At 42.5% G+C, this 144,179-nt stretch overlaps 6 protein-coding genes and 1 pseudogene across 6 annotated transcripts; 6 read left to right on the forward strand and 1 right to left on the reverse strand.

Moving 5' to 3' along the window:
* The first annotated feature begins 11,352 nt into the window (after nt 1-11,352).
* LOC147336420 (protein NLRC3-like) lies at nt 11,353-106,835 on the forward strand. Its single transcript, XM_086287090.1, has 10 exons — nt 11,353-11,525; nt 92,315-92,446; nt 92,531-92,629; nt 92,788-92,886; nt 93,650-93,751; nt 96,640-96,753; nt 101,184-101,260; nt 101,377-103,216; nt 104,727-104,900; nt 106,640-106,835. The coding sequence occupies exons 2-10, from the start codon at nt 92,358-92,360 to the stop codon at nt 106,833-106,835; spliced, it is 2,790 nt and encodes a 929-aa protein (XP_086143216.1). The 5' UTR covers nt 11,353-11,525; nt 92,315-92,357.
* Nucleotides 17,268-19,473, forward strand: LOC147336421 (general transcription factor II-I repeat domain-containing protein 2 pseudogene; annotated as a pseudogene).
* LOC147336422 (NACHT, LRR and PYD domains-containing protein 3-like) lies at nt 32,104-54,151 on the forward strand. Its single transcript, XM_086287035.1, has 7 exons — nt 32,104-32,887; nt 33,029-34,799; nt 42,485-42,658; nt 45,852-46,028; nt 49,225-49,401; nt 51,770-51,943; nt 52,619-54,151. Exons 1-7 carry the CDS (start codon nt 32,866-32,868, stop codon nt 52,629-52,631), a joined length of 2,508 nt encoding a protein of 835 aa, XP_086143161.1. The 5' UTR covers nt 32,104-32,865; the 3' UTR covers nt 52,632-54,151.
* On the forward strand, nt 72,110-72,804 carry LOC147336423 (uncharacterized). Its single transcript, XM_086286190.1, has one exon. It carries the CDS (start codon nt 72,110-72,112, stop codon nt 72,743-72,745), a length of 636 nt encoding a protein of 211 aa, XP_086142316.1. The 3' UTR covers nt 72,746-72,804.
* Nucleotides 106,836-117,925: 11,090 nt separating the features above from the next.
* LOC147336424 (neuroligin-2-like) lies at nt 117,926-121,079 on the reverse strand. Its single transcript, XM_086286191.1, has 4 exons — nt 121,041-121,079; nt 119,375-119,545; nt 118,493-118,806; nt 117,926-118,187 (listed from the first exon to the last, which is right to left on the reverse strand). The coding sequence occupies exons 1-4, from the start codon at nt 121,077-121,079 to the stop codon at nt 117,926-117,928; spliced, it is 786 nt and encodes a 261-aa protein (XP_086142317.1).
* Nucleotides 120,964-122,456, forward strand: LOC147336425 (uncharacterized). The gene has a single exon (XM_086287064.1). It carries the CDS (start codon nt 121,078-121,080, stop codon nt 122,389-122,391), a length of 1,314 nt encoding a protein of 437 aa, XP_086143190.1. The 5' UTR covers nt 120,964-121,077; the 3' UTR covers nt 122,392-122,456.
* A 9,780-nt stretch (nt 122,457-132,236) lies between these two features.
* On the forward strand, nt 132,237-141,047 carry LOC147336426 (protein NLRC3-like). Its single transcript, XM_086287057.1, has 3 exons — nt 132,237-134,067; nt 135,578-135,751; nt 140,852-141,047. Exons 1-3 carry the CDS (start codon nt 132,428-132,430, stop codon nt 141,045-141,047), a joined length of 2,010 nt encoding a protein of 669 aa, XP_086143183.1. The 5' UTR covers nt 132,237-132,427.
* The last annotated feature ends 3,132 nt before the right edge of the window (nt 141,048-144,179 follow it).

The raw sequence follows: 144,179 nt of genomic DNA on the forward strand, positions 1-144,179 counted from the left end.
CATCTTACTAGTGACTTGGACAAGATGACAAACAGAATCTCATGCTTCATGAGTCAAATTGTTGTCGTGTTGAACAGATTCATGTACTGATCGTCTCCAGAATGTTAGAAGAGCTTCAATGAATCATTAGAAACAACTTACAGCTGCACAGTTGTGTCAAACCAATCTTTGTGTCATTGTGGGATTTTTGTGTTTCTACATGTGACACACGTCTAAAACATGCACACAATTTGAACACAAAACAGGGACATTTGTTACCACAGCCAGATGCTGAGAGCCATTTACTTGTAGTCCTGTGTCTATATATATGAACCATTAGATGTTATTGGAATGAAATGATTGTCAGCTTTGATAGTTTCATGTATGTATGACGGTGAAAAAGCCGTCGGCCTCTGGAAGGAAACAGAAGACATTTCAGAGGCTGCAGGCAGATTTCTTTGATTCGGGGCCTTTTTCAGCTTTATTGGACAGAGCAGTGAAGATAAGTGACAGCAAAGCAGAGGGAGAGAGAAAGGGGGCGTGGCCCGGGTCAGAATCAAGCCAGGCCAGCTGCTCTCCACCTCGTGGCACATGGTCACCTGCTCATCCTAGTGAGCTCCACCAGCAGCCCTTTCACACACTTTACACTGTCAAATACTGTGTGTGGACCTCAGCTAACAACAGGATACATTTAAGTCTGGACTACATGCTTTTATATTGAGGAGATTTTTCACTGTTTTTATTCCATCAGCAGCTCAACATCATGAGCAGCTTTGACATAAAGACATCAAACTCAAGCTGACTTTAAACTACTTTTAATACAGGGGCTCAAAAACAACAACATCTTTATTATATATCAGGACAGAAAGTCATTTCATCTCAAATGGAAAACAGCTTTATTTGGAATAACCAGCACTATCAACTGGTTTGGGATCTCCACCAGTTTCATGTCTTTGCAGCTTCTCCAACAAAGTTCCTGTAAAATCAGCATGTTTGTCTTTATTGGTTTGATAGTGATTGATTATTCAGTCCCAATCTGCTGTCATCTAAAGAACAAAATGATGTTTCTATGAGTCAAAAAGCTCCAGATGTTGTCGGCTTCACAAAGAAAACAAAGAACTTAAACACAAAGTGTTTGGAGCCAAAATGTTCCCAAGCTGCTCTTTTTGAAATGGCAGAGGTACAGTGGTGTCTAACAGCACACTGTGGAAGGCAAACATGTTATTGTTGGATGAAACTTCATGAATCCTTTGCAGATTTGAGCTTTTGGAGCCTTTCTTTTCTCTTCAGGTGTACAGATGCTGAGGAGGCAGGTGAAGCAGGTGGAGCTGTTGTGATGCTGGCAGAGGGTGTGTCTTAGTAACTCTGTGAGGCAGAACTGGATCCAACATTGTGGATGTGTTGATGTTGGAGCCATTAAGAGTCTCTGGCCACACTGTAGGATTTCTCTTTGATCCACTGTGGGGGCATTTTGGAGTCTGTCAGTGAAACTCTTCATGTTTGTGTTTGACTCCAGTTTATAGAAACAGAGAAATGTGTCATGCTTTTGTTCGGCCTCCACAAATACACACATTTGTTCATTGGTTGGACTTTTTGTAAGGAGACACATTGCAAACCATGTTAATAAGATCTTGTTGTTTCCTGTGGATCCGACACAGAGAGTGGACTTCAGACAGAAACCGTGGAAGAGATTTTAGAGGCCGTGTGTGGCAACAGGAAGTTTCTGTATGTTTGCTGATCTTACATGTGGAAAACAACACGTGATGTTTGTGGAGTTCTACAATGATTGCAGCTGCCCAGCCAGGCAAGATAAACTTTACTTGTCACAATGAGACTTCTTCCCCACCTCTGTCAGTCCCTGCATCCCTAAATGCCTCCAGTTGTCCCGAGTTCTCTCTGACTGTCTCCTTGGTGCATTTAAACCCCTGTTCCTCCCTGTCCTCATCGTCTGTTGTCTTCGTCTCCGTTATCAGTCATCATAATTTTACCATCTCTGTGCAAGTCTGCAAATTTCTTTATTAAATCATAAGATTCTTAAATTCATCAAGTCTCTCTGTGCCTGGGTCCTCGTCACAAAACATGACATCACTGTTTTGTACATTTTAACACAATTTAATCCCAACATTTGTGAAAGAAAAGCAAAACACTATTTTTGAAAAGTCTGTAACAAAACCATCAGATCTGATAAAGGTTATTTAAATGCTGCAAAAGAAGAATGGATTAGAATAAAAGAAATACATATCCTAACCTTAATTACTGGGGGAGAATAATGAATGATGCTCACAGTGAGTAAAAAGTAAACTGAGTGCATTTTTTGGACAGAGATTCACTTTTAATGTGTTTGTATAATATAATACAGATGCATAAAAAACACTCCCGAAACAGAATAAATTATTACAAATAAATTATTACAAAATATTTAAAAAATATATATAAAAATGGAGGCAACTTTGCCTGTGGTAGAATGTATACAACGTATGAAAAAATCTTTACTGCAGATGCTAATTTTACTAATTTAATAATACTAATTTTGTGTTGTAAGATTTATGAGTTTCATGCTTTCATAGTGGTCCTTAGGAGAGCTTGACATTTTTATCAGGTGGTCCACACTGTAAAAAGTTTGAGAAACACTGATAAGTGTCTGTGTGCTTTTGGAAAACATTTAAAGCTGCTGTACAGAATCTTTGAAACAAGCTTAAAACATTTTTAGAAACAGAGCTTCTGCTTCTCTTTACAGCTCCTCACTCCACCAGGGCTGTTTGGCGCTTTCTGATAGTGTGCAAATGTGGTGCACGTACTGCGGCAGTCATACAGACAACTGGACGGTCCAAAAGTTAGCCGACCTATTACTGGCTGAGGTTTTAGTAGAGTTGTGGCTGAACCACATAAAAATATATAATTAATTTTAATCTCCCCGATCAATGATCATGTTATGTTGGAATGTTGTTAAAGAGGGTCAAAAATGTTTCAACCCAGTTTGTTTTGCAGATTCTGTACAGCAGCTTTAATATAGGGAGGACACAACTTCCAGATTGTGAGTAAAATCAGGTTTTTTTTCTTTGTCAGTTTAACAGTTTCTGTTGTGCCTGTCACTGCTCCCTGTCTGTTTGCTTACCTGCTTCTTCCTGACCTTGTGCTTCTCCTCACGTTCCTCTCTTTCCTCTCTCCCTCTTTGACTGACAATCATACACAAATAGATTGTATTCAATTAGATGAAAAATTACATTAACATGAAAAAAATACTATAGGGCTTTGGAGCGTGATGTCACGGGGGTGGGCGTGGAAAGGATTTTGGCCCGATCTGCCATTTTGGGGGTCTAGCGCAAGTGAAAAGGGAGCGAAGGCACACACAACAGCCATGGTTCGTATTTGCTGTGTGGTCAGCTGCAATGTTCGATCACACGACCGGCAAGAGAATAAGCTTGAAAATGGTTTATCTTTTCATTCTTTCCCAACCTGGAAGCAACATGAGGCAGCTCGTGTATCGATGTTACCAAACGAAGGCGTCCAGCCTGGATAGCAGCTGTGAGACGAGCTGACGTGCAGTTCTCTTCCATCTCCAAATATCTGTTGGTGCTCCAGACATTTTCATTCCGGTAAGTTCTAAATATGTTCATATCTCTCTTTATAGCCTATTAGTTTTATTTTCTATGCGCTCTGAGCTCATAGCAAATTAGAACAAACATCCTACTGAGTGATTTTGCAGAACTACCTTCTATTTATAGAGTTGCTAATTATTTGGCATTATTGCAGCAAACCAGCCGATGAAATGGATGAAACATCGTGACTGGGTTCCAGCGCTACACGAGGGACCTGCTGCAAACATACCACCATGCCAATCTAATTACTACTTCCATGTGAGGGTGAAGAGGTGACCCTTCTGGATAAGATGGTGAAGGTTTGCTGCGTTTTGGTGAACAGTGTGGTAGTAAAACCAGGGAAAAATGAAACTTGCTCCTGTTAAATATTCTTAAGTCTTGTGCTGTATAAATAGCGGTAATTTTTCATAAGATAAATTGAAGTAATTGATAGTAAATAAAGTAATGTTAGTAGTGGGTGATATCATGTAAACACTCATGATTTTGTGTAAACATTTTGTCATTTGTAAACTATAAATGACATGGATTCTACACTGTAACTGATGTGATGTTCTATAAAGTGGTTTTAATTTAAAAAAGAGGCAAAAATTAGTTTGTTTCTTTATTCAACTTTTGAACAGTGGGACTCAGTCAGTAGATATTCAGTAAATGCAAATTATTTACACGGCAGTGCACTACAGGCATACATCTAGACCCCTAGATAAAACATTATGGGTCATTCCCACAACCCACAGCTTTACTGTGTTCCAGCAAAGTATCCAATAGCAGTGACAACTCCTCCACAGTAGCAGGTGGGATTTTTCTGTTTTGAGGACGGCTCCTTTTACCTGTCAATACAGATGGTCTGTTTATGTTTTGATCAAGAGCCTTTTTTTGGGCAGCTGAAGAGGAGAAGTCCATCTTATGGCCAACCTCTGGCTGTATCTTGGTCACATTACCCAGCAAAACCCAGTATGCAGGTTCATCTGTAACAGTCCTTGTGCCACAGATCAACACTGTTGCTACTATATTAAACAGAAGAGCAGCGACATGGCTGCAGGTCTCTGCGACTCCGGCCATACAGGTGCAGTGGGCGGCTTCAACCTTCCCTGTGATGCTCACAGTGACCCATGGCTGCAATGCTGGTTCATTCAGTCTTTGAGAGTGCAGTACCTGAAACACACACAGACAAAGTTCATTTAAAGACAAGAACTATGAGCCAAGGCCGACACAAATGTGTTTTATCTACTTTAACATAAATGTAACAAAGTGTTTAGAAAGTTAGCACATACATGTCATTTTTCATTTCTTTATGTGTCCATCTATAGAACGCTGCATGTTATAGTCTAAATCTGTCTGTTCTGTCAGAATCCTGCCTGCAGAAAATGAACCTAAAGTATGTAATGCAAGGATGTCATCACTTTCAAGATGGAGAAAGCATAAAGTGACAATTATGAATCACTTAATATGATAAGGAGATTATGCAGGTCATTAATCAATGTATAAAACTAAAATAAAATGTATTTTTAGTGACACAGGATACAAACATGGAAGTAAGATGTATAATTAGAATTATTTATAATAAATGTGAATTAATTAGTGCAATTTCTTTAACCATAGAGAATAACTAAATCCTTCAGGACAGTGTCTCATCAATGCACTGAACTCACTATGTTATCCCTCTAACAGTCTCCACATGTTCTCACTGTAATTTCCCCTCATGAATGAATTTATGCTGCACTAATGTGAATGTTTGCAGGGAAATCAAACGCATTTCACACGCAGTACTCGAGCTGACTTACCTTTGTTTGAATGACGACTTGTACGCGTTGACTCCACAGACAAGGTACGAAAATATGTCAGGCTACGTCAGGCTACGTCAGTAGCGCTTGGTCTTCAGGGTTTCTACTCCACGGCCGTATTTCATACGGGTGCGCATTTTCAATGCACGCTATTTTCTGCAAGTACCGCTGCTTCGCCTCTGGACGCAATCGGTCTCTATACAGTCCATTCTCTTTTGAGAGGCTCTTAAGCATCTTTCTTGTAGTCGTCGTTCCAACACAGTGTGTTTGTTTTGATTCGTAGACCCCGAAAATGGCGCTGCGCTCCCACAATGCATTGCGGCGTGACGTCAACTCCAATACTTCCAATATTTGTCACATCTGCGGCAGATTTACTGCAGACTCTGATCAGGAAAGTGAGACGCCGAAAGAGAGGAAAGCGAGCCGGCGCACTCGTGCGTCTGAGGAGACGCGGACTGCGAACTGCTCTTCCTGGGATCTTCCTTTCCAATGTACGCTCACTCAGGAATAAAATAGACGAGCTGGCCCTGATGAGAAGCATGAACAGAGACTTTGCCTCCTCCTGTGTCTTATGTTTTACGGAGTCGTGGCTCTGTGAGGACATCCCGGACTGCGCGCTCAAGCTGGAGGGCTTTCATCTGCTGCGCGCGGACCGGCAGGCCTCTCTCTCTGGACTCCCCAGGAACCTACGCCAGGATCCTGTTTGTGGACTTCAGCTCTGCCTTCAACACCATCCTTCCAGACCAATTCCAAGGCAAGCTTTCCCAGATGAATGTGCCTGATCCCATCTGCCGGTGGATCACTGACTTCCTGTCGGAAAGGAAGCAGCATGTGAGGCTGGGAAAGAATGTCTGGGACTCCCGGACCATCAGCACTGGCTCCCCTCAGGGCTGTGTTCTTTCTCCTCTGCTCTTCTCCCTGTATACCAACTGCTGCACCTCCACCCACCAGTCTGTCAAGCTAATCAAGTTTGCAGATGACACCACCGTTATTGGACTCATCTCGGACGGGGATGAGTCTGCCTACAGGAGGGAGGTTGAACGTCTGGTGTCCTGGTGCAGCCACAACAACCTGGTGCTGAATGCCCAAAAGACAGTGGAGATTATTGTGGACTTCAGGAAGCACACAGCTCCACTCCCCCCCATCATCCTGACTGACACCCCCATCACCTCTGTGGACTCATTCCGCTTCCTGGGTACCACCATCACCCAGGACCTGAAGTGGGAGCCCACCATCACCTCCGTCATCAAGAAAGCCCAGCAGAGGATGTACTTCCTGAGGCAGCTGAAGAAATTCAACCTGCCAACACGGACGATGATGCAATTCTACACCGCTATCATCGAGTCCATCCTCACCTCCTCCATCACCGTGTGGTACGCTGGAGCCACTATCAGGGACAAACAGAGACTGCAGCGTGTTGTGCGCTCTGCTGAGAAGGTGATTGGCTGCAGACTCCCATCTCTGCAGGACCTGTACACCTCCAGGACACTGGGGCGTGCAGCTCGGATCTCAGCTGACCCTTCTCACCCTGGACACAGTCTGTTTGACCTGCTCCCCTCAGGCAGGAGGCTCCGGTCCATTCGCACCAGAACCTCTCGCCATAAGAACAGTTTCTTCCCCTCTGCTGTTGGACACATGAACAATATCCGTATGACTGTTCCCACCACTACCACGTGACCCTACGCTGTGTTCACTGCATCATTCCATGTTTGGCCCTGATCACCACCTGCACTCATGTATATATCTTTCAACGTAGCACTTTTAATCCTTATTCTTATTTTTTCATGTCTATTTAAGCGTAATTTATGACAGTATGTTTGCACTGAAGCACCACAGCAATTTCCTAATGTTGTAAACCTGCTCAACATTTGGCAATAAAACCCTTTCTGATTCTGATTCTGATCCAGTCAGTTAGCTCGTAAGTATCCATTTCAAACAGGACAGTGGTAACAACAGCAGGCTACGGACAATTTTAAGTTTTAGATTTTAAATAGGCTGTATGCATTTCAATGGGAGCAACAGGACGGTCAAATCTCGCTGATTTTACTACAGAGCAGGACGGATTGTTGGGTAGCAAACATCGTCGGAAAACACATTTTCAACACTGCAGGTTACCTGGTGTAATGTTTTTCAGCTAAAAAGAAACATGGCCTGACTCCTACCTAACTATATAAAGAGTAACTGAAGGTTAAATGTAGCTAATATGTCCTGTTTTAAGCCAGGCACTTACACCTCCGCTCCGCTGCGTCTCAGCCACCATCGTTCTGGCAGAAAGGGCGCTAGAGCCAGAGTAGAGGAGAGGCGAGCTGGAACAAACCATTATGGGAGGGGGGGTATCTATACTTTTGTTGTTAAAATGTTACGTCTCAACCAAATACTGTATGCTTTTTATATTTTTAGTAGTGTGTCACACAAACAGCAAATATTGTCAAAAAAGTAAGAAATCTTTGGGGGTGCTTTGATTCATTTCAGCACCCCCAAAAATGGGCTAAAATCGCCCCTGAGTTGAAATATTAAGAAATAAATAGTAATTCATGTTTGTTGATTAGATTTATATGTTTAAACGTGTTATTTGTGCTAATTGTGCAATTAGATAGGAACCTTTTCTAAAGTTGTGTTGTGGCTAAGAGGGCATTTTTTGGCTGTCACACTCAGCAAGCTAATTAAGAGACGAGCCACGAGGTTTGCACGTGTGCAGAAAGATAAATAAAGAGTGCCTTTTTTTGGACCTCCCCACCACGTAAAAATGAAAGTTTATTCCCTTTGAGTGAGGCCAATGAGGTAAATGTTTTATTTATTATCATTGTATGTAAATGCGCGACTGTTGCGTGGTATTCAAGTGCAATAGCCGCAGTGTGAGGTGTAATGTGTACTTTATTGATCATTTTGTTGGAATGTTTCGTTGTATATAATGCTTAAGGACTTTAGTAAGAATATTCATTTAAGTTTGTATTTCCTTTTAGTTCTGACGGCATTGTATCGGCTGTGGTTGGACATCATTACATGTTAAGACATGTGGAAGAATCCTCCTGTCCGAAATAAATGTCAGTTTAAACACAAAGAACAAGTTGAGCTTTATTAAGACTCGAGGGGAGTAACAATGATCATTGTTCTGGCAGCATTTTGAGTGGGAACAGTTCAAAGTTATTTACTGATTGAAACAAGCTGAATGTTTCTGTGCACGATGAAGAAGATCAGCAGCAGGAGCTCAGCTGATCAATGAATTGACATCTATCAGTCGTTTCATGAGATCAAGTCATCAGCAGACATTTGTTTTAACTGTGTGATAAATGTCAGAACGTCAGGGCTCTGCTTTAGTCACTACTTGATGATCATTGGCTCATTGTTGAATCCAGTGGCCCAGTCTGACCTCTGACCCTTTGCTGCAGGTCTTCTGTGTTATTTCCACTTTCATGTCTGATCTTCTGCTGTATCGTCCAAAATAAACATCTGAATCATTTCCAACACTTCAGCAGATGTTTAGTTTGGGCAGTACAGCACAAAATAACACATATTGTACTATACTGCCCACTTCCTGATCTTATTGGATCTGTGTGTGAGGTTGGTGAAGGAAACACATGTTTACTGAGTGAATCGCTGCCATTAGGAACTAGTTTTTATATCACAGCCTAGAAATCACACAGGACCATTTCTGCAAGTGAAAATTGGAGGAAAATAATTGTATAGTTTGTGCGTGTGAAGTAGTCAGACTCGAACATCAAGGAAGGTGGTAGGGAAGCAGACATTTCAGATTTCCAAGGTGAGCAACTTATTTACAGTGAAGTTAATTTAATGTAACTTAACAAAACTTCCTCCCCAAATAAACTCTATTAACAAAACTCAACATAACATGGATCTGGTGACACAGCTCACCTCTCCTCTCTCCTGCATCTGATAGAGACTTGCTTTAAATAGGGCCACCAATTTCCCTCCAATTGCCCAGCCAGTACCACTCACTCAACTGAGGGATCTAAAACGCTACACAGATTATCCAAAAAACACAAAACCTCTACACACTTCTAACATGCACATTTACACAACTAAATGGCAGTATTAACGAAAGGAAAAACATTCAACAAATCACTTTAAACCTTAACACAAACAAAAGGAAGCATCTCTATGGAAAAAGAAACCCCTCCACTTTGTTTGACCTGCTGATGTCATATGTGACATCATCAGGACTTTAAAATGAGGAAATCCCAGGCGGGCGTTTCCCCACACCTGACCCTTAGGACGACTGAAAAGACAAACAAAGTAAGTATGAACAACTTAATCTGTAACATAATAAAGTATAAAGAAACATAACTTAGTATTTGTCTTAATTTGCAGAATGTTTGATTTGCTGGCAACAGAACGCTTACACAAACAAACCCGGGATAGTGAGTGAAGCAATGTTACTTGACAAATAGCAAATCATAGCAAATACATAGAAACAGAATAATGTGTACAATGTGCAAGAAAAGGTAAACACATATGGGACAAATGAAGAGCATTGCAACTGCTCCTCCACTTTGTCACAGTGCGACTGTTGTTTGTAAATGAAAACTTATCCCAACTACATGTGCTGCTGACCTTTGACCTTTTCTTTAGGTGCACAGAGGCCAGAGGAGTCTGTGGAAACATCCAGAACTGAGGCAGTGCTACAGATGTCTTGAAATAAAGTGGTGTATTATCCATGGATGCGTTCCATTCCTGTTTAGACCTGCTGGCTGTCAATGGGCTTCATTCCATTTCAGATTGCCGGTGGTCGGCTGGAATCTAAACTCAACATGGCTCCTGTGTTAGAAGAGCCTCTGATTTTAAAATATGCACATTGAATAGTTTCTTTCCAGCACTATGGAGCTACCAGCCCAGTATATGTAGCCCACAGTAGATGAAGTTTTCAAGCTGGACTGACAAACATCAGGACTCATGTGATCCCTACATGTGGACCTTTCACAGATGGATTCAAGTGCAGATTCAACTCTGCATTACATTTGACTTCAGCTGTTACACACTTTCATTTTCTGGCTGTGTCACTTCCTGCTTTTTGGATCAGATAGTTTATCCATGTCCACAAATGTTTGGCTGCATATTTTTATCATCTATATTTTCCAGTCTTCATGCAGCCGATATTTCATGTGAACTCCAATCTGACACCTGCCGTTTTCAGGGTTAGTTCAGTGTTGGAAATGTAGGACAAACAGCAGCACATGTTCTCTAAATGTTTGCAGTCATTTTTAAATGACGCTGATACTACATGAGACATTTTCCACATTTATTGTCTTTGAACAGAGAATAATAAAGCCATCAAACATATACAGGCTTCTGCAAATACAAACTTCTGTGGTGCATTTGATGACCTGCAGAGGAGAACAAGTCGGGCTTTTCAGCCCTAACACAACAAGAACAGCTGTGGAACCATTGGCCATTTGCCATAGTGTAGCTGAGTCAAAACAGCCCAAGTGCTGAGAGGGAAAACATGATGATTTATGTAAAGTCATAACTGGCTGCAGCAGCTGAGCTTTGACCTGTGAGCTGCAGCTTAAGCTTCTTTTATGGTTCAGTGTTTAATGTTTAAACTGTTTATGGCTGCACACACACCCACAGTCAGGTTGTATACATATTGAAATATTATATACAGTGTGGCAGCTGACCTTTGACCTTTGACCTGCGAGCTTCAGACTCATTGCTGGTGTGAGGTGTTTACTATTGAAGCTTGCAGACACACCCACATCCTCTGATTTGTTCTCAGGGTTGTTCAGTGTGTTGGAGTTGGAGCAGAAACCTGCTGCAGGTTAATTATTGATCAAACAATATCACACAAGGTTCAGCAGCTGACCTTTGACCTTTGAGCTTCAGACTCTTTGCTGGTGTGAGGTGTTTAATACTATTGAAGCTTGCAGACACACCCACATCCTCTGATTTGTTCTCAGGGTTGTTCAGTGTGTCAGAGTTGGAGCAGAAACCTGCTGCAGGTTAATTATTGATCAAACAATATCACACAAGGTGCAGCAGCTGACCTTTGACCTTTGAGCTTCAGACTCTTTGCTGGTGTGAAGTGTTTAATGTGACTTCAGCCTGCAGACACAGAGGACTGATGAAGCAGAAGATTGTCTCTGTTTCTACACAGACCTGGTCCAGACAGCAGAGCTGCAGAGGGAAGACGTTCATGGGAAGAAGCTGAGTAAGTGCAACGTCCTCTTTGAATCCTGGATCAGGAAGTGAAGCCGGGGAATATTTGGTGTTTCAATAAGGTTTCTGTCTTTGACTCAGTCTGCTGTCACTTTGTTTCAGAGAGAAAAAGAGATTTCAGATTAACTGCATTATATGCTGAGTAACTAAATGCTGCTAGTCTGTGGTGTCACTCCCAGCAGCATCACGTCATTTCTTTACTCTGACCTTTAACATCAGTTAACTTAGCTAGCAGAGCAGCTAGCAGTTAGAGTATGAACTCTGTGTCAGCAGTCAGCTTGGTCCTGGTGGTCACCTGGTTTCATGTTTGCTGATGATCCAGATGTGTCCACATAATTATTTATTTCTGTAAATGTAAAGACTTTACAGATAAACAACAGCAGCCCTCTGGCTGGACTCTAACCTGTGAGTTTCCTGTGACTGAAACCACAAGCTGACATTTTCCTTCTGAAGCAGCTGAATGGATGTTTGAGTTTACCTGCATACATGGTGCACTCAACACCCTCAGCGGAGGAGGAAAAACCTCCTTTCGGTGGAGAAACCATCCTTAACCCTCCTTGAAACTGGCGGGGAAACCAGACCTCCTTATGTATATATGTGTGTATATGCATGTGCTTCAATGCGTGTGTGTGTGTGTGTGTGTGTGTGTGTGTGGGGGGGGGGGGGGGGGGGTGTTTGGGGTTGTGTTTGTGTGACCTCCTGCTCACCAAAAGGGTCATAAAAGTAGGAAGCTTATTAACCAAGAAAACAGAACCTTCAGATAGGATGTCCCTATAATAAAACACTACAGCCTCCCCCACCAACAGACTGGTTGGAGAGGTGGTCAGAGACAAAGGAATTCTTTGATCCTGCTGCTTGAACTAAGACTTACACATTTAAGTAACACAATGACAACATTTAACAATTTGACTCCAACAGCTGCCAGCTGGAATTTAAATGTAATTTAAATGAAGGATTCAAGGTTATTGGGTTTTTGAACGTAGAGATCACATGAACGTATATGAATTGAATGATATGTCTCTTCTATGTTTCTATTATCATATTTTGATGTTGATTGTGATTGGTTTTATTTGTTTCTTCAGTGGTTGTAGTGTTTTAATATTTAGTAATTTTTTCCATTTTGTAATTGTGTATAAAGTTTAATTTGAATGAAAGTTACACTCAAATGCTTCAGGGTCTTCAGTCAGTGTGTGATCAGTTTTATACATGGCAATGGTCTTACGTATGCCGGTGTTGGATATGGCTGATAACGGTATGTTTAAATCTGAAACAGCCTTTAAAAACTCTGTCCAGCCAATAGGTCTGACGGTGTGTGTGGTTGTGACGGCTTTAATCAGGTCGTAAATGTGTGAACCCGGGATGGTGCGTTTATCAACAACAATTTCACCTTTGTCATTGTAAGAAACCAAGTCTGGCCAACGAGAGAATGAGTTCTGCATTCCTCCTTCTCCTTTTAGGTATGTGTGTCAAAACATTCTCTGCAATAAAATCCTTCAGCATCACCATAAACAGGTTGGGTGTCCGCAGGCTGGGTTTGCACATCCATGTTAAATTGTTCCGGTAGGGATGAAGACAATATATTCTTTTCACGGGCACCTTGTCTCACAAGTGTGAGGTATCTTTGGAGAATAACACCATATTTTTTTAGCTTTCTCATACACATCTATGTCTGATTCTTGTAACACTTGAAGCATCTCCTTGTCCAAGTCTTTCTGAGCCTGTTGTCTGATGTTGCCTGTGTACTGCTGCGGTTGTTTCAATAAGTCCAACTGATGTTGGGGCACCAAAAACATCTTTTGCACATGTTCCATTTTCACCTGTTTGCTATCAGACTGGTTATGAAAGGGATTGCAGCCCCTAATCAGGCTAGTAAAAACCCGCCAGATTGGTTGATTGTCTTTATCTTTTTCAAAGTTTTGATCTTTTCTTCGGCAATCAGTCTGATTAGAGATTTTTTCTTTTTAGCTGTTTGTACTTCTGATTTGTCAGTGGAATGTTACCTTGCAATACGTTAAAGGCTATCTCACACAATGCATTGATGAAGTTTGCATTGCTAATAATAACTCTGCGTAGAGCCGGGGGAGACTTGTATATCAACTCCAACAGAGACAGATTCCTCCGCATGCGTGATGACATCCTTTCACCTCTTCACTGTTTTTTGTTTTGGGTTATAAACAACCGGACGGTCTGACAGTAAATTTCTTCGGGGTCTTAAATAGTCCGGGGTCTTACCTTTATAGTCTATTAAAACATACCCGTGTGTTGTGGATGTGGCATCATTAAACGCTTCTATAATATATTTAGTATTACCAGGAAAGATTTGCCTACCTAAAAGCATGACTTGATATTTATCTCTTGGATTTTTAAACAATATTAGTTGGTGCATTTCAAAAATAAAAATATGAAGACACTCAAAATAAATTTCCTGTGGTGGGAAACTACTTTGTGCAACTTTTTTGTATTTACAGTTTTGAGGGATAAGCCTCTTAAATTTCTCTAACTAGAAATATATGTTAAAAAAAATGATTTTCATTTTTTTGGTAGTTTATTGCATTTTTTTGCAATTTATGTAATTACTATGCACTTAATGCATACATATTATTTAAACTTGGGCTATAATGGTTGTATTGATGTATAGCAACTTCATATGTTTCATATGTTTCATATGTTGTTTGTTTAATTTAAGACAAAAAAAAAAATTAAATGAATGAGAGGTAAAACTTGAGGGGGTAGGGACAAATAAGTAAATACTTCAGCCTACTCCTTTTCAAACAAATAATTTTTGTAATAATTTTGTAATGATTGTGAAGGCACATATTTGAAATGTTTGAAATAAAAATGAACTGAACTGAAATGCTCCCAAAAATGTCACTAAAACATGAAAAAATATAATATAAGCTCTGGTCACAGCAGATACTGATAAACATGTATTATGAGGATGGATGATCAAATTTCTCACTCTCTCCTTTAAATCTCAGTTTTTTCTTCTTCACAGTTTATCTGTTAATTTATTAATGAATAACACTGAAAGAGTTTCTGTTATATTTCCCCTTGAACATCAGCTTATTAGGGCGGCATTAGGAAATAGCCCCCCTCCAAAGAATGAATAAATGAATGATGATAATAATAAAATGATTAAAAAGCAGAGCTCAGAGTGGTAGAATGGTCAAACATGGATCCACGGGTGGTTCAACTGCATTTGGTGACGTGACTAAAGCAAATCTTTCAAATAATCCCACCATCAACGGGATGTTGTCTCCTTTACTACGGTTACTTTACTTGGTCACCGTGTGAATTTCTTTGAAATGAACCAAATTCTTTTATTTGTTGGTTGTTGCATATTTAACCTCTACAGTCAGGAAAGGAGGAGATGAGGCCTCAACAATGTTGGGTTGTAGCCAGTGTTGGGAAGGTTACTTTTAAAATGTATTCCATTACAGAATACAGAATACATGCCCCAAAATGTATTCTGTAACGTATTCCGTTACGTTACTCAATGACAGTAACGTATTCTGAATACTTTGGATTACTTAATATATTATCATGCTTTTTACAACAACGTGAATGTACTATTGCTGTGTGATTTATTACTATTACTGAAGGTCCGCGACTCCGAACTGTAGTAAAGGGACCTCTGACTAATACAGCGGGGTCCCTGTCGGCACATGAGTGCAGGTGGTGATCAGTGCCAAACATGGAATGATGCAGTGAACACAGCGTAGGGTCATGTGGTAGTGGTGGGAACAGTCATACGGTTATTGTTCATGTGTCCAACAGCAGAGGGGAAGAAACTGTTCTTATGGCGAGAGGTTCTGGTGCGAATGGACCGGAGCCTCCTGCCTGAGGGGAGCAGGTCAAACAGACTGTGTCCAGGGTGAGAAGGGTCAGCTGAGATCCGAGCTGCACGCCCCAGTGTCCTGGAGGTGTACAGGTCCTGCAGAGATGGGAGTCTGCAGCCAATCACCTTCTCAGCAGAGCGCACAACACGCTGCAGTCTCTGTTTGTCCCTGATAGTGGCTCCAGCGTACCACACGGTGATGGAGGAGGTGAGGATGGACTCGATGATAGCGGTGTAGAATTGCATCATCGTCCGTGTTGGCAGGTTGAATTTCTTCAGCTGCCTCAGGAAGTACATCCTCTGCTGGGCTTTCTTGATGACGGAGGTGATGGTGGGCTCCCACTTCAGGTCCTGGGTGATGGTGGTACCCAGGAAGCGGAATGAGTCCACAGAGGTGATGGGGGTGTCAGTCAGGATGATTGGGGGGGGGCTGTGTGCTTCCTGAAGTCCGCAATAATCTCCACTGTCTTCTGGGCATTCAGCACCAGGTTGTTGTGGCTGCACCAAGACACCAGGCGTTCAACCTCCCTCCTGTAGGCAGACTCGTCCCCGTCCGAGATGAGTCCAATAACGGTGGTGTCATCTGCAAACTTGATTAGCTTGACAGACTGGTGGGTGGAGGTGCAGCAGTTGGTATACAGGGAGAAGAGCAGAGGAGAAAGAACACAGCCCTGAGGGGAGCCGGTGCTGATGGTCCGGGAGTCCGAGACATTCTTTCCCAGCCTCACGTGCTGCTTCCTGTCCGACAGGAAGTCAGTGATCCACCGGCAGATGGGATCAGGCACATTCATCTGGGAAAGCTTGCCTCGGAGATGGTCTGGAAGGATGGTGTTGAAGGCAGAGCTGAAGTCCACAAACAGGATCCTGGCGTAGGTTCCTGGGGAGTCCAGATGCTGCAGGATGAAGTGTAGGGCCATGTTGATGGCGTCATCTACAGACCTGTTGGCTCTGTATGCAAACTGCAGGGGGTCCAGGAGGGGGGCCGTGAGGGTCTTGAGATAGGAGAGAACCAGGCGCTCAAATGACTTCATGACCACAGATGTCAGAGCCACGGGTCTGTAGTCATTTAGTCCAGTGATCCTAGGTTTCTTGGGGACATAGATTATGGTAGAGGACTTGAAGCAGGCAGGCACATGACATGCCTGCAGTGAGGAGTTGAAAATGCCAGAAAACACTGGGGCCAGCTCGTTTGCACAGTGTCTGAGGGTGGCAGGAGACACGCCGTCTGGGCCGGGAGCTTTTCGAGCATTCAGACTCTTAAACTGCTTCCTCACATCTGCTTCATGAATATGAAGAGTTGTGGTGGGAGGAGGTGGTGTGAAATCCTCTTTTGTGTGGGGTGAGGAGGGGGGTGTTGTAGGTGAACAGTTTGAAGGTGGTGATGGCTCTATGGAGGGGGGAGAGGTGGGGGAATTAGTGTCCAAAGTGCCTCTATTGTTGGGGCCGTTGGAGGTGTGAAGGCTGCCTGATGGCTCGTCAAAACGGCAGTAAAAGTTACATGCTTCCAGCTCCCGTTTTTCCTCGATGACAGCTGTACTTTTCCACTCCCCTTTTTTCCCTCCTCGCGCTCACAGACCCATAACGTGTATGGCAGTCCATTCTCCCTGACTACACTGCCCATGATGCTACATTCTTTAGAGCATAGGTGTCAAACTCTGGCCCGCGGGCCAAATTTGGCCCGCAGCCTAATTACATTTGGCCCGCGAGGCCATACCAAATTACTATTAGAGCTGGCCCGCCGGTCTTAAGCAGCGCATGTACTGCTAATACTACAACTCCCAGAATGCTCTGTTGGCGTTTTGGCGCGTCAGTCAGGAGAGGACCCATTAACGCCCTCTCCTCTGTTGACTGTAGTCATAGCAACCGCGCGAATACTGCCGCGCTACCTCTCCCAAAATGGCGAAAAGAAAGAACGAAAACAGGAGCTTCCTGGACAGGTGGGAGACAGAATATCTGTTTACTTATGTAAAAGACAGACCTGTTTGTCTTGTATGTGGAGCTCATGTGGCTTTAACCAAGGAGTACAACATTAGACGACACTATGAAACGAAACACCAAGAGAAGTACAAGGACCTGGACATGACTCAAAGGCGCCGGAAAGCAGAAGAGATGAAAAGAAGTTTTGTTTCACAACAGACTATGTTCAAAAAAGCCATATCACAAAGTGAGGCTGCTGTAAAGGCTAGTTTTGTTGTGGCAGCAGAGATCGCAAAATCAGCCCGGCCCTTCAGTGAGGGAGAGTTTGTGAAAAGTTGTATGATGAAAGTTTGCGACGTTGTGTGCCCAGAGAAAAAGCAAGCATTTTCAAATGTTAGCCTGAGCAGAAACACAGTAGCTGATCGCACACGTGAACTTGCCAACAATCTAAATAACCAGCTGATGGAGAAGGGAAACAGTTTCGTTGCATTCTCCCTCGCTGTGGATGAGAGCAGCGACGCCTCTGATACTGCCCAGCTTTCAGTCTTCATCCGTGGTGTGGACTCAACTCTCTGTGTTACGGAAGAACTTTTAGGATTAAAATCAATGCATGGAACAACCACAGGGAAGGAAATATTTGAAGAGGTTTCCAAATGTCTAACTGAAATGAAGTTGCCATGGGAAAAACTTGTGGGGTTAACGACAGATGGTGCACCAGCGATGTGTGGTCAAAGGAGCGGACTGGTGGGCAGGGTACGGGAGAAGATGCGAGCGGAGAACTGTGCAGGTGAGCTGACTGTTTATCACTGCATCATACATCAAGAATCACTTTGTGGTAAAGCCCTAAAGATGGAACATGTTATGACCGCAGTAACACGAGTAGTTAACTTTATAAGAGTCAAAGGTCTGAATCACCGCCAATTCAAATCTTTTCTTGAGGAGTGTGGTTCGGAATACGGAGACGTGCCGTATCACACGGAGGTGAGGTGGTTAAGCCGAGGGAAAGTACTGAATAGATGTTTCGAGCTACGCGAGGAAATATTTCAGTTTCTGGAAAGCAAAGGGCAAGACACAGCTGAGCTCAGGGAGCAAGAGTTTCTGTGTGAGCTGGCCTTTATGTGTGATATCACGAGCCATCTCATTGCACTGAACCTGCAGCTTCAGGGACGGGGGCGTATCATCACAGATATGTACGCTGCAGTGAGGGCTTTTAAAACGAAATTGTGCCTGTGGCAGAATCAGATGCTACAAGGAAACCTGGGCCATTTTCCCTGCTGCCAAACGATGAACATGCAAATCTCTACTGCTGTGTTCCCATGCGTACAGTTTGCTGAAAAACTCTGTGTACTCAGTACTGAGTTTACCCGGCGGTTTGCCGACTTTGACGCCCAGAAATGTCGATTTGAACTGCTCAGTAATCCTTTTGCAGTTTACGTGGCAAAAGCACCAACAAACCTCCAAATGGAGCTGATTGAACTCCAGTGTAGTGACACGCTGAAATCAAAGTATGATGCTGTGGGCGCTTCACAATTTCCACATTTCAAAATGCCTGGGCTCCGCACCCACGCTGCTCAGATGCTCTCCATGTTCGGCAGCACTTACCTATGTGAGCAACTATTCTCCTCAATGAAGATGGCCAAAACATCTCAGAGGAGACGTCTGACCGATGAACACCTTCACTCGATCCTGAGGATTTCCTCAGCTCAGAGCCTGAGCCCAGACATTGAGGAACTAGCATCCAAGAAGAGATGCCAGGTATCTGGCTTGGACGCATCAGAGTAGATCAGTGTGTAGCAAACTGAGCTATAATTACCATTTTCTTTGTGCAATTTGTCTTGCTACTCCCAGACATGGGCTTGAATGGTTTCACGTTTAATGATATTTTTATTAGTTAAGTGGTTTATTATTGTTATTTTATTTTTACATTTATTATTAGCCTGGGGAAAAAGTTTACTGCTAAAATTTAAATCAGAAGGCTGCAAATACAATTTTTATTTAAGAAATGCATTCCAGTGATATGTTATTTAATTGGAATTTCAATTTTGCATGTGTGCAATATTAAGTTATATATGTTTATATAAGTTCTATATCGTTCAGTATTAAGCGTTGCTTATTCCATATTCAGTTTTTCAGCAAAACTTATTTGAGTCTGTAAGAAAAGGTTCCTTGTTATATCTGGAGGAAGATTTTTTTCAATAAATATTAACGTTGGCCCGCGACTTTGTTCCAGTTTTGAATTTTGGCCCACTGTGTATTTGAGTTTGACACCCCTGCTTTAGAGCTATGCTTGTAGCATTCTGCCTGTTAGCTTAGCACAACAACAACAACAACGAAAAGGCGCTCTCTCACCCCGGAAACACACAGTCGCAGAGAGAGAGAGAGAGCGTAGCCCTGTAACCATGGCAACCGTAACGCTGCCGCCTGGAACAACAGAACGTAGCTGTCAAACAAAACCCAAACAGTCCTGACCCGCGACAAAATGAAACAGGAAAGTACCGCAGTGTAATCCATTTATTTCAACAAAGTAACTGTATTCTGAATACCACCTTTTTAAACGGTAACTGTAACGGAATACAGTTACTCATATTTTGTATTTTAAATACGTAACGGCGGTACATGTATTCCGTTACTCCCCAACACTGGTTGTAGCTGTGGTTCAGGTTAGAGTGAGTGTCCATGGAATAAATGTAAGTCAGTGAACTGGAAACATGACTGTGTTCAAACTTTGTTTTCCTTTTTATAATGAGTCTAATCAAAGGTGGACAGAAGTATCTCCACTGTGACTTTTCTGTGTCACCATCAAAGCTTCTGCACAGTGTTTCTGGGGCAGATAACATTGCAGCATTATGGAGACAAAAAGAAAAGCGTCTGGATTTCTTTAAGTTAAACTTAAAGAAATCCAGACGCTTTTCTTGGACTGTTGGTTTCAGTGTTGAGTCTCATTCACACACTCCCTCAGACTCTTCACACACACTGATTTGCTGACATAAACACTCCTGTGTCTAAACACACTGAATGTGTCCTGAGCTCGGCCGCTGTTCCACAGTAACTGCTGTCAGAGTCACTGTTACTGAGTTAGCTTAGCTAGCAGAGCAGCTAGCAGTTAGAGTATGAACTCTGTAAGCAGTCAGCTCGGTCCTGGACATGGTTACTGACATAAAGCTGCTCTCTGCAGCCATGTTTGACCTGCTGCTTTGTAGGACTACAGTAATGGAGGATTTGGAGGCTGAACTGGGCTCTGTGACACTTTTTGTAGTGAACTGATGAAAGCTGCGTCTCAGATGGATGTTAGTCCAACACATCAGACACGACCTCTGCAGCTCTCAGTTGATGTACACATGAATGATTTGTGTTTCCTCTGCAGGTAGAAAGTGTGTGTGAGCTGATGTGAACTGAGCAGCATGGATCAGTGTGAGGACAGAGAGGAGGGAGTCCCTCCCTCTAAAAGCACTCTGTGTGGGGAACATGAGAGCCAGACCAAAGCTCAGAGGTGAGATGACCATCTCTAACTGTCCATGACTCTTCTCCATGTCACAGCTCAGCACTCACATCACTGCTCCATCATTATTCACAGGAACCAGCCTGGACCTCCACCCAGCTCTGTGTCCTGTGAAAGTAACTCAGTCAAAGATGTCATTAAGAGATTTGAGCAAAGACAGTCAGCTGAGAAAAGGTAAGCTAACACCAATAATATCAGCTGATATGTGATGAGAATTTTACTGAAGATTTATAACTTTTTCAGGATCCATCAGAGACTCAAACCTGGACCTCGACCCAGCTCTGTGTCCTTACAGAGTGACCGGTCAAATCATCGAGGCATTAATTTTAAATCCCAGCCTGTGTCTGCTGCAGAGAGGTGAGCTGTTAGTTACAAGAACTCTCTGATTTAAATGATTTTGATGTTTCCTGGTTTCTAAAATGCATCTCTGTAGCAGAGCAGTGTCTCCAAGGACACACAGGCTCAGCTGTAACTGTCAGTTTATCTGGTTTAAGACACATTTGGACTCAATTGGCTGTTTTTAACTATGTATTTTAATCAGAGGTGTAAATCTAGACCTCACACATCTGGATCCTAAACTATGATAGAAACAGCTGCTAGCAGTGGGTAGTTTGACTTTGATACGCTGCTCTAGAAAGCAAACAAAGGTTTGTGCAGCTCCTCTTCAGAAAAGTGTTCAGAGAGCAGCTGCTGTATTAGACAAAGGCTCGTCCTGTGAGCCCAGATGTGTGTAACAGCTGGATGAAGGAGAACCATCACAGTCGCGTCTCCATCCCGCCTTTATTAATGAACTTCCTGTTGCTTGCAGATGACAGGAACACAAAGTGTTTGTGCCACGTGATGCTGCAGGATTTGTTAACGTGTCCATGATGGTAACATCTCCTCGTCTAACTGCAAACACATGAGCGCTCCTAACGGCAGCTATCACAGCCACACAGGCAGACTGTGTCTCACTGTTGCATTCAGGGACATTTGTTTTCCTGTAAAAAGCTGAACTCTAATCTAAGAGGACTGTTACTGACAGGAAACAGCTGCATTATCTGCAGTCTGTGTGATCACAGCTGCTTCAATCACTTCATCAGAGAATTGATCATTGAATAAAACATGTTTGTGTCTGCAGAGGTCAGAGGTCACAGTCTGCAGGATCCAGCTGTCCATCTGTGAGGAGTGATGGGTCCAAAGATTACCCTCCAAACTTCAGTGCTGAACCTGAACCAACGAGGTCAGAGACCTGTGATGACTCCTTTACATGTTTGTGTTTTCCTGGATAAATATGACCAAAGATTCATTAAAAAGATAAAAATATTAGACTTTGTCCTGTAGCGCTGTGTGGCAGGCAGGATTGGACCCAAACACAACAGGATGAAGTCAAAGAGGCAGCTTTATTTCAGCTGTGAACATGCAAACAGCAGAAATAAGGAAACATAACTGTAGGTTTACAGTGAATGAAGCCTCAGCTCGACGCTCCACTTTGTCCCTCTTTTCCTTCTCCAAACAGCCACATCAGGAGTCTTTGATGGAGTTTTAAAATATTTAATTACAAATGTCCAAAGATGGGTTCAGGATACCTGAATCCACAATTATTAAAGCTAAAATAGTTCACAGGGTTTGGACTTTGTTAGGTGACAAGAGAAGATCAAAGTGTTTTTTATCTTTAAACAGTATTTTTATCACTTCAGTTGCTCTCACAGCCCTGTTTGTTATTTTACCAGATGTTTCACTCAGTGCTCCCACCAAACACCTTGGAGGACACATTAGTGTGATTTAGATTTCATTGGTGTAAACACCAGTCACACAAGCTAACCCATGGAGGCAGCAGCAGGCTTTGTGTTTGGTCTGTTGGCTTAAACTAAGAGAGTTTAGTTTGTTAGCACAAAGAGCTGTCAGCTAAAGCCCCGAATGCACTTTGAATACAGACGAACTGAGAAAAACACTTGAAATACAGCAAACAGTCAAACTGACAACATCTTGTTCTGCTGATCATCCACAGCAGTACGTTTAGCATTCATGCTAGCAGCAGGCTGTGACTGTCCACTGAGCACCAACACAGGTAGGAGTGAGCAGTGATGAAGCAGGACTGTGGGCAAGTTTGAGCTACAATCCTATTGGCTTCTCAGTTTCTCCAAAGAAAAGGGGAAAAATTCTTGGTGTTGTGAAGATGTGAGTTGGTCTTGTTGTCGTGGGGCTGGAAGGATGCTGGCAGTGAGAGGCTTTTCATCCAGTGTTCAGTAACAGAATGAGAAGAAAGCCACTGCACATGAAACAAGGTGCTCGTAGTGTTTGTTTACTGTGTTTGTGCCACAATGTCAGATCAGTTGTAGATTCACATGCAGACTTGTCCAGTGAAACCAGTGCAAGTACTGCAGTACAGAGCAAAGACTAAGCAAGGGTGTTATTGTAAACTTTAACAAAAGACTGTTATGTGACAAAGAGTAAGTACATTATTTTTATGAGATTGTTCATCATGTCTTTAATTTAATATTTCCAGTTTTTCCTTCCTGTCTCATGAAGCTGTGACATTTATTGTTTTTCTTTTAGGATCAATAAGAGGCCAGAATCTCCTGGACCTGAACCCAGCTGTGTTTCCTTAAAGAGCAACATGTCGAAGGATGCTGTTATAGACTTTAAAGGCTGTTCTTCTGCTGCTGAGAGGTAATGTGTGTCTAGATGTTGTTCCTGACTCTGTATTTTTGAATAAATCCTCATGTTTAATATCAGCTCAGCTCTTTTTCACACATTTCTATGTTGGTATGTGAAGCGGTGTGTGTTGGAGTGTTTCCACAAACACAGCAGTCAGAGTGGAAAGAGTGGATGTTGTAGGAGGTGTTTGTGTAGTGAAGAGGCTGAGTGTCTGTAGGACTCCAGCTGCTCCAGCAGGTGTCTCCTTTGTGCTTTGCTTCAAACACAGTGTAGGGAGGAGCTTCCACTCAGGTGTTTCAGGTGTTGCTGGATGGAGGAGGACAAATAGTTTTTCCCTTCAGTGACACTTCAGCAGCTCAATGTTCTGGGAGATGTTTGTCTTTATGAAGGTTTATGGATTATTGTTCTTACTTTCGTGAAACTGAGCAACACATTTTCCATCTAACATTTAAAGTAAATTTCCAGGTGAATAAAAGATCTGCAGCTGCAGCCTCTGTGATGTTTCACAGTCTGAAAGTAACAAATTCAACCAGAGTTCAAACAAAGGCTTAATATACGTGTGTGTTTGATATAATGCCAACAAGTACAAACAGGTGTTCTTACAGGTCTTAATCACAGAGGTCTGATAAGTCTGGTGACTTTCACACTCAGCAATTTTGCTGCCTTTTATTTTATATTGGCCTTTTTAAAGCCCTTCAAAGTCTCCCACATTCATACAGAGCTTTTAACACCAAACTCCTTTACAGTCCTTCTCCTCTCACACACGATCACACGACTGATTTGTCTGCAGCAGCTGTGTTACTGCTAGTATTTTATTATGTGTGTAATCTCCTCATATTGTTCCTGTGGTTTAGTTTGACTTCCTTCTGCAAACTCAGCTGCTCTGTTGCTGATACACGTCTCCATGAATATGATTGATCAGATGCTGCCAACACCATGTGTTTCATGTGAGCGCTCAGCTGAAACCCTGGGTTGACTTATCGAGTTAATAACAAGCTTCACGTGACTGTGAATGCTAAAGTGAATCCAGATAAAGGAAAGAGACCCTGCTAATGTTGGACTCACTTCTTAGTGTAGATCCCAGGAGGAAGTTCAACATAGCCATTCTTTGTGCTAGCTCGACCAAACCTGAGACCACAGTGCAGGATAATGATCATCATCTGTCTCTGTCAAGGACATTTAAAATCCACAAATAACAAACATAATTATATTTGATCATTAAAAATGATGATTAAACAAAGTGTCAAACATACTTAAGTAGAAGGACTGATGTTTGTGTTAAAATACCCTCTTAAAGCTGAAATAATGATTCAACTTCTTTACTCAAGTAAAGGTAAAAGAGTCCAGGCTCTGAAATGTACTCACAGTATTAAAGTAAAAACGCCATCTTTGAAGGAAATTTCTGCCAGTTTTTGTGCAAAGTTACCTGAATTTCTACCTCCAACATTAATATGAGAAAATTATCTGAACTTTTATTCTAATGAATTTAATCAGCTTGAACATTTTGTAGCACAAAAGTAGAAAAAACCCAAAGGGAATCAAAAATAGCTCCGTTTGCTGTTGCCTGCATTGTAGATGGGCGGCTTTGCCTCAACACCTAAACAGGAAAATGAGTTCAGTCAAGTATTAAAGTGGGATTGAAGAGGTGAGGAAACCAGAGATCAGGTGTTGTGGTGCAGCATTAAGATAAGATGGGGCCTGATTATTTAAGACCTTGTATGTGAGGAGCAGCCAATGAAGGGAAGCCAAAACAGGAGAAATCTGCTCTCTCTTTCTAGTCCCTGTCAGGACTCTTGCTGCAGCATTTTGGATTAGCTGAAGGCTTTTCACTGAGTTTTTAGGACATCCTGATAATAATGAATTACAGTCGTCCAGCCTGGAAGTAATAAATGCATGAACTAGTTTTTCAGCGTCACTCTTTTTAGCATTTTTTAACAACAAGCTTCTGTCTATTAGGGCTCTTGTCTCGCCGACTGCTGCCTCAGATCAGAGTCTTTCTCCTGTGTGCTCAGCTGTCTTAGAGCAGTCTCCCTTAATGACTTGACTGCGGTAGTTCGTAACCTAAGATCATCACACTGCCCCTCTGATTGTCGCCCCCCAACTACTCTTTCAAGGATTGTCAGGTTGGAGATTGGCCTATAATTAGCTAAGACAGCTGGGTCTAGGGATGCTTTTTAAGTAAAGGTTTAACTACAGCCAGCTAGGGATGGGTACCGTTTAGATTTGAAAACCTGCTAAATCAGAATCAGTTGCTGATGACGGCTTTTTTCTTTTACATTAATCACGTATAATCTTAACTCAAAGTGAACATAGACTTGATTGCTCAGATCAGCCAATTCAAAATGCTAATTCAATCAACTCTGAGTTCATGGCTAGACTCAGTTTGTTGGCCCCGCACCTTAAAACTATTTCCTGTTTGTCTCTCGTGTTTTTTGGATATTGTTTTCACATCTTATGTCACGGCTAGCGGGGCGAGCCATGTTGAATTTAATAAAGGACCCAAGATGCCGACACTGCTGTGAAGTGAGTGAGCTTTATTGAAACGGTGAAGTGCAGTGGAGATGGCCTGTGCAGAAGCTAAGATAACCTCTACTGAAAAAACTACAAAACTAACCTGAAACCTTAAACGGAGACACGGGGAGACAACACAGACGAACCAGCAACAAGCAGGAGAAAACAAAGGGCTCATATACACAAAAGAGAAATCAGGGAATGAGAAAAGGGAGACACAGCAGGATTCATTGGACATAACCAGACAAGGGGAAGCAAAAGTAGACACACTAACGTAGGACATGGCACTGTCAAAATAAAACAGGAAGTGAACACAGAGACACAATACTAACACAGTACAGAGGGAACACAGAAACCAAAACCTCAGAACTAGAAAATCTTAATCAGAATGAAATTGTAACAAAAGACAATAACAATCAAAACAAAACTACTGAGTCCACAGACTCGGGACATACATCGGCTCAAACTGTGGTCATAAATATTTTGTACTTGTAAATCTGACTGTGGAGTTGTGAACTGAGTTTTGTAACATTGTAAAACAAAATATCTGGAAAGTTCATGTTTTTGCGTTCATTGATTTGTGTGTGTAAAAATGTAAAAATGTAATAAATGTAAGAAACATTAGAACTACTTTTGCTGACACAAAGTTTGGCGAGCACTGCAAGTTGGCACTTTAAACCAGTCACTGATATAAAGAGAGCACCTTGTTCCAGGGCATCTGAGCATGGAGGGAAAGCTTTATGCAGGAGATGGTAAGAGCTGTTGGGACTAAAGAAACTGAGCAGAAAACTACAGACATCTGGAAACTGAGTTGTTAATTCTCAGTGGGATCAGCAGGACTAGCAAAGCTTCACCATGACAGTCATCTGATTGACTGAACCCATCCAAACATCACTTCATGGACCTTTAGCTTGTGTCTGTGTGTGGACAGACATAACATGAGCTAATTATACATTACTCCTCCACAGAGTGGACCAGCAGAGAGCAGAGGTTTCCACTGGTCAGTCTGCACAGCAGCATCAAACACACCTGGACTCTGTGGTTATGGTTTGTAGTACTACGTTTACATTTGTTCTTTTCAGTCACCTCTATGCTGCACTTTGTGGACCAGAGGATTGTCAGTGTGTCCAACATACATCAGAGTTTGGGCTCCATGATTTCAGTCAGATTGGGGTGACTGTAGCTCAGGAGGTGAGCAGGTCAGCTACTAGTTAGGTTTGTGAATCAAACCCTGGCTGGCAAATGTACTGGGTAACGTACTAAACCCAAGCTGCCCTCTGATGCATCCATCAGAGTGTGAAAGAAAGTATTTAAGCATAGAACAATGTGCTTGGTTGAATGAGGCATGTTGTATAAAATGCTTTGTGTGCACAGAGTATCAAAGAGAGCTATATAAGAACCAGTCCATTTACCACTGGGTAATTCATATAGTTTTCTTTTCCAGCGGCTGGAGGACAACATCACCATGTTTGTGAAGAACGAGCCGAAGAAGATCCAGAAGCTTCTGAGTCCAGATCACCCAGAAACTTTAAAGAGCCAGATGGAGGATGAGGAGATGTTTGAAGGAGTGTCATGGTCCTGGGCCATGCGGGCCCAGTATTCTCAGTTCCTTGTGTTTTTGTATTTCGTTCCTTATTTAGGTCATGTTTCCTGAGTTGTCCTGTTATGTTGTTCCTTATTTGACTTCCCCTTGTGACTCTCTTCCCCTGTGTGCCCCTCTATGTATCTGTGAGCCCTCATCTCCCCTCGTGTTTCATTCCATGTTTCCCCAGCCCACTATGCCCGTGCTCTCTCTCTCCTCCTGTTTGCACCTCTGTGTACTTCCTGTTTTACTTTGACAGTCTCCCGTCAGTGTTGTTTACTCCTGCCATGTCTTGTTATGTTTATCTGTGTCAGCTGTGTTCCCATGTGTGGCCACTTCCCCTGATCATCCCTCTTGTGTATTTAGTCTCTGTGTTTCATGTAGTCTGTGTCGCGTCGTCTGTGTTCTCACCTCCATGTTTTCACGGTCAGTCCTTGCAGTGATCATCATAGTCTGAGTTTTCTTAGTTTGTCGCAGTATTAGTTTTCCCAGTTTAGTTATAGTCTAGTCACGCCATCCCTGCTTTGTTTGTGCACTTTGTCTTCAGCCATAATAAAGGCTCGCTTTCTGTTAAGTCCACCCCCGTCTACTCACTTGTGTATGCACCTGGGTCCATCACACACACCACCGCACGGCCTGTCTCTGCAGACCGTGACAGTACGACGCGACCATGTCGGACCCAGCGACACAAGAGAGGGAGATCCTCCAGACGGTGGAGTCGCTATGTGGTAGATGGCTGCGGTGCTCCGGAGAGGAGGAACGGGAGGAGTTGGCCCGCCAAGTGGGAGTATGTGTGTCTGTGTTTCCCTGGCTATGGGAGGCACTACACCCGCTGATCACCGACCTTCTCGTCACCGCTCTCCAACTCCGTCCGCAGCCACGGCTGCCTAGTGTGCAGGCTATGCCGCCAGAGCCCTGCTGTTGTCCCGTTTCCCCGCTGCTTCGCGAGCCAGAAGCAGTTGCAGTTGGAACGGTGAGGCTCGCCACCGACACACCTTCCGCTCGCGCCCCGTCGGCTTCCGCGTCTTCACCGCGGTCTGGCCGCACGGCGTGGCGCACGGAGACGACGGAGGCCATGGACTTTGGCGAGGAAGAGCGGCAGCAGGTGTTACGGGCGTATCGGGAGGACGAGCTACGCTGGAAGCCCTGGCTTATCTCCGAGGAGGAGCTTCCGCCAGCCGCCCCGCCTCGGACTGGCCGCCCGTCCTCGCCGCCTCGATCGGACTACTCTTCTCCCGCTTTGTATCTGGCGCGGATGTGGTCAGAAGACGAGGAGCCGGTCACCACAGAAATCCAAGTTCCGTCTGCGTCCACTTCAAGACGGAAGCGGCGTTCACGTCGCCGTCGCTCATCGCTACGGCATGTCTCGCCCTCCACTGAGCGACACGAGGAGGCTGTGGAGGTGATGGATCTCGACCTCGAGGAGCGGCAGCGCGCCGCATGCGCGCAACTGGAGGAGGAGCTACGGGGGAAGCCAGGGCTCGCTCCTCACTACGGTGAGATTTTCCGCGGGACACGCCTGGCCTTTGGGGGCCCCCGGAGTTGCCAGGAGCTCCCGCCTGATGCTCCGCCAACCCTCGCCTCCTCAGCCTCTGCGACGCCGCAAGAGGCTCCACTTTCCACGTTAACGGGGCTCACGGCCAAGAGGAAACGGCGTTCGCGTCGCCACCGCATCGCGCGACGACCGGAGGTGAGTGAGTGCAACCTGTCATCTCCAGCCTCCATTGAAGCCGTAGAAGATGGATTAGACTCAGAATTACAGAGCCACGGGTCAAATTTAACAGAGACACATAGTGTGGAAATGGCTGACTCTGGTACTGGGAATGGTGTGGTCTGTTCGTCTGGCTTCCACGAACAGGGAGTAAGACCCACTCAGACTGTGAGTTCCAACACTGGGGAGTCACAGCCGGCGTTCTTGTCACCGCCACCCGAACAGGTGTTTAACTGTCCAGCCTCTAAGCTGACCGGGGAATCCCCTGTTTCGTGTGTTTCTGTTTGCGAAAATAAAGTCACTGTTTCAGAATTACCCGCTCTGCTAACCAAGTCACAGCCAAGTGCATTTGTTTCAGAGAGGATCTTGGACAGGCCTAGTGATCTTGTAGGGGCCCCTGACACTACACTTGGGTTGAAAGAGAGTTCCACAGGCCGTGATGTTGCTTGTGTGGGGGGTGGGGTGGAAGTGTTTTCTTCTGTGTCATTTAATGTGCCTGGGGTTCCATCTAGGACTGAGTTACCTGTGGCTAATGCCTCCCTTCCCGAGCCCGCTCCGCTCACCAACGAGCTACTTAAAGTAGGCCCCTGTGCTTCCTTAGCACATAAGGATTATTTAAAGGAGGGTCATGACGTAAAGTGTAAAAGTACTGAGTGTGAGATGATGTGTAATCCTGTTTTGCATGCTGCTCCTATTCCCAATGAACTGAAAACTGAGAACGCGGATCATGAACTCACGTTGGAACTTAAAGATGACGACATGGAGTCAAATCAGGGTAACATGAACTGTGTAACATCACCCGTCTCAGCTAGGAATGCTAGCACAGCATTAGCCGTACCCATTTCACCATACACACTACATAACACCCTTGAGTTACAGTCCACCTCACGCATGGTTCCTAGTCACTATAACCCTTACCGCCATCTTGCTAGTCAGTTCTCATCGCCCAGATTCATTCCTGAACATTTCATGTTTGCCCAGGAGTTTATCCGTGAAGGCTTAAGTCGTGTTTTTCTGGGGAGTGTTGTAGTCCTTGTTTTCCCTGTGGCTGACCCGGCTTATCTGGGCCGTCAAGCCCTGTCATTGCTCGAGACTGAAGGGAGGAATATAGAAGCAGGACTTTCTGTTTTGGAGCCTGTTATGTCAGCCTACATGAGTCTTGAAGTGAATGAGCTGGTCTGTGCCTCAGGACATCTGACACCTGTTTGCTTCTGGACTGTTAACTGTAAGATGTCAGGTGAATGCGTCCAGCCTCATGTCTCGTCAGCTGGAGGGTCCGAGGGGCCCGTTCAGCCTCCTGTCTCCGCTGGAGGGCCCGAGGGGCCCGTTCAGCCTCCTGTCTCCGCTGGAGGGCCCGAGGGGCCCGTTCAGCTCCCTTCCACGTCGGCCGTACAGGCTGCTTCTCAGCCTTCTAGGAATGGCGTGAGCTTTCTCTCCGCCTCAGACTGCCTTCTGCTTCAGCCGTCTCTTCCAGCTGGAGAGCCCGAGGAGCCCGTTCAGCTTCCTTCCACGTCAGCTGTACAGGCTGCTTCTCAGCCTTCTAGGAATGGCGTGAGCTTTCTCTCCGCCTCAGACTGCCTTCTGCTTCAGCCGTCTCTTCCAGCTGGAGGGCCCGAGGAGCCCGTTCAGCCTCACACCATGTCAGCTGGAGGACCCGAGGGGCCCGTTCAGCCTCCTGTCTCCGCTGGAGGGTCCGAGGGGCCCGTTCAGCCTCCTGTCTCCGCTGGAGGGTCCGAGGGGCCCGTTCAGCCTCCTGTCTCCGCTGGAGGGTCCGAGGGGCCCGTTCAGCCGCCACCTGCGGCCGCCTCGTCGTCGCCTGGTCCAGCTTCTGCCTGTGCTTCACCTGGACCGGCCCCGCCGTCGTCTGGTCCGGCCCCGCCGTCGCCTGGTCCGGCCCCTGCGCCTGCTTCGCCGTCGCCTGGTCCGGCTTCGGCTTCTGCTCCTGCTTCGCCTGGTCCGGCTTCGGCTTCTGCTCCTGCTTCGCCTGGTCCGGCTTCGGCTTCTGCTCCTGCTTCGCCTGGCCCGGCTTCGGCTCCTGCTTCGCCTGGCCCGGCTTCGGCTCCTGCTTCGCCTGGCCCGGCTTCAGCCTCAGAGTCCTCGTCTTCGTCTGCCGCTGCCTCAGAGTCTTCGTCTGCCTCAGCCTGTGCTTCGTCTGCCTCAGCCTGTGCTTCGTCTGCCTCAGCCTGTGCTTCGTCTGGTCCCGCCTCGACTGGTCCCGTGCCCACCGGGCCTTGGCCAGTACGCCTGACACTGGAGAGCCGCCGCCGCCTTGCGCACTGCCGGCCCCCTGAACTGCTTCGCCGCCGCCTTGCGCACTGCCGGCCCCCTGAACTGCTCCGCCGCCGCCTTCCGCGCGGCCGGCCCCCTGAACTGCTCCGCCGCCGCCTTCCGCGCGGCCGGCCCCCTGAACTGCTCCGCCGCCGCCTTCCGCGCGGCCGGCCCCCTGAACTGCTCCGCCGCCGCCTTCCGCGCGGCCGGCCCCCTGAACTGCTCCGCCGCCGCCGCCGCCTTCCGCGCGGCCGGCCCCCTGAACTGCTCCGCCGCCGCCGCTGCCTTCCGCGCGGTCGGCCTCCGGATCTGTTCTGTCACCGTGGCCACCTTTCCCGTGGCCGGCCTCCGGAACGGTTGGACTGGACTTTTGTGTTGTCGCCTCTCGGGTTGGCCTTCGGGCCTCTTTGGACATTCGCCTTCCTGTTCTGGACTCTTTTGTGTATTTGTGGACTCAGTTTTGTTCTCATGCTCCTTGTTTTTGGTTCGTTTTGTTCCCTCCGTCCTGGTCCCCCGCCTCCCGCCCTGGGTGGGGTGTTTTCTGTTTCGCTTGTGTTTTGTTTCTCGGGTTTGGGCTGTCGGGAGCCAGCCCTTTAGGGGGGGGTGGTGTCATGGTCCTGGGCCATGCGGGCCCAGTATTCTCAGTTCCTTGTGTTTTTGTATTTCGTTCCTTATTTAGGTCATGTTTCCTGAGTTGTCCTGTTATGTTGTTCCTTATTTGACTTCCCCTTGTGACTCTCTTCCCCTGTGTGCCCCTCTATGTATCTGTGAGCCCTCATCTCCCCTCGTGTTTCATTCCATGTTTCCCCAGCCCACTATGCCCGTGCTCTCTCTCTCCTCCTGTTTGCACCTCTGTGTACTTCCTGTTTTACTTTGACAGTCTCCCGTCAGTGTTGTTTACTCCTGCCATGTCTTGTTATGTTTATCTGTGTCAGCTGTGTTCCCATGTGTGGCCACTTCCCCTGATCATCCCTCTTGTGTATTTAGTCTCTGTGTTTCATGTAGTCTGTGTCGCGTCGTCTGTGTTCTCACCTCCATGTTTTCACGGTCAGTCCTTGCAGTGATCATCATAGTCTGAGTTTTCTTAGTTTGTCGCAGTATTAGTTTTCCCAGTTTAGTTATAGTCTAGTCACGCCATCCCTGCTTTGTTTGTGCACTTTGTCTTCAGCCATAATAAAGGCTCGCTTTCTGTTAAGTCCACCCCCGTCTACTCACTTGTGTATGCACCTGGGTCCATCACACACACCACCGCACGGCCTGTCTCTGCAGACCGTGACAAGGAGAGGATGAAGATGAAAGAAAGAGCTGCAGAGAAGCATTTCTGAAGATCACACTCCACTTCTTGAGGAGACTTAAGCAGCATGAGATGGCTGACCATCTGCAGAGCAGTAAGAGAATTTCTCTAAAGACTGAATATTGATCTTTCCTAATAGCTCAAGAAATGGACCAATAGACATTCATCCTTTCAGGGTACTGAAAGGCTATGATATTTATTATATAATATTTGTTTCTGAATTTCTTACCTTCAGAAATATTTGCTCCACTCTGTAAACGAGAACTTAAAGCCCAACTGAAGAAGAAGTTCCAGTGTGTGTTTGAGGGCATCGCTAAAGCAGGAAGCCCAACCCTCCTGAATCAGATCTACACAGAGCTCTACATCACAGAGGGAGGGACTGCAGAGGTCAATGATGAACATGAGGTCAGACAGATTGAAACAGCATCCAGGAAACCAGACAGACCAGAAACAACAATCAGACAAGAAGACATCTTTAAAGCCTCACCAGGAAGAGACGAACCAATCAGAACAGTGCTGACAAAGGGAGTGGCTGGCATTGGGAAAACAGTCTTAACACAGAAATACAGCCTGGACTGGGCTGAAGACAAAGCCAACCAGGACATCCAGTTCATATTTCCATTCACTTTCAGAGAGCTGAATGTGCTGAAAGAGGAAAAGTTCAGCTTGGTGGAACTTGTTCATCACTTCTTTAATCAAACTAACGAATCAGGAATCTGCAGGCTTGAAGACTTCCAGGTTGTGTTCATACTTGATGGTCTGGATGAGTGTCGACTTAATTTGGACTTCAACAAAACTAAAATCCTGACTGAAACCAGAAAGTCCACCTCATTGGATGAGCTGCTGACAAACCTCATCAGAGGGAACCTGCTCCCTTCTGCTCGCCTTTGGATAACAACACGACCTGCAGCAGCCAATCAGATCCCTCCTCAGTGTGTCGACATGGTGACAGAGGTCAGAGGGTTCACTGACCCACAGAAGGAGGAGTACTTCAGGAAGAGATTCAGAGATGAGGAGCAGGCCCGCAGGATCATCTCCCACATCAAGAAAGCTCGAAGCCTCCACATCATGTGTCACATCCCAGTCTTCTGCTGGATCACTGCTACAGTTCTGGAGGATGTGCTGGAAACCAGAGAGGGAGCAGAGCTGCCCAACACCCTGACTGAGATGTACATCCACTTCCTGGTGGTTCAGGCCAAAGTCAAGAGGATCAAATATGATGGAGGAGCTGAGACAGATCCACACTGGAGTCCAGAGAGCAGGAAGATGATTGAGTCACTGGGAAAACTGGCTTTTGATCAGCTGCAGAAAGGAAACCTGATCTTCTATGAACCAGACCTGACAGAGTGTGGCATCGATATCAGAGCAGCCTCAGTGTACTCAGGAGTGTTCACACAGATCTTTAAAGAGGAGAAACAACTGTACCAGAACAAGGTGTTCTGCTTTGTTCATCTCAGTGTTCAGGAGTTTCTGGCTGCTCTTCATGTCCACCTGACCTTCATCAACTCTGGACTCAATCAGCTGGAAAAACAACAAACAAGCTCTCAGACAGAGAAATACTTCTACCAGTGTGCTGTGGACAAGGCCTTACAGAGCCCCAATGGACACCTGGACTTGTTCCTTCGTTTTCTCTTGGGTCTGAAGACTAATCAAACTCGTTTGCAAGGCCTGATGACACAAACAGGAAGTAGCTCAAAGAGCAATCAAGAAGCAGTTCAGTACATCAAGAAGAAGCTCAGTGAGAATCTGTCTGCAGAGAAAAGCATCAATCTGTTTCACTGTCTGAATGAACTGAATGATCGTTCTCTAGTGGAGGAGATCCAACAGTCCCTGAGTTCAGGACGTCTCTCCACAGATAAACTGTCTCCTGCTCAGTGGTCAGCTCTGGTCTTCATCTTACTGTCATCAGAAAAAGATCTGGATGTGTTTGACCTGAAGAAATACTTTGCTTCAGAGGAGGCTCTTCTGAGGCTGCTGCCAGTGGTCAAAGCCTCTAAAAAAGCTCTGTAAGTTATAAAGTTTTTATTATTTAATTTGGTTGGTATGTTATGGAAAACACACTGCCACGAACCTCTGTTTTGTTTTTGTCAAAATCACTGTAATATAATCACTGTACCTTTATATACACGTGACTTGTATTAATGCTGCTGCCCTCTTGTGGCTAAAGTGTAATTATGTTATTGTTATTAGGGAGGATTTGAGAGTAACATGCCAAGTGAGTCAGCACCTTCGCTTTAGCTTAAAAAATCCAAATTCTTATGTCATCAGTTATAGTTGCATGTATTCATTATCATAACTTAACCTTTAATATTGATGTCTTAAAATTATTTTGAGTAAACTAATGTTAAGGTTCAAATATTGGGGAAGGAGAGTTCAAACAACCATGGTCCAGAACTTGGTCAAACGATTTTAATGAAATACACGCGTGGGAAGACCAGCTCCGTTCGCAGACCGGGCTGATCTCCGACTTAATCAAAGCATAAACAGATATTTTATACCATCAGGGCTTGAATTTAATGACGCCCCCTCATACGTCACAAACAGAATATATGCATACGTCAAATCAAAACCACAATGACTTTTAACACAGTTTAAAAGAACATTATCTCCTATCTTCATGGCAGGTACTTCCTGTCACTGCCGGATGCTCGCTTATCATCTTGACACATCAGCAGCAGTTCTGCGACAAACTGCTCTTTTGCAACCCCGAGCAAAACATGATTAAACTTCCACCTATAAATGATTCTCTTTAACTAAGTGTGTGTCTCGTCCTTAAAGGCTCCTCAAAATAACCTGCACTTAGACTCTGCTTTCGGTTTCAGTTCTGCAAAAGGCACACTCTTCAAACCTGCAACTTCCTGTCAGCCTGCAACTTAGTCTTTCTGAAAGACACACACTGTTTAAACATCTGAATGCAATATCAATTCTGTAGATTATATTATTAATGCAATGGTAATGATGATGATTATTAACAATAGCAGCAAAATATCTCTCCAATCTCAATACTCCCTCTCTCGACCTCTGGAACACCAGAGGTCACAATACATTGTGTTGGGTCACTCCTCGGCCCACTCAGCTGCTTCCATGTCCATCCATGGCATCATGGACATCGGGGTCACCACTCCCGCTCTGACCCTCTCTAGCCGTCCTCTGGCTCAGCAAATCAGACAACCTCATGTCATCTAAGTGGTCCAGTAATAAACACCAGCTCCCCCTCGAGAACACTCCATGCGTAAGATTAGGTTTTTTCTGCGTCCCTCTCTTGTGGTCCATCATGCCTCGGGCCTCCAGGATCCTCACCCCCCTGTGGTCGCTGAGATCTTCTGTAAAGCAAACCAAACACCTTTTCCTGCACCTCCCTAACTTATCATCTTTGGGACTCTTTAATCAAAAGCCTGATCCTAATTATCTTCTTGACTTATTGACTTGTATTTATATATATTCTTCAACGTTACTCATCATTTTAAAACTCTTAAAACGCTGCTTTCACGTCCCTGCATGCGTTTCCTGTCGCTTGCCTTATCTAATCATCAACATCCTGTACACAGAACTCTCGCTGCTGCAAGGCCTCCACTCTGACCTAGAATCTCCTTTCACAAGAAAATCATTATAAGCGCCTATTCTACTAAAAGATCCAAAAAAACCCCACTTTAATCAATTAAGTTTAAACATATAAGCAATTACTCCTGCATACATTTTATCACAGCTAAACGCTGCCTTGAAACAACTCCTGTGTGTTAACACTAACTTCATTTTAAAACTCACATTTCCTATGTTATAACCTGTTTTTGGTACAGCCTTTTTATTTCATCTTGCTCCTTTGATGTAACAATACCTTCTCATTCTAGTTTATCAGACTTAACCAAAATATATGCTTTCCTTCCTTTGGTCCTTCTCTAAAGCAAGAAACTCCTATTCAGTTCCTCTTTTCTGTCACTTGTTACAGGGCCAGCTCAAGTTCAGTTAAACGCTAAATTAATTTGAGGCCTTTTGCCTGGAATCAATACTGTCATGTGTGTTTATGGACTCTATATGTCTGTAAGCGTGTGCAATCCTTCAATAACTCATATCATCCTCACAGTAGATTGGCTAATCATAGCGCTAGCCAAAGGCTCGTGACCCACAAGAGACGAATTGAGCCACAACTCCCTTAAAGGCACAAAATGCAATATGTATAAAAAGTCATTTCTACGTATAAGCTCTCCCCTTTATCCTAAAAATAAATCTATGTAATATCTGTATGTGTGTCTTCTATTCATTAATGTAATTGTCAGTTATTTTCTCTCTTTATTTTACCTTCTTTTTGTTTACCTCTTTGTTTGTGACGTGGACATCCCTAAACCATCCTGAGTTCCGGCTTCAATTTCAACCCAATTGTACCCTCTATTCTCGCAGTCGAACTCGTCTGGGCTTCACCTTCCCACTGGCCCCTGTGCCCTTCTCTTAGTGTCCTTTGTTGTCTTGTGATCCCCAGCAAACACAGTCTGTTTCTTCTCTGTTTCCGTTGCTCTTTTCAGTATTTTCCTTTTAGATTAAATCCCAGCCTGGCAAAATATCCCATTCAGTGTCTTTAAACAGTTATGTCACACTGTTCTTACCAGCCTGCAGTTCACCGTGCATTTTCCATCACGTGCTTTTCTTCCATGCTGCTGCTGGTATCGTCAGTGTAGTTTCAGTTGCACTGTCTTTTGCCTGCTGTTAATTCTTGAAGTCCACGATGTTCTGTCGGTCTTCATCAGGAGATTAACTGTCCTATGAGCTTCTTCTCAGGATCGGGACAAGTGGGAGGTCAAGCTGTAAAATTTTAAGCCAAAATCTGGCCTGTTTTCCTCCCAATTCTGTTAATCAATGGTTTTGTACTCAAGATTCTAGGTTGAAAGAAGTCCACCTGTATTGACACACTAAAGCATACAATTAATATCCTTTTCATTTCTTTTCTTAAAACCTCCATTTGCTTCATCTGCCTGGAGTTTAACTCGTATGTTTCTCTCTCTGTGTGCTCACTTGTCACAGTCAGTTCCTTTTATGGGCATGCAAAGTTCCTGTCACACACACCATTTCCTGTCAACCTTGCAGCTGCTCAGAACCATATTTTCTGTTTCTATCTCTCCTGTTTTGTTTTTTTTACAGGCTAATAAAACTCTTGTTTTACTAAGTCTTGATCTAAAACAATTCACCCTTATTTCACGCACACACTTCTAAATATACTAAATTCTTTGCGTTTGTCAGATCGTCTCACACACACACCGCCTTTTCTCTCACACTTCCACTTCTGCACTCACTCTACTATCAACTTTCATAGTGTTATTATTATTTATTATTTTGTACAAATCACACCCAATCACTCAAAGCCTGCTACTCACAGCATTCACACACTTAAACTGTGACAAGAGTTGAGGAATATACTCACAACACGCTTTCCTAAGAGTATTTCAGACATGCCTTTCATAATCAGAAAGAGCAAGTCAAAGAAAACAATTGAAACCTCTATTAATTCTCACAGCACACACATCGAATAGAAAAAATAAAACACACCAGCATTTATTGCTGATGAGAGGTTACTCCTAAAAGTAATATGTTAGTCTTAAATATATACAGTGCACTCACTATATTTATATATCAAAACTCAGTCAATTACTATACATCCACTACGGCAACTCAAAACTTTATTTATAACCCTCTAATGAACATAAATGGCGTCTTAAACACACACTCAACAATGTTTGCAGCAGTATTTGTAAAACCAACTGTGGTTTAAACAGTTCACTGCTGACTAATTTGCATTTTCACACTCACACACACACAGTCTAAAAATAGCTCCAGCACTGCCTCAGACTCCTTTCACACAGAGATCTCTTATTTTATATTACAAAGACGTCTTATATTTACAACCACTGTCACATCTGTCAGCTTTAGCGCCTAAACAATTTCGACAAATTTAAGTTAACGGTCCAACCGATAAAGTCCAACTTTTTTGTGATCAATTAACCAGTATCTGTCCAACAGTTTCTGGCCTCATCTCTAAAATCCCTAACTCAATTTAAAAGCGTCAACCAACCCAAACTTTGCCTGAAGCTCTATTTTTGGCATTTCACAGCCAAGGCTTACCCCGAAGTTTTAAGTTAAAGTTACACGCCCGAAGTCCAACTTCTGCTGGCCAAAAAAGCGCAGACTACCGTTCCAAACGGTAAGGAGACTCTAACTCCTAGTTATTCTGGAGTGCCCCAAGCTCCACAGTGACCAACTGACTATCCCTCTTCGAGGACAATGCCTAAGCGTCCTTGGCATTGGCAAGCGTTACCTCTGAGCACTGCGCTTCCTATCAGTCCAACTGACGTTCTTGAATAATTTATAATACTTTGGAACAACAGTAAAACAGCCAAAAAAGTGTAAGACTGAAGCAGGTCCAACCTTATAACCAATACGGGCTCCACCCCAAACAATAACCAAATTCCCTAATATACTAAAATCACTCAGCAGTCCAACTGCTTTCCACGGTCCAACCGTATTAAATCCTTTAGCGGTCCAACCGCATTCAATCATTTTTAGCAGTCCAACTGCATTAAATCCTCAGTACTGTCATGAGATTCTCATCAAAATCAAAGCAGACATTCCCCAGTAATTTCAGTGAGTAGACTTTAATTTGTAATGTCCAATTTGGCACACTTTGGAAATAATTCAACAGGTAGTGCCTTACCTTTGGATAAGCGGCTTAGAACAACAATGAGAAAAAGAGAGCTGATTATTAGCTCATCAAAACACAAAACAAAATCACAATGAATTATCGGTTAATTTCATTTAAAATAATTCATTAAGTATTTATGTACAATTCAAATTAGTTAATTACATATTTTGTTGGTTTGTTTTCTATTTTAATTATTTTACTGACACATTTAATGAATTATTTAATGATGTATTTATTTAATTCACGTTGCTACTCCTGGCCCTGCATCGCTGTTCATAAATACATTTTATTTGTCAGCTTCACCCATCAAAGTCAGGGGGCGGGGTTAATGCTGATCAAGTCAACACCATTGCTTTGGTCTGGTGGGCGTTCTTTTAGTGGGCTTTTCTCAATACTAAGTAGGCCTACACACCAGGGTTTGGACATGTGTGGACCCAAACTATACTTTTACCCTTTTTTGTGTGTCACCAAATACACTTTAATATTTTCTAGACAAGAATGTAGTGGCGTAATCTTTAACCTCTTTTGGCTCCAAACAGAAGTGACAGACTTGAGCAGGGTTCATTTAAAGGCTGACAGAAGTGGAGTGGTGACGGGGAGATGTTTGACAGGACAGTGTTTCAGCCTCCACAGGTTCATGTTGTGCTCCATCAGTCAGTGAAGATGAAGTCAGTGCTGATGAGGCTGTAGAGTGTGTGAGGGATGTGAATGAGGATGATGAAGATCTGATGATAGCAGATAAAAACAGGCTGCAGAGACTTTGAGCCATACAGGGCACACAGTGTGTGTACAGAACAGCTGAAATCATTATGGAGGCCTCACTGGAATATGGAAGCATCACAGTACAGCTTCAGTGAAGCATTAAAGTCTCTGATATGAGATGAGAAATGAAGCAGCCAGAGCTTTTTCATGAGTGGAAACCCACTGTGACTGTGAGCTGCTGCTACAGCCTCCAGATTAGCCAGCAGCTCATCCTGCTCAACATTTTCTCACCAACTTTAATGGAAGTGTGATGTTTTCAGCTGGAGTGATGGTCAGGGTGGCCTCCCTCTCCTCTTCTTCTCCTCTTCCTCTTTCATTTGTAAAGCCACTTCTGCTGCTTTCATTCATTTGGAAGTCCTGTAGCTGAGTTTGGGAGAGACTAACAGCCTCGGCAGCAGAGGGGAGAAAGGCTGTAACACCACCACTTTACTCTGTTCTACCTGTCACATCATTTTATCAGGAAACAAATATGCTCATGTTTTTACTATGTTTGTCTTGAAGATGTAAGAAGATCACATGGTGCTTTTTATTATTGTGTTGGTTTGTTTGCTGTCTCTTGGATGGAGCCCAGCTGTGCGTGGCCCCTGGGCCTGTGGTCAGAGTGTGTGCTGGATAATCCGGCCCAGGATGAGGCCAAACTGACATGGGATGAAATGTCTGTCACATAATTGAGCTTAGTGTAGTTTCATTTCTGCACAATTTAAAAACAACCAAAACTTTGTTCTGTCTTTTCTATGTTATACTGTAGACTTTCTTTGATACTGTGTCCAAAAGGAGCAGCTTTTACTTTGAAGGGGAGCCGTCCCTGTTTCCTCTTCAGGTTGGATGATGGAAGCAAATTAGTAGCTGTGTCCCAAAACGTCGGCTGCATCCTCCAGAGGCTGCATTTGAAGGCCGATTACATCACAGCCAGGCGATGAAGGCTGTCCGTATTTGTCGACTCCTTCAAATGTGCCCGACAAATGCGTCCTTCATTTCCCCGAATTTGAAGGATTCGTCGGGTGTGTCCTTCGTGGCCCACCATATCCCAGAATTCATAGCGCGGCCCAGCCAAATTTCAGCTGCCAACAATGGCGGCTGCTACTAAGTTTTCAAATTACTCTTATTAATCTTTCTGGGTCACAAAATAAACTTTTAACATATTTTCAGGCGAGAAAGTAGCTGTGTAAACTTCAAATATCTGCTTGGTTTATCAAGACATCGCATATTTGCAAAAGTGTGCCGACGTTTTCGGAGACGTCTGTTCCCCACCCGCTCGCTAGCAAGCCGGGGGGTTCAATGGTCACTCCAGCCGGCGAGAGCAGCGGACGCCCGGCTTCATCGTTTTCAGACCCCTGCTCTTTCGCTACTCAGGTGAAACATGATATATAAGTCACTCGGATAACTTAAAAATGTAATTGTTTGCCTTTTTTCTGTGTTTTATTTGTTCCGGAGTAAATCGGTTTGGCTGAGATCAAAGTTCCTCCGGGATTTTCACACAGCTGAATAAACGTTAAACAGGAAACTGATTAAACAGAAGTGTGAGACGGTCGAGAATTTACGCCAGTGTCCTGTTATATTTTAGATAGCAAGGAGCAGACGGCCGAGTTTATTAAACTCCACCGAGACAGCGGTGACGCAAATCTGAAGGCTCGACCGTCCCATTTCACAGCCTCGCACTTCCAGCCTTTTCGGTCTTTGAAGGACCCGGCCCACGTAGACCGCGAATACCGGGTCCTCCGAAGGATGCAGCCGACGTTTTGGGACACAGCTAGTGTGCGATGTTCTTTCAGTGTTGCACTTTGTAGACGCTCCCTGAGCACTGGTCTCACAGCCAGCTGCACATAGAGACCAGTGTTGTTAGTCCAGGTCAGAAGATGACTTGTTGGAATGAAAATGAGCTTGTAGTTTGTCTGCTTTAATAATGTGACTGGAAAAAGGTGTTGGACTTCAAATATGTCCATTTCTTTCACACTTCACCTTTAAAAGTGAAGCCTTGTGGTTCCTGGAAGGAAAAACACGACTTTTTCAAGTCTTTGTCCTGTTTTTATGAGAAATGTACGACTTTAATGTGAAACATTCAGAGTTTTTTCTCTTGTTGTGTTTGTTTGAAGCTGCTTCCTGTTGGCTTCAGCTGTTTGGAGTTTCCATTTTCTAAACTTCTACATTCTGAACCTTCTTCAGCTCTGAACAGATGATGAAACACTGAATGATTTCAAGCTCACACTTTGTCTAATAAACTTACATCTTTCATTCTTTATACAGATTGAGGGACTGTGGTTTGTCAGAGATCAGCTGTGATTATCTGGCAGCAGCACTGAAGTCCAACCCCTCCCATCTGAGACAGCTGGAGCTGAGCTGGAACGAGCTGCAGGATTCAGGAGTGAAGCATCTGTGTGGTTTCCTGGAGAGTCCAGGATGTGGACTTGAAACTCTGAGGTCAGTCAGCATGTTTTAGTTGTGCTGAGATGAATATGATGTGAAAGTTGTGCTGACACTAAACTGCAGACATCAGGCTGATATTATACTGATCCACACTGAGGATCTTCATGGTAAAGTCTGTTTTCTTCTTCTCTGGTTTAGTCCATTGACTGCAGCAGAACAATGTTCACATTTCAAACAGTGAGACTCAACGTATGGCCCGCGGCCCACACGCGGCCTGCCCACCTTTCCTGATTCAGAGAGAGGGGACCCTGATTAACTGTGTAGTGTTCTTCCTCACAGTTCTAAGTATCAGACACAACAATGAATAATCCACAGCTGACTGTCTTTAGCAGGTCAAAGGTCACGGCACACAGCAGACAGTGGGAAATATTATAACTCTGATCATTTATCAGCACATATCCATATGTATAAAAACAAAGCTGACACTGTGAGACTTGATCAGAGGTGTGATCATCACAGCAGAGGCCTTTGTGTCAAAGTCACTGAGGATCAAACAGAAACACATGAAGCAGATTTTCCTGTTCTGGCTTTTTATAGCAGATAACCTTCAAAATATTCTGCAGTCCATCAAAAACTGAAGCAAACCATGAATCAACATGTGAACATGAGCTGATGCTGCTGAAGTGAAGCAAAGTTACAGAGGTTTGATTACAGACACAGCTGAGAGTTTGTAATCTGTCATCATTTTAAAAGGTTTACATTTCTTCAGTATATCCACATTTGCAGCTGGTACCTCAACCTCCACTTGTCCAACACAACTGCTGTCCACTGCCTCCATGACATTGTGATTTTGCTGTTGGTCTTCTGTCAGATCTTCATCAATCACTTCTGCACGGGGCACACCTTCAGACTCTGCAGCTGCATAACGAAAGCCTGTAAGATAAAATTAGACATAAGGTAAATGTACACCAATATTCCAATGACAGGTGTGTGATTCATCTGGAAGTTATGTGCGGATTAGTGTACAGTGATAGCAATTTAGTATGTTTTTAGGGGGGGGGGGGGTTGTTTACCTCCGATGGGTGCTCTTTTTCGCTTCCGTTGCGTACGCCTTGAGTGCCGGTCCGAGTCTGATACAGGTATGTCGTCATGCCCCATGTGCAGTGTTGGTGCCCAGTCTGGATTTGTTACATCCATTTCATATGCTGGTTTGCCTGCAATAATGCCAAATCATAAGCTACTCAGTCGACATGATGTGGTTCTGCAGCATCACACATTAGCATGTTTTATCTCATTATCTATGACCTCAGCACGTTGAAAATCACACTAAAAGCCTTTCAAGAGTGATATGAATTAATTTAGAACTCACCGGAAAGAAAATGCCGTGAGCAAACCAACAAAAAGCTGGGGATTGCAGAGAACTCGATATCCGCTCGTCTCACCGCTGCAATCCAAGCCTGACGTCTTTGTTTAGTAATATCGGATACATGGGATCCCTCACGTTGCCTCCAGGATGGAAAACGATGAAAAGAGAGCCCGTTATCCAGCTTCTTGCCTTCACGATCGTGTGATCTAACGTTGCAACCGACAACACAACACGTACGATCCATAGCTGAAATGGTATCCTTTGGCTGGCCTACTGTCATGGCGGAAGGGGGCGTGGCCCATCTCCCGTGACATCACGCTCCAAAGCCCTATAGGTGGGAAAATGTACCATGTCGACCAATCAAAAATGATATGGAAACATGACATTTGGTTGTTTAGCAAAAGGGGGAAGTTTTAGGAGTGACCGGCAAGAGAGAGCGAGTGAGCGAAAGAGAGAGAGAGTTTTGATACGTGAGAGATTTGTGACGTTTACCGTGTTTGGTCTCAAGTTAGTTTGTTGTCTTGTGTATTTAGTGTGTAGCTGTTGTTTTGTTTTGTGTGTCAGTTCTACTAGTGATCGTCACAGTTGCTGCCTTAAAGCCAACAAAGGCAGATTGCAGTGTAAACGCTGAGTGACACACCTGCTGTCAGACCTGCAGGTTTATCCCTGTGCTGTTCTCATATGTGTTAGAGTGACACAAACTATTGTTTGACACCTGATTGTTCTGTAAATAGTTTGAAATGATTATATGAAAAACGTCTGAGCCTTGGCTGCATTTTTTGGTAAATAGTACCATATAACTTTGTTGTTTGCAAAACGTGTGCGTATTTTTAAAAATGTACAATCTCTATTTGCATTTCAAGTTATGAAGATGATTCGTTAAACATGTGTGTGGTTTTTACAGTCAAAATATCACTTTCTACTTGTATTTTAAATTTTGTCTGAATTTAGATAAATTGTGCTGATACAGTTGGTCAAAATGAGAAAATAACAGATTGGCAAGATAAACTGTTTTTAAAGGTAAAATATAGAGGCCACATCAAAAGTAGTCAAGAAGGGTTAAAGGCTAAAAGCAAAGTTGTCACCAAGTACTGTTTATATTTGTGTGTATTGCTGCAGCTTTTTTGAGTATTAATTTGGTGCCTTTGTGTGAAATAATGGTATTGTGAGTGATCCATATAGTCACAAAGAATAGCCACTTGTTTCTGTGCTACCAAAGTTCCCCGGCTTTCATTCAAAATGTGTTTATCGTCAGCACCTGCACATTAAACTACTTAAACATTATAAATGTCTTCAAGCTCACACTGAGGCCTGTGGGGTACTATCAGCCACTGAGACAGTACACACATTTATATGTGTTTGTATATGAATATTTCATACTTTAAGACTGCCTGTTTATTTAAGGGAGATGAACAAAATACATTGGAATTGTACAAAATAATATCATGGATGATAAATTAAATAGATTTTAAGTAGATGCTTGTGCATTCTTAAAGTCTTATATGTTGAACTGAACTATGTGATCTGTTCAAAGCCTTAATCTTAATTTGAAGTGAAATGTGCATTTTGAGTTTATACACTATGTATATAAGGCGACCGTTTCCTTTTGCAGTATTTTTGTGTGGTGTACTTTTCTATGTCTTAACAAAAGGGGAACAAAGGTGTTTAAGTTCACCTAGGATGATGTGTTTTAATTTTCACATGGTCTTGCTTGAATTTGACCCTGACAAAGGCGTATGAACTCTGTCAGCTGTTTGGAGTTTCCATTTTCTAAACTTCTACATTCTGAACCTTCTTCAGCTCTGAACAGATGATGAAACACTGAATGATTTCAAGCTCACACTTTGTCTAATAAACTTACATCTTTCATTCTTTATACAGATTGGAGCGCTGTGGTTTGTCAGAGATCAGCTGTGATTATCTGGCAGCAGCACTGAAGTCCAACCCCTCCCATCTGAGACAGCTGGACCTGAGCTTCAACAACAAGCTGCAGGATTCAGGAGTGAAGCATCTGTGTGGTTTCCTGGAGAGTCCAGGATGTGGACTTGAAACTCTGAGGTCAGTCAGCATGTTTTAGTTGTGCTGAGATGAATATGATGTGAAAGTTGTGCTGACACTAAACTGCAGACATCAGGCTGATATTATACTGATCCACACTGAGGATCTTCATGGTAAAGTCTGTTTTCTTCTTCTCTGGTTTAGTCCATTGACTGCAGCAGAACAATGTTCACATTTCAAACAGTGAGACTCAACGTATGGCCCGCGGCCCACACGCGGCCTGCCCACCTTTCCTGATTCAGAGAGAGGGGACCCTGATTAACTGTGTAGTGTTCTTCCTCACAGTTCTAAGTATCAGACACAACAATGAATAATCCACAGCTGACTGTCTTTAGCAGGTCAAAGGTCACGGCACACAGCAGACAGTGGGAAATATTATAACTCTGATCATTTATCAGCACATATCCATATGTATAAAAACAAAGCTGACACTGTGAGACTTGATCAGAGGTGTGATCATCACAGCAGAGGCCTTTGTGTCAAAGTCACTGAGGATCAAACAGAAACACATGAAGCAGATTTTCCTGTTCTGGCTTTTTATAGCAGATAACCTTCAAAATATTCTGCAGTCCATCAAAAACTGAAGCAAACCATGAATCAACATGTGAACATGAGCTGGTGCTGCTGAAGTGAAGCAAAGTTACAGAGGTTTGATTACAGACACAGCTGAGAGTTTGTAATCTGTCATCATTTTAAAAGGTTTACATTTCTTCAGTATATCCACATTTGCAGCTGGTACCTCAACCTCCACTTGTCCAACACAACTGCTGTCCACTGCCTCCATGACATTGTGATTTTGCTGTTGGTCTTCTGTCAGATCTTCATCAATCACTTCTGCACGGGGCACACCTTCAGACTCTGAAGCTGCATAACGAAAGCCTGTAAGATAAAATTAGACATAAGGTAAATGTACACCAATATTCCAATGACAGGTGTGTGATTCATCTGGAAGTTATGTGCGGATTAGTGTACAGTGATAGCAATTTAGTATGTTTTTAGAGGGGGGGGGGGGGGTTGTTTACCTCCGATGGGTGCTCTTTTTCGCTTCCGTTGCGTACGCCTTGAGTGCCGGTCCGAGTCTGATACAGGTATGTCGTCATGCCCCATGTGCAGTGTTGGTGCCCAGTCTGGATTTGTTACATCCACTTCATATGCTGGTTTGCCTGCAATAATGCCAAATCATAAGCTACTCAGTCGACATGATGTGGTTCTGCAGCATCACACATTAGCATGTTTTATCTCATTATCTATGACCTCAGCACGTTGAAAATCACACTAAAAGCCTTTCAAGAGTGATATGAATTAATTTAGAACTCACCGGAAAGAAAATGCCGTGAGCAAACCAACAAAAAGCTGGGGATTGCAGAGAACTCGATATCCGCTCGTCTCACCGCTGCAATCCAAGCCTGACGTCTTTGTTTAGTAATATCGGATACATGGGATCCCTCACGTTGCCTCCAGGATGGAAAACGATGAAAAGAGAGCCCGTTATCCAGCTTCTTGCCTTCACGATCGTGTGATCTAACGTTGCAACCGACAACACAACACGTACGATCCATAGCTGAAATGGTATCCTTTGGCTGGCCTACTGTCATGGCGGAAGGGGGCATGGCCCATCTCCCGTGACATCACGCTCCAAAGCCCTATAGGTGGGAAAATGTACCATGTCGACCAATCAAAAATGATATGGAAACATGACATTTGGTTGTTTAGCAAAAGGGGGAAGTTTTAGGAGTGACCGGCAAGAGAGAGCGAGTGAGCGAAAGAGAGAGAGAGTTTTGATACGTGAGAGATTTGTGACGTTTACCGTGTTTGGTCTCAAGTTAGTTTGTTGTCTTGTGTATTTAGTGTGTAGCTGTTGTTTTGTTTTGTGTGTCAGTTCTACTAGTGATCGTCACAGTTGCTGCCTTAAAGCCAACAAAGGCAGATTGCAGTGTAAACGCTGAGTGACACACCTGCTGTCAGACCTGCAGGTTTATCCCTGTGCTGTTCTCATATGTGTTAGAGTGACACAAACTATTGTTTGACACCTGATTGTTCTGTAAATAGTTTGAAATGATTATATGAAAAACGTCTGAGCCTTGGCTGCATTTTTTGGTAAATAGTACCATATAACTTTGTTGTTTGCAAAACGTGTGCGTATTTTTAAAAGTGTACAATCTCTATTTGCATTTCAAGTTATGAAGATGATTCGTTAAACATGTGTGTGGTTTTTACAGTCAAAATATCACTTTCTACTTGTATTTTAAATTTTGTCTGAATTTAGATAAATTGTGCTGATACAGTTGGTCAAAATGAGAAAATAACAGATTGGCAAGATAAACTGTTTTTAAAGGTAAAATATAGAGGCCACATCAAAAGTAGTCAAGAAGGGTTAAAGGCTAAAAGCAAAGTTGTCACCAAGTACTGTTTATATTTGTGTGTATTGCTGCAGCTTTTTTGAGTATTAATTTGGTGCCTTTGTGTGAAATAATGGTATTGTGAGTGATCCATATAGTCACAAAGAATAGCCACTTGTTTCTGTGCTACCAAAGTTCCCCGGCTTTCATTCAAAATGTGTTTATCGTCAGCACCTGCACATTAAACTACTTAAACATTATAAATGTCTTCAAGCTCACACTGAGGCCTGTGGGGTACTATCAGCCACTGAGACAGTACACACATTTATATGTGTTTGTATATGAATATTTCATACTTTAAGACTGCCTGTTTATTTAAGGGAGATGAACAAAATACATTGGAATTGTACAAAATAATATCATGGATGATAAATTAAATAGATTTTAAGTAGATGCTTGTGCATTCTTAAAGTCTTATATGTTGAACTGAACTATGTGATCTGTTCAAAGCCTTAATCTTAATTTGAAGTGAAATGTGCATTTTGAGTTTATACACTATGTATATAAGGCGACCGTTTCCTTTTGCAGTATTTTTGTGTGGTGTACTTTTCTATGTCTTAACAAAAGGGGAACAAAGGTGTTTAAGTTCACCTAGGATGATGTGTTTTAATTTTCACATGGTCTTGCTTGAATTTGACCCTGACAAAGGCGTATGAACTCTGTCAGCTGTTTGGAGTTTCCATTTTCTAAACTTCTACATTCTGAACCTTCTTCAGCTCTGAACAGATGATGAAACACTGAATGATTTCAAGCTCACACTTTGTCTAATAAACTTACATCTTTCATTCTTTATACAGATTGGAGCACTGTGGTTTGTCAGAGATCAGCTGTGATTATCTGGCAGCAGCACTGAAGTCCAACCCCTCCCATCTGAGACAGCTGGACCTGAGCTCCAACTACAACCTGCAGGATTCAGGAGTGAAGCATCTGTGTGGTTTCCTGGAGAGTCCAGGATGTGGACTTGAAACTCTGGGGTCAGTCAGCATGCTTTAGTTGTGCTGAGATGAATATGATGTGAAAGTTGTGCTGACACTAAACTGCAGACATCAGGCTGATATTATACTGATCCACACTGAGGATCTTCATGGTAAAGTCTGTTTTCTTCTTCTCTGGTTTAGTCCATTGACTGCAGCAGAACAATGTTCACATTTCAAACCTTCAAAGAAGAAGAAAAATCCTCCACTGGATAATTCACTGTGAAACTCTCCAAGTCTTCATTCCACCTTAAAGTCTGTCTGACACTGAAATCCAAAGCAAAATGTGCGTTTGCTTTACAGACAGCAGTCCAACACAAACATACACACATCATCCAAAACACAGTCCAACATCCAAATCTCCTCCACTGCCAGCATGAATGATGGGAAAGAGAAGGAGGAACACTCTGACATTCAGGGTTAGAATGAGTTTCATGAAGCAGACTGTGAAGATCAAAGCTGCATTAGAAAGCTTACATGAATGAATGAGTGGACAGAAGTGGACAGAGATCATCTGAAGCACTTCAAAGGCTTTAAATCAGCACATTTCTCTTTATTCTTTATCAACTCTGTTAGTTTCTCTCAGTTTTCTGTGGAATGAAGCTAACAGCAGGCTAATAAGATGCTGACCAATAGGTTTCTATTAAAGGTTGTAATTTGTATATGAAAAAGTGCTTTGGCTCAGCAGGGATCAGCTTACAGGTAGAATACAGCTGCTGGATGGGATTAGCATGTCATAGCTATCTACCAAACTGCTAACTGGGGGATTTCAGGCCATCTATGGATCATTTTTGCTAACTGTTTATTCAGCTTAGGCTCACAGGGCTGCAGCCTGTGCCCTAGCTGTCATAGGGCAAGAGGCGTGGTCCACCTGCACAGGTGAGCAGTCCATCACAGGGCCAACAGAGAGAGACAGAGAAGCACTCTCTCACATCCACACCTACAGCCAATTTAGAAGCACCAATGAACCTAAGCAGCATTTCATTGGACTGTGGGAGAACATCCAACCTCCACAGAAAGGCCAACAAGCTTCAACCTACAACCTTCTTGCTTTAAGGCACTAGTGCGAACCACTTTTCCCCATTTCAGCCCAAATCCTGCATCTTCCTGTTTCTGACTCCAGGCCAGCTCCACTAACACTTTCTCATCAGACACTGCCACCTAGTGGAGGAAGTCTTAGTCCCATTTGAAGCTTCAGATTACAGTTAGTTCCTTTACAAAGAGGTGGAGGTGGTGGGGCCACAGCACCATCATCACTGAGTGCCATAGGACACTTAACCTTTGTTTCCATGTGCTGGGAACTTCCTGTTGTTCCAAGGAGAACTGGAAAATGTGTGAAAATCTCCCAGTCAGTTCCTCACAGCACACTTCAATCATTTCCCTCCCACAGCATCAGGACCAGGGCTTTTTCTCTCTTTGGTCCCACTAAGAGATTTCCACACAAACACCTCATCAGTGGGACTCTCAGAGCTACCAGCCCTTTGCTACAATCACAAAACTCTTCATTGAAATCAATGATATCAAAGCTGGAATCAAATGAGTCCAAGTCTTCTGCTGATTCAGCATCACATTCATCTTTGCTCCTTGTTCTGCATCCCCACCATGGACTTCATTCCTTTCCAAGCCAGCCTTGAGTGTCCTTTATTCAGCTCATCCTCTGCTTTACTTTTACACCTGATTTTAGCTGCTTTATCTCTCTTTCAACAAGTTTCTGTGCCTCAATCTTTTTCTTTTCTCCCTCATAACAAGACAGCTTCTTCTGCCTGAGAACATGTTGGAGTGATTTACTAATCCAGGGCTGCTTATTGGGGAAAATACTTCCTGTTTCCAAAGTAATCCCCATTTTTCCCAGAAAGAGATGTAAGTAGAAATCGATGATCTAAGTGAGAACATGAGCCTTTAAAAAGTCCCAGTGGGTGCAGTCAAAGCAGTCCCTCAGTCCCAGTATATAGTCTTTGGTCCAGACTGGAACAACTGTGTGCCCAGTTTGAGCTCTCTTCAGTCCTGTGACCTGACAGACCCAGAGGGGCCATCACATCACATTTAGAAGCTCCCCTAATGGAGCCACAACACATGTCCAACACTTAGTCTGTCTTGTTGGACCAACTGGAAGAAATGATTCAAGGACTTAGTCACAGAACAGAGATTCAAATCTCCAAAATCCAACTGGCTGCATCAGGACATATAGTCTGAAACTCTGCAGTTTCCTGTTTGAAGCTGCTTCCTGTTGGCTTCAGCTGTTTGGAGTTTCCATTTTCTAAACTTCTACATTCTGAACCTTCTTCAGCTCTGAACAGATGATGAAACACTGAATGATTTCAAGCTCACACTTTGTCTAATAAACTTACATCTTTCATTCTTTATACAGATTGGAGAGCTGTGGCTTGTCAAAGATCAGCTGTGATTATCTGGCAGCAGCTCTGAAGTCCAACCCCTCCCATCTGAGAGAGCTGGAGCTACAACTTAACAACCTGAAGTATCCAGATGTGAAGCAGCTGTCTGATCTTCAGCAGAGTCCAGACTACAGACTGGAGACTCTGAGGTCAGTAGAGTGATGGAGTGAGTGGGTGGTGCTATCAGCAGTATTGTACTAAACACAGTCAGTATGAAACAAAGATCCAGTGTTTCCTGTAAAGCTGCAGCTTCTCAGTGAAGCTGTGAGAGGAGAATGGTGACAGGCTTCAGGATTGGACACAAACACTTCCTGTTTCTGACCTTTATGGTCACCATAGTAACGGCTGACACGCTCTGATCAAACACTGTCAACAGCCAATCAGCTCTCTGAACAAAGCAGCACGCAGACCAATGACTGCATTCATTTCCAAGTTTAAAGCAGTGAAGAACACAGTCTGTAGGTGAGGAAGAATTTAGTGAGAGCAGATGTTTGGATGGAATTCCTCCAGTTAACAGCTGGAACCGTCCATCTGGATTGTTGGGCTTGTTGTTGGGGTTCCTACAGAGCTCAGAGTGGACACACCAAGGTTCTTCTAATGAATGAAAGTCCAAACTCAAACTAGGAGGGAAAAACATCTTCATCAACTTCAATAAAAATCCAAAGATTAGAAAAAGTGAAGCAACAATGAGTCCTAGTACAGTCCCAGCACTGAAGTCCCTGCTGCTCTTTATACTGGATGTGCTGCATCACTGACTGACAGCTGATGAAGAGTCTCTGGAAACACTCGTTTATCTCCTCTGCTCTTCCTTCTTCTCTCTGCAGGTGGTGGATATGATGGTAAACAGGACGGTGTGTGTGCTGAGAGAGGAGGAGCTGTGTCCTGATGATCCAGAGAGGTTGAAGCAGCAGCAGCTTGTGTGTAGAGACGCTCTGACTGGGCCATGTTACTGGGAGGTGGAGAGGAGAGCTTCATCCAGCAGTGACTGACAGAGGAATGAGAAGAAGTGCAGATGACTGTCAGTGCTGCAGAGTGAACTGCTCTGAGAACAGCTCCACTGTCAGACACAATGTAGAGTCCAGCATCATCCCTGTGTGTCCCTCTGGATCTGACAGAGGATCATCAGTGTATCTGGACTGCTCTGCTGCTGCTCTGTCCTTCTACAGTCTCTGCACAGTCTCTGTCTGACTCTGGCTACATTTTTGGCATTTATATTCTTGGTTGCTCTCTTTATATTTTTCACATGCAAAATGTGCCCATCTTTGGCAAGATTCACACTGCACCTGGAAAGGAAAAATAAATGGCTCATATTCTGTTTGGTGAATACTATTACTCAACATTTTAATTATGATTGGCAAGTAATGATACTAAGACTTATGTGTTTCTTTTGTTTTGTTTTGTTTTACCATTTCAATCATGCTGCGGTCAGCGTTAGCATCTAACATGGAGCAAACAATGCAGTAGTCCTCAGCGTTCCCTGAAACACAATCATAGTTAGGTTTTAATCAAACATTATTTATTGAATAATTAAAAAATAATAGTACATTTTTTCCAAATATACTTCCTGGAAAATTAGTCTAAATTAGACTTTGAGAAGGGTCTTATCTGAAAGTGTTTGAAGAGCACTATTTGTACTGTGCTGTTTGAAAAGCACTATTTAAATTGGAAGTACGCACTAACGTGATAAGGACTTTACTGGACTTACCTCGATTTTCAAGTAGGGTGCAAGCTATCTGCATTCGCTCCAGCACAACTGGCTCTGTAGTGGTTGACACCTCACTGACCTCTCCAAAATCAAGGTAGTGTTCTGCAAACTGTGAGATTGATCATAATTAGAATGTAAAGTCTTAATTAGGTAAAGGATAGGATAATTATAAGCCACAAGGCTTCAGCCTATTCCTTTTTCAGTTACTGTATGATTAAGTACTTCTATGTAAAATGATCATCTTTGTTGTTGTTGACCGAAATAACTTTCACTTCACTTAAATTCACTTAAAGTCTTAATTCTAGCTAACAAGAAACTGAATCATTTGAATAAGGGTTACCTTTAACAGTAAAACTCCACAACTGCTGGAATCCTGTCGCTTGTTGTGTTGCATAGTCTGTAACTGCCACTCCATGGTGTCTTCATGCCCTCTCATCCTCAGAAAATTCCTAGTTGAACAAAAGTGTTTGTAATGAAACAAGATTTTTTTTTTTTTAATCTAAGAATAACACCTCAGTATCATACATACCTCCAGTTGCGCAGAATTTTCCTGTCATAAACACCTTCATTCCCATGGGGTCTATGAGCAGTATTTTCTGTGCAGAAATGTTGACAATCTAAAGAAAAAGTTAAATTAAAAATTACAATTGTTTGTGCCACTGAAAACTTATTTAAAAATAACACTTTGTGCAAGAAACTGCTTCACAACAAATTATGCAAATTAATAACAAAATGAACACATACCACAAGAATCCAGTGTGTACCAAAGTTCACAGGGCACAGCCACGTCTTCAACTGGGAACTTCATCTGTGGGATTGGAAGTGCAGAGTAATTTGGATTTACTTAGGTACCATGCGTCTCAGGGTGTTTTCAAATATAGTCTTCTTTAAAGGAACCGAACTCTTTCCTCAGCAACAGAAAGGAGTCAACTGTTTGGACCACTTCTGAGCTTTCAACATACCAGTTGAGGCATCTGAACTGCCCAGAAAACAACGAGCTTGCAACTACTGAACAGAGCAGGTGTGCAGCATTCTGCACAAGTATACAAAAATGTTATAGAACAGTAAATAGGGTTTTTTTTATTTCAAAATTAGTAGGTAAATGACATTTCTTACTTACCTTTCGTCTGTCAATAACACGGTGCAGATATGCATCAATGACCTGTTTTGAAAAATCTGAGTTTATACAACAACAGCAACAATTTTTGAAGTAACTGCTTGAGTGCTGTACACAAAAACATCTAAAGGAATAGAATTGCTGATAAAGGTTCTTTCTGCATATACTGGAACTGGGTATTATGATGTCACAACATCTGTGTTGTGGTTGATAACATTTTTTCCTATTGAAGTGAATGGGTGAAACCTTATCAGAGTTTTGCAATACAAACCCCCCACCTACTCGCACATTTTAAACTATTAATGGTCTCTGCACTGCAAATGCTTCAGAAGGAGCAGAACCTCGAAATCAGACTCAATAATGATAAGTTCTCTTACCTCATCAGAAAGCCACCGTGACCCCTGCAGTGTTCGAAAAGAGGAATCCAATAACTTGTATGGTCCAACAGCTGCCTCCAAGCGCCCAGTATCCTTTGCACGCCATAGCCTCTTTACTAAAAGAAAAATATGATAAGTTAGCTTAGGCATGCATGAGATTTGTAGTGGATAAGCTTGGTAAAGGCCAACGGGCCACAACAGGAAAAAAGTCAATACAATAGGCATGCATTTACACGCAGAGAAATAGGAAAGGTACAGCGGGTGGGCAAAAGAGAAAATTACTGACAGGCAGATCCATTTCCAGACTTCCACAAGCTCAGTGCACGTTGCATGTTTCTTTATATCCAATATGAGTTGAAGACTTCAAAATGCAAACAAAGTCATGCAACAGTCAATTAAGTTGCAACGCCAAACTGGCAACAAATGACCAACTGGTCAAAAAGAGTTGTTCACTATGTCACCTTCATTTTCTAAGCTTTGTTTCCGGGAGGGAAGTTCTTGTTCACGCGTTTCTGGTCCTGGAACACAATTAAACTCCTTGTGTCAGCCGTTTTGGGTGCATAATGAATCCTCTGGACTTTGCTGGCACTGAGGGTTAGCAGTAGGATGGCAGGGAGGCATCTTCAGGTCTGTGCTGCTGTTCACCGTCTGACTGCGAGTTGGGTATTTTTAATTGTCACTGATATTTACATGGTGGCTTCTTCTGTACGGCTTGATATGGTCAATGCTGTAGTGATTTCTTAAAGTTGCTCCTTCTGTGTTTTTTTAATCTCACACATTTGCCAGCGATGTCTTGAATGGTGTAGGGTCCTGAAAAATCTGGATCAAGTCTTCCTCCCTTCCTTCCACGTTTCATGTTCAAGAGAAGAACTTCATCTCCAACGCTGTACACAAGGTTTCTGTACTTCTGGACTCGTCTAGCATAAGCTTATGCATAAGCATAAGATTGTACTTAAACTGAAATATGACACCTACTCAGTGATTTACAACATAGAGGTAGGTTGTTTCCTCTTAAACATTTTAACTGCTTTCCTTACAAAATGAACTGGAAACCTATAAGTTCAGTCTCTGAGGTGCTCTGCGATTTCTCTCAGGGTAACGTCTGCCTGTTTGGTCAGAGTCCATAGTGCTCTGTGTGGAAAGTTCAGGTGTTTGAACATTGGTGGTTTCACGTAAACCCTGAACCTCAGGTGGTGAAGCGAGGGCAAACTCTTCTGAATCTTGAGGTGTAGATGTGTCCTCTCAGGTTGCTCTGGAACCACGTGACATTCTGCATCTAGAATCTGATCAACATGTCTACGCCAGACTAAGTTGGCTCCAACATTTATGGTGTATATCAGCGGTCCGGTCCGTGAACGAATCGTGCCAGAATACCATTTCTGACTTGGGTCTCTGTAGTCTCTGGCGAGAACTCTTTGTCCAACATTGAAGAACCTGGTTTTGTTTCTTGTTGCTTCCACCATGGAAGACTGTTTATCTTGGACATCCTTGCGAATGTCTGGTTTCAGCAAATCTAGATGTGATCTCAGATCTCATCCCATGAAGAGCATTGCAGGTGTGTGTCCAGTTGTTGCATGAGTGGTAAGACAGTAAAAAAATTGTCAATTTTCTGTTGTAGCGGTTTCCCCTCTGTGCGACTGGCTGGTTCAGCTTTGTTGCAGGATGATGGTGAGCTGAAGTGATATGTCGTATGCCGTTACTCCCAAGGAAACACTGGAACTCCTCTCCAGTAAACTGATGACCATTGTCACTTACGAGCTGTTGTGGCAGACCTGTGCGTGCAAACGGTGACCAAAGACTATTGATCGTGCTGGCAGCTGTTGCTTGCTTTACGGGGAAGATTTCTGGCCACTTTGAGTGGGCATCAACCACAACCTGGAACATTTAGTCCATAAATGGGCCAGCATAGTCTATATGAATGCGTTGCCATGGAGCGGATGGCCACTCCCACGCGTGTACAGGTGCTGTTTGAGGCTGGCGCAGCGTCTGCTGGCAAACAATGCAGGATTTAGCCATATTCTCCATTTCACAATCAGTGCCTGGCCACCAAACATAGCTTCTAGCAAGACCTTTCATCTTAACACCCAAATGTCCATCGTGCAGTGAGTCCAGTACCTTTGTACGTAGTTTGGGTGGCAGATGACACGAGTTCCCCACATGACACATCCTTGGCAAACGGATAGTTGGTCTTTGTGGGTGGAGTACGCAGAGAACTGAGTGTCACTACAGGACGGCCAACCATTCACAGTAAGATCGTTTAACAAGATTGTGTTTTGGCTCGTTTCTCTTTTCACCTGAGCACTTGTGACAGGTAGGGGTTCCATTTGTGTAACATGAAACACAGTAGCTGGAGCAGTCATTTCTTCGGTGGGTTGCATGTGTGGAAGACGTGAAAGTCCATCTGCATTTCCATGTAGCTTTGTCCCTTTGAACTCAATGGTGTAGGTGTGTGCACCCAGGAACAAAGCCCAAGCAAGCGTACGCAAGCCATGGTTGGAATACCTTTCTGAGGGTTAAAGATGGACACCAGAGGTCGGTGGTCTGTGATCAGGGTGAAGTGTCGTCCATATAAATACTGATTAAACTTCTTCACTCCCCACACTAGACTGAGTGTTTCTCTGTCTATCTGCGTATAGTTGTGCTCGGCTGCATTTAGGGACCTTGAGGCAAAGGCAAGTAGTCGTTCGGATCGATCAGGCATTTTGTGAGATAGCACGGCACCAATGCCATATGGTGAGGCATCACAGGCGAGGCGAAGTGGTAGCTTGGGGTCAAAGTGTGTCAGAACCTCCTCTGATGTAATGAGCTGTTTAACTTAACTAAATTAAATGCCTCTTCATAGTTTGTCCATTTCCATTTGACATTTTGTTGCAGCAGAGAGTTCAGCGGGTGCAGGACTGTTGAAAGGTTTGGTAGAAACTTGTGGTAATAATTAATTAAGCCCAAGAATGAACGTAGCTGACTCACATTTTTAGTGTCTGGTGCCTTCAGGACTGCTTCAACTTTGTCCTCGGTTTTGTGGAGCCCATGTCTGTCGATCTTGTGTCCACAATACTCAATGGCATCCTTGAAGAACTCACATTTGTTTTTGTTTGCTCTCAATCCATATTTTTCTAGCCTGGCCAGGACTGCTGTTAGGTTAGCCAGATGAGTCTGACCGGCTGGAGCAGCATCTAATAACCAACTCACAAAATAAAGAAAAATAAAAACAAACCAACAAACACAAAAACACCAGGCATCATGATACAGACTTATAATTTGCACCAATGTTTTTTCGAAATTCTATACACGAAAGTGAGCGCGAGAGCCCTCGGTGCGCCTGCTCGCTGCCAAAGTCAAAGTAAACTTTATTGTCATCTCCGCTACAGACAGTCCAGTATACAGAGATATGAGATGACGAGGCTCCAGTTACAGCAGTGCAAGTAAACAAACAATAAGAAGAGTAGGAAAATAAATATACACTTTAGGACCAGGGGTAAAGGATCAATAACAATTTAAATTTACAGTTAGAGGGGAGGGGGCCCCTGCTGCTTCCAAAAAGAGCACATTTCATTTATAATGTTGTAAATCCAAGTCCATTATGTATTCATGATTTGAATCCTGGGTTGTGTGAAATCTCAGAAATGCACCCTAGATGAAGTGAATCTGTGAACTAAGGTGTAGGTCTATTAGATCATGTTGTGGTGATCCTTGTGTTGGGGGATTTGTGTTCATACTGGAGTGCAAAATTAAAACCAATGGAAGATGGACAAGAAAAGTTCAAAGCCATCATGGTGCTCAACTTAGAAAAAATAGAAAAGAAGAGGAGGAGAAACGAGCAAAAGATGCAGGTAAGCAGATGTGTGATTGGATAATGGCAGGTCATCCTGAAACTATCAGAATCAGAGTGAGTCAGAAATTATGTGGGTTACAGTTGCTCCAAGAAGAAATGGTAAAAAAACAAACAGTAACAGACTAAACTCCAAACAATACATTATGTTACAGATTTAAATATTAATTAGTCCTTGTCAATTGTTGATTTGTCCTGTTCTCATTGTATGACGAATTATGATGGCTGTTTGGTAGCCGTCTGCATACAATGCATACTCTCTCTCTCTGTGTGTGTGTGTGTGTGTGTGTGTGTGTGTGTGTGTGTGGGGGGGGGGGGGGGGGGGCAGAGGGATTGTTCGCCCAGGGTGCCAAACAGGCTAGGACCGCCACTGCCTGCAAATAAACAGCATTGACATCAAAAGTTTTACATTTCCTAAATGTATCCCACAATCTGAATATAACACCCACTTCCCCACGTTTGATCCGCTGTGTTAAATATGATTAAGAACAGAATTCAATCATTTGCAAATCCTATAAACCAGTATTTTAAACAAAGTGAGAAAATGAAACATTTAAAGAAAAATATTAGCCCATTTTGAATTTGATGGCAGCATCCTCTCTCCAAAAACTAAAGGCTTTACGATGTTTAGTGCTGGACCATGTTGGTTAATGTGTAAACTCAACAGTTTCCATTTTGATTAACCTGACCAACATCTAACATAGAACACCTTTGAAGTGGACCTCGCAGCCTGTGGATAACTTCAAACACGTCGAGGTCTTCAGAGGCTGAACTTTGACCCAGCATCACAAGGAGCGCCATAAACACTTGTTACGGTTATTAGAAGGAACCCAGCCTTTAGACATCCCCACAATGACATCGTGACCAAGGGTCTGTTGCATGATTTTTAACATGGCTACAATGTGTCGTCTGCTGAGTCATCGTTTAATACAACAACGTACTGAAAGAGAGCATTCAGCATCTGACTGAGCTGGACTAACCTTCCCTTTCAAAAGTGAAAACTGCAACATAAAACTGGAATACAACCAACTTCTAATGAAATGTAACATTTTATAACATGAACACAGATTCCAGGTGAGCTGTGTCTTCCAGGACTGGATTTACCAGAACAGGTATGAGGACGGTGCCTGACGGGCATGTACGAGCTGGAGTGGATCCCAGCAGACACAGGGTGAGGAGACAGACGACCGTTCACGCTCACACTTATTCACCAGTTAACCTAACCCCACTACCTGAATGTGTGTGAACTGTGGGAGGAAGCCAGAGTCCCCTGAGAGGACCCACACAAACACGGGGAGAACATCCAACCTCCACAGAGACTCTCTCTGCACTAAAAGTACAAAATAAAAACCACACCGTCATGTAATTCAAGAAACTGGTCTTAAAAACAGTTAATCTAATATGTCCACATGGAGCCCGTGTTAAGGTCCGTACTGGGCTTCAGAACATCAAGTGAACAACGTCAGATGGGACCTGAGTGCGTTGTCTCCTGATAGAAAGTGCTGAGGATCAGAAGGACTCAGGGACAACACGATATCTGTCCAGCAGAGGGCGGCATTATTCCAAACGGCTCCATCCTAGAAACATGATGTGGAACAGCTGACCTGTAGATCTGCTCAAGAACAATCGTCACAGTCTGATCACAGTCAGTCCCACGTCTGCCATGTTCTCAGCTTCCTTTAGTACAGGTAGCTTTAATGATCATTTCAAGTGTGGTTGTTTCATGGAAACAGAGAGCAGACTGCAACATCTGTGACAGCCACCTCTAACACTCTGATGGACGTGTGGACAGCAATGCTGCCTGGAACAGTACCGATGTTTCAGGGCTGATGACGTTTTTGGGTGGGACATCTACATCCTGACATATCAAGGTTACTTTACTTTTACGTAAATTTGCTTTACAGAAAAATAATAGCGTTTGTCATCCCTTCACAAACACACACATCGATTTAAACCTGACAGACACATATTTGGAAAGTAGACGCGATGAATAAAATCAGGAAAACAGTTATTAGTTATTAAGTTTAGTGACGGCAGCAGGGACAAAGCTGCTTTTATAAGACTTTGTCCTGCATCATTCTCATGATAAAACAGACTCAATGGCCCCAAGATATTTATATGACTGCACTTGCTCAGGTTTGTCCGGATTTCAAACTGTTCTAAAAGTCTTTTGATTCAAATCTGGGGCTGTGTTATTGAAAGCAGCAGAGAAATCGATGAACTGAAGTCCTTTACTCTCTACATGTTTGACAATCAGGTGAAGTAGAATCAAAAGCGCGTCCTCCACTCCTCTATTGGGCTTATGTGCAATCTGCATTGAATCAAGCTGAAGTTCAGTGTCTTCCATAATCACATTTCTGATGATTTGTTCAAAGACTGAGGTGAGGGCAGCAGGCCTGAAGTCGTTTAGAACTTTTGGACGACTAGATTTAGGACCAGGAACCACGACAGCTTCTTTCCCAAGAGAGGGCATGAACGATTTATTCAGAATAACCTAAAATATGGGACTGAGTTCTTGAGCACAAGTGTAGGAGCCATATGAGTTGTTCCTTTTTGTTTTGGATTAAGAGGGTTGGTTTAAATGCACACCTTGTATTGGTGCACGGGTGTGAGGCGTGACTCGTGGGCGTGTTAGGTGATAAATGTGGTTGCACTCACCTGATGAGCAGAAAGGTCGGGTGAGCATGAGGGGAAACCTGTTGACCCCAGCTTGAGTCATTTTGATGCATTTTTGGCTGTAACTTGATGTATGCTTTATGCACTAATTGATGCCATAGGCCGATGTTGTAGTTTGGTGTAGTAATTGGTGTAATTCGTTGTGAGTTGCAGTCATTGTGTTTGTGCAGTCTGTGCATTTGTTTAATAGTTCGATGAGCCGTTTGGAATAATGCCGCCCTCTGCTGGACAGATATCGTGTTGTCCCTGAGTCCTTCTGATCCTCAGCACTTTCTATCAGGAGACAACGCACTCAGGTCCCATCTGACGTTGTTCACTTGATGTTCTGAAGCCCAGTACGGACCTTAACACGGGCAACAGACCCTTGGTCACGATGTCATTGTGGGGATGTCTAAAGGCTGGCTTCCTTCTAATAACCGTAACAAGTGTTTATGGCGCTCGTTGTGATGCTGGGTCAAAGTTCAGCCTCTGAAGACCTCGACGTGTTTGAAGTTATCCACAGGCTGCGAGGTCCACTTCAAAGGTGTTCTATGTTAGATGTTGGTCAGGTTAATCAAAATGGAAACTGTTGAGTTTACACATTAACCAACATGGTCCAGCACTAAACATCGTAAAGCCTTTAGTTTTTGGAGAGAGGATGCTGCCATCAAATTCAAAATGGGCTAATATTTTTCTTTAAATGTTTCATTTTCTCACTTTGTTTAAAATACTGGTTTATAGGATTTGCAAATGATTGCATTCTGTTCTTAATCATATTTAACACAGCGGATCAAACGTGGGGAAGTGGGTGTTATATTCAGATTGTGGGATACATTTAGGAAATGTAAAACTTTTGATGTTAATGTTGTTTATTTGCAGGGTTTAAAAATAAATGTGTTTATTGTTTGAAACTCATACTTGGCCTTCTACTCTTCATGGCTGCTTAACGAAGCTAACAGGGTGGACAGTCTGAGGAGCTGGGAAAGAAAAGCGTCTGAACTGCTTTAAATTTCTTGAAGACATTTTATCCAAGAAGTTTCTTCAGTTCTGAGAGAACGGCGCGGCGGTGGTTGTGGATAATTTTGCCGAAAGAAAACGGCGGAAGAGGGGCGGCTGAAGAGTAAACTTTCAGAAGTAAGTACTGAATATTATGTCACTTATTTATGTGCAGATGTTTAATAATGAAGAACATTAAAACATTCCTGTTGGCCACATGTTGGCAAAGTTATGTGACATTAGTGATGTTTGTACTTTCAGCGTTTACTTGGTTTTAAAGCCTTTACTTTAAAATATACGCTGTTCAATAGTCGACCTTAATCCTACAGAGAATGTGATGATTTTGTGGATAATTAAAGTCAGTCATATATCCACAAACACAACAAGCTGAAAGTCAGTGATGCTGCTCGGTTTGCAGTCCTGAATATCACGGCACAAGCAGGATTCACTGCACTGTTAATGTTAGCTATGTTATATTGCTGCCTCTGTTCGGTGGTGTCGAGCCAAACGGACTTTAACGTGTGTTTGAACGAGCTGACGGTTCACTCGTTAAGCTGAAAGAAAGATGCTTTAATCACAGCAGTCACACATGTGTCCACTGCACCATCTGGAACTCTTCTTGTTTAGCACTCGTAATAACACAAACGCTAAATCCTCCTGTTTGTAGCAGTGTGTACACCTGAGACTGTCACCTGTCTGTCTGTCCTGCACTCTCTCTCTGTTTCTTTCTCTCTGATTGTGGAATAAAAGTATGAACATGTGTTTATAAGTCACACTTGTGTTTGAATCCTGCACCTTATCACACATTTGATTTCCATGTGTGACGACTGCAAGTGTCCAGAGTGAGGACAGACTGAGGGACCCACTGCTGCACATCATCTGTGAGGCTTTGCAGCCCTGATGATCCACCAGGACAAACTCAGCAGTGTGTGAGGAAGAGGAGGAGGAAGAGCCAGCAGCAGCTGACAGATGGAGAGAATAGACAGACTGTTCCCTGTTTGTGAAGGACTGCTAGGAAAGTTTAACATAACTGTCTGTCCTGAATCAGTCTTATTAGGTAATGTTCAAATAATGTTATCCTCCCAGTGTTTTCAGTGTGGGAGAAAGTACTCAGGGCCTTCAAGTTACACACTATGAAAGGCAGCAACAAGTTTAATGTTCAGAAACCTAAAGTCTGTATCAGCAGCAGAATGGAGCTAAAAATAAATGTTTGTTTCAGTTCTATTAAGCTTTGAGTATTTTGGATCAGTAGCACTGCTGTGTTTGTTGCATCATATTGCTGTAATTGTTTATTTGCTTTATATATTCTGAGCTAAGTTGATCTATAGTGTTACATCATATTCTATAAGGATGTTATGTGTTTGTAGACTTTCTGCCCAGTTTGACCCATTTAGCAGAAGTCAGCCTGTTTAAGGCTCTGATATCTATTCTGTGTGACTTAAAGCAGTTATGACATGGTCTGATTTTCTCACCCAATAAAGGAATATTTCATTTATCAGTCTACTCTTCATTCTATCAGACACAGTTATCACAGCTCGTACGTTTTCTTTTTACACATATATGTAAGCACTGAGCCACATTTAGTAATGCCAACATATTAAAAGAACAATATTTCTCTCTTATATATGATACATCTATATACACACTGTCACAGATACTTGAGTGTCTTTGAGTGAAGATTTAAGGTGATAGGAAATATAAATAACTGCAGCTTGAATCTTTGACACAGAGTTCATGCTTCAGAGTTCAGATGTTCAGAGTTCATGGACCGTTGAGGCTGCGAACTTTAAGGCTGCAGACCCTGAATTGGGATACAGCCATCGACTGTGGAAACCTTGCAAGTGGATCGTAAAGGTTGTTACAGAGTCTTTCATGTCTAAATTTGCCGTTAATAATTATATAATTGTAGGAATCATCTAGTTTGCTTACACTGATTACGTTGGCACTTTGTTAGCGCTACAACAACGGTCAGACCCCCGAGGCATCTAAACTTTAGTAAGAATGTGCACTTTTGACACCTCTGGTTAGCATTTAGTGGTCAGTTTCAAACGTATTTGATTTTTGCTTGTTATGAACAAATTCACTTCACTACTTTTCACGATCTGTAACATCAATGCACATTGTTCCATTTACTGCATATTGCACTTTATTCATATCTCTCATTCCACCTGCAAAAACATTGTAAAGGTCGTCACAGAGAGTTTTATATATGTATAAATACTAATATTCTCTATTTATTCTGTTTTATTGCCCAGATGTTAGTTAGCCTTTGTTCAGTTGTCTTTTATATGTCAATAGATACGTATGTCACAAATAAAAGTTTCTTGTAAATTATGTTTTTGTAAAGAATTTTCTCCCAAATCTCTTACATGCTAACTGTAACGTGTTATTTCTGCTAAAACCTGAACTTAAATGTGTATATGGTGTTTATCTGTTTTTCTCTCTGTTTTAGATGCAAATATCAAATTGGAGTTCTGCCTCCAGGCCAGAATTGCAGGAATGCACCACGTGTTGGCTGTTTCACTGCCCTCTGTGCCCCACTCTCAGCCCTGCTGTCAGGGCAAAGATTGAGCAGCATATAAATGGACACATTCAAAGTGCTTTGCCTTTCAAAGGTATGTTGGTATTAAATATACCTCATAGTTAAAGTCATAAATATGCACTTCTTTTCAGCACCTCTGCAGGTCTTTGTTGACTTAAAAGTTATTTTTCACATTGTACAGTTCAGTTCATTCATCAGCGAGAGAAAAAAGTGTTTTCATTAAATATTTTTCCTGTTCACCACATTTCCTGACAGCTCTTGTGATCCACACCATTTTGCTTTCATTATTGAGGACGGCTTGGATATTTTTGTTAATATGTACAATCTGATTGTTAGATAAACTGACTGCATTCTATACAACTACATTTAAATTACATGTTTTTTCTTTTTTTCTCTCTTACAGACAAAATGATGTGCCGGTGCACTTTCACTGCCCTTCTGTAACATGACAGTCATACAGCGTGGGGATATGGCAAGGCAATTATTGTCATGTCAGCATTCAGGACTGCTCCCCACTGAACTCTCCGTGGAGCCTCGTCTCCCTCTCCATGTCTCGTCTCCAGCATCTAAACCATTTCCTGAATCTTGGGTAGAACATTCATGTGCTCCACCCTCTGTGCTAAATGAAACTGGGGCTTGTGGAAAGTCCATGAAAATGAAACGTCCTCACTGTGGTCTTAGTCTTCTTACAAAAAAACTTCAAGGCTCACATGATGAGGAGGCATTCAAACAGGTCAATAGATGTTTGCCTGGCCTGTCATCCACAGTGTTTTTGTGTAGAGGGACTTCTTCCTCTTTGTTTTTCAGTTTGCAGAGGACATGGAGCTCTTTTTAAAAGCATGTGCTGACGAGCAGAGACTACAGGTCAAAGCGATGTTTGACATTTAATGGACAGATGAAGGCACTGGCTGTTTGTTTGTGTTTTTTATCTGTTGTTTGTTTTTCAGTGTACAGAATTCCAGTTAAACTTATTATAAAATGCTGTTCACTTGTTTCCATACTTATAGTAAAAAATGTAAGTGTAAATGTAACAGCATTGTTTATACTTGTAACTTCAGAGTAAAAAGCTTATTGTTGATATTAACATTAATGTATTATCCTGTAATCAATAATATTTTTATGCATTTTACGCATTAACCCTCTGATCTCTATCCTGGCCATTTGGGGCCACTTCACTTCTCCTTGTTTGACTGCTACACTGCAGTGGACCAAAAGAATGACGCAGGTTTGATCTTAAGGCTCTAATAGTTGTGTGTGTTGTGCATGACATTGCAACGCAAACATGTATTTGCAAGATAGACTGGAATAAATTATGATGCATCAAATATTACACAGGCTGCAGTGAATTGTTGTTGATACAGGTTATTGAGCTTTGAGTTTCCCAGTCAAACGTAGCTTTGACACACATGCTAACACTCTTACTCTTGTACATTTCATAACAAGACACCAAAGCCAAAATATTAGCTCTCAAAAAAAATTCAAAGCTGCAGCTGCAGCACACACAGCAACAAACACTGTTAGTAAATGTGTCCTGGAGTTTCTGCAGGTGCAGAAAGTGCTGCTGCTGTAAGTCAGCCTAACAGCTTCCAGATCACTGATATTTCTGGAAAGATGGCAAGAAGGGCATCACAGCTCATTTCTACAATCTCCCAGATCTTGGAATACAAGCCCCTGTCCCATGAAAACCACTTCACAGTAGTAGGAGTCCACTAAAACCTACAAATGAAGAGTGATCCTGGAAGAAATAGGGCGCACACTAGTGACCTCAACAGTTGCAAGACAGCCTTGTCCCCGATGCTTATATGAAAAAAAATATGAAGATATATGAAACCATTAGGACTTTATTACTGTTTTATCTGAAAAGCTACTGGTAATATTTAACCTAACTGGGATTTAAAGTGTAAAAAACAGAATGTAGATAAAATTTTGGTTTTGATGAAAAGGAGTGGAGCTTGTGAGCCACAATGTAAGCAGTGTTGCTTTGCTGACATGCACTCGATGCTGGCAGTACAAGCATTGTAGTGGTTCTTATATTTTTGTAAACTAACTGTATAATATATTGAGCCATTCAACAGTACACAAATGTTTGTAGGCTCCTTTTTGTATGCAACCTGCATGTCTTTCTGAATTAATTGTTTGTTTATATCATGTTTTTCAGGAAAAAGAAGAAGTTAAAGTCAAGTGGAAGCCCTGCTCAACATGGTATGTAGTAACAACTTTGTTGGACGGGAACAGACATTCATACTGTTGATAAATAGTTATCACCTCAATTTGAATTCATGTATTTGGACTAAAGTAAATTGGGAGCTGTTAGCTGTCAAGCTGCTCCTCTGTGAGGAGCTTGACAGCTTGATAGTTGTCATGAAATCAATATTAAATCAAAGTTTTCCTTAATGACCACAGCTGGCATGAGTTCTCCAAAGCTGCCTGCTGTCTCAGGATCTGTCTCCAAAAAGAACCAGGGAGCGCTAACATGTTATGTTCTAGACTGATGAAGAAAATGCACATTAAACATAGTATAAACTCACTATGTTAAGTAATGTGAAGAGGATGCCTTTAGCTCCTATTGGGTTGGTTCCTTGATCAGTGCAATACAGAATCATTCATCTGGTTTGATGTAATGTCCTTCAAACACGTCAAAATGAGGCTCTGTAGTCTGTGTGGCCTCCACATGCCTGTATGACCTCACTACAACACCTGGGCATGCTCCTGATGAAGTGGCAGATGGTCTCCTGATGGATCTCCTCCCAGACTCCAGGACTAAAGCATCTGCCAACTCCTGGACAGTCTGTGGTGCAGTTGGTGGATGGAGTGAGACGTGATGTCCCAGATGTCCTCAAATGGATTCAGGTCTGGGGAATGGGCGGGCCAGTCCACAGCATCAATGCCTTCGTCTTGCAGGAACTGCTGACACACTCCAGCCACATGAGGTCTAGCGCTGTCTTGCATTAGGAGGAACCCAGGGCCACCCGCACCAGCATTTAGTCTCACAAGGGGTCTGAGGATCTAATTTCAGCACCTAATGGCAGTCAGGCTACCTCTGCCGAGCACACGGGGGGCTGTGCGGTCCCCCAAAGAAATGCCACCCACACCATTAGTGACCCACTGCCCAACCATCATGCTGGTGGATGTTTCAGGCAGCAGAAGGTTCTCCAATATGTCTCCAGACTCTGTCACAAGTACTTAGTGTGAACTTGCTTTCATCTGTGAAGAGCACAGGGCGCCAGTGGCAAAGTTGCCAAGCTTGGTGTTCTCTGGCAAATGCCAAACATCCTGCACGGTGTTGGGCTGTAAGCACAACCCCCACCTGTGGACGTCGAGCCCTCATACCACCCTCATGGAGTCAGTATCTGACCGTTTGAACAGACGTGCATATTTGTGGCCTGCTGGAGGTCATTTTGCACGGCTCTGGCCTTTCTTTCCTACCCCACAGTACCTTTCCTTATCTTTTGTTTCCTACTCTTTTACTTAGTCTTTGATCACGGTTGTCTTTCTAGATAATTAATGTCATTTGTTCTGGGGCGAGTCACTGGCTCGGGTGCATTCTGGGACTGTCAGTTCACCAGTGTGCTGGCATGCTTCTTAACAAACACACCACTACAGCAAACATCTCAGTTGTACTTGTTGATTTCTTCAACAAAACACTGAACAAAACATGTCCTTGTGAGTGTGCTGCCTGGTGCTTTTACATTTTGTGGTAATTTGAGCAGCCCAGAAAGCATCCCATGAATTCAATTATGTTATTGTATCTGAACATGTACACGAGTCATTAAATTAGATGGGAAAGAATGATTCAGGGTAAACAACTGCACCAAGGGAATTACATTTTTCTTCTCAACATGTAAAATGTCTGTTGATAAGCAATTTCTGAAACAGACATTATGAAAATCACATTAAACAGATGTGTTTAACTTTTTATTCTAGCAAACATAACATCAATGATGACACAATCAGTCTTCATCAGAAGTGCTCAAATCACTCTCATCGTCTGGAATGTCCTCCTCCTCCTCCGAGTCCATTTCCAGGAGTGGTTGGTGGCTGAGGATTCTCTTGTACACGTCCTTTACTTTGAGCGTTTCAGCTTTCAGTTCACTTTGTTTTTAAACCAGGCTATGGAGTCCTTTCTGTGCATCCTCCGACATGCCAACAAGGGAGGCTGTAAAAACAACAAAACTATTAAATATAAGTAAAACAAACAAACAAACCTCACCTCATAAACAAGGAGTTAGGATCATGTAATTAAACTTTTTTTAAGGGAGAAGGCAGTGTTAGCTAGCAACCCAAATATAGGTAAAAGATCCAGTAAGACTTTAGTATCTGCTATTATTTTCAATCAATTCATCACCAAATGTATAAATAAATAAAAGATGTGCTTACAGTCTGAGGAGATTGTCCCCAACACCACAGATCGCATTCGCAACACTGTCCAGTGATGCTGCATCTCCCTGCAAAGGATCATCTCCTCCTCTCTCAGGCGCCTCACAGCCATCACCTTCTCAAAGACCTTTCTCTTTGTCCGGAGGTCAGCAGCAGCTGCAGTTTAACAACATCAGATGGGAAAACATAGCAGCATATTATGATTCAAGAACAAAACATTCAACTGCTGCTCAGATACTGGGAGTTTGTTTAAAAAGGATATTTAGAAATCAAGAGCTTACGTTCACTTGTGCTCTGCCAGGGCCAAACGTCGCTCTGCATGAGGGCATCACTGGATACGATTTGCTTTGTTGCTTGTTTCCTTGTTGTAGTCGTCAACAGCAGCCGCCAAGCGTTTCTTCTCATCTAAGATGACCTTGTGAATTCTGTGTCGCCTCTTGTTGCTATCTGTAAATAATCATAAAAAGGAACACCTTCACATAATGCATATATTTACATTTTAATCTACACTCATCAATTCGTTTGCTAGAACAAATCACATCCAGCTTAAACAAACCTGGATCTGATTTTATTCTGTTTACAAAGTAGCTGTACAAGCTGTACAAACTGAGCATCAAACGGTCCGTTTCAAAGAAACTGTGACACCATTTTGTCTGTAAAGACTTTGTGTTCGCACTCTGATGATGACGACAAGCTCCTCTACTCGTGCCTGCAACGCTCCAAGGCTGCCATCAGTTTGATCCGTTTCTAAGTGAGAGGAATATTAATCAGAACACAGGATGAGTAACAGTCACCAAACTACAGTGGACTCTGTAATCACTGACTTGATGATATTCATTATAAGACATCTGGAGCCTTCATGTGCTGCATTATCATGAGATAACAAGTATGTTGGTGTTCAGCTTTATAAAACCAACTAGTACGACATCACTTCAACCCAGGTCCAATCCAATTTGATCAAACGCAACAACTCTGCCATCAATTCTGCTTTTACAAGCTTATTTTTCATTGTTTGTTGACACTGTCAGAAAGATCTTAACTCTAAGTTCTTTAATGAGGCCATGGTGGGTCCTGTTGTTATACACGAGTGCATTATATTGAGACTCACCTTCAGCCCATTGCTGCAGTGTGTCGTCATCCACACCCAGCTCATTTCTGCTCGCATTCAGGCTCTCCACTTGTTCTCTAAAGATCCTTATGATCTAAGAATACATTAATAAATGTCATTCATATGGACATTTTTAGAGTACTGGTGTTTCCCCCCCATTACCACACACATTAAAATGGGTGTTGAAAAAATGACCTTTAGATATCTCTGGCTCAAAGTGCGGCCCAGTTGTTCCACTTTCCTTTTGTTCCAGCCCAAAGCCAGGAGGCTCAGCATGTCTGTTCGCCCTGCATTTCAGTTAGTATACAAATAAGAATGAATGAGCAGGAGACTGAGTGGAATCTCACACACAGACACACACCTGCTTTAGACATGTACTTCGTTGTGATGGCCGCCCTAGACAGGAAACTGTTTACTTGCTCCACCTCTTCTCCAACTGTAGAACCGGCCCCATCCTGAAACGCACCTCCCCATTTGATCTATAGAAAGGAGGTCACAATACATGACTGCTGAATTCATTCAACCTTATAACAAAATGTCTTAAACGTATCCAAGACTACAAGCTGCAGTATACCTCGCACATCCAAGTGTGAGCTACTCAAAATGAAGTACACATTAAGATAAAGTCAAGTAAATAGTATTACGACAACACCAAGAGAAAAACAAAATAAATATCCACCCATCCAAATATGTATCCACACACACACACGTATGAGTATATGGTTATGGCGTTAACGTCATTTTAACAAGATTAACGCTGACAGCACTGATATATATGTGTATCTTACATCATTTGTGTGTCTCTGGATGTATTTCACAAACTCAGCAACTTCCTCATCTTTCTCAATGAAGACACCTTCAAAGTTCCCCTGCTCTGAAGTGCTGAACGAACACGGTGACAGTTGTTTGAAAAGAAACATCAAAATACAATTTTTGTACAAATCCATATTTGATTTATGTCCACAATGCATAACGTACCTTGCATTTGATTGAAAGCGATAAAGCTTGCAGTTTCCATCAACTGAGACGGCGAGCATGTCTGGAGTGCAGGCAGGGCAGCTAAAGCATGGCTCCTTGCACATCCTGTCCACCTCACACTTTACAGCACTCCACTCCAAGAAACTTTTGCTGAAGGCATCAGCTGATATTCGGCCAGTCTTTTAAGTAGAGGACAAACAACAGAATATTCACGGACAGTCATCATAAACATTGATTTGCACAATTTCCTTAAACTTGACAAATTTAGAAACTCACCCTTCCAAAATGGGCTGTTCGTTCATCCAGCACTTTGACAAAGGCCTTAAGTGACATCCCTGCTGCAGCTTCTTAATGTCATAGAAAGACTGAAAGACATCCATTGAAAACAGGGTGCAGAAATTTAAGGTGCCAGGCCAATATCCACCACCCTGGAAGTCCTTAACTGAGGGGGACCACATTAGGCCACAGCTGGTGCAGCTCACCACTGGCAGTGCAAGGTTATAACGGCCTTTAGGAAGGATAAGGAGAAATCCAGTCATGGCTCAACAAAGACATTTGTTTCATGTTGTGAAGATTTCATGTTGTTTTCAAAATCAAAAATCATCCAAAACCCTGAGGACTGAAAAAAAAAATGGTAGGTTGTCTCTGTGTGAGAGACGTTGGCATTATACTCGATATTTTAAAAAAATGCAATGTGTGGATTTCTTTTACAGACAACATCTGCCATATTGTGGACCGCTCAGAGTCTCCCCCTCCAGCGCTGCTAATCCAGACCCCACCGACTCCGCCCCCCTCTCCAGGATGCTCACAGGACTCTGCAGGATCACACCCGTCTGAGGAAACGGAACTCAACATTAAACTCGCAACCTTCCACCTGCTGTCGACGGCACTGAATGAGTATGTGCAGGAGATATGTTATGGATGCCAATCCGGTCACCCCAGCCAGTTACAACACAGTTGCCTGTTTGAGCTGCCTGTGTTTTTCTTCGAGACCTACTATGATGAGGTGATGGAAAAGCTCCGGACGCCCCGATTCATCCCGGCCATCCGTCTGTTTGTTTGCTCATACAGTGTCAGTGAGGCTGAAGCACAAATCATCAGCACTGCAGAGCGTCTTCTGTGTGAACTGAGATCAGTGCCGCACATTGTTTGCACCACTGATGAGAATGTCGGATACCTGCTAAATACCAATCATCACACCCGCGGAGTTAAATCAGCGCTGCTCCACATGATTGGAAACTACTGGTCTGGGAGACACAAGATTTAATGCACATCTGTTATAAAAACCTTACTGTGCACTACACAGAAAATGAAATAAAAACGTATGCTAACACTTTTTTCTGGTCATTTGTATTTGTGTTTGGTCAGAGTGATTATGGAAAACACGCTGAGAAAAATATATCACAACCCTGCACACCCAGGGGGTTTAGGAAGTGTAAAGAAGCTCCGTATCGCTGTCAGTGAGGCAACAGGCTTAAAGCCGTCATTACCTGACGTGGAGCGTTTTTAAAAGGAGATGACACATATACTCTTCATAAACCTGCAAGGATAGAGGACACAGAAATGCAAGGATACAGAAATGCAAGGATACAGAAATAGAGTTTTGGTTAACGGGACTGACAAACAGTTTCAAGCTGATTTGGTTGACATGCGTGAATATTCTGCGGATGATGATAATGTTAGGTACTTATTGACATGCATAGATGTGTTTTCTAAGTATGCATGGGTTAGGTGCCTTGAAACCAAGACAGGACAGGCTGTTGCTGAGGCTTTTGGTGATATTCTGAGAGAGGGCCGTGTGCCTGAAAAACTCCAAACAGATTTAGGGAAGGAATTTTATAATAAACATTTAAAAAAAACTAATGGAGCAGCATAACATCACACATTTTTCAACCTTTAGTGAAATGAAATCATGTGTGGTAGAGCGTTTTAACCGCACCTTAAAGGGGAAAATGTGGAAATACTTAACATCAGTTAACTCGCCAAGATATGTTAATGTGATCCAAGATCTTGTACAGTCCTATAACCTGTCTTATCACAGCTCTATCAAAATGACCCCACCGAGGTGTGCAAAGATAATGAGAAAGCAGTCTTTAACACCCTGTACAAAATGAAACCCCAAAAACCGGTGACTTTTAAATTTAATGTGGGCGATACAGAGAGAATATCTAAACTACGAGGCATATTCTGAAAGGGTTACCATCAGACCTACACAGACGAGTACTTTACCATAAAGGAGCGTTTAGGAAGAGACCCTCCCGTATACAAACTGGAGGATCTCACAGGAGCTGCAGTGAAAGGTGTAATTTACGAACCTGAGATACAGCAGGTGACTATTGACAAAAACAAAAGGTTTAAAATAGAGAAAATACTTGGCAGAAAAAAAGAGGCACTTGGCACTTGAGTTTCCGAGCATTTTTATCCTGAGGTTATAACACCTATTTTAGTATTTAGTATTTATTTATTTATTGTCATTGTCAAGAACAATGAAATTGCGTTTGGGGCTTCCATACAACCCAAAAAAAAAGAAGAAAATAATAAATACCCCTTAAAACCCAAGTGTACATATTTAACCCAGTGTGACTCCAATGCAATAAGACAATCCTTAGCAATAATGTTCGTAGAAATTCAGACAAAGACCTGAGAAACATGACAAAATACAACAATGCAACAATGTTTTAAATGAACCGTATGAGGTCGGTGTTATAGAATTTCAATACCCAAGACTATGGTTGTCTTTTCCACAATCAGATTCGCGAGTGGAAATTTATGATCCAGTCACAAATGGAGCATTGTCCATAACCGTGATTGAGCTGTCTGTGGGGCATTATGCATCTGTGGCGCAGATAATAAAACATTAAAACATAACACCGACATTAAAACACAATACAGTGAAGTTAGTAACTATGTTAGTGTTATGGGCCCTATAGGGGCACAGTTCTCACATTTAGAGGGAGACTGGCAGGAATCTTAGGATTCAAATCAGAAGACCCGTTTGTACTTCATTATAAAAACACATACGCACCACATCCTGCAGACGTATACGGCGGAAAATAGAACATTTTTATTTATGCAGATATCGTTGATTACCAGCTTGTGGGTGACGCCCATGCGCAGCTATTAAGAGCAATAAATATAACAGACGATGACCGTCGGGGAGCCATTCTTCAGTTTGACAGCCCACACTACACACCGGTCTCGAAATCCTTAATCGATGACATAGAAATTGATTTGATAGACGACCAAAATCAACACATACCCTTTTTATACGGGAAGGTGTTTGTCAAGTTCAACTTCCGACCCATAAGACACCATTTTTAAAAAATAAGGATGTCTGTCTACAACACAGATGAAGCAAAATCTGTAAGATATTATTTAAATCAGGCTGGTGGAGAATTGAATGGTTATATTGGGACCAGCACGCAATATGGCGCAGGTCTGGGAGGTTTGTTCCGCAGCCTGTTTAGAATTGCTGTACCGTTGTTTAAAAAAGGAGTCAGCATAGTCAAACCCCACCTAAAAACAGCAGCATCAGGCATAGTGTCTGATGTGATATCCAACATAACCAAGCCAACATCTACTAAACAGGATGGCAACAGCTTGTATGTGTATACACCCAAACCTTCTAAGACCCCTCCCACTGCACGCATGCGTGATACGCCGCCGCCTAAAAAGCGTAAAACGACAAAACCTGCCAGGAAAGCCACCAAACGGAGACAACCACGCGGAGTGAAAAGACCCAGAACCAGTCGTTCAAAAACTACAGCATGTGACATCTTCTAAATGGCTCTGTTACACAACCAATCAGAGAATGTCTAAAAACAGAGCTCGATCTTTTTACTGTCCCATACACACAAACGTCCATAGAGAAAACGACCTTTATTGAAATTCCACCAGTTTCTGCAATCACAGACGGAGGTCCAATCGAGTTTAAATCTCATCGTCCGGAGAGGATTACCTGGATCTAAATGATTCCTATATCTACACACGAGTAAGAATCACAGATGCTGACGGCACAAACTTAGGCAGGGATGCAAACGTGGGACTTGTTAATTATCCAGGTTGCACCTTATTTAGTCAGGTAGATGTAAATTTGGGGGATCGCTTGATCAGCCAATCATCCAACACGTATCCATACAGAGGCATAATAGAATGTCTTATCAATTATAATAAGCAGACTTTAGACACACAGTTCAGCAGCGCTTTATTCTGTACAGACACAGCCTTGCACATGAATGATACATGTATAGAAGGGGAGAGCCAGGGTCTGGTGACCAGAGGTACTTATACAGCGAATAGCAGTATTGTTGAATTGATTGCTCCAGTACACGCAGACCTGTTTTTTCAAGAAAAATTATTACTTAATGGAATCGATCTGTCGCTGAAATTTGTGCGCTCTAAAGACGAATTTGCTCTCATGACTGGAGCTAACACCGCGTATAAAGTTAAAATCGTCTGTGCCAGCTTATTTGTGAAAAGAATCAGTGTCTCACCAAGTGTCAGGCTGGCACACGGCAAGGCTCTGCATCATGCAAATGCAAAATATGCTGTAGGCAGAGTTTCTTTAAAGACCTTCTCCACACCTGCTGCGGCAAGAATATCAACTAATTTATTTATGGGCAGGTTGCCTAAATTTGTCATCATCGCCTTCGTGGATAACGAAGCTTATCCTGGTTCTTTTACACGTAATCCATTTAATTTTAAAACTGTGAACTGTGAACTATAGAATTCATGTGTTTATATGCTGATGGACAGTCGTATCCGGCCAAACAATTCCAGCCAAATTTTCAGAGAAAACACTACACCAGAGAATTTTATCAGCTGATACAAACCACTGGAAGACATTTAAAGGATAGACCATTGGCCATAACACGTGAGGACTTTGGCTACACATTATTCTGTTTCAATCTGGAAGCTGATGAAGGACATTCAGGGAACGTATCATTAGTTCAAACAGGGAACGTGAGGCTGGAAACCCGTTTCAGAAATCCGCTACCCCGAACAATGAACCTGGTGTGTTACTCTGTATTTGATTCAGTCATCCAAATATCTAATATGAGACAAGTGCTGCTGGACGACTACTAAACATTCAAAATGAATACAATAGAACTAACCAGCATTGTTAAAAGGATTAGTAACAGGGCTCATCTTCTAGGCGTCTTAGCATGTGACCAGCTGCCAACAAAGCCCATCAGATATCCATGCATGGGCATTGTGAATACAGATCCATCAGACTTACCTGGGAAGCACTGGTTGGTGTTCTATATCACAAAGACAAGCAAGGGCACTTTTTTGACAGCTTCGGTAACTCACCTGATAAGTTTTCACCCGAGATAAAAGTTTTTCTTTTAAAAACACCGCTCGGATATTGTATTCTGGGAGACAGGTTCAGAAGGACTTTTCGGCAACCTGCGGACAACACTGTGTGCTTTTTCTATATCATGTCCAAAAAGGAGCGTCTTATTCAAGACTAATTAATATGTACAGTGATAACCTTGTTTGTAACGATGCAATGGTTTGTCATTTTGTTAACAAAATAAGACCTGTTTCTGCATGTTTTGAAAATAACTTTGATTGTGTGCAGCGCGGATACTGATTCAAGTAACAAATAATAAAAGATAACAGAAGAGAATATCGTTTCATCTGGTATTTATTTTCACCTAATTGTTAAAAACATTATTTAGTAATAATAAAATCTGTAAACATCAGCATAGAGTTCAAAAAGTAGTAAAAAGGGGAAAACTGTCATCTGTTTAACAAAACAATATAGACATAAATAAGAAAAAACACATAAGTAGTAGTGTATAAAAAGGGAAACAAATGCGAGGGTAAATGATCTTTTTTTCAAGAATAAGAAAAACAAACATAATTTTAAAATTCATTAAAAATCGATCCACCCGCTTCTACTCTGCCTTGATTTTTTATGTGTGGTAAATAAGCTTTGATCACTCAGTGACCGCTTCTTGTGCAAACCATTTGTTTCCACACTCGGGTCGCCAGTGTCGCCTTTATATTGGCTAATAGTCCTCCTCACCTCAGCATTAGGAAAAGCAGACAGAGGAACATTTAAGCGGGCGAGTGTTTTTAAAAATGTCGACCACCCTGCAGGCCATGAAACATCTGTTGCTCTACGTGTTGCTGTTGCACTTTTGATCAAATCATAGAGATGCAAACCTCTGATTCTCTGGTTGTCAATAATAATCTCACCCCTATCATTCCAAGAAACTCCCGACGCACGAGTGAGCGCTGTTAAAATAAGCTCTGCATTTTTTCTGCTCCTTTTTGCCATATAGGACAAAATCTCATCCCAAACATGTCTTTTTGTCTGTCGCCACCAACATTGCTTTGGCGGTCAGATGCATCCTGACCGGTTTCAGAAGGCAAAGATAGTGTTAGCACATTTTTTTCACTCATGCCTTGTTTCACAAGTGAACGGTATCTCTGAAGAATGGCAGAATACTTTTTAGCCTCTCATACACATCCAAATCTGCAGCTGCAGCACTTCAACCATAGCTTTGTCTCGCTCGTTTTGCTCTACATGTCTGACGGAGCCTGTATGTTGTTTCTGCTGATGGTTTAACATGTCCAACTGATGCTGCAGGACCAGAAACATTTTCTGTGTGTGCTCCATTTTCACCTATTTGCTATAAGACTGGTGATGAAGGGTATGGTAGCCCCTAATAATGGTAGCAAAAATCCTCCAGATTGGTTGATGGATCTTCTCTTTTTCAAACCTTTGACCTTTTTGTCTGCAACCAGCCTGATTACTTTTTTTTCTTTTTTAGTTGTCTGTACTGTTGATCAGTCAGCGGGATAACACCTTTCAAAACATTGAGCGATATCTCACACAGAGCATTAATAAAATCCATGCTTGCATTACAAATAATATTCCTCCGTACGCTGGGTGGGGATTTATACAACAACTCCAACAGTGCAATGTTTCTCTGCATCCGTGAATACGACATCCTTTTAACCGCTTTAGCCGTTTTTTGGGGATATAAACAACTTGACGATCTGACAACAAATTGGTTCTGAGTCTTAAATAGTCAGGCGTCTTAGATTTATAATTGATTAGAAGATACCCGTATGGGGTGGATGTGGCATCATTAAAAGCTTCTAAGAAGTATTTTGTATTACCTGGAAACATCTGTCTACCTAAAACTGAAATTTGATATTTATCTCTCGGGTTGTTAAACAGAGTTAAATAATTAGTGTTGAACGAAATTGTTGCATAAACAAATTCTGAACTAAACACATGCAGCTCAAGTTCCTATGATGAACATATTGTGTGAACACATTTTGAACTTCTATGCTGTCAGACGCAGTATTCATCACATCGTCGATAATGAGCAAGTTGTTCTTATCCGGAGGTAAAAGGACATCGTCACTCAGAGACTCCGGTATACCATTCACAAAGGTGATTTTTCTTATCTGAAGAAGTTGATTGTATAAAGGTTGCCAGCAGGAGTAGATGTAAACAATATTGTCAATTTTGGCTGAAATAATAGTGGATGCTTTTTCAATGATGCTTTTGACAAAGAAAGTCTTTCCACAATTACTCGGCCCGCTAATAACTAAACTAAAGGGTGCTGGAGCCTCCCATCAAAGGCTTGATCCTGATCAGTATCCATAAGGGAGTGTTGTATAGTCAGGCAGCACCCTTCTCTTGTTATAGACCACCTGAACTTTTCTTACAACTGTTTCATTCCTGAGATGAAACCTCTTCTTATTGCGTTTGATGGTGTCAGACTCTGCAACTAAACACGCATCCCTGTTGGCCACAAATGCCTTGACTAAGCCTTTCAACGATTCGTGGGTAACAACTTTAGAATTAACATCATTGAGTGTTACACCTTTACACTTAACCTGAGTCTTGCCCTGTTTTGTGTAATAACATTAGCATTTTGGACCTCCAGAGACAAACTCAGTAATGTGATCATCCTCTCCAGACCCGCCATCATTGAGCTCATCAGTCAGCTCACTGAGGTATGGTCCTAAAGGGGGTACCCACTCCCCGGGATGAGAGGTGAAGATAACTGAATCTGTGTCGCAGTAAAGAATGTGTTCCTGCAGCTTGTCTAACAAGTCATACAGAGTGAGCCTCGCATAGGCCGTAGTCATAGCACCGACAAAGACATTCACATCCTTCACCCGCGACCCTCTACCATCAGCGTGACACCACTGAACCACTGCAACATCATCAGAGATGAAACAAAACTGGCGTCCGTCATAATGGTCACTGAACATCAGCTGTGTGAATCTGGCAGGGTCTGTAATCAGCTCGCAAGATGGCATATTTGTTCGCATGCAGAATCCCCCCAGAGAGAGTTCAGAAGCAGTTTATTACAACTTCTGATTGCTTTGTTTACACAAATCTTAGCAGGGTCAAGTCTGATGCCTTCTCTCTCATAATAGTCTTGAACAAACTTCTGCTGCTCCTCAGCTGTTTTGACATTTTTCGGGTATCCAGATGCCTGCTGCTTCAATTTCAAAAATGTTTTGAGTGTGTCAGTCTTATTAGGGAGGTGCCAAACTTCAGCGATGCAGACAATCTGATACCCTTTTTCAATAGCCTTTTCAAGCTCAAAGGAAACCCAAGTACCTGACAGTTGCCTCTCACGCTCAGCATGCACACAATCACTGTGCTGGCGCTGCTCTTCAGCACACGTTCTGCAGAGAGGAAACATCAGCTTATTGTGGCACTTGTAGGGCAGAACAGGATGAAATAGACCCCTTGGAGGAAGCACAGTGCACTTAACAAACCCAAAATAATTTTCAACTCTGTCAAAATGATTGGATATGATCTGAGGGTGACCTATTGGATAATGTTTCGTGCACTGAACAGTGGGGTAAAGACTTGTAAAATCATAGTATCTGATCTTTTCATCTCCACCATCATCAACCTTGTGGTACAGTTTCATTGCATTAGTCCTCCCCCCAAACAACGCGTCTCTAGGGTCCAGAGGCTCAGGCTTTTTGTATTTGCGCATAAAGTCCTTGACTGACTGATCAGTCGACTTTAATGATGACCAATCACACCCCCACATGACCACGGCATTAAGACCATAATGCATTCTTAGAGCATTCACCTTCTCACAACTTGCATGATACAACTCGCCATATGACAGCTTGGCGGCAGGGTTAACATCACTCTCCGGGTAGCAGCGGAGACAACCGTGATAGAAACACCCAAAGAATTCATATGCAGTTCTGCTGGAAGCATCAAATCCATCCACAAAATAAGGTCCTACTTTTTGTTCACCGCCTCTGAGAGCATGCTTGATAACAATGTTTTGTTTCGTATTGAAGCCATTCAAGAGACACGTCTGAAAATGTCTTATTCTGATCAACATGCGCACCGTGATGAGTCAGTGCCAGGGTGTCTTTTGGAAGAAACAAGGTTTTGAAAATCCCCATGCAGTATGATGCCAGGGTGGCGTGTGAAAATGGATCAATCTGCGTGCACTCCATCAAGGTCTCGCGGTATATTTTACAAGCCATTCTCAACACTTCGACATCATTAATGCAGTACTTACGCATTTCAGCCTGTAAATCAAATGGTTTCTCGCAGGCAGGCTTGTACCACACCATAAATTTCTCCTTTTCAAATTCAGACATTTTTTCATACCCGTAAAAAGACGGGGCAGGATAAGGACCTACATAGAATTCGTCAGCCCTTGTGTTAAATGTGTGTGGAAAGAAGCCTTTTTCAAGGTCCTCGAATCCCAAGGCAGAAGGCAGAGAGCTAAATGAGTCCATCCATCTCTGATCATAGGATTTGTCATACATTAGAACGACACGACTCCCTCTCATTGTTACACCCGGAGCAATACCCTGTTTAACGAGGTATTCCAGGAGAATATAGCTTTCGAAACCCGAAGAATTATGGGCTATAAATGTATCGCCACGGTATTTAGGCCTTCTGTAGTGGATACATGAATTAAACCTGATTATAAAAACACATCGAGGCAACGAAGACCAGCTTACACTCAATATTAATATGAATACACAACATACACGCAACAAAGACACGCTTACACTCATGAATGGAAAATTGGAGTTTCTGGTGTTTCTGGTGTTTCAGGCCAAGTTTCTGGTTGAATTGTTTACAGCGTCATGTGTCACTAAACCTGACAAGCGAGCTCTCACTCTTAACTGAAGACGAGGAATGCAGCTCCAAAGAGCAATAACACGGCAGTTAAAGAGCGACAGTGGAGAATGCAGGACAAAGCTGAAAGAGAACTTCCTGTTATTGGACTGTTGAAGTGGGAGAGGACAAAGGAGTGAGAGCAGTAGGTGAGAACACAGAGGAACGCTGTTATTTAATGTGGGAAATCTAAATTTGGGTTAGCAAACCTGGGGAAAAGAAAACTGACTGCTTAAGTGGGAAAATTGTGAAGGAGTCTGAAACACTGCAAATAGAAACATACACAAAATCACACACACAAGCAGAAAATGTATTAACCTTACTAACACTTACAAATACAAGAGAGCTCATGAAGATTAGACAACATCTTCAGCATGTGAGTCTGTTTATCATCTTGTCCAAGTCACTTAGTGTGAAGAAAAAGTGATACAAAGATCATTGGACTCATAGCAAAGTAGTTAAAAATGATCCAGTTATAGCAGAGAAATGTGTAGGAAAGGCAGCTTTGAGAACATGTCCTGGTGGATCTGCAGCTCCACTGCACAGACATCGATTAAACCTGACTAATAACACACATGCAATGAAAATCAGCTTGTTATCTTTCATCAGTGTTAAAATAGTGTGAATGTAACACACTTAAACCCTGAAGTTGAGGAATAACTCAGGGACGTTGAGATATGACTCAGTATGCAAATGAGTTGAATGACTGGGGACAGGAACAGAAAAAGGAGAACTTGTGTTTCCTGTCTGACTGGATGAGTGAAGCTTGCACTGAAACACACACTGTGACTGTGTGAGAAGAAAGGCTTGGTAACAGACAGGATAATTAAATAAAGTGGTCAGGTCTGTGACTACGTGCAGTCGTCCAGATTTGGAAAAGAAATTTAGAATTTAGTGATGATAGATGGTTATAACGTCTTTAGAAAGGGCTTAATGAGAATATCAATGGTGTGCAAAACTGTGCAGCTTTTAACAAGATTTTCTGTGTATTGAGCAGGTGAGACTATGTCAGTTGACCTCAGACTGTCAGGACGCTGAAGAACTTGAGGCAAAACTTTTCTGTGATTAAGATTTTTGGGGTTATTGTTTTAGTGATGGGTTGATTCTGTCGGTTAGGTTTGGGTTGTTTTCTTATTTTAATAGAGGGAGTTTTATTAAACATGGACATGGTTAGAACTGGGCCCTTTAACATTGTAACAGTGCACTTAGAGAAAACCTGTCAGGTGATGATGTTTTGTGCTCTGATGAGCTAATAATCAGCTCTCTTTTTCTCATTTTTGTTCTAAGCAGGCCTGAAAGATTGAATTAACAGCGCTGTAAAAATTTTCGGGAGAACAAATATAAGGTGAGCTTTTCCAGATTACAACTGGCTGAGGAAAAGCTGACCTGTGGGGACCTGATCAGGTTGTAAGTCCCTGTCTAAAATGATTGCAGCGAGTCAATCCAGTCCAAGAGCATAAAGAACTCTTTTCCTAAAAAACAAAAAACAAAACAAAATAAAACAAATGAATGAGCTCACGTTGCTGAGGGTGGAGAATCTGATTATTTGCGCAGGAGTCTCCACCCTCAGCAATATCTGGTGTGAATGTGTGTGAATGGACTGTGACTGGACTGACGATGTGGACTAAAGGTTGGACTGACTGGACACTGAGATAAAGACTGGACCAAGAGTAGGATGAATAAATGCTGACAAACAATTCACCATGCTGGCAAGAGAAAGGGGATGCTTTGCTTTGCTTTGCTTTGCTTTTGCCATGAGCAGGAGGAGCGCAAGACTTAATTCTGGGGCTGCTTATTTTGGGTTGCCGATGTTTGCTTTGAGAAAATTCTGTTTTATTGACTGGGTGTAGATTATGGTAGTACATTATATAGTGGGGGAAATACCAGATGCTAAAGGGGAGAAAATGTTGGATGTTACTCATGTTACTATTAACAAAAGCAGGCCACTGTAGAAGTCAATTAAATTTGATAGAGGAAAATAATTACAAAGACTTGTCCAAGTGACCAAGGTTTTTTTCCCTTTCCCCCCCCTGCCCCCCCCCCCCCCCCCTTCTTAAATAGACAACCATCATATCTCACAGTATAATAATATTGAACGGGTTGCATTGTTGCATTTTGTCATGTTTCTCAGGTCTTTGTCTGAATGTCCTATGAACATTACCTGTCTTGTTCTCATGTTGTTGCTAAGGATTGTCTCATTGCACTGAAGTCACACTGGGTTAAATATTTACACTTGGGTTTTAAGGGGTATTTTTTTTTTATTTTTTTTTTTTACGGGTTGTACGGAAGCCCCAAACGCAATTTCATTGTTCTTTGACAATGACAATAAATAAATACTTGACTTGACTTGACTTTTAAACAGTAAATTATTAAAACAGCAGCAAAGTAACGAAAGCATATATATTTTGGGTAAGTCTGATAAAGTAAAATAAAATGTACCATTACATTAAGAGGAGCAGGAAACTAACGGGAGTCCAGTCCTGACGGTGGATTACACTAGGACTGAGGACCTGATTGAGCGTGCCACCGGCTTCAGTGACAGTAACCTCTGGCTGGACTGGGTGGCTCAAAATGCTAAAGAACAACATGTATCTGATTGTGTTGCCTGTGCTTCAGCTAGACCACGTTTGTTCACGGAGCCCGCACCACTGTATCCAGAGGACAAGTGGGGCTATGACTGCATGTTGCGGTTGACTAGAGAAGCGGTGAGCACTGGCAACTGGACTATCTTGTCCAGCTTATTTCCCCTAATTCACAAGCAAACACAAGTAGGACCATTCATGCCCAAACGAAACAACTACACATGCTTTAAATTCTCAACGGATACGGATACGGTAACGGATACGGAGGGGCTGAAAACTCTGTCTAAAACCATGCATGAGCACTCGGGAATTGACAATCCGCTGGACAGCTGGATGACCTCAGTGTTTGGGAAATGGAAGGGGTTTTTCATGTCTGCAATGTTTTCTACTGCCACTTTTTAGCGATACTGGTCACCTGCGGTTGTTGTCTCATTCCTTGCGCCAGAGGACTGCTGGAAAAGGTAATAACGAGGGCAGTGGACCCCAGAACGGTCGTTCCAGTGGCCATGATGCCATTGATGGACTTAGAAGCGGCCAAATGGGCCGAGGAGTGACACAACACGAAGTGTGGTGACCTTTCTTTTTGAAAGGTCAAGAGAGGGAATGTGGGAATAAAGAAAATACTTTACTGCTACAATATAGCCTTCATCATTAACATTGCATTAAAATGTTTATTAAAGCTACTGGCATTAGACTAAAACTTTTATTAAAGGTGCAGCTATAATCATTGTATACACACATTGCATATTGTGCTCATGACAGAGTTGATGCTCAGTCTATTCAAGGTCTTAAGCTTCGTTGGGCACGATGTCCCGATGATCTATTGTGTAAGTGACTTGGAGCAGCAGAAGGTTAAACCGCATACACGCTTACAAACACAAATGATTTAAACATAGGCCAGGCCGAGGGCCTGGAATTCATTTTGCTTCTAACTGCATTTGAGCTGCCTAGTAACAAGTGACAGAAGAAGAGTCAAGAAATTGTAAGTCCCCAGGAATCATCTGGAAGGTGAAACAAATTGTCATGTATGGAAGAATGTGACAGAAAGAGGAACGTCTCTGTCTGTTTTTATGCTGATATGGTGATGGTGTATATCTTACCCTGGGTGTGTTTAATAAAATTAAAAGTGTTGCTCACACACATAAAGAACATTGAGATCAAGTAAATTAAGATTAATTAAAGATTAAGTAAAGTTAATATAAAGGACAGAGCCCAGAACATGATATCTTGAACCAACTTTGAATAATTAAGGGAACAATAGATGCACACAGTAGATTATTGAGGTGTAGCAGAGAGAGGCGTTTTGTTTTCTATCCTTTACAGGAGAAGATTTCAGGACCACAGCGACTACAGGGGTGGCGAGAATCCTGGAAGCCCCAGACCGAACGGAACCAACCAGAGAAAGGGGAACCAAAAGAAGCACAGAGCACAGAGAACCATAGTTCCAGAAAATGTGTTGTTTAGGAGATTAAAAGCTCGTTAGACACAGGTTAAATGTGAGCATAAAAGTAATGAAGAGTAATGAGAGGGACTTTAGGAACAGTTGCAGGATTTCTATGTTATGTAAATTGCCCAAACACAGTATTCAGGCCGGATATGCTCTACACGTTAAAGGGGGCAAAGAAACCAGGACTAAGTTTGGAAGATGAAATGGGCTAACTCTATGGAGGATGTTTCCAAAGATTGACAAAATAATCTAGGGCCTTTTACCAGAAAAGCTGATTGTATCTGTTTGGAGTTTACAGTGAGCACTGAGGGAAGTCAGGAGTGGGTTTAAATTGGGATTCTGGGTAAAAAAAGGGGGTGTAGGAAGTAGATTTAGGACATTTCACATTTCACAGGTGCTGTCTTAGAGCTTGATTTATTTGTTGTGGATAGAAGTAATTATGACGGAATAATAAGGAAACATTGAAAACATACAACCCGTTGAGGGGACAGATAGGGTTGGGCAATTGAAAGGTTTCATTTTGTTTAGCATAATCTCTTTTGTTATATTTTAGCCTTTTAACATGCAGGTAAACTTAATGGGATAAATTAGGAATTATGTCGTGTTTCTTAGCAAACACGAAAAGGGGGAGAACTGTCATGTAATTAATATATTCTTAGTGCTTATTTTCTGATTATATAGTTTTATGTACTTTAATAATGAAGGTTTGTAAAGCAAGGCCACTTTTGACTCACAAACTAAGTGCTCAGCCAGACTGAAAAACAGGAAGTTAGTGTAGAAATATACAAGCATATTAATAAATACAGGAAGCCAGACAGAAAAGAGGAACTTGTACCATATAAGGAGTTGTTGAAACTGTGTGACGTGTAAAGTACCAAAATAACACCTATATAAGACACATTTTTAGATTCTAATGTTAGAGATCCTGCAACTGGCGAGACCTCTTCCCTCTGACCCCTCCCCAAACCCTCAAACCCTCCTACCCACCTCGACATACAAACTCTGTGTGGCTTCACGTGTTCTGTTGATGTTTACATGATCGAAATAACTTGAACACAAACAAAAACAAACAAAGAGGAAGACCGCACCGGAAGGAAAAAACTACAAGTCCCAGCATCCTCTGTGTTTAGGGAGCAGCAGTGAAAGTGAAAGTATTGAGCCTCCGTTGAGAGGAGGAGGAAGGTGGAGCTGAGGCAGGTGAGTGTTTACATGAATATGTTTCTTCTTACGACATAAAATAATTCCACGCTGTTCGTGTCTGTGGGTGAAATGTGAGGCCGGTCGGCTCCTCTGAGCGCTGGTTTCCTGTAAGTAGAGAGGAAGTGAGTTTAGCTGAGCCTCCGTTTAGTGTGAGAGAGCAGGAGGAGAGTGAGAGCTGTGCTGAGGCAGGGTGAGTGTTAACACCGCTCTGACATTACTGTGTCTCTGTGGCGGGAACAACAGGCTCCTTCAGTGGAGGCAAAAATAATCAGACTTTGGTTTTTCAAAGGAAACAACTTTATGTCGGAAGTTCCCGCACGCTCATTGGATAACGATGTGTCAATCTCGAGCTATTAGCCAATGAGCGTGCGGATTCACAGAAAGACCCGCCTTTATCACGGGACTTTAAAAACTACAATGGCGACAGAAACTCCGTGAGTGGAGTTCAGGGTGACGTTATGAAACTGTGACGTTTGAGCCACTTCCTGTTCTCAGTCCCAGCGTCCTGATCACCGAGGTTTCTGTTGCTCTGATATCTGATATTGATTATATTTCATTTCATTTCTTTATTTATTTCACACGTGGTTCAACAGTGTTTTGTTTCCTACATACAGATCCTCCTTCCCATTAATATAACACTGCACCCATGGGTGAAAAGGAACAGGAAGAAGAAAAAATTCTTCTCAGCACCTGCCCCCTATCTGCAATGTAATTATTCTTACAAGAGGGCGCCAACAACCCAAAAATCCCTCTAACATGTATCTTTATGTAACAATGCAAAACTAAACAACAAATCAGGATAATCAGCAATATACAGCACTACTAAATGTCAATGACGATTTTTCCTTCCACATTTAGCCCAAATTACTTTCATGTTCTTCATATTGATTTATCCTTTTAAGTATGTAACACATTCTAAACAGGCTGTAGCATAAACATCAAACACAGCTGAAGCAGTTTTTGGATGGTTGGCTTCAAATGATCCGTTGGTTTGAAAAGTAAAAACAATTTAAAAAAAGGTGAAGCTGATGCAGGGTGAGTGTTAACACCAGGACTTTAGAGGGAAGAAGAGTCACAGCATGTTGTTGACGGGTTGTTGTTCAATCGGGGGAAGACATCTGAATCATTGCAGGGGGAATGGCTTTCACAACTTTAATGAATTTACTCTGAGTACATGATATGCCATAATTATCTATGAATTTGTTATATGTTAACACATTTCCGTCATTGTCTAAAAGGTGTAAAACCGTCCAAATGCCATGATCCATCCAATCCTTATAAAAGATGGATTTTCTTTTATCGTATACATCTGTTGTTCCAAATCGAATTTGTATGTGGAGAAAAAATATGCTTGTGTATCATTTTCCAGTACTGGAGAACCTGTTTGTGAAAATTGGATAATTTAATTTGGAAATTTCAAAGTCGCACTTTATAAGAAATTCAATGCCACCCAGCTTCTCCAAAATTACTTTGGGAAAATAAAACCAAATACTGTTTGAATTATTTATGAAAGATTGCAACCATTTGAGTTTGATGGAACCATCATTGCTTCAAAATCAATCGCATTCAAACCTCCTTCTTCAAATGACTTCACTATATCATTCTTCCTAACATAATGTTGCTTGTTTCTCCAAATGTAATTGAAATTAATTTGATTTATATTATTGATTAGACTATTGGAAACATATAAACATTGTGATGGATAAATCAATCCAGAGATACCTTCTGTTTTAGTAAGCAAGACACGTCCAAAGATGGAGAGGTGTCTTTGTAGCCTGTAATCTTTTTGATTTCTGGGTAATTTGCTCAAAATGTAGATTTTCTCTATTATTTGTGTTCTTTGACATTATAATACCCAAATATTTAATGTCAGTTTTAACAGCTATGTTAAGAGAGCTACTAGGTCACAATCACGAATAGTTAATAATTTGCATTTTCTAATATTCAGGTACAAACCAGAAGCCTTTGAGAAAAGTGAAATTTCATTCATGTTCTATAAAAACTGACGATTCCTCGTCTAACATTAAAGCGTTTAGATGTTCCAAAAGGTAAAGAAACAGAACTATTGAGTCAGAGTATAATAAAGAAATGAAATCTATGAAGTTTTGTTTACCAAAACCAAAATAGGGTAGAGCTTTTAAAATAAAAGGAAGTTCGACCGTATCAAATGCCTTATAAAAGTCTAAAAAAAGAATCACACCATCATCTTCAATTAAGTGATTAGAATCCAGTAGATCTACAACCAATCTAATATTATTGGTCGTAGATTATCGATTAGTCTTTTATCTTTACCAGGTTTGGGAATAAGGGAGATAAGACCCTGTTTCATTGTCGTTGCTAACATTTCATTACTAATGATTTCAGTAATAGTTTTGAAGAAAAATTCTTTTATTTCTTTCCAGAAGAATTTATAAAAGATTGCAGTCAAGCCACCCTGACCAGGAGCTTTGTCCATTTTCAGTTTGTTTAAGGCTTGATCTCAGTCATGCAGTGATATATCAGAATCACAAATTTCTCTGAATACAGAATCGATTTTTGGAGTATAAGGTTCAATCTGATCAAAAAACTTAATGAATCAGTGATTAAATATTTCGAGGAGAATAAATTTGAGTAAAATTTATGTTTTTCTTCCGCTACAGTCTTATGATTTGTGCATTCTTCCCCATTTACGATTAATGTATTAATAGATTTCTTTTCTTGCCTCCGTTTCTCCAAATTGTAGAAATATGAAGCACTTTTTCAGCTTCTTCTATCCATTTTGCACGAGCTCTAATGTAAGCTCCATGAGCCTTTTTCTTGTATAGATCATCTAATTGAGTAAAGACAACAGGGATTTCTTATCAGCCTCTGACATAAAATGTCTATTACAATAGTTATTTATATCGTAAAGTAATTTACTTTCAAATTCCTTCTGTTGTCTACTTTTCATTTTACTAAACGTAATTGAAAATTCTCTAACTTTAAATGAAAAAATTCCCATCTATGTATGTAATTGCCAATTGTTACGTTGTTGTAAATGTTATGGAGGAGCTCTTTAACTATCTTAACATACCCGTCATCAATTAATAGATCTGCATTTAATTTCCAGTAATCTTTTTTAAACTGCGTTTTATTTTCAGGGTTAAGTTTAAAAGTAATAATACTGTGATCTGTCAACGGGGCTGCTGAGATGGAAACATGTGAAACATCTATATAGTAAAGTCGACCCAACCACAGTATGGAATACCAGGAGTGCCATAATGAATTAATTAAATGCACCATTGAATAATAAATTAAATGTGACAATAATAAATTTTAATTTGAAATAATTAATTAAATAAATAATTTTTGACACATTTAATTAATTATTTATTTATTTCACGTTTTAATTAATTATTGCCACATTTAAATAATTATTTAATGGTGTATTTAATTAATTCATTTTGGCACAGTTGACTCCTTCAGGTCTCACCATAAATTTATTTTATCTGTCAACCTCACCCATCAAACCCAGGGGGCGGGGTTAACGCGGATCGAGTCAGAACCATTGCTTTGGCCTGGTGGCCATTGTTTTTAGAAGGCGTTACTGCACACCAACAACTGCCATGTGGAAACTAACAGAACTGAACTTTGAAAAACCCTGTTTGTGTCTCACCAAATACCGTTTTAATATTTTTTAGCCGAAAATGTAGCGGTTTAATCTTCAGATGTCTGTGAGCTGAGAAGGACGTGAAGCGAGCAGTTTATCCCAGAGCTGAAGCTGCTCTGTGTGCAGAGATGAGCTCAGATTCCTGCTGTGATTGATCAACAGTCACAGAAATGTAGACTTGTAGTTATTACTGCAGTATGGTCACAGCAGATACTGATAAACATGTATTATGAGGATGGATGATCAAGTTTCTCACTCTCTCCTTTAAATCTCAGTTTTTTCTTCTTCACAGTTTATCTGTTAATTTATTAATGAATAACACTGAAAGAGTTTCTGTTATATTTCCCCTTGAACATCAGCTTATTAGGGCGGCATTAGGAAATAGCCCCCCTCCAAAGAATGAATAAATGAATGATGATAATAATAAAATGATTCAAAAGCAGAGCTCAGAGTGGTAGAATGGTCAAACATGGATCCACGGGTGGTTCAACTGCATTTGGTGACGTGACTAAAGCAAATCTTTCAAATAATCCCACCATCAACGGGATGTTGTCTCCTTTACTACGGTTACTTTACTTGGTCACCGTGTGAATTTCTTTGAAATGAACCAAATTCTTTTATTTGTCGGTTGTTGCATATTTAACCTCTACAGTCAGGAAAGGAGGAGATGAGGCCTCAACAATGTTGGGTTGTAGCTGTGGTTCAGGTTAGAGTGAGTGTCCATGGAATAAATGTAAGTCAGTGAACTGGAAACATGACTGTGTTCAAACTTTGTTTCCTTTTTATAATGAGTCTAATCAAAGGTGGACAGAAGTATCTCCACTGTGACTTTTCTGTGTCACCATCAGAGCTTCTGCACAGTGTGTTTCTGGGGCAGATAACATTGCAGCATTATGGAGACATTATGGAGACAAAAAGAAAAGCGTCTGGACTTCTTTAAGTTAAACTTAAAGAAGTCCAGACGCTTTTCTTGGACTGTTCAGTGTTGAGTCTCATTCACACACTCCCTCAGACTCTTCACACACACTGATTTGCTGACATAAACACACTCCTGTGTGCTCTCTTGGCTTCACACACACACTGAGGACCATCTACAGACTGTGAGCTCCGTCTTCTTTGTCTTTGGAGCCGAACTCTGACAAAGTTAGGAACAAAACTTTCTCCAGCGTGTGAACTTTCCTCCTAGACTCAGTCTGAGCAGTCAGACCACATATTTCTAAAGCAGCACATGAAGGTGTGGCTCACACACACACAGGTGAAGGAAACAGCTGCAGTATTAAAAACTGCTTCACTGTCTACAAATATATGAACTGAATGTTTCTTTCAGGCTGTAAAAACCTTATTTATCCTCCATTACAGTCCTGCATTCAGAGCATTACTTCTGTTATATTAGTACATGTATTTTATTCTGATGAACACATGAAACTCTGAGCTGGATTGAATCCATTGAATCAGAGTCCAGGACTCAGACTAAACACACTGAATGTGTCCTGAGCTCGGCCGCTGTTCCACAGTAACTGCTGTCAGAGTCACTGTTACTGAGTTAGCTTAGCTAGCAGAGCAGCTAGCAGTTAGAGTATGAACTCTGTAAGCAGTCAGCTCGGTCCTGGACATGGTTACTGACATAAAGCTGCTCTCTGCAGCCATGTTTGACCTGCTGCTTTGTAGGACTACAGTAATGGAGGATTTGGAGGCTGAACTGGGCTCTGTGACACTTTTTGTAGTGAACTGATGAAAGCTGCGTCTCAGATGGATGTTAGTCCAACACATCAGACACGACCTCTGCAGCTCTCAGTTGATGTGCACATGAATGATTTGTGTTTCCTCTGCAGGTGAAGGTAGAAAGTGTGTGTGAGCTGATGTGAACTGAGCAGCATGGATCAGTGTGAGGACAGAGAGGAGGGAGTCCCTCCCTCTAAAAGCACTCTGTGTGGGGAACATGAGAGCCAGACCAAAGCTCAGAGGTGAGATGACCATCTCTAACTGTCCATGACTCTTCTCCATGTCACAGCTCAGCACTCACATCACTGCTCCATCATTATTCACAGGAACCAGCCTGGACCTCCACCCAGCTCTGTGTCCTCTAAGAGCAAACGGGTGAAGCATTTCTTTCGTAATTTAGGGCAAAAAAAGTCATCTGACAAAAAGTAAGTTCATGTCAGTGTTAAAATGTTTGAAATTTTAATCAGCTTTTTACTATTTAACGATTTAAATAATAAACTATTTACATAGTTTGTTTATACTTTTTATGTAATGTATTGGACACATTGGATGTGACACATGTTTCATGTTCACTTACTTTTAGCGTCAATCAGAAACCATCCAGCTCTGTGTCCTTAAAGAGTGACTGGTCCAATCGTCGAGGCATTAATTTTAAATCCCAGCCTGTCTCTGCTGCAGCGAGGTGAGCTGTTAGTAACAAGAACTCTCTGATTTAAATGATTTTGATGTTTCCTGGTTTCTAAAATGCATCTCTGTAGCAGAGCAGTGTCTCCAAGGACACACAGGCTCAGCTGTAACTGTCAGTTTATCTGGTTTAAGACACATTTGGACTCAATTGGCTGTTTTTAACTATGTATTTTAATCAGAGGTGTAAATCTAGACCTCACACATCTGGATCCTAAACTATGATAGAAACAGCTGCTAGCAGTGGGTAGTTTGACTTTGATACGCTGCTCTACAAAGCAAACAAAGGTTTGTGCAGCTCCTCTTCAGAAAAGTGTTCAGAGAGCAGCTGCTGTATTAGACAAAGGCTCGTCGTGTTAGCCCAGATGTGTGTAACAGCTGGATGAAGGAGAACCATCACAGTCGCGTCTCCATCCCGCCTTTATTAATGAACTTCCTGTTGCTTGCAGATGACAGGAACACAAAGTGTTTGTGCCACGTGATGCTGCAGGATTTGTTAACGTGTCCATGATGGTAACATCTCCTCGTCTAACTGCAAACACATGAGCGCTCCTAACGGCAGCTATCACAGCCACACAGGCAGACTGTGTCTCACTGTTGCATTCAGGGACATTTGTTTTCCTGTAAAAAGCTGAACTCTAATCTAAGAGGACTGTTACTGACAGGAAACAGCTGCATTATCTGCAGTCTGTGTGATCACAGCTGCTTCAATCACTTTATCAGAGAATTGATCATTGAATAAAACATGTTTGTGTCTGCAGAGGTCAGAGGTCACAGTCTGCAGGATCCAGCTGTCCGTCTGTGAGGAGTGACTGGTCCAAACATCACCCTCCAGAGTTCAGTGCTGAACCTGGACCAACGAGGTCAGAGACCTGTGATGACTCCTTTACATGTTTGTGTTTTCCTGGATAAATATGACCAAAGATTCATTAAAAAGATAAAAATATTAGACTTTGTCCTGTAGCGCTGTGTGGCAGGCAGGATTGGACCCAAACACAACAGGATGAAGTCAAAGAGGCAGCTTTATTTCAGCTGTGAACATGCAAACAGCAGAAATAAGGAAACATAACTGTAGGTTTGCAGTGAATGAAGCCTCAGCTCGATGCTGCACTTTGTCCCTCTTTTCCTTCTCCAAACAGCCACATCAGGAGTCTTTGATGGAGTTTTAAAATATTTAATTACAAATGTCCAAAGATGGGTTCAGGATACCTGAATCCACAGTTATTAAAGCTCAAATAGTTCACAGGGTTTGGACTTTGTTAGGTGACGAGAGAACATCAAAGTGTTTTTTATCTTTAAACAGTATTTTTATCACTTCAGTTGCTCTCACAGCCCTGTTTGTTATTTTACCAGAGCTCTTATGTTTCACTCAGTGCTCCCACCAAACACCTTGGAGGACACATTACAGGGAGTGCAGAATTATTAGGCAAGTTGTATTTTTGAGGAATAATGTTATTATTGAACAACAACCATGTTCTCAATGAACCCAAAAAACTCATTAATGTCAAAGCTGAATGTTTTTGGAAGTAGTTTTTAGTTTGTTTTTAGTTTGAGCTATTTTAGGGGGATATCTGTGTGTGCAGGTGACTATTACTGTGCATAATTATTAGGCAACTTAACAAAAAACAAATATATACCCATTTCAATTATTTATTTTTACCAGTGAAACCAATATAACATCTCCACATTCACAAATATACATTTCTGACATTCAAAAACAAAACAAAAACAAATCAGCGACCAATATAGCCACCTTTCTTTGCAAGGACACTCAAAAGCCTGCCATCCATGGATTCTGTCAGTGTTTTGATCTGTTCACCATCAACATTGCGTGCAGCAGCAACCACAGCCTCCCAGACACTGTTCAGAGAGGTGTACTGTTTTCCCTCCTTGTAAATCTCACATTTGATGATGGACCACAGGTTCTCAATGGGGTTCAGATCAGGTGAACAAGGAGGCCATGTCATTAGTTTTTCTTCTTTTATACCCTTTCTTGCCAGCCACGCTGTGGAGTACTTGGACGCGTGTGATGGAGCATTGTCCTGCATGAAAATCATGTTTTTCTTGAAGGATGCAGACTTCTTCCTGTACCACTGCTTGAAGAAGGTGTCTTCCAGAAACTGGCAGTAGGACTGGGAGTTGAGCTTGACTCCATCCTCAACCCGAAAAGGCCCCACAAGCTCATCTTTGATGATACCAGCCCAAACCAGTACTCCACCTCCACCTTGCTGGCGTCTGAGTCGGACTGGAGCTCTCTGCCCTTTACCAATCCAGCCACGGGCCCATCCATCTGGCCCATCAAGACTCATTCTCATTTCATCAGTCCATAAAACCTTAGAAAAATCAGTCTTGAGATATTTCTTGGCCCAGTCTTGACGTTTCAGCTTGTGTGTCTTGTTCAGTGGTGGTCGTCTTTCAGCCTTTCTTACCTTGGCCATGTCTCTGAGTATTGCACACCTTGTGCTTTTGGGCACTCCAGTGATGTTGCAGCTCTGAAATATGGCCAAACTGGTGGCAAGTGGCATCTTGGCAGCTGCACGCTTGACTTTTCTCAGTTCATGGGCAGTTATTTTGCACCTTGGTTTTTCCACACGCTTCTTGCGACCCTGTTGACTATTTTGAATGAAACGCTTGGTTGTTCGATGATCACGCTTCAGAAGCTTTGCAATTTTGAGACTGCTGCATCCCTCTGCAAGATATCTCACTATTTTTGACTTTTCTGAGCCTGTCAAGTCCTTCTTTTGACCCATTTTGCCAAAGGAAAGGACGTTGCCTAATAATTATGCACACCTGATATAGGGTGTTGATGTCATTAGACCACACCCCTTCTCATTACAGAGATGCACATCACCTAATATGCTTAATTGGTAGTAGGCTTTCGAGCCTATACAGCTTGGAGTAAGACAACATGCATGAAGAGGATGATGTGGACAAAATACTCATTTGCCTAATAATTCTGCTCTCCCTGTAGTGTGATTTAGATTTCATTGGTGTAAACACCAGTCACACAAGCTAACCCATGGAGGCAGCAGCAGGCTTTGTGTTTGGTCTGTTGGCTTAAACTAAGAGAGTTTAGTTTGTTAGCACAAAGAGCTGTCAGCTAAAGCCCCGAATGCACTTTGAATACAGACGAACTGAGAAAAAGACTTTAAATACAGCAAACAGTCAAACTGACCACATGTTTTTCTGCTGATCATCCACAGCAGTACGTTTAGCATTCATGCTAGCAGCAGGCTATGACTGTCCACTCAGTACCAACACAGGTAGGAGTGAGCAGTGATGAAGCAGGACTGTGGGCAAGTTTGAGCTACAATCCTATTGGCTTCTCAGTTTCTCCAAAGAAAAGGGGAAAAATTCTTGGTGTTGTGAAGATGTGAGTTGGTCTTGTTGTCGTGGGGCTGGAAGGATGCTGGCAGTGAGAGGCTTTTCATACAGTGTTCAGTAACAGAATGAGAAGAAAGCCACTGCACATGAAACAAGGTGCTCGTAGTGTTTGTTTACTGTGTTTGTGCCACAATGTCAGATCAGTTGTAGATTCACATGCAGACTTGTCCAGTGAAACCAGTGCAAGTACTGCAGTACAGAGCAAAGACTAAGCAAGGGTGTTATTGTAAACTTTAACAAAAGACTGTTATGTGACAAAGAGTAAGTACATTATTTTTATGAGATTGTTCATCATGTCTTTAATTTAATATTTCCAGTTTTTCCTTCCTGTCTCATGAAGCTGTGACATTTATTGTTTTTCTTTTAGGATCAATAAGAGGCCAGAATCTCCTGGACCTGAACCCAGCTGTGTTTCCTTAAAGAGCAACGAGTCGAAGGATGTTGGTGAAGACTTTAAAGGCTGTTCTTCTGCTGCTGAGAGGTAATGTGTGTCTAGATGTTGTTCCTGACTCTGTATTTCTGAATAAATCCTCATGTTTAATATCAGCTCAGCTCTTTTTCACACATTTCTATGTTGGTGTGTGAAGCGGTGTGTGTTGGAGTGTTTCCACAAACACAGCAGTCAGAGTGGAAAGAGTGGATGTTGTAGGAGGTGTTTGTGTAGTGAAGAGGCTGAGTGTCTGTAGGACTCCAGCTGCTCCAGCAGGTGTCTCCTTTGTGCTTTGCTTCAAACACAGTGTAGGGAGGAGCTTCCACTCAGGTGTTTCAGGTGTTGCTGGATGGAGGAGGACAAATAGTTTTTCCCTTCAGTGACACTTCAGCAGCTCAATGTTCTGGGAGATGTTTGTCTTTATGAAGGTTTATGGATTCTTGTTCTTACTTTGGTGAAACTGAGCAATACATTTTCCATCTAACATTTAAAGTAAATTTCCAGGTGAATAAAAGATCTGCAGCTGCAGCCTCTGTGATGTTTCACAGTCTGAAAGTAACAAATTCAACCAGAGTTCAAACAAAGGCTTAATATACGTGTGTGTTTGATATAATGTCAACAAGTACAAACAGGTGTTCTTACAGGTCTTAATCACAGAGCTCTGATAAGTCTGGTGACTTTCACACTCAGCAATTTTGCTGCCTTTTATTTTATATTGGCCTTTTTAAAGCCCTTCAAAGTCTCCCACATTCATACAGAGCTTTTAACACCAAACTCCTTTACAGTCCTTCTCCTCTCACACACGATCACATGACTGATTTGTCTGCAGCAGCTGTGTTACTGCTAGTATTTTATTATGTGTGTAATCTCCTCATATTGTTCCTGTGGTTTAGTTTGACTTCCTTCTGCAAACTCAGCTGCTCTGTTGCTGATACACGTCTCCATGAATATGATTGATCAGATGCTGCCAACACCATGTGTTTCATGTGAGCGCTCAGCTGAAACCCTGGGTTGACTTATCGAGTTAATAACAAGCTTCACGTGACTGTGAATGCTAAAGTGAATCCAGATAAAGGAAAGAGACCCTGCTAATGTTGGACTCACTTCTTAGTGTAGATCCCAGGAGGAAGTTCAACATAGCCATTCTTTGTGCTAGCTCGACCAAACCTGAGACCACAGTGCAGGATAATGATCATCATCTGTCTCTGTCAAGGACATTTAAAATCCACAAATAACAAACATAATTATATTTGATCATTAAAAATATGTTTTCACTTAAAAAAGCATGAGCACACTGGTGGATTACAGAAACATGAAAACTGGTTAACAGTAAAGTTAATTTAGGTGTAAACAAAGTGTCAAACATACTTAAGTAGAAGGACTGATGTTTGTGTTAAAATACCCTCTTAAAGCTGAAATAATGATTCAACTTCTTTCTCCAAAAGTTGATTCTGTTCATCTGGACGTAGCGTTTTGTGGGAGAAACATTTCGTCTCTCATCCAGGTGACTCCTTCAGTCTCAGCTGACTGCAGGTTTCAATCTTATAAACAGGACATTTGCATGATGACTGAAACCTGCCCACTGAAGGAACAATGGGCTGGGAGGTCAGTTCCTTAATCTTAATTATGCAATTCTCATGACCATTGATCAACAACCACTGATCAATGGTCATGAGTACCATTCACAGAGAGTTGGGGAATGGCTGCAATCACAGCATGTAAGATGGTGACAGATGTACCCTTAGGCCCCCTCCTCAATTCAGAGATGGTCTTTCCCTTTTCACGTAAATGGCCTCCTTGACTCCGCCTTCAAACCAGCGTTCCTCCCTGTCCGGGATGTTACATCCTCATCATTGAAAGAGTGTCCACTGGCCTGTAGGTGTAAATAGACTGCAGAGTCCTGGCCTGACGAGGTGGCTCTTCTGTGTTGTAGCCAGAGGTTGTTTGGTTTCCTCGATGTATAAATCCTGCCAATCGTCCTGCACTTAACAGCGTACACTATGTTACTCTGTTTGTGTCGGGGGACCCGATCCTTGGGGTGGACCAGTTTTTGGCGCAGCGTGTTTTGGGGTTTAAAAGCCACAGAGACCCAGTGTTTAGAAAAAATGCGACTCAGCTGCTCCGACACTCCTGACACATATGGGATAGCTACAGGTTTTCTCTTAGGCAGCGGTTGTCCTTCTCTCCTGGATCGACTGGAACTTTCTTTAGGAGCCTTTCCAGCTTTGACAAAAGTCCAGCTGGGACACATTTACGCTACGTCCAGATGAAGAGAATCAACTTTTGGAGATTTACTTTCCTGGATGATTGAGAATGCATCAAGACGTTCCTCCTAAAGTGTTATTCAGAAAAATGACAAAAACAGTTTTAAAAATAAGGATTAAAATATTAAAAACTATGTTTTTGAGTTTCCTGATGTAGCACAAAAATATATGAACATAACTGTATATAGGACAGATATTTCACGGTTCTTTTAGGCAGCACCAAAAAACAAAAAGACTATTTTTAAGCTGTCTGAGGTAGTGAGTCAACATGTCACACTGGGTCAAAGGTCAGGGAGTAAAAGTGTGTTTTAAAGGAGGTTTAAAAGCAGCGAGTGAAGGAGCCTGTCGAGGTAAATCGTTCCATAACTGATCAAATTCAGTTGGTGGACCTCTGTGTGAAATCAAGCATCTGGTTCACAGAGAGGATAACCCTCACATGGGCTGTACAACATTATATAGGGAGACATTGTATTTTTATTTTATTTTTTATTCCTATTTATTCTATTTATCCCCTTTGTATATTTTATTTATATTTGTCTCTGTATTTATATATATGTGTGTGTGTGTGTATATGTATGTGTGTGTGTGTGTGTATATATATATATATATATATATATATATATATATATATATATATATATATATATATATATATATATATATATATATATATATATATATATATATATATATATATATATATATATATATATATATATATATATATATATATATATATAAAAACAATTCTGTAACTGTAACTTCGGTCGTTGCTGTGCTTTTTGGAAGTCGAATTTCCCAGAGGAACCCACCCGAGGGATTAATAAAGTTCTATCTTATCTTATCTTAAAAACAGAGATTATCGTAGCCATCGCTCTCTCGCATGGACGTGGCAGTCTTGCTGTCTGCTGCGAATCCTCCCCGTACCTCCGTGACCTCGTCTGGTATCTGCTCCCTCCTCTGTAAGAGACAGTAAAGGAAAACACGTCTCTGCCTAGTCTTGAAAATCTAATCTTATCATCCATTGTTCTTCTAGGGCCTCTTCTTCTTGTGGCCTCAGCTAACTGCTAATATTTAAATGGCTAACATTAACATGTGTGCCAGCCAGGTTAACATTTATGATGAACTATGATTAATTAACTGATGTTGAAACTGGAGCTTTACTGACCTCTGAAATTCCTCCTAAAGTGTTATTCAGTGTTGTGACAGTCAGCTGCTTCAGCTGCTGCTGGGATGGGCTGTGGCAAAGAGAACAGAGAAAATCCAAATCAGAGTTTTTCTCTGAATTAAAAGGAAACAACAATATATTCTACATGGTGAAACTGATGGTTTATGGTGTTTGGGTCTGTTTTTCTGTATTTATGCAGATAAAGTGTAAACTCAGATGAATTATACCATCAAATGTTAAAGGAAAATATCAGGATGAGTGTCTGTGAGCTGAGAAGGACGTGAAGCGAGCAGTTTATCCCAGAGCTGAAGCTGCTCTGTGTGCAGAGATGAGCTCAGATTCCTGCTGTGATTGATCAACAGTCACAGAAATGTAGACTTGTAGTTATTACTGCAGTATGGTCACAGCAGATACTGATAAACATGTATTATGAGGATGGATGATCAAGTTTCTCACTCTCTCCTTTAAATCTCAGTTTTTTCTTCTTCACAGTTTATCTGTTAATTTATTAATGAATAACACTGAAAGAGTTTCTGTTATATTTCCCCTTGAACATCAGCTTATTAGGGCGGCATTAGGAAATAGCCCCCCTCCAAAGAATGAATAAATGAATGATGATAATAATAAAATGATTCAAAAGCAGAGCTCAGAGTGGTAGGATGGTCAAACATGGATCCACAGGTGGTTCAACTGCATTTGGTGACGTGACCAAAGCAAATCTTTCAAATAATCCCACCATCAACGGGATGTTGTCTCCTTTACTACGGTTACTTTACTTGGTCACCGTGTGAATTTCTTTGAAATGAACCAAATTCTTTTATTTGTTGGTTGTTGCATATTTAACCTCTACAGTCAGGAAAGGAGGAGATGAGGCCTCAACAATGTTGGGTTGTAGCTGTGGTTCAGGTTAGAGTGAGTGTCCATGGAATAAATGTAAGTCAGTGAACTGGAAACATGACTGTGTTCAAACTTTGTTTTCCTTTTTATAATGAGTCTAATCAAAGGTGGACAGAAGTATCTCCACTTTGACTTTTCTGTGTCACCATCAGAGCTTCTGCACAGTGTGGAGAAAGATCCAGAAGCAGAGCTGGACTGCAGACAGCCAGTCAGAGCAGCTGTGTACAAAGTAAGACTGAACATCTGTCTGCTGATGGACTCATTTCTGAAAACTGGACTTCTTGTGTTGTTCAGACATTGAAGAGTTTTCTTTCTCTTTAGTCTCGTTGTTTTTCTTTCTTTCAGCAGATGTTGGTCTGCAGGAGGTTTTAGATGAACATAAGATCAGTCTGAGGAGGAGATGTGAACGTGTGACTGAAGGAAGTGATGAAACAGGAAGTAGAACCCTCCTCAACAGGATCTACACTGAGCTCTACATCACAGAGGGACAGAGTGAAGAGGTTCATACCCAACATGAGGTGAGGCAGCTGGAGACAGCTTCCAAGATGGACGCCCTCCATGACGCTCCAATCAGGTGCCAGGACATCTTTAAAGCCTTACCTGACCAACAGAGACCCGTCAGAGTGGTTCTGACCAACGGCGTGGCTGGTGTTGGAAAAACCTTCTCAGTGCAGAAGTTCACTCTGGACTGGGCAGAGGGCTTGGAGAACCAACATGTCAGTGTGGTGGTTCTGCTTTCATTCAGGGAGCTGAACCTGATCAGAGATGAGCAGTACAGTCTTCTGGAGCTGCTCCATGTTTTCCATCCAACATTACAGAAGGTCACAGCAGAGAAGCTGGCTGTCTCTCAGCTTTTGTTCATCTTTGACGGCCTGGATGAAAGCAGACTTTCATTGGATTTCACCAACAGGAAGCTGCTGTCTGATGTCACACAGAAGTCATCAGTCAGCCAGCTGCTGACAAACCTCATCCAGGGGAATCTGCTTCCCTCGGCTCTCGTCTGGATAACTTCCCGACCTGCAGCAGCCAATCAGATCCCTCCTACATGTGTTGACAGGCTAACAGAAGTACGAGGCTTCACTGACGCCCAGAAGGAGGAGTACTTCAGGAGGAGATTCAGTGATGAAGAGCTGTCCAGCAGAATCATCTCCCACATGAAGACATCCAGGAGCCTCCACATCATGTGTAGTATCCCAGTCTTCTGCTGGATCACTGCTACAGTTCTGGAGCACATGTTGACTACAGAGCAGAGAGGAGGGCTGCCCAAGACCCTGACTGACATGTACTCACACTTCCTGCTGGTTCAGACAAAGAGGAAGAAGAACAAGTACCATGAGGGACGTGAGACGAGTCCACAGGAGCTGACGAAGGCTGATAGGAAAGTTCTTCTGAAGCTGGGGAGGCTGGCGTTTGAACATCTGGAGAAAGGAAACATCATGTTCTACCAAAAAGACCTGGAGCAGTGTGGTCTGGATGTGACAGAGGCCTCGGTGTACTCAGGAGTTTGTACAGAGATCTTCAAAAGAGAGTGTGTGATCTTCCAGAAACCAGTCTACTGCTTTGTTCATCTGAGCATTCAGGAGTTTCTGGCTGCTGTCTACATGTTCCACTGTCACACCAACAGGAAGACAGAGGTGGTAGAAGGTTTTCTAGGGAATTTCCGAGAAGAATACAAAAACAGATCTTTTTTTAAGAACATGTTCAAGTCTTATAGCTTCCCATCAATGGATGTCTTTTTGACTAAAGGCATGTATAAATCCCTCCAGAGTAAAAATGGCCACCTGGACCTGTTTGTTCGCTTCCTTCATGGCCTCTGTCTGGAGTCCAACCAGAGACTCTTAGTAGGTCTGCTGGGTCAGACAGAGATCAGTCCAGGAACCATCCAGAGAGTCATCAACAACCTGAAGGAGATGAACAGTGATGAAATCTCTCCTGACAGAAGCATCAACATCTTCCACTGTCTGATGGAGATGAACCACCTCACATTATTTCAGGAGATCCAAGAGTTCCTGAAATCAGAGAACAGATCAGAGAAGAAACTCTCTGCAATCCAGTGCTCAGCTCTGGCCTTCATGCTGCAGATGTCAGAGGAGGTTCTGGATGAGTTGGACCTGCAGAAGTACAACACATCAGAGCGGGGACGACAGAGACTGATTCCAGCTGTGAGGAACTGCAGAAAGGCTGGGTGAGTCCAGATGTGATCATTAACATCATTGATCAGTGTAGGTTAGTAGTTTAATGTTGAAAATAAAATCAGATTGTAACCACAAAGTGTTTGTGTCCGTACGCTGCAACCTTCCACACCATTCCTTTATTGTACAGACTCAGCAGCAGCTCCATGGATCCCAAATCCAAGAGTGGAGAACAGATTTGAAGTGTGTCACATCCATGCAGTCACAGCTGTTTCCACCATGTTTCCACTGATATTGATCCTGTTCAATGACACGTTTCATATCAGTGAATATGTTCTTTAGGACGTCCACTGACATGTTTAAGTGTCCTGCTGGAAATCACTCAAATCATCCATGAAATCCATGAAAAATCCTTTTAGTGTTTCTAACTTCACCCTCTGTCCTCTCTCTCTCTCCATCCTCCTCACTGCTTCTTTCACTGATAATCACACAAACATCGTATTCAGCTACAAAATAACACAATAATATCATCTGATGATCATTATTATAAGAGCAGGATCCATATTTGATATCAGAGTAACACACTGCTTGGTTATGTGCAGTCATCATCAGTGACTGTGGGTCAAACAGAAGCTCTCTGATTGGTTGCTGACCTTGGTCACCTGTCCACTCTCACCTGTTTGTGTTTGCTCTCTCTTTGCTGTCTCCATCCTCTCTCTCCTTTCTCTCCCTCTCTGTCTTTGTACGTCACTCAGGTCCAATGGAAACAGTGACATTTACAAACCAATCAAAGACAAACTGATCCATGTCAGGTTATAACAATATTCAAAGTGAATACAGGCTGCTGCTGGACACAGACAGGTAACATCATTTTGACTTGCTGTCACCTGGATCTGGACTCATAAACACTGAAGCCCTGAACAGGAATACAAATCATTTTCTGCCAACTAGCGACACAGCAGCAGATAATGGCTCAGAAAGCTCAAATGAGCCAATCATTTCTGTGTTTAGTTCCCCTGAAATCAGATCTGATATCAGCAGCTCTGAGTTCATTCATCATTATTGTCCAGTGATGAGCTTTCTGCTACGTTTGGTAACAGTCAGCAGGTTTTTCCTGCGTGTGGACGTGAACAGTCGTACCTGACAGCAGGTAGCAAACAGAGATCATCTTTCCAGCTGGAACTCTTCACTGAGCTGAACTCATTCAAAATGTTCTGGAGTCAAAACAGGAAACAGTCCAAATGTGTGTCTTCACTCTGACTCTGGATCAGATCTCAGTGACAGACTGTGGACATTATGGAAGCCTAAATGTGACACCATCTTCCTCCTTCATCTGCAGATTAAAGCCAAACAAAGATTCTCATTAAAAGTCTGCAGGTCTGAGAGAGACTCAATCGTTGTGTCATGTCAAACACAGTAAGAGGAGCTGAAGCACAGATGTGAAGAGCAGATTCATCAGATTATGACCTCACTCTGTTTTGTCTTCATATACATTCAGTCTGTGTTTATAATGCAGATTTTCTGCTTTTATAATAACACATTTTATATTTTCTATCATCACAGACTGACTCACTGTGGACTCTCAGAGTCTCACTGTGAAGTTGTGGCCTCAGCTCTGAAGTCCAACCCCTCCCATCTGACACAGCTGGACATGACTTGGAACAAGCTGCAGGATTCAGCAGTGAAGCTTCTGTGTGCTGGACTGGAGAGTCCAAACTGTCGACTGGAGACTCTGAGGTGAGTTCACTGACTGCGGCTGTTGTTGTTTTTCTATATTTCAGGTCTTTGATGTTTGAAACTTTCTTTAGTTCCTAAATGTTCAGGATGTGTCTGAAGACAAATGTGAAGGAGTTTGAGTGCTTTCAGAAATGTTGTCTTTCCAAACGACTGAACAAGAGTTTTTCCTTTTGGCTCCAAACAGAAGTGACAGACTTGAGCAGGGTTCATTTAAAGGCTGACAGAAGTGGAGTGGTGACGGGGAGATGTTTGACAGGACAGTGTTTCAGCCTCCACAGGTTCATGTTGTGCTCCATCAGTCAGTGAAGATGAAGTCAGTGCTGATGAGGCTGTAGAGTGTGTGAGGGATGTGAATGAGGATGATGAAGATCTGATGATAGCAGATAAAAACAGGCTGCAGAGACTTTGAGCCATACAGGGCACACAGTGTGTGTACAGAACAGCTGAAATCATTATGGAGGCCTCACTGGGATATGGAAGCATCACAGTACAGCTTCAGTGAAGCATTAAAGTCTCTGATATGAGATGAGAAATGAAGCAGCCAGAGCTTTTTCATGAGTGGAAATCCACTGTGACTGTGAGCTGCTGCTACAGCCTCCAGATTAGCCAGCAGCTCATCCTGCTCAACATTTTCTCACCAACTTTAATGGAAGTGTGATGTTTTCAGCTGGAGTGATGGTCAGGGTGGCCTCCCTCTCCTCTTCTTCTCATCTTCCTCTTTCATTTGTAAAGCCACTTCTGCTGCTTTCATTCATTTGGAAGTCCTGTAGCTGAGTTTGGGAGAGACTAACAGCCTCGGCAGCAGAGGGGAGAAAGGCTGTAACACCACCACTTTACTCTGTTCTACCTGTCACATCATTTTATCAGGAAACAAATATGCTCATGTTTTTACTATGTTTGTCTTGAAGATGTAAGAAGATCACATGGTGCTTTTTATTATTGTGTTGGTTTGTTTCCTGTCTCTTGGATGGAGCCCAGCTGTGCGTGGCCCCTGGGCCTGTGGTCAGAGTGTGTGCTGGATAATCCGGCCCAGGATGAGGCCAAACTGACATGGGATGAAATGTCTGTCACATAATTGAGCTTAGTGTAGTTTCATTTCTGCACAATTTAAAAAAACCAAAACTTTGTTCTGTCTTTTCTATGTTATACTGTAGACTTTCTTTGATACTGTGTCCAAAAGGAGCAGCTTTTACTTTGAAAGGGAGGCGTCTCTGTTTCCTCTTCAGGTTGGATGATGGAAGCAAATGAGTGTGCGATGTTCTTTCAGTGTTGCACTTTGTAGACGCTCCCTGAGCACTGGTCTCACAGCCAGCTGCACATAGAGACCAGTGTTGTTAGTCCAGGTCAGAAGATGACTTGTTGGAATGAAAATGAGCTTGTAGTTTGTCTGCTTTAATAATGTGACTGGAAAAAGGTGTTGGACTTCAAATATGTCCATTTCTTTCACACTTCACCTTTAAAAGTGAAGCCTTGTGGTTCCTGGAAGGAAAAACACGACTTTTTCAAGTCTTTGTCCTGTTTTTATGATAAATGTACGACTTTAATGTGAAACATTCAGAGTTTTTTCTCTTGTTGTGTTTGTTTGAAGCTGCTTCCTGTTTGCTTCAGCTGTTTGGAGTTTCCATTTTCTAAACTTCTACATTCTGAACCTTCTTCAGCTCTGAACAGATGATGAAACACTGAATGATTTCAAGCTCACACTTTGTCTAATAAACTTACATCTTTCATTCTTTATACAGATTGAGTCGCTGTGGTTTGTCAGAGATCAGCTGTGATTATCTGGCAGCAGCACTGAAGTCCAACCCCTCCCATCTGAGACAGCTGGACCTGAGCTGGAACAACAAGCTGCAGGATTCAGGAGTGAAGCATCTGTGTGGTTTCCTGGAGAGTCCAGGATGTGGACTTGAAACTCTGGGGTCAGTCAGCATGTTTTAGTTGTGCTGAGATGAATATGATGTGAAAGTTGTGCTGACACTAAACTGCAGACATCAGGCTGATATTATACTGATCCACACTGAGGATCTTCATGGTAAAGTCTGTTTTCTTCTTCTCTGGTTTAGTCCATTGACTGCAGCAGAACAATGTTCACATTTCAAACCTTCAAAGAAGAAGAAAAATCCTCCACTGGATAATTCACTGTGAAACTCTCCAACTCTTCATTCCACCTTAAAGTCTGTCTGACACTGAAATCCAAAGCAAAATGTGCGTTTGCTTTACAGACAGCAGTCCAACACAAACATACACACATCATCCAAAACACAGTCCAACATCCAAATCTCCTCCACTGCCAGCATGAATGATGGGAAAGAGAAGGAGGAACACTCTGACATTCAGGGTTAGAATGAGTTTCATGAAGCAGACTGTGAAGATCAAAGCTGCATTAGAAAGCTTACATGAATGAATGAGTGGACAGAAGTGGACAGAGATCATCTGAAGCACTTCAAAGGCTTTAAATCAGCACATTTCTCTTTATTCTTTATCAACTCTGTTAGTTTCTCTCAGTTTTCTGTGGAATGAAGCTAACAGCAGGCTAATAAGATGCTGACCAATAGGTTTCTATTAAAGGTTGTAATTTGTATATGAAAAAGTGCTTTGGCTCAGCAGGGATCAGCTTACAGGTAGAATACAGCTGCTGGATGGGATTAGCATGTCATAGCTATCTACCAAACTGCTAACTGGGGGATTTCAGGCCATCTATGGATCATTTTTGCTAACTGTTTATTCAGCTTAGGCTCACAGGGCTGCAGCCTGTGCCCTAGCTGTCATAGGGCAAGAGGCGTGGTCCACCTGCACAGGTGAGCAGTCCATCACAGGGCCAACAGAGAGAGACAGAGAAGCACTCTCTCACATCCACACCTACAGCCAATTTAGAAGCACCAATGAACCTAAGCAGCATTTCATTGGACTGTGGGAGAACATCCAACCTCCACAGAAAGGCCAACAAGCTTCAACCTACAACCTTCTTGCTTTAAGGCACTAGTGCGAACCACTTTTCCCCATTTCAGCCCAAATCCTGCATCTTCCTGTTTCTGACTCCAGGCCAGCTCCACTAACACTTTCTCATCAGACACTGCCACCTAGTGGAGGAAGTCTTAGTTCCATTTGAAGCTTCAGATTACAGTTAGTTCCTTTACAAAGAGGTGGAGGTGGTGGGGCCACAGCACCATCATCACTGAGTGCCATAGGACACTTAACCTTTGTTTCCATATGCTGGGAACTTCCTGTTGTTCCAAGGAGGACTGGAAAATGTGTGAAAATCTCCCAGTCAGTTCCTCACAGCACACTTCAATCATTTCCCTCCCACAGCATCAGGACCAGGGCTTTTTCTCTCTTTGGTCCCACTAAGAGATTTCCACACAAACACCTCATCAGTGGGACTCTCAGAGCTACCAGCCCTTTGCTACAATCACAAAGCTCTTCATTGAAATCAATGATATCAAAGCTGGAATCAAATGAGTCCAAGTCTTCTGCTGATTCAGCATCACATTCATCTTTGCTCCTTGTTCTGCATCCCCACCATGGACTTCATTCCTTTCCAAGCCAGCCTTGAGTGTCCTTTATTCAGCTCATCCTCTGCTTTACTTTTACACCTGATTTTAGCTGCTTTATCTCTCTTTCAACAAGTTTCTGTGCCTCAATCTTTTTCTTCTCTCCCTCATAACAAGACAGCTTCTTCTGCCTGAGAACATGTTGGAGTGATTTACTAATCCAGGGCTGCTTATTGGGGAAAATACTTCCTGTTTCCAAAGTAATCCCCATTTTTCCCAGAAAGAAATGTAAGTAGAAATCGATGATCTAAGTGAGAACATGAGCCTTTAAAAAGTCCCAGTGGGTGCAGTCAAAGCAGTCCCTCAGTCCCAGTATAGAGTCTTTGGTCCAGACTGGAACAACTGTGTGCCCAGTTTGAGCTCTCTTCAGTCCTGTGACCTGACAGACCCAGAGGGGCCATCACATCACATTTAGAAGCTCCCATAATGGAGCCACAACACATGTCCAACACTTAGTCTGTCTTGTTGGACCAACTGGAAGAAATGATTCAAGGACTTAGTCACAGAACAGAGATTCAAATCTCCAAAATCCAACTGGCTGCATCAGGACATATAGTCTGAAACTCTGCACAGTTTCCTGTTTGAAGCTGCTTCGTGTTGGCTTCAGCTGTTTGGAGTTTCCATTTTCTAAACTTCTACATTCTGAACCTTCTTCAGCTCTGAACAGATGATGAAACACTGAATGATTTCAAGCTCACACTTTGTCTAATAAACTTACATCTTTCATTCTTTATACAGATTGAGTGTCTGTGGTTTGTCAGAGATCAGCTGTGATTATCTGGCAGCAGCACTGAAGTCCAACCCCTCCCATCTGAGACAGCTGGAGCTGTGGGGAAACAACCTGAAGGATCCAGATGTGAAGCAGCTGTCTGATCTTCAGCAGAGTCCAGACTACAGACTGGAGACTCTGGAGTAAGTAGAGTGATGGAGTGAGTGGGTGGTGCTGTCAGCAGTATTGTACTAAACACAGTCAGTATGAAACAAAGATCCAGTGTTTCCTGTAAAGCTGCAGCTTCTCAGTGAAGCTGTGAGAGGAGAATGGTGACAGGCTTCAGGATTGGACACAAACACTTCCTGTTTCTGACCTTTATGGTCACCATAGTAACGGCTGACACGCTCAGATCAAACACTGTCAACAGCCAATCAGCTCTCTGAACAAAGCAGCACGCAGACCAATGACTGCATTCATTTCCAAGTTTAAAGCAGTGAAGAACACAGTCTGTAGGTGAGGAAGAATTTAGTGAGAGCAGATGTTTGGATGGAATTCCTCCAGTTAACAGCTGGAACCGTCCATCTGGATTGTTGGGCTTGTTGTTGGGGTTCCTACAGAGCTCAGAGTGGACACACCAAGGTTCTTCTAATGAATGAAAGTCCAAACTCAAACTAGGAGGGAAAAACATTTTCATCAACTTCAATAAAAATCCAAAGATTAGAAAAAGTGAAGCAACAATGAGTCCTAGTACAGTCCCAGCACTGAAGTCCCTGCTGCTCTTTATACTGGATGTGCTGCATCACTGACTGACAGCTGATGAAGAGTCTCTGGAAACACTCGTTTATCTCCTCTGCTCTTCCTTCTTCTCTCTGCAGGTGGAGGCTATGATGGTAAACAGGACGGTGTGTGTGCTGAGAGAGGAGGAGCTGTGTCCTGATGATCCAGAGAGGTTGAAGCAGCAGCAGCTTGTGTGTAGAGACGCTCTGACTGGGCCATGTTACTGGGAGGTGGAGAGGAGAGCTTCATCCAGCAGTGACTGACAGAGGAATGAGAAGAAGTGCAGATGACTGTCAGTGCTGCAGAGTGAACTGCTCTGAGAACAGCTCCACTGTCAGACACAATGTAGAGTCCAGCATCATCCCTGTGTGTCCCTCTGGATCTGACAGAGGATCATCAGTGTATCTGGACTGCTCTGCTGCTGCTCTGTCCTTCTACAGTCTCTGTCTGACTCTGGCTTCAGACCCTCCTGGATCAAACTCACCTGGAAAGACTTTCAAACATCACTCAATAGATTTGAATACAGAATATATTTGATATATACTGTAGATGTACTGTAGAGTTGCAGTTTGTCACTTGTAAATACAGTCTGTGAGCAGCTGTGAGCTGAAAGATCTTTCTAGAAACACGAAATGTTTTCACTCTTCTGTTGCTTTTTCATATATTTCCACAACATTAATATTGATCCCACCTGTCTCACCTGTTTCATGCTTTTATACATAATAACAGGACACGTGTGATCTGAGCGCTGCTCTGGTTGCTGTGCTGCACGTCTTCATTTAGATAACAGAAACATCTAGTGGTTCAGAGGGAGAACTGCAGGAGGTGGAGCTGTGTTTTAGCATGGAAAACTTTTTATCTTTTAGGCGCAGATACAAATATGACAAGTATCAGTGTGAGATACAAAAGGTCACATCAGTCAGCAGAGGGAACAGTGATCACACAGCAATGTAAGAATAGAAACATAACAGTGAATCTGGACATGTATACAGAGGGAAGCAAACAAACAGGATGTAACACTACATTAAAGCCACAAATGAGAAGAAAACAAACACAAAGGAAAATATATTTGATCTCAGGAATCCAAATCAGATGCTTTAGAGCAGGGGTCGGCAACCCTGGGCACGCGTGTCACAGCTGCCACGTGAAGGGTTAACTGATGGCACGACCATAGCTGGACTGGCCATCGGGCATACTGATGGTGATTTTTCGTTTTTAATGGGCCGATGATGTTTTTTTATTTTTTTGTAACGGTATAAACAATGAAAGATGGCGGATTGGCTGGATGCTGGTCGATATGTAAAAATAAGTCAGTTGTTTGGTGGTGGCTATGGCGGAGCTTCCACAGAGGCAGCAGGTGGATGAGGGAAAGGGGAGGCAGGAGGAGCAGAGACCTGAGGCGGCCGCCGGTCCGAGTGTCAGGTGAACTGAACTTCAGGTAAGAAGTTATGACCTGCAGTCTGTCTGGGTCAGATATAAACCAAGTTTAGGTGCAGTTTATTTTCCTTGTGCTGACTTTTTACAGTCAGTTACAATAACTCATACTGTGTACTAGCTAGCATGACGGAGTTTCTATACAGCTGGGTGGTGCTATGATGTTACTGATAGTGAACTTTACAGTGGCTTGCAAAAGTATTCGGCCCCCTTGAACTTTCCCACATTTTGTCACATTTCAGCACAAACATGAATCAGTTTTATTGGAATTCCACGTGAAAGACCAACACAAAGTGGAACGGAAATCATACATGATTCCAAACATTTTTTACAAATAAATAACTGCAAAGTGGGGTGTGCGTAATTATTCTGTCATGGAAAAACACACTGCCATCAACTGTTTTGTTTTTGTCAAAATCACTGTAATATAATCACTGTGCCTTTATATACACGTGACTTGTATTAATGCTGCTGCCCTCTTGTGGCTAAAGTGTAATTATGTTCTTGTTATTAGGGAAAACATTTGAGAGTAACATGACAAATGAGTCAGCACTTTGGCTTCAGCTTAAGAAATCCTCATTTTTATGTCATCAGTTATAGTTGCATGTATTCATTATCATAAGTTAACCTTTAATATTGATGTCTTAAATTGATTTTACTTAAACTAGCAATAATTTTATGGTTGCATTAAATAAATGCATCACTAATGAATGAACTATTTCAGTAATTAATTTAAAAAATCTACATAGTCAATTAAAGAAATATATTAATAATGAATTATCCATTAATTTCATTTAAAATTTTTCAATATTTGTTTATATACAATTCAAATTAGTTAATTACATATTTAATCAATTATTGGTTTGTTTTCTATTTTAATTATTTTACTGACACATTTAATGAATTATTTAATGATGTATTTATTTAATTCACGTTGCTACTCCTGGCCCTGCATCGCTGTTCATAAATACATTTTATTTGTCAGCTTCACCCATCAAAGTCAGGGGGCGGGGTTAATGCTGATCAAGTCAAAACCATTGCTTTGGTCTGGTGGGCGTTCTTTTAGTGGGCTTTTCTGTCACGGCCTGCGTGGCAGACTATGATGAGGGGAAGGAGGACCCAAATGCCAACACGTTCTCACTCCTGTATGGAGGACCACAAGAGCCACGCGCATCGAAATAAAGAATTCTGTGCTTAAGTAATGAATTATAGAATAAATTCTGCATTTGTAAATTCATTTTTGAATTCCCATTTAATAAACTGATTTTTGAAATGCTTTTAAAAACTGCATTTCAAAATCCTTTTTCCAATTGCACTTTAATAAACTGCATAAATTGCATGAATGAAGGGATCCTGCAGCGAAACGGAGAGCCCAACCTCTGACTTAGTGCCTGTTTACTCAGTCTGACCACCTGTGAAGTTAACGCGCTAACGTGGCTAACGCTAGCATCACCACACGTAGCCCCGTTATTTTAAGGTCATCTTAGCTCATGAAAGTTTAACGTCGCAGCTGTACGAGCTAGCTACGTGTTTTGTAAGCTGCTGTGCTCTTCACAAATAAAGCTGGAAGCAGCTCAGACTATTAGAACCAGCACTGAGGCCTGTTACATTTATGTTAGAGCAACAGCTGCAGCCTTTAAACTAGCGATTAAAATGCTGACAGTAATCAGAATCAAAAACGGTTTTATTGCCAAATGTTGAGCAGGTTTACAACATTAGGAAATTGCTGCGGTGCTTCAGTGCAAACATACTGTCATATAACACTTAAATAAAAATAAAAATAAGGATTAAAAGTGCTAAGTAGATAGATATATACATGAGTGCAGGTGGTGATCAGGGCCAAACATGGAATGATGCAGTGAACACAGCGTAGGGTCACGTGGTAGTGGTGGGAACAGTCATACGGTTATTGTTCATGTGTCCAACAGCAGAGGGGAAGAAACTGTTCTTATGGCGAGAGGTTCTGGTGCGAATGGACCGGAGCCTCCTGCCTGAGGGGAGCAGGTCAAACAGACTGTGTCCAGAGTGAGAAGGGTCAGCTGTGACTGAGCTGCACGCCCCAGTGTCCTGGAGGCGTACAGGTCCTGCAGAGATGGGAGTCTGCAGCCAATCACCTTCTCAGCAGAGCGCACAACATGCTGCAGTCTCTGTTTGTCCCTGATAGTGGCTCCAGCGTACCACACGGTGATGGAGGAGGTGAGGATGGACTCGATGATTGCAGTGTAGAATTGCATCATCGATCATATAATCCATTGTTTCAAATTAGACCTAAAACTCCCCCTTTTGACACATCTTCATGTGTCAAACAAAACCACAACTAGAAAATTAAAAGAAAAAGGTTCATCAGATCATTTCTCAGAAAACCTCAGCGATTCTCCTCTCGAGTATATTTGCTCCGGGCCTGCAAACCTGTGTTTAAATAATAAAATCAGTTTAATTATCATGTTCGATCTTTTCAGCTCCTGGCTCCACCCAGAGCCTGCATCCCCAGAACGACCTAGAAACAAAACCTGTATATTAGCATCAACTTCACATTTAAACTCAGTTCCCCCCCTGTCCTTCCCTCACTGTGATCCACTCTGTGCTATAAGAAACTAAACTTAAAACACAACAGTTATCAGTCATGTGCTTCATACAAAATGTGCGTATGTTTTAGTTTCACGTTGATCCTCTGAGTGTCATGGTACTTCTTTTAATCTGACTTTATCAAATCGAACCAAAATAGGTTTGCTGTCTTTACTTTGCTCGTTTCCCTCCAGCACCACCTCGTATCACCTGCCCTTTCCCTTGGACCAGTGTTTGTTGTTCCATAACTGGATTTGGAATGTGACAAGTCCACCAATCCCCTATATAACTCCTACATTTGGCTTTGGTTCTGTTTTCCTTCTATAAAATGTCATTGACTTCTACAGTGGCCTGCTTTGGTTAATGGTAACATCAGTAATATCAAACATTTTCTCCCCTTCAGCATTTGGCATTTTCCCAACAATATAATGTGACACCATCATCTAAACCCAGTCAATAAAACAACATTTTCTTAAAGCAAACATCAGCAACCCAAAATTAGCCGCCCAAGGGTGGAGTCTGCAGCTCCACTCTCATGTGAACCTTTCGGTCTCCCTCTCTCTCTCTTGTGCTCCTGCCAAAAGCAAAGCAAAGCATCCACCCTTTTCTTACCGGCGTCGTGAATTGTTTGTCAGCATCTACTCATCCTAACGCTGGTCCAGTCTTTGTCACGGCTGCACAGCAGACAAGTGGAGCCTCACGCGCAAAGCATCAGAGTCTCCACCCTCATCAATATGAGCTCATTTATTTGTTCTTTCTTTTGTTTTTAGAAAAAGAGTTCTTTATGATCTTGGACTGGATTGACTCGCTGCAATCCTTTAGACAGGAACTCGCAGGTTCCCACAGGTGACCTTTTCCTCAGCCCATTGTAATCTGGAAAAGCTCACCTTATATTTGCGCTCACAACAATGTTTTACAGCGCTGTTAATTCAATCTTGCAGGCCTGCTTAGAACAAAGAAGGAGGAAAAGAGAGCTGATTATTAGCTCATCAGAGCACAAAACATCATCACCAAAGGGGGCGACACCTGACAGTTTTCTCTAAGCGCACTGTTACAGAAATAATGAGCCGCTCCTCGACATGTCCATGTTTAGTAAAACTCCCTCTATTGAAATAAGAAAACAAGCCAAAGCTAACTGACAGAATGAACCCATCACTAAAACAACAACCCCAAAAATCTTCATCACAGAAAAGTTTTGCTTACTAATCCAACAATATGTTGTGGGAATTAGAACTTTCCGGGCCATAAAGCTTTTGCCCGACTCTTGGCTTAACTAATACTGACATAGTCTGAAATCAGACTTAAAGTCACTCCCTCTGTTCATTTAGGATAAATGTATCTATATCTGATTTAGGCTAAGTGCCTTTTGTTTAGATGAACTGCTGGACTTCCAGACCAGCAGGTTTAGGGAAGTCTTTATGGGGTCACACTCTGACCCCCCCCACCACACACACACACACGCGCGCGCGCGCGCGCACGCACGCACGCACGCACAGGCAACGTACTCTTTGTTTGTATGTAGACGTCATATGTTAATGAACGTCATATGTATATTCATGTAACCTCAATAAAAGAGCAGTGTTACGGGGGAGCGGACGAGAGCAACTGGGGTGAAGCGAAGGAACGGCGTTTGTCCGGTTCTCTCCCGTGCACGGGAAACATGAAGAACTTTGCCTACTCGTGTCTTGCTTTGCTATGTAATTAAATTGTCCTTAACGTTCCAACGAATAGGTTTATGCTACAAACCTATCACTGAGGTTAACTACACAACCCCTCGCCACCTCCTTATACACAGGAGTGAGTACAAAAGGGTTCGTACGGACGCATCAGCCGGCCGTCCTTCTGCTCGACACTGTTAGCTGAAAGATGATCGGATCATCCTCTGTCCTGTATTTAAGGCTGAGAGTCTTTGTCCAGTCTCTTTTCCACAGCTACTGTCCACAGCACTGATCCACCTGCAGCACAGCCCCACTCAGTTGTTTTATGATTTACATTGTGCACGTTTCCCTTCCAGTGAGCTTACAAAACCTCTGACAGGAGAAGTCAGGCATGTGTTTCCCCCACCTCCCCTTTTAGGCAGTAATAAAATAGAAAACAAACAATCAAACAGGCTAAAGCTAGAGCACAAGCAAAGACAGCACCGGTGACTAAGTTCTCCCATACTGGACGTACGCTACCACGTGGGCTCAAACAGCAGCACATCAGCTCAGTTTACATACTGTTGACATCTTCATCAGAGGATCAGCAGGGAGCGCTGCTGAGCTGCAGTCGTCTCCACCAGAGTGACGGAGCAGGAATCACAAACAGCACAAACCCACCGTGTTGTTTCCACCCTGTTCAGGAGATCTGAGCCCCCATCCCTTTTTTTCATGTTGCAGCTCTGCACTACAGGCCCTGAACGCCTCCCGGTTACCCTCAGTGTGCTTAGAGTTTAATTTACAACCGACGAGCTCACAGATCATCTGCAGGCAGGTGAACGAACCCTTAATGTGAGGATAATAGCAGAGCTGAGCTGAGGTCAGAAATAGTCAGGAACGGTGTCGACACAGTGAAGTCAGCTGTTTGGGAATTTCTCTGATTATCAGTTTGGGGGGGGTCGGTGTTAAATAACAAAGGCAGTGTAGGATGGAGAGAGGAGGAGGGAGGGAGCAGTGATGATATGAAGTCAGAATACACATGTGGCAGACATAAGGGGGTCAGACAGGAGCAGCATCAGTCTCTGCTCTGTTTTGTTAATAACGTAGAAAAATAGTTTTGTACAATCAAGCTACATCGACGGACGCTTTACCTCACGTACCCTAAAATGAAAAAGTAGTGACAGTAAGACGGAGGCTGCACATGACACCATGACTGAGTTCACAGCTGTTGCTTTGATTCTAACGTTTAAGACTTTTGGCATCGACTCCGTTTTAATAAATGAGTGCTGGGAGGCGTCGTTTGACTTCAGGAGCTCCTGCGATGCTCCTGCGATGCTCCTGCGATGCTCTTGCGATGCTCCTGCGATGCTCCTGCGATGCTCCTGCGATGCTCTTACTCTGCGGGAGAAAACCAAAAACCAAAAGTAGCAAACATGGAGCGATATGACTCGTTTAGATTTTGGGAAACGTGCATCGACAGGTACAGTGTCCTTTTCCCCGCGTCTTTAAAAATGATTCATGCATAGATCCCCCACTGAGAAAACCCTTTTATATACTTTCTCCTTTGTACACATTTTATATAGAACTATATATAATATCATTTCTCTATATCTATATTTTCAGAAAAATTCTTTCCACACAATAAAAAACAACAATTTAACAAATGCTTCAAACAAAACAACAAAAAGAGAGAAGATGGACGAAAGAAAATCACGACTGAGGCCAGTTTGGCACTTTGTCATGAGAACATGACAGAACTCTGTTAGTTGACGGTAAATAGCGAAACTCTATTTTTCTTTCGTTTTTCTTCTCCCTCGATGATAAATGAAACACAGCAGTACTTACTTGGCACCTAAAAATGCTGGTCGAATGAAAGATATCAGTGTTTTCATAGTTATATGTTTAGTGTACGCCTCCCCCTCCAGACTGCTCAGCAGATCGGGAATTTTTAGAGAAGAGCAGGAGGGAGGCGTGTCAAATGAGAGGAAGAGAGCAGTAATAAAACACGGATGTAGAAAAGAGAAGCATAATGTGCACATAACACACAGGAGATGGAAAAAGAGATGACGCCAACGTAAAAAAGAGAAAACAGCGAGGAGCGAGAGAGCATTCGTCCCTTTGACAAATGTTGGAGGTCTTGAGCCTGGAAACAGCAGACCGTCTTTGAAAACAGTATCTTTGAAAGATCTGAGTCACCCACCCCAAACTGCTCATCTGCTGCTGGACACTTCAGTTGCACCTCCACATGCCACCAGTGGAGGGAGCTGCCAAGTTTCACAGCACATGACGCAGCAGGTGTAGTTGCTTTTGGAGAAAGAAGAGAATAAGAGGACAGAACGAAGGCCCAGCGCATCATCTGGTGCCGGGGTCACGGCCTGCGGGGCAGCGCGTAGTGGTGGGAAAGAGCACGTCGTGCAGGCTGTGAAGATGAGGGACTAATTCCAGCCAAAAGGCCACTTTGTTAGCTCTGTAGTTGTCTCTGACACGAGGTTTCAAACCGATGTGAAGGTACTGCTTGTCCTTCCAGTTGAACTTGGTCCAGATGACCTCCTCGAAGCGGTTGGGCTTGGTATGAATGAACTCGGTGTCCTGAGGGACGGGCAGGTTGGGGTCCCTGGTGGAGCATAAAGGTTAAACGTTTCAGTTCAAAGTTATATTCAGTCTCCATTATAAGTAACATGTGGCATCAATACACTGAATACAGACAGGAGGCCCATTCTCTGTGCAACCTTTCAACTATCTAAGACCAACCGGCTGCTCTGGGATCTGGATGCTTTTGGTGAACCAGTATGTTCAATTCTTCAAAGCCACACGGGAATTAAACTAGCAACCCAGATTCAAGTATTCAAGATGACTAGAAGGCTATCAGAGAACATACAGTAACGTGTACAGTTTACACTACTGTGACATGAGGCCTACCCAGTCTTTGCGAAGTTAGTCCAGTAAGTCATGACCACAGCGCTCAGCATCACATCGTTCTTGGAGAAGTTGCACGGGAACAGGTCCGTGGCACCGATCATCGGTACGCCGAACACGTAAGGTATCTCGTCTCCGTGCGCGGCATCGGCCCACTCGGGCCGCGTCTCGGTTTGGCAGTGGTGGTAGAACGTGTAAAAGTAAACTGGGGACTGAAACTCAGCATGGAGTTTGGCAGTGGCCACAGCTGGTGCCACCCACTGGTGGTCCGTAAACAGGAAGTGAGTGAGAAATCTAGAGAGGAAAAAAAACTCTTTCTGATAACAGAAGGAGTGACAGGCAGCAGAGAGGAAGCATGACTGCATTATCCAAACATGTCTGTACTGTGACTGTGGTCCGGCTGTGAGGGGTTCGCAGGCCGATCTGTCAGAAACACCGACACTGAGATTGGGAGCCCACTACCTGGGGGATGATAGCATTACTGCCCACAGAGCCTCAAAGGTTAAGGCGCAGACACGCCGTGATGTGGATGAGTGGCTCTCTTTAGCACGCTTGTCTTGTTTGATGCACTTCACTGGGCTCACATGTTACTGATTCCATTCTTTACTCGCATGTTTTAAACGCTTAAAGCACTTTCACAGCTTTTGATATTCTTTTGAAAATTCATGTGAACTCAAGCTGTCAGAATTGTAATGTAAGCTTTGATAATTGTCCACATTTGTCATTTCGACGATTATCCGTTTATTTTAAAGAATACAGCAAACAGAAAAAAACGAACAAATCAACAAACGCGGCTCCTAATGAGACAAAACCTGATGATGCTGCAAAATGCAGTTAAGTGAGAGGAGGCTGTAAAATGGAATAACTGAAAAAGTGGCAGTGTACAGAGGTGGCGTCCTCACCCTCTGGGTAGCCGTAGAGGTTGTCAACAAAGCTGGAGATGGTGTAGTCGAACGCCGCAGCTGAGATGCCGTCGTTGTCCTCACTGTCGTCCACAAACTTCAGCCCCTCTCCCTGGTTCACTCCTATCAAGATGTCATAGTTTAGGAGCTCCCCCTGGTGGAGCAAATAAGGAAGAACATGCTGAGTGCTGGAACAGAGCCTGTGTGCATCACAAGTCTACAACAGGAAGTGCAGCTGAAGCACAGCTTTGTGAATTGGCAGCATTTCATTTCCCAGTAAACAAAATAAAGATTAGCTGTTGCCATGAAATTCCTACTATAAACTGTAAATACTGCAATATATGCAGGGTTCATACACATTTTTAGGGTCAAATTCAAGCACTTTTTAAGCACATTCAAGGTCAATTTTCAAGCTTTTCCAGCACATTACCAAAAAAGAAGCATGTTTCACTTTGCATCACCTCAGTAAGACCTTGTAAAAATTTAAACAAATCATCTGAGGTCGATTTAAATGTCTTTTGTTCCCCTTTTGTTAAAAGAGCAGCACACAAAAATACAGAAAAAGGAAACGGTTGCCTTACATGCATATAGTGTACAAACTCAAAAAAACACATTCCTCTTAAAAATTAAGAATGTGCAAATGTGAACAAATCACACATTCACACACTGGTGATGTAGCTACAGCCACCCTGGGGCGCCACCAGGCCCTCTGACCACCACCAGTAGGCAACGGGTGAAGTGTCTTGCCGGGTGAAGTGTCTTGCCCAAGGACACAACGACCGAGACTGTCCAAGCCGGGGCTCGATTACAAGGCGAACTCCTAACTCTTGAGCCACGATCGCCCAGTGGGGACATGGGGACATTTCAATTTCCAGCAGGAAGCTCCCCCTTTTTGTTAAACCCTTTAGATCAGGGGTCGGCAACCTGCGGCTCTTTAGTCCTTATAGTGCGGCTCCGCGTGGTTTGTGAAAATAAATTAGCTGAAGTGTATTTTATTTATGTTAGTTCTTTTTTTAACTTGTAGTTCTAAATTGGAAGATTATTGTGATTTTGCAATATACAAATAAAATTATATTTTGTTATTTTTTCATCGCTCAAAATAAGCGTCACACTCGCGGAAGCCGGTGTACCCGGCGAAACGCCGTGCATTTATCGAGCCTTTCAACCCCAGATAGGCCAATTATGGCTCTTTGGCTCTTTGGGTCTTAAAGGTTGCTGACCCCTGCTTTAGATGAACAGAATTTTTTAATTAAATACATAATCTTTAATAAATGTTCTCTTTTCTAAAAAGTAGGATAATTAAAAAAAACTTTTATTATACCTCTATTGAGTAGAAAAAAAACTCGTGTTTTCTGTCGTCTGTTATATAATATTAGGGATGTTTGTGACAATTAATTTCTTAATCGGCTGGACTAACCAATAGTCCACAACCAGGAAACACTGAAATTTTAAGTTAAGTTTGAAAACAGTTTAAAAAAAATACCCCATTCCAAAATGTCTTGTGACAATCTCATTGGCTTAGGGAGTGATGATGTCATAGATCTTAAGAATCTTAAGTCCTTTGATGTTTTTCCTTAAGTAGGGGTGAGAAACAGCAAGTTTTAGTTCGTTTCAGCAGCATCTGTGTTTGCAGCCTACAAAACGTTCACCACAAGCTCTTCAAAGTCATCGTATAGAAACTCCAACATGTTTCCAAGGAAAAAACAACCAATTCAAAAAGATTACGCCGCCTCTCCTTCCTGGCGTGGCCGGCCAATTTCCCCAAATGGCTCCTCATCCTTCCAAAGGGCGTTAGAGGAGAGTAGGAAGGAAAACTACCTTCTCCAGAAAAAAATGCAACAAATTGAAGAAGAGAAACTTCAACTGGAGGACAAATGTAGACGAATGGAAGCCCAAAATAAAGAGCTGGAAGAAAGACAACAGCGCCAGCCGGACATAAAAATTATTAATGAGGGCTGGGGAATCAAGTTTGCTCAGACCCGAGAGCAGATTGTGCACCTCATTAAAGAAAACAGGCAAAAGAGTGCAGAACTAAAAGAAATGACCAACCAGCTCCAAGACAAGAAAACGATGACTGATAAGATACAACGGGATCTCCAATACATGGACCGAAAAAATCGGCTCCTCCAAAGACAGCTCCATGAAGCTGTGGAAGAAAAGAAAGAATTCCTCCAACAGAAGGAAGAGCAGGACAAAAAGCAACGAGACATGCAGCACGAACTGAAGAGCATGCAGGAAAAATACCGCATGCTGAAAGAAAGCCTGGATGAAACACTGCGCCAAAATAAAGACCTTCTTCAACAGAAAGAGCAACAGCAAGAAAGACTGAAAGAAGGAAAACGTGTCGTCCAGGACTTTGAGTCTAAAAATCTAAAACTGCAAGAGTTTTGTAATCAGCTGGAGGACAAAGCAACTAAAGTGGAAGAAGAAAAGGACAAACTGGAGAAACGCTGCTCACAGATGCAGAGAAGGATCGATCAGATAGCGAGAAACAACTCCGAGCTCGTTAAGGGGATTTTGGTGGAATTCAATAACTTGAAGCGTGAAAACACTCAAATGCAGGCGCAAAAACAACAAGAAGACAAAATACATGAAGACCTGCAGCTCACGCTCCAAGAAATCCAGAAAAGAAACGAGCAGTTAGAAGACAAGCACAAAGAGGTCCAACAGAGAAATGAAGACATGCACAAGGACAAGCTGATACAGGAGGCAACATCCAAACAACTCAAAGACAAGCTTGAAGAACAACAAGCAACATTGGAAGAGGTGGAACAAAGATGTGAAAAACTTGAAGAACAAAACGCAGAAACCATCGATGAGCTGAGAAATCTCATCCTGGAGAAAAAAGCGCTCGTGGAAAAGTGCATGAAAAAAAAGAGAAAATGGTTCCACTTGTTCCGGAGGAGAGACGCTACTGCTTCCTCACCTGATGTAGCCTCGTCTTGCTCCACCTCTGTTAACCCCCCCAACCAGTCCCGGCCGTTGACTGTCCCCTCCTGAGCCTGGTTCTGCCGGAGGTTCCTGCCCGTTTAAAGGCAGTTTTTCCTCCCCACTGTCGCCAAGTGCTTGCTCAGAGGGGATTGTTGGGCTTTTCTCTCCTCTGCCTTGTTTCTTCATTTACTTGCTTGTTTAACTTTTTTCAACTTATCTAAATAATAAACCAATTAAATTTATCCTTTGAGTATTTTTCATCTCATCTTTACAGAATCTTTCCAAAACATTTTCAAACATTCAGATCTGTCTTTTATTTTCTTCTTGAAGCCTCATAAATGGTGAACTAAAAACCCGGAACATGGTTTGAAACATAGTTTCAGCTGAAACTGGCATAACATGCTGTGTGTGTGTGTGTGTGTGTGTGTGTGTGTGTGTGTGTGTGTGTGTCAGGATATCACTAGTTAGGTCATCATGTTTAGACTCATTCACTCCAAAATTATTTAGGCCAAATCTTTAAAACAGTGTCATTTCATACACATTTTCAATTCACTTCAATCGCACAAATGCAGAAATAATTATTTGCAGTATCTTATTTATTATGAGAATGTCATGCCTGATCATTTGTACCTACACCACCAAAAATGGGGGCAAAAGGGAGGAGATCATGTTTAATCGGTTATAAGAAAAGGTCAGAAATATAAGTGCCGACATGAGCAGTGTCCACAGAAACCTCTGACTCTCAGCTCAAAGCTCATATAAACCATTTCTACAACCAGCAAACAAACAAAGACACCGAACAGTTAAAAGAGCAGTGACGTCACCACGAATCTGTGGTCAGGTAATATCCATGTTTTGATTGATGATTTTCTGGAGTTAAATGTGAACCGAAGCATATTTTGGGTGTTATATGCTATTAAATACTTTTTAATTTATTTAAAAGTATTTAATAGCATATAACACCCAAAACATGCTGGGTGTGGAAAGAAAAAAATCAGAATTTCCTCTGTTTGAGTCACAGTAACTTTGACATAGTAACATTTGCAGTAAGTCCTAAATGTTCACCTTTAAAATCCCTCCCTCTGTTCATTTTGCCCACATCATGTTTCAGTGGTTGGCCTCAGGTTCTTCAGCTTCCTGACAGTCTGAAGTCAGCTGACAGAGTTTCACCTGCTAAATACACAGAAAATCTTGTTAAAGCCGCACAGTTTGCCCAACAGTAATATTCCCATTAAGCCCTTTCTAAACACTTTATAACAATGTGTCATCACTAAATTATAAACTTCTTCTCCAAATCTGCACGACTGCACTTAGTCACAGACTTTATTTAATTGTCCTGCGGCTGCTATCATATATTTTACCAAACAGTTCTTCTCACACAGTCACAGATATATTTCTCTCAATGCAAACTTCACTCATGTCTCAGACAGGAAACTTGAGTTTTTCTTTTTTTTCTGTCCCCACTCATTCAACTAATTTGCATATTGAGTCACATCTCGAGAAGTTGCCCTGACAACAGAAATGCATATTCAAAACATTGCTGCATAATTCAATTATTATTCTTTTATTTTTATTTCTACAGTCGTCACTTCTTTTGCTCAATCAGCTGGAAACCACTTCTAATTCACTATTTTAAACCTGCTTTAAGCTTCTAATCCCTGGTTGGTCCTCCCAGTCTCTTTTTCCTTGTCACAAAAGTCGCTCTATTGTCCTGCAACTTCCTGAGTTATTCCTCAGCTTCAGCCTTTAAGTGTGTTAAATCTACACCATTCAGCATTTATGTCATGTATTCACATTCATGAGTGTAAGCATGTCTTCATTGCGTGTATGTTGTGTGTTCATATTAATATTGAGTGTAAGCTGGTCTTCGTTGCCTCGATGTGTTTTTATAATCAGATTTAATTCCTGCATCTTTGCGCTGAACTGTGGATTCAAACTGTCTCACTTCTGATTCTCTCCAAAAACAATTTCACATGTGACAATTTCTACATGTGTGTTTTCTATTTTTCTATTCATTTATGTATTATTAGTTCATTTATTTCTTTATCTCTCTTTTCTTTTTTTCTTTACCTTTCTGTTGTGATGCTCTGGATGTTTCTAAACCCACAAATTCAGCCTCAACGTTCAACCCAACTTTCCTCTGCTGTCACTTTAACACGTCCAGCCTTCACCTCTCACCGGTCCTCGTCCCCTCTTCTCTCAACTTCCTGTGTGGCCTCCCAAATCAAACACAGGCCCAAATCAGCTGTTTCTTCTTCTCTCTTCCTCTTTTCAGTCTTTTCTTGGCGCTTAACTCCCAGCATGGCAAATATGAACTCAGACTGTCCCATCCAGTGGTTTCACACAGTCATGTCACTGGTACACTTTCCAGCTTGTAATTCAGAGCGCATGTTTCCATCAACATACATGCTGCTGGACCCTTCAGTGTTTTAGGTCAGGTGCACTGTCTTTTTGCCTGCAGTTAATTCTTCAAGTCCACGGTGTTGTTCTGTCTGTCTTCTCTCTTCATCAGGAGATTAACTGTCCTTTAAGCTTCTTCTCAGGATAAGGACAGGATGAGAGGTGAAGCTGTGACATTTTAAATCAAAGCCTGTTTTCCTCCCAATTCTGTTAATCTATCATTTTTCTGCTGTATTCTTCCAGGAGGTTGAGCAAGTCCATGGGCACCTGTATTAACACACTAAGAAATTTATTTAATATCATTTTCATTACTATTACTTTGCACTTTCATTCTCTAATTCCTCTGTTTTCATTTTGAAACGTCTCTCACAAGCTCACAAGCTATATTCAGACTTCCTGCTTCACTTCCTGCCAGACACACACTGCGATTGGTTTATAAAGGCCTCTCTTATTAAAATACATAAAACAATCTAATCAGAAAATAAGCACTAAGAATATATATTTATCTTGTAACATTGTTTAAGTTAATGAACAATTGTGTTGAAAACTGAGATTACAATATCAATCAAGATAATTATAATGATGGTTTTTGCTGTAATTAATTGTTGTAATTAATGTTGATGTTTACATGATCGAAATAACTTGAACACAAACACAAACAAACAAAGAGGAAGACCGCACCGGAAGGAAACAACTACAAGTCCCAGCATCCTCTGTGTTTAGGGAGCAGCAGTGAAAGTGAAAGCAGGAGGAGGAAGGTGGATCTGAGGCAGGTGAGTGTTAACATGAATATGTTTCTTCTTATGACATAAAATAATTCCACGCTGTTCGTGTCTGTGGGTGAAATGTGAGGCCGGTCGGCTCCTCTGAGCGCTGGTTTCCTGTAAGTAGAGAGGAAGTGAGTTTAGCTGAGCCTCCGTTTAGTGTGAGAGAGCAGGAGGAGAGTGAGAGCTGTGCTGAGGCAGGGTGAGTGTTAACACCGCTCTGACATTACTGTGTCTCTGTGGCGGGAACAACAGGCTCCGTCAGTGGAGGCAAAAATAATCAGACTTTGGTTTTTCAAAGGAAACAACTTTATGTCGGAAGTTCCCGCACGCTCATTGGATAACGATGTGTCAATCTCGAGCTATTAGCCAATGAGCGTGCGGATTCACAGAAAGACCCGCCTTTATCACGGGACTTTAAAAACTACAATGGCGACAGAAACTCCGTGAGTGGAGTTCAGGGTGACGTTATGAAACTGTGACGTTTGAGCCACTTCCTGTTGAACGTGAAACTGATGGTTTCTGGTGTTTGGGTCTGTTTTTCTGTATTTATGCAGATAAAGTGTAAACTCAGATGAATTATACCATCAAATGTTAAAGGAAAATATCAGGATGAGTGTCTGTGAGCTGAGAAGGACGTGAAGCGAGCAGTTTATCCCAGAGCTGAAGCTGCTCTGTGTGCAGAGATGAGCTCAGATTCCTGCTGTGATTGATCAACAGTCACAGAAATGTAGACTTGTAGTTATTACTGCAGTATGGTCACAGCAGATACTGATAAACATGTATTATGAGGATGGATGAGCAAGTTTCTCACTCTCTCCTTTAAATCTCAGTTTTTTCTTCTTCACAGTTTATCTGTTAATTTATTAATGAATAACACTGAAAGAGTTTCTGTTATATTTCCCCTTGAACATCAGCTTATTAGGGCGGCATTAGGAAATAGCCCCCCTCCAAAGAATGAATAAATGAATGATGATAATAATAAAATGATTCAAAAGCAGAGCTCAGAGTGGTAGAATGGTCAAACATGGATCCACGGGTGGTTCAACTGCATTTGGTGACGTGACTAAAGCAAATCTTTCAAATAATCCCACCATCAACGGGATGTTGTCTCCTTTACTACGGTTACTTTACTTGGTCACCGTGTGAATTTCTTTGAAATGAACCAAATTCTTTTATTTGTCGGTTGTTGCATATTTAACCTCTACAGTCAGGAAAGGAGGAGATGAGGCCTCAACAATGTTGGGTTGTAGCTGTGCTTCAGGTTAGAGTGAGTGTCCATGGAATAAATGTAAGTCAGTGAACTGGAAACATGACTGTGTTCAAACTTTGTTTCCTTTTTCTAATGAGTCTAATCAAAGGTGGACAGAAGTATCTCCACTGTGACTTTTCTGTGTCACCATCAGAGCTTCTGCACAGTGTTTCTGGGGCAGATAACATTGCAGCATTATGGAGACATTATGGAGACAAAAAGAAAAGCGTCTGGACTTCTTTAAGTTAAACTTAAAGAAGTCCAGACGCTTTTCTTGGACTGTTGGTTTCAGTGTTTAGTCTCATTCACACACTCCCTCAGACTCTTCACACACACTGATTTGCTGACATAAACACACTCCTGTGTGCTCTCTTGGCTTCACACACACACTGAGGACCATCTACAGACTGTGAGCTCCGTCTTCTTTGTCTTTGGAGCCGAACTCTGACAAAGTTAGGAACAAAACTTTCTCCAGCGTGTGAACTTTCCTCCTAGACTCAGTCTGAGCAGTCAGACCACATATTTCTAAAGCAGCACATGAAGGTGTGGCTCACACACACACAGGTGAAGGAAACAGCTGCAGTATTAAAAACTGCTTCACTGTCTACAAATATATGAACTGAATGTTTCTTTCAGGCTGTAAAAACCTTGTTTATCCTCCATTACAGTCCTGCATTCAGAGCATTACTTCTGTTATATTAGTACATGTATTTTATTCTGATGAACACATGAAACTCTGAGCTGGATTGAATCCATTGAATCAGAGTCCAGGACTCAGACTAAACACACTGAATGTGTCCTGAGCTCGGCCGCTGTTCCACAGTAACTGCTGTCAGAGTCACTGTTACTGAGTTAGCTTAGCTAGCAGAGCAGCTAGCAGTTAGAGTATGAACTCTGTAAGCAGTCAGCTCGGTCCTGGACATGGTTACTGACATAAAGCTGCTCTCTGCAGCCATGTTTGACCTTTGTAGGACTACAGTAATGGAGGATTTGGAGGCTGAACTGGGCTCTGTGACACTTTTTGTAGTGAACTGATGAAAGCTGCGTCTCAGATGGATGTTAGTCCAACACATCAGACACGACCTCTGCAGCTCTCAGTTGATGTGCACATGAATGATTTGTGTTTCCTCTGCAGGTGAAGGTAGAAAGTGTGTGTGAGCTGATGTGAACTGAGCAGCATGGATCAGTGTGAGGACAGAGAGGAGGGAGTCCCTCCCTCTAAAAGCACTCTGTGTGGGGAACATGAGAGCCAGACCAAAGCTCAGAGGTGAGATGACCATCTCTAACTGTCCATGACTCTTCTCCATGTCACAGCTCAGCACTCACATCACTGCTCCATCATTATTCACACTCATACCTCTGTGTGTGTTGTTTTAAAGCCCAGAGCTGTGGGGCGTACCAGGCTCAGCTGGACATAACCCTGAAACTAATCCAGAGCCTGGACCTGAACCCAGCTGTGTTTCCTTAAAGAGCAACAGGTCGAAGGATGCTGGTGTAAAATTTAACAAAAGACTGTTATGTGACAAAGAGTAAGTACATTATTTTTATGAGTTTCACATTGTTCATCATGTCTTTAATTTAATATTTCCAGTTTTTCCTTCCTGTCTCATGAAGCTGTGACATTTATTCTTTTTCTTTTAGGATCAATAAGAGGCCAGAATCTCCTGGACCTGAACCCAGCTGTGTTTCCTTAAAGAGCAACATGTCGAAGGATGTTGTTATAGACTTTAAAGGCTGTTCTTCTGCTGCTGAGAGGTAATGTGTGTCTAGATGTTGTTCCTGACTCTGTATTTTTGAATAAATCCTCATGTTTAATATCAGCTCAGCTCTTTTTCACACACATTTCTATGTTGGTATGTGAAGCGGTGTGTGTTGGAGTGTTTCCACAAACACAGCAGTCAGAGTGGAAAGAGTGGATGTTGTAGGAGGTGTTTGTGTAGTGAAGAGGCTGAGTGTCTGTAGGACTCCAGCTGCTCCAGCAGGTGTCTCCTTTGTGCTTTGCTTCAAACACAGTGTAGGGAGGAGCTTCCACTCAGGTCTTTCAGGTGTTGCTGGATGGAGGAGGACAAATAGTTTGTCCCTTCAGTGACACTTCAGCAGCTCAATGTTCTGGGAGATGTTTGTCTTTATGAAGGTTTATGGATTCTTGTTCTTACTTTGGTTAAACTGAGCAACACATTTTCCATCTAACATTTAAAGTAAATTTCCAGGTGAAAAAAAGATCTGCAGCTGCAGCCTCTGTGATGTTTCACAGTCTGAAAGTAACAAATTCAACCAGAGTTCAAACAAAGGCTTAATATACGTGTGTGTTTGATATAATGCCAACAAGTACAAACAGGTGTTCTTACAGGTCTTAATCACAGAGCTCTGATAAGTCTGGTGACTTTCACACTCAGCAGTTTTGCTGCCTTTTATTTTATATTGGCCTTTTTAAAGCCCTTCAAAGTCTCCCACATTCATACAGAGCTTTTAACACCAAACTCCTTTACAGTCCTTCTCCTCTCACACACGATCACACGACTGATTTGTCTGCAGCAGCTGTGTTACTGCTAGTATTTTATTATGTGTGTAATCTCCAAATATTGTTCCTGTGGTTTAGTTTGACGTCCTTCTACAAACTCAGCTGCTCTGTTGCTGATACACGTCTCCATGAATATGATTGATCAGATGCTGCCAACACCATGTGTTTCATGTGAGCGCTCAGCTGAAACCCTGGGTTGACTTATCGAGTTAATAACAAGCTTCACGTGACTGTGAATGCTAAAGTGAATCCAGATAAAGGAAAGAGACCCTGCTAATGTTGGACTCACTTCTTAGTGTAGATCCCAGGAGGAAGTTCAACATAGCCATTCTTTGTGCTAGCTCGACCAAACCTGAGACCACAGTGCAGGATAATGATCATCATCTGTCTCTGTCAAGGACATTTAAAATCCACAAATAACAAACATAATTATATTTGATCATTAAAAATGATGATTAAACAAAGTGTCAAACATACTTAAGTAGAAGGACTGATGTTTGTGTTAAAATACCCTCTTAAAGCTGAAATACTGATTCAACTTTCTCCAAAAGTTGTTTCTGTTCATAGCGTTTAAATGGTAAATGGCCTGTATTTATATAGCGTTTTTCTAGTCCCTAAGGACCCCAAAGCGCTTTACATATCCAGTCATCCACCCATTCACACACACATTCACACACTGGTGATGGCAAGCTACATTGTAGCCACAGCCACCCTGGGGCGCACTGACAGAGGCGAGGCTACCGGACACTGGCGCCACCGGGCCCTCTGACCACCACCAGTAGGCAACAGGTGAAGTGTCTTGCCCAAGGACACAACGACCGAGACTGTCCAAGCTGAGGCTCGAACCGGCAACCTTCCGATTACAAGACGAACGCCCAACTCTTGAGCCACGATCGCCCCCCCGTTTAGTGGGAGAAACGTTTTGTCTCTCATCCAGGTGACTCCTTCAGTCTCAGCTGACTGCAGGTTTCAATCTTATAAACAGGACATTTGCATAATGACTGAAACCAGCCCACTGAAGGAACAATGGGCTGGGAGGTCAGTTCCTTAATCTTAATTATGAAAATTCTCATGACCACTGATCAACAACCACTGATCAATGTCCATGAGTACCATTCAGAGAGTTGGGGAATGGCTGCAATCACAGCATGTAAGATGGTGACAGATGTACCCTTAGGCCCCTCCTCGATTCAGAGATGGTCTTTCTCTTTTCACATAAATGGCCTCCTTGACTCCGCCCTCAAACCAGCGTTCCTCCCTGTCCAGGATGTTACATCCTCATCATTGAAAGAGTGTCCACTGGCCTGTAGGTGTAAATAGACTGCAGAGTCCTGGCCTGACGAGGTGGCTCTTCTGTGTTGTAGCCAGAGGTTGTTTGGTTTCCTCGATGTATAAATCCTGCCAATCCTCCTGCACTTAACAGCGTACACTATGTTACTCTATTTGTGTCGGGGGACCCGATCCTTGGGGTGGACCAGTTTTTGGCGCAGCGTGTTTTGGGGTTTAAAAGCCACAGAGACCCGGTGTTTAGAAAAAATCTGTCTCAACTGCTCCGCTACTCCAGACACGTACGGGATCACTACAGGTTTTTGCTTAAGCAGCGGCTGGTAAATGTGGTTATCCCAGCTTTGACAAAAGTCCAGCTGGAATAACCACATTTACTCTACGTCCAGATGAAGAGAATCAACTTTTGGAGATTTACTTTCCTGGATGATTGAGAATACATCAAGACGTTCCTCCTAAAGTGTTATTCAGTGTTGTGACAGTCAGCTGCTTCAGCTGCTGCTGGGATGGGCTGTGGCAAAGAGAACAGAGAAAATCCAAATCAAAGTTTTTCTCTGAATTAAAAGGAAACAACAATATATTCTACATGGTGAAACTGATGGTTTCTGGTGTTTGGGTCTGTTTTTCTGTATTTATGCAGATAAAGTGTAAACTCAGATGAATTATACCATCAAATGTTAAAGGAAAATATCAGGATGAGTGTCTGTGAGCTGAGAAGGACGTGAAGCGAGCAGTTTATCCCAGAGCTGAAGCTGCTCTGTGTGCAGAGATGAGCTCAGATTCCTGCTGTGATTGATCAACAGTCACAGAAATGTAGACTTGTAGTTATTACTGCAGTATGGTCACAGCAGATACTGATAAACATGTATTATGAGGATGGATGAGCAAGTTTCTCACTCTCTCCTTTAAATCTCAGTTTTTTTCTTCTTCACAGTTTATCTGTTAATTTATTAATGAATAACACTGAAAGAGTTTCTGTTATATTTCCCCTTGAACATCAGCTTATTAGGGCGGCATTAGGAAATAGCCCCCCTCCAAAGAATGAATAAATGAATGATGATAATAATAAAATGATTCAAAAGCAGAGCTCAGAGTGGTAGAATGGTCAAACATGGATCCACGGGTGGTTCAACTGCATTTGGTGACGTGACTAAAGCAAATCTTTCAAATAATCCCACCATCAACGGGATGTTGTCTCCTTTACTACGGTTACTTTACTTGGTCACCGTGTGAATTTCTTTGAAATGAACCAAATTCTTTTATTTGTTGGTTGTTGCATATTTAACCTCTACAGTCAGGAAAGGAGGAGATGAGGCCTCAACAATGTTGGGTTGTAGCTGTGCTTCAGGTTAGAGTGAGTGTCCATGGAATAAATGTAAGTCAGTGAACTGGAAACATGACTGTGTTCAAACTTTGTTTTCCTTTTTATAATGAGTCTAATCAAAGGTGGACAGAAGTATCTCCACTGTGACTTTTCTGTGTCACCATCAGAGCTTCTGCACAGTGTGGAGAAAGATCCAGAAGCAGAGCTGGACTGCAGACAGCCAGTCAGAGCAGCTGTGTACAAAGTAAGACTGAACATCTGTCTGCTGATGGACTCATTTCTGAAAACTGGACTTCTTGTGTTGTTCAGACATTGAAGAGTTTTCTTTCTCTTTAGTCTCATTGTTTTTCTTTCTTTCAGCAGATGTTGGTCTGCAGGAGGTTTTAGATGAACATAAGATCAGTCTGAGGAGGAGATGTGAACGTGTGACTGAAGGAAGTGATGAAACAGGAAGTAGAACCCTCCTCAACAGGATCTACACTGAGCTCTACATCACAGAGGGACAGAGTGAAGAGGTTCATACCCAACATGAGGTGAGGCAGCTGGAGACAGCTTCCAAGATGGACGCCCTCCATGACGCTCCAATCAGGTGCCAGGACATCTTTAAAGCCTTACCTGACCAACGGAGACCCATCAGAGTGGTTCTGACCAACGGCGTGGCTGGTGTTGGAAAAACCTTCTCAGTGCAGAAGTTCACTCTGGACTGGGCAGAGGGCTTGGAGAACCAACATGTCAGTGTGGTGGTTCTGCTTTCATTCAGGGAGCTGAACCTGATCAGAGATGAGCAGTACAGTCTTCTGGAGCTGCTCCATGTTTTCCATCCAACATTACAGAAGGTCACAGCAGAGAAGCTGGCTGTCTCTCAGCTTTTGTTCATCTTTGACGGCCTGGATGAAAGCAGACTTTCATTGGATTTCACCAACAGGAAGCTGCTGTCTGATGTCACACAGAAGTCATCAGTCAGCCAGCTGCTGACAAACCTCATCCAGGGGAATCTGCTTCCCTCGGCTCTCGTCTGGATAACTTCCCGACCCGCAGCGGCCAATCAGATCCCTCCTACATGTGTTGACAGGCTAACAGAAGTACGAGGCTTCACTGACGCCCAGAAGGAGGAGTACTTCAGGAGGAGATTCAGTGATGAAGAGCTGTCCAGCAGAATCATCTCCCACATGAAGACATCCAGGAGCCTCCACATCATGTGTAGTATCCCAGTCTTCTGCTGGATCACTGCTACAGTTCTGGAGCACATGTTGACTACAGAGCAGAGAGGAGAGCTGCCCAAGACCCTGACTGACATGTACTCACACTTCCTGCTGGTTCAGACAAAGAGGAAGAAGAACAAGTACCATGAGGGACATGAGACGAGTCCACAGGAGCTGACGGAGGCTGACAGGGAAGTTCTTCTGAAGCTGGGGAGGCTGGCGTTTGAACATCTGGAGAAAGGAAACATCATGTTCTACCAAGAAGACCTGGAGCAGTGTGGTCTGGATGTGACAGAGGCCTCGGTGTACTCAGGAGTTTGTACAGAGATCTTCAAAAGAGAGTGTGTGATCTTCCAGAAACCAGTCTACTGCTTTGTTCATCTGAGCATTCAGGAGTTTCTGGCTGCTGTCTACAAGTTCCACTGTCACACCAACAGGAAGACAGAGGTGATAGAAGGTTTTCTAGGGAATTTCCGAGAAGAATACAAAAACAGATCTTTTTTTAAGAACAAGTTCAAGTCTTATAGCTTCACATCACTGGGTGTCTTTTTGACTAAAGTCATGGAGAAATCCCTCCAGAGTAAAAACGGCCACCTGGACCTGTTTGTTCGCTTCCTTCATGGCCTCTGTCTGGAGTCCAACCAAAGACTCTTAGTAGGTCTGCTGGGTCAGACAGAGATCAGTCCTGGAACCATCCAGAGAGTCATCAACAACCTGAAGGAGATGAACAGTGATGAAATCTCTCCTGACAGAAGCATCAACATCTTCCACTGTCTGATGGAGATGAACCACCTCTCATTATTTCAGGAGATCCAAGAGTTCCTGAAATCAGAGAACAGATCAGAGAAGAAACTCTCTGCAATCCAGTGCTCAGCTCTGGCCTTCATGCTGCAGATGTCAGAGGAGGTTCTGGATGAGTTGGACCTGCAGAAGTACAACACATCAGAGCGGGGGCGACAGAGACTGATTCCAGCTGTGAGGACCTGCAGAAAGGCTGGGTGAGTCCAGATGTGATCATTAACATCATTGATCAGTGTAGGTTAGTAGTTTAATGTTGAAAATAAAATCAGATTGTAAGCAGAAAGTGTTTGTGTCCGTACGCTGCAACCTTCCACACCATTCCTTTATTGTACAGACTCAGCAGCAGCTCCATGGATCCCAAATCCAAGAGTGGAGAACAGATTTGAAGTGTGTCACATCCATGCAGTCACAGCTGTTTCCACCATGTTTCCACTGATATTAATCCTGTTCAATGACACGTTTCATATCAGTGAATATGTTCTTTAGGACGTCCACTGACATGTTTAAGTGTCCTGCTGGAAATCACTCAAATCATCCATGAAATCCATGAAAAATCCTTTTAGTGTTTCTAACTTCACCCTCTGTCCTCTCTCTCTCTCCATCCTCCTCACTGCTTCTTTCACTGATAATCACACAAACATCGTATTCAGCTACAAAATAACACAATAATATCATCTGATGATCATTATTATAAGAGCAGGATCCATATTTGATATCAGAGTAACACACTGCTTGGTTATGTGCAGTCATCATCAGTGACTGTGGGTCAAACAGAAGCTCTCTGATTGGTTGCTGACCTTGGTCACCTGTCCACTCTCACCTGTTTGTGTTTGCTCTCTCTTTGCTGTCTCCATCCTCTCTCTCCTTTCTCTCCCTCTCTGTCTTTGTACGTCACTCAGGTCCAATGGAAACAGTGACATTTACAAACCAATCAAAGACAAACTGATCCATGTCAGGTTATAACAATATTCAAAGTGAATACAGGCTGCTGCTGGACACAGACAGGTAACATCATTTTGACTTGCTGTCACCTGGATCTGGACTCATAAACACTGAAGCCCTGAACAGGAATACAAATCATTTTCTGCCAACTAGCGACACACCAGCAGATAATGGCTCAGAAAGCTAAAATGAGCCAATCATTTCTGTGTTTAGTTCCCCTGAAATCAGATCTGATATCAGCAGCTCTGAGTTCATTCATCATTATTGTCCAGTGATGAGATTTCTGCTCCGTTTGGTAACAGTCAGCAGGTTTTTCCTGCGTGTGGACGTGAACAGTCGTACCTGACAGCAGGTAGCAAACAGAGATCATCTTTCCAGCTGGAACTCTTCACTGAGCTGAACTCATTCAAAATGTTCTGGAGTCAAAACAGGAAACAGTCCAAATGTGTGTCTTCACTCTGACTCTGGATCAGATCTCAGTGACAGACTGTGGACATTATGGAAGCCTAAATGTGACACCATCTTCCTCCTTCATCTGCAGATTAAAGCCAAACAAAGATTCTCATTAAAAGTCTGCAGGTCTGAGAGAGACTCAATCGTTGTGTCATGTCAAACACAGTAAGAGGAGCTGAAGCACAGATGTGAAGAGCAGATTCATCACATTATGACCTCACTCTGTTTTGTCTTCATATACATTCAGTCTGTGTTTATAATGCAGATTTTCTGCTTTTATAATAACACATTTTATATTTTCTATCATCACAGACTGACTCAGTGTCGACTCTCAGAGTCTCACTGTGAAGTTGTGGCCTCAGCTCTGAAGTCCAACCCCTCCCATCTGACAGAGCTGGACATGACTTGGAACAAGCTGCAGGATTCAGGTGTGAAGCTTCTGTGTGCTGGACTGGAGAGTCCAAACTGTCGACTGGAGACTCTGAGGTGAGTTCACTGACTGCGGCTGTTGTTGTTTTTCTATATTTCATGTCTTTGATGTTTGAAACTTTCTTTAGTTCCTAAATGTTCAGGATGTGTCTGAAGACAAATGTGAAGAAGTTTGAGTGCTTTCAGAAATGTTGTCTTTCCAAACGACTGAACAACAGTTTTTCCTTTTGGCTCCAAACAGAAGTGACAGACTTGAGCAGGGTTCATTTAAAGGCTGACAGAAGTGGAGTGGTGACGGGGAGATGTTTGACAGGACAGTGTTTCAGCCTCCACAGGTTCATGTTGTGCTCCATCAGTCAGTGAAGATGAAGTCAGTGCTGATGAGGCTGTAGAGTGTGTGAGGGATGTGAATGAGGATGATGAAGATCTGATGATAGCAGATAAAAACAGGCTGCAGAGACTTTGAGCCATACAGGGCACACAGTGTGTGTACAGAACAGCTGAAACCATTATGGAGGCCTCACTGGGATATGGAAGCATCACAGTACAGCTTCAGTGAAGCATTAAAGTCTCTGATATGAGATGAGAAATGAAGCAGCCAGAGCTTTTTCATGAGTGGAAATCCACTGTGACTGTGAGCTGCTGCTACAGCCTCCAGATTAGCCAGCAGCTCATCCTGCTCAACATTTCCTCACCAACTTTAATGGAAGTGTGATGTTTTCAGCTGGAGTGATGGTCAGGGTGGCCTCCCTCTCCTCTTCTTCTCCTCTTCCTCTTTCATTTGTAAAGCCACTTCTGCTGCTTTCATTCATTTGGAAGTCCTGTAGCTGAGTTTGGGAGAGACTAACAGCCTCGGCAGCAGAGGGGAGAAAGGCTGTAACACCACCACTTTACTCTGTTCTACCTGTCACATCATTTTATCAGGAAACAAATATGCTCATGTTTTTACTATGTTTGTCTTGAAGATGTAAGAAGATCACATGGTGCTTTTTATTGTGTTGGTTTGTTTGTTGTCTCTTGGATGGAGCCCAGCTGTGCGTGATCCCTGGGCCTGTGGTCAGAGTGTGTGCTGGATAATCCGGCCCAGGATGAGGCCAAACTGACATGAGATGAAATGTCTGTCACATAATTGAGCTTTGTGAGAAATGTACGACTTTAATGTGAAACATTCAGAGTTTTTTCTCTTGTTGTGTTTGTTTGAAGCTGCTTCCTGTTGGCTTCAGCTGTTTGGAGTTTCCATTTTCTAAACTTCTACATTCTGAACCTTCTTCAGCTCTGAACAGATGATGAAACACTGAATGATTTCAAGCTCACACTTTGTCTAATAAACTTACATCTTTCATTCTTTATACAGATTGAGTGACTGTGGTTTGTCAGAGATCAGCTGTGATTATCTGGCAGCAGCACTGAAGTCCAACCCCTCCCATCTGAGACAGCTGGACCTGAGTGACAACTACAAGCTGCAGGATTCAGGAGTGAAGCATCTGTGTGGTTTCCTGGAGAGTCCAGGATGTGGACTTGAAACTCTGGGGTCAGTCAGCATGTTTTAGTTGTGCTGAGATGAATATGATGTGAAAGTTGTGCTGACACTAAACTGCAGACATCAGGCTGATATTATACTGATCCACACTGAGGATCTTCATGGTAAAGTCTGTTTTCTTCTTCTCTGGTTTAGTCCATTGACTGCAGCAGAACAATGTTCACATTTCAAACAGTGAGACTCAACGTATGGCCCGCGGCCCACACGCGGCCTGCCCACCTTTCCTGATTCAGAGAGAGGGGACCCTGATTAACTGTGTAGTGTTCTTCCTCACAGTTCTAAGTATCAGACACAACAATGAATAATCCACAGCTGACTGTCTTTAGCAGGTCAAAGGTCACGGCACACAGCAGACAGTGGGAAATATTATAACTCTGATCATTTATCAGCACATATGTCAACCCGTTCTCACTCCCAAAGCGTAACATTTTACGCTAGGTGACAAATCGTCACCATATTACGTTTTCGGCTACCCACCACGTTCCTAAATGACGACCTCGGAAAAAGAGGAAATATGAGAACCGTCTGGACTGAACCTACACATGTTCGCTCTTTTTCTTCAAATCGCTTAGAAACACGCTATTTAACATCATTAAAGTCCTGGTTAAGGTCAGGAATAAGGTTATGGTCAGGGCTAGGGATAAGGTTAGGTTTAGGGCTGAAATACAGGGCTGGAACGTCTACTACCGCGGGAGCGTCATTGCACTGGATTCCAGCAATAACCCGCCGCGTACCATAAGAACGCCGAAGGTCTCCTTTTGCGTTCCTCAGGAACGCCGCGGGACGTGACAAAACGTCGACATGTTACGCCTCGGGAGTGAGAACGCTCTGCATATGTATAAAAACAAAGCTGACACTGTGAGACTTGATCAGAGGTGTGATCATCACAGCAGAGGCCTCTGTGTCAAAGTCACTGAGGATCAAACAGAAACACATGAAGCAGATTTTCCTGTTCTGGCTTTTTATAGCAGATAACCTTCAAAATATTCTGCAGTCCATCAAAAACTGAAGCAAACCATGAATCAACATGTGAACATGAGCTGATGCTGCTGAAGTGAAGCAAAGTTACAGAGGTTTGATTACAGACACAGCTGAGAGTTTGTAATCTGTCATCATTTTAAAAGGTTTACATTTCTTCAGTATATCCACATTTGCAGCTGCTACCTCAACCTCCACTTGTCCAACACAACTGCTGTCCACTGCCTCCATGACATTGTGATTTTGCTGTTGGTCTTCTGTCAGATCTTCATCAATCACTTCTGCACGGGACACACCTTCAGACTCTGCAGCTGCATAACGAAAGCCTGTAAGATAAAATTAGACATAAGGTAAATGTACACCAATATTCCAATGACAGGTGTGTGATTCATCTGGAAGTTATGTGCGGATTAGTGTACAGTGATAGCAATTTAGTATGTTTTTAGAGGGGGGGGGGTTGTTTACCTCCGATGGGTGCTCTTTTTCGCTTCCGTTGCGTACGCCTTGAGTGCCGGTCCGAGTCTGATACAGGTATGTCGTCATGCCCCATGTGCAGTGTTGGTGCCCAGTCTGGATTTGTTACATCCATTTCATATGCTGGTTTGCCTGCAATAATGCCAAATCATAAGCTACTCAGTCGACATGATGTGGTTCTGCAGCATCACACATTAGCATGTTTTATCTCATTATCTATGACCTCAGCACGTTGAAAATAACACTAAAAGCCTTTCAAGAGTGATATGAATTAATTTAGAACTCACCGGAAAGAAAATGCCGTGAGCAAACCAACAAAAAGCTGGGGATTGCAGAGAACTCGATATCCGCTCGTCTCACCGCTGCAATCCAAGCCTGACGTCTTTGTTTAGTAATATCGGATACATGGGATCCCTCACGTTGCCTCCAGGATGGAAAACGATGAAAAGAGAGCCCGTTATCCAGCTTCTTGCCTTCACGATCGTGTGATCTAACGTTGTAACCGACAACACAACACGTACGATCCATAGCTGAAATGGTATCCTTTGGCTGGCCTACTGTCATGGCGGAAGGGGGCATGGCCCATCTCCCGTGACATCACGCTCCAAAGCCCTATAGGTGGGAAAATGTACCATGTCGACCAATCAAAAATGATATGGAAACATGACATTTGGTTGTTTAGCAAAAGGGGGAAGTTTTAGGAGTGACCGGCAAGAGAGAGCGAGTGAGCGAAAGAGAGAGAGAGTTTTGATACGTGAGAGATTTGTGACGTTTACCGTGTTTGGTCTCAAGTTAGTTTGTTGTCTTGTGTATTTAGTGTGTAGCTGTTGTTTTGTTTTGTGTGTCAGTTCTACTAGTGATCGTCACAGTTGCTGCCTTAAAGCCAACAAAGGCAGATTGCAGTGTAAACGCTGAGTGACACACCTGCTGTCAGACCTGCAGGTTTATCCCTGTGCTGTTCTCATATGTGTTAGAGTGACACAAACTATTGTTTGACACCTGATTGTTCTGTAAATAGTTTGAAATGATTATATGAAAAATGTCTGAGCCTTGGCTGCATTTTTTGGTAAATAGTACCATATAACTTTGTTGTTTGCAAAACGTGTGCGTATTTTTAAAAATGTACAATCTCTATTTGCATTTCAAGTTATGAAGATGGTTCGTTAAACATGTGTGTGGTTTTTACAGTCAAAATATCACTTTCTACTTGTATTTTAAATTTTGTCTGAATTTAGATAAATTGTGCTGATACAGTTGGTCAAAATGAGAAAATAACAGATTGGCAAGATAAACTGTTTTTAAAGGTAAAATATAGAGGCCACATCAAAAGTAGTCAAGAAGGGTTAAAGGCTAAAAGCAAAGTTGTCACCAAGTACTGTTTATATTTGTGTGTATTGCTGCAGCTTTTTTGAGTATTAATTTGGTGCCTTTGTGTGAAATAATGGTATTGTGAGTGATCCATATAGTCACAAAGAATAGCCACTTGTTTCTGTGCTACCAAAGTTCCCCGGCTTTCATTCAAAATGTGTTTATCGTCAGCACCTGCACATTAAACTACTTAAACATTATAAATGTCTTCAAGCTCACACTGAGGCCTGTGGGGTACTATCAGCCACTGAGACAGTACACACATTTATATGTGTTTGTATATGAATATTTCATACTTTAAGACTGCCTGTTTATTTAAGGGAGATGAACAAAATACATTGGAATTGTACAAAACAATATCATGGATGATAAATTAAATAGATTTTAAGTAGATGCTTGTGCATTCTTAAAGTCTTATATGTTGAACTGAACTATGTGATCTGTTCAAAGCCTTAATCTTAATTTGAAGTGAAATGTGCATTTTGAGTTTATACACTATGTATATAAGGCGACCGTTTCCTTTTGCAGTATTTTTGTGTGGTGTACTTTTCTATGTCTTAACAAAAGGGGAACAAAGGTGTTTAAGTTCACCTAGGATGATGTGTTTTAATTTTCACATGGTCTTGCTTGAATTTGACCCTGACAAAGGCGTATGAACTCTGTCAGCTGTTTGGAGTTTCCATTTTCTAAACTTCTACATTCTGAACCTTCTTCAGCTCTGAACAGATGATGAAACACTGAATGATTTCAAGCTCACACTTTGTCTAATAAACTTACATCTTTCATTCTTTATACAGATTGTGGGGCTGTGGTTTGTCAGAGATCAGCTGTGATTATCTGGCAGCAGCACTGAAGTCCAACCCCTCCCATCTGAGACAGCTGGACCTGAGCTCCAACAACAAGCTGCAGGATTCAGGAGTGAAGCATCTGTGTGGTTTCCTGGAGAGTCCAGGATGTGGACTTGAAACTCTGGGGTCAGTCAGCATGTTTTAGTTGTGCTGAGATGAATATGATGTGAAAGTTGTGCTGACACTAAACTGCAGACATCAGGCTGATATTATACTGATCCAAACTGAGGATCTTCATGGTAAAGTCTGTTTTCTTCTTCTCTGGTTTAGTCCATTGACTGCAGCAGAACAATGTTCACATTTCAAACCTTCAAAGAAGAAGAAAAATCCTCCACTGGATAATTCACTGTGAAACTCTCCAACTCTTCATTCCACCTTAAAGTCTGTCTGACACTGAAATCCAAAGCAAAATGTGCGTTTGCTTTACAGACAGCAGTCCAACACAAACATACACACATCATCCAAAACACAGTCCAACATCCAAATCTCCTCCACTGCCAGCATGAATGATGGGAAAGAGAAGGAGGAACACTCTGACATTCAGGGTTAGAATGAGTTTCATGAAGCAGACTGTGAAGATCAAAGCTGCATTAGAAAGCTTACATGAATGAATGAGTGGACAGAAGTGGACAGAGATCATCTGAAGCACTTCAAAGGCTTTAAATCAGCACATTTCTCTTTATTCTTTATCAACTCTGTTAGTTTCTCTCAGTTTTCTGTGGAATGAAGCTAACAGCAGGCTAATAAGATGCTGACCAATAGGTTTCTATTAAAGGTTGTAATTTGTATATGAAAAAGTGCTTTGGCTCAGCAGGGATCAGCTTACAGGTAGAATACAGCTGCTGGATGGGATTAGCATGTCATAGCTATCTACCAAACTGCTAACTGGGGGATTTCAGGCCATCTATGGATCATTTTTGCTAACTGTTTATTCAGCTTAGGCTCACAGGGCTGCAGCCTGTGCCCTAGCTGTCATAGGGCAAGAGGCGTGGTCCACCTGCACAGGTGAGCAGTCCATCACAGGGCCAACAGAGAGAGACAGAGAAGCACTCTCTCACATCCACACCTACAGCCAATTTAGAAGCACCAATGAACCTAAGCAGCATTTCATTGGACTGTGGGAGAACATCCAACCTCCACAGAAAGGCCAACAAGCTTCAACCTACAACCTTCTTGCTTTAAGGCACTAGTGCGAACCACGTTTCCCCATTTCAGCCCAAATCCTGCATCTTCCTGTTTTTGACTCCAGGCCAGCTCCACTAACACTTTCTCATCAGACACTGCCACCTAGTGGAGGAAGTCTTAGTCCCATTTGAAGCTTCAGATTACAGTTAGTTCCTTTACAAAGAGGTGGAGGTGGTGGGGCCACAGCACCATCATCACTGAGTGCCATAGGACACTTAACCTTTGTTTCCATATGCTGGGAACTTCCTGTTGTTCCAAGGAGGACTGGAAAATGTGTGAAAATCTCCCAGTCAGTTCCTCACAGCACACTTCAATCATTTCCCTCCCACAGCATCAGGACCAGGGCTTTTTCTCTCTTTGGTCCCACGAAGAGATTTCCACACAAACACCTCATCAGTGGGACTCTCAGAGCTACCAGCCCTTTGCTACAATCACAAAGCTCTTCATTGAAATCAATGATATCAAAGCTGGAATCCAATGAGTCCAAGTCTTCTGCTGATTCAGCATCACATTCATCTTTGCTCCTTGTCCTGCATCCCCACCATGGACTTCATTCCTTTCCAAGCCAGCCTTGAGTGTCCTTTATTCAGCTCATCCTCTGCTTTACTTTTACACCTGATTTTAGCTGCTTTATCTCTCTTTCAACAAGTTTCTGTGCCTCAATCTTTTTCTTCTCTTCCTCATAACAAGACAGCTTCTTCTGCCTGAGAACATGTTGGAGTGATTTACTAATCCAGGGCTGCTTATTGGGGAAAATACTTCCTGTTTCCAAAGTAATCCCCATTTTTCCCAGAAAGAAATGTAAGTAGAAATCGATGATCTAAGTGAGAACATGAGCCTTTAAAAAGTCCCAGTGGGTGCAGTCAAAGCAGTCCCTCAGTCCCAGTATAGAGTCTTTCGGTCCAGACTGGAACAAGTGTGTGCCCAGTTTGAGCTCTCTTCAGTGCTGTGACCTGACAGACCCAGAGGGACCATCACATCACATTTAGAAGCTCCCCTAATGGAGCGACAACACATGTCCAACACTTAGTCTGTCTTGTTGGACCAACTGGAAGAAATGATTCAAGGACTTAGTCACAGAACAGAGATTCAAATCTCCAAAATCCAACTGGCTGCATCAGGACATATAGTCTGAAACTCTGCACAGTTTCCTGTTTGAAGCTGCTTCCTGTTGGCTTCAGCTGTTTGGAGTTTCCATTTTCTAAACTTCTACATTCTGAACCTTCTTCAGCTCTGAACAGATGATGAAACACTGAATGATTTCAAGCACTTTGTCTAATAAACTTACATCTTTCATTCTTTATACAGATTGAGGAGCTGTGGTTTGTCAAAGATCAGCTGTGATTATCTGGCAGCAGCACTGAAGTCCAACCCCTCCCATCTGAGAGAGCTGGACCTGTACGGAAACAACCTGAAGGATCCAGATGTGAAGCAGCTGTCTGATCTTCAGCAGAGTCCAGACTACAGACTGGAGACTCTGGTGTAAGTAGAGTGATGGAGTGAGTGGGTGGTGCTATCAGCAGTATTGTACTAAACACAGTCAGTATGAAACAAAGATCCAGTGTTTCCTGTAAAGCTGCAGCTTCTCAGTGAAGCTGTGAGAGGAGAATGGTGACAGGCTTCAGGATTGGACACAAACACTTCCTGTTTCTGACCTTTATGGTCACCATGGTAACGGCTGACACGCTCTGATCAAACGCTGTCAACAGCCAATCAGCTCTCTGAACAAAGCAGCACGCAGACCAATGACTGCATTCGTTTCCAAGTTTAAAGCAGTGAAGAACACAGTCTGTAGGTGAGGAAGAATTTAGTGAGAGCAGATGTTTGGATGGAATTCCTCCAGTTAACAGCTGGAACCGTCCATCTGGATTGTTGGGCTTGTTGTTGGGGTTCCTACAGAGCTCAGAGTGGACACACCAAGGTTCTTCTAATGAATGAAAGTCCAAACTCAAACTAGGAGGGAAAAACATTTTCATCAACTTCAATAAAAATCCAAAGATTAGAAAAAGTGAAGCAACAATGAGTCCTAGTACAGTCCCAGCACTGAAGTCCCTGCTGCTCTTTATACTGGATGTGCTGCATCACTGACTGA

The sequence above is a fragment of the Aulonocara sp. 'chitande type north' Nkhata Bay genome, linkage group LG3, assembly GCF_057382095.1.
Source record: "Aulonocara sp. 'chitande type north' Nkhata Bay isolate Kocher_YH1m ecotype deep benthic linkage group LG3, A_spYH_male_GT1.1, whole genome shotgun sequence".
Classification (NCBI taxonomy): domain Eukaryota; kingdom Metazoa; phylum Chordata; class Actinopteri; order Cichliformes; family Cichlidae; genus Aulonocara; species Aulonocara sp. 'chitande type north' Nkhata Bay.

Bases quoted from the DNA above. Each gene is read 5' to 3' on its own strand.
- LOC147336422 (XM_086287035.1), top strand. From the start codon at position 32,866: ATGGCTGACCATCTGCAGAGCA. The intron at 32,888-33,028 runs GTAAGAGAATTT...TCTTACCTTCAG, and splicing joins GGCTGACCATCTGCAGAGCA to AAATATTTGCTCCACTCTGT. The intron at 49,402-51,769 runs GTCAGTCAGCAT...TTCTTTATACAG, and splicing joins TGTGGACTTGAAACTCTGGG to ATTGGAGAGCTGTGGCTTGT.
- LOC147336423 (XM_086286190.1), top strand. From the start codon at position 72,110: ATGGTAGGTTGTCTCTGTGTGAGAGACGTTGGCATTATACTCGATATT.
- LOC147336420 (XM_086287090.1), top strand. From the start codon at position 92,358: ATGGATCAGTGTGAGGACAGAGAGGAGGGAGTCCCTCCCTCTAAAAGC. The intron at 92,447-92,530 runs GTGAGATGACCA...CATTATTCACAG, and splicing joins AGCCAGACCAAAGCTCAGAG to GAACCAGCCTGGACCTCCAC. The intron at 93,752-96,639 runs GTCAGAGACCTG...TTTTTCTTTTAG, and splicing joins GCTGAACCTGGACCAACGAG to GATCAATAAGAGGCCAGAAT.
- LOC147336425 (XM_086287064.1), top strand. From the start codon at position 121,078: ATGTTTCCAAGGAAAAAACAACCAATTCAAAAAGATTACGCCGCCTCT.
- LOC147336424 (XM_086286191.1), bottom strand. From the start codon at position 121,079: ATGTTGGAGTTTCTATACGATGACTTTGAAGAGCTTGTG. The intron at 119,546-121,040 runs GTGAACGTTTTG...TTGCTCCACCAG, and splicing joins ATGACTTTGAAGAGCTTGTG to GGGGAGCTCCTAAACTATGA. The intron at 118,807-119,374 runs GTACACTGCCAC...TTCTGTTATCAG, and splicing joins AGGGTGAGGACGCCACCTCT to AAAGAGTTTTTTTTCCTCTC.
- LOC147336426 (XM_086287057.1), top strand. From the start codon at position 132,428: ATGGACGCCCTCCATGACGCTCCAATCAGGTGCCAGGACATCTTTAAA. The intron at 134,068-135,577 runs GTGAGTCCAGAT...CTATCATCACAG, and splicing joins AGGACCTGCAGAAAGGCTGG to ACTGACTCAGTGTCGACTCT. The intron at 135,752-140,851 runs GTGAGTTCACTG...TTCTTTATACAG, and splicing joins TGTCGACTGGAGACTCTGAG to ATTGTGGGGCTGTGGTTTGT.